This window comes from Glycine max, chromosome 11 (genome assembly GCF_000004515.6).
Source record: "Glycine max cultivar Williams 82 chromosome 11, Glycine_max_v4.0, whole genome shotgun sequence".
NCBI classification, from domain to species: Eukaryota; Viridiplantae; Streptophyta; class Magnoliopsida; order Fabales; family Fabaceae; genus Glycine; species Glycine max.
In genome coordinates this window covers 11,941,658-12,076,033 of record NC_038247.2, presented here as the reverse complement: position 1 = coordinate 12,076,033, position 134,376 = coordinate 11,941,658, and the positions used below count along the sequence as shown (strand labels likewise).

Sequence of the window (134,376 nt, the reverse complement as noted above, 5' to 3'; positions counted from 1 at the left end):
GAAATTAAAGAGTTAAGATGCATACATTTAATATTTGGATAAAGTTAAAGGAGAACCCAACAAGATCAAATGGTAAGATATATATTTTGGGTCCAGATTGAAGGAAGAGTGAGGGAAGGCATAACATGTTACATGTGTACATTGATCATAGACCATAAAACACCAATTATATATGGTTTAAATAAATTTTTCATGTCCTATATTAAATAGTTTTTTCATATCTGAAAAATATATCATTTTCATATTACTACCTAAAAATTCATTTTTGTCAAATATCTACCTAAAAAAATTTTCGGTTTTATTTTATTACTTGTCATTAGTCATCTTCCGTTAAGTGATGACGTGGTAGACAGAGTGTCACTTCATCACGACCAATCACTGACATGTCAGTGCCACATCATTGAAGGTGATGGCATGACAATGAGTGTGACAAGGCGTGATGATGTGATACTTTGTCTGTCACGTCATTACTTAACGGAAGGTGACGTAATATGAAAATGACCTATATTACATGTATGAAAAACTTAATTAAGCCTAAAATTAATATATTAATGAGTATCATTTAAAAAAATGACTTGAAGGATACATTATAGGGATAGAAAATGTTATAGGTTAATTATTCTTTTATAAAAATTGAATATTTACATTTTATTTTATAGGTTAATAATTTTCTCTCTATAAATATAGGTCCAATTTATGTAATCGATTAGCATTTCTCTCTATGAAGGTCATAATTTCATCAAATTTTATCTATACGTATAGGGGTGTTCACGGGTACGGGTCACCCGCGAATTCAAATTGACCCAAATCAATCTGAACAGTTTGGGTTGAGTCATTATGTATTTGGATCAAAATCGAATCGAACCGATTAAAACTGTTCATATACGGGTTGGGTCACGGGTTTAGATTTATAGATCTGATCAAAATCAAACTAAACCAATCAAAATCAATAAAAAAAAATTGTAGAGTTCTTTGGTTTGATTTGAAATACTGCTAATATTGGGATTCAAAATATTGGAATTGTAAGTGTTGGAACTATTAGTGTTGGAACTTCTTTAGTTATTACTTTTAGGTACATTGTTATTTAATTCGTCTTTTCTTCATATTTTTTTTTCAAGTTTATAATATTAATTAATCATATTTTGTTCATTTTTTTAGCGAATTTGGTTGCAACAAATCTGGTTGTAGCAAAGCTTATTACAATAAATTAGTTTGTAGCAAATAGTTGTGATTCAAACTATTATAGTAAATCTCGTTGAACAATATTTGGTTTTAATTTGTATTAGTCTATTTTAGAATATTATGTTGATGGTATTAAATGAATCAATTTTACAACTTTCAGACATTTGATAATATTGTGTTAATTGTATTGAATATTTGGATGGATCATGATATAAAATAGTAGTTCAAAGAAAAAAAATCAAATTAAAATGGGTAACTCATTGGCCAGAACCGAACCAAACCGTTCATGAATGAGTTGGGTTGGGTTGGGTTTAAAAAAATTGTGAAAACCGAACAGAACCAAGCCAATCAAATTTGATTGGGTTAGGTCCTGAATTTGGCCAGAACTGGCCCGCGAACACTTGATAAGTGTTATGCATACATTATTTATGTATTTAAATCACATGGCAATTATCTAATTTTCTTCTCTTTTATTGCTTATTTTGTGTCAAAACAATAGGAACTTAGCTTTTTCTGAGTTTTTATCTGGAAGATGCTAAAGCTAATCAATTTATAGTGATTTTGGTTATATTTTTTGTAGAGATACAACAGTTGTTTGGAAGAGGATTGAAGAACTAGAGTGCCGCGCTCAATGCGACAAACTCACTTAGCACAAGAAGTCACCTTGGAAGCCAGCTATCACGCACAAGCATGCTAAGCACGCACCCTGCGGCTTAGCATGTGGTCACTTAATCTAGCTGCACATGTGCGCGTAGCGCGAGCATCGTGCTTAGCGCATAGTGGCAATGTTGAGTTAATGACAAGTAGGAAGATATTTTGAAAAGGGGGATATTTATTCATTGGCTAGCAGCATAGCGTAAAAAGCAGAGCAAGAAGTAGGGAAGCCATTGGAGGAAGAAGGAAAAATCACTCTCTGGAGCACCAAAAAATCCATTTCATTCCATTTTTCTTCCATTCTCTTCCACCAAGATTGGGATTCCACCAGGTTTACCTCTGAGGTTGCCTGGATACGATACATTGAGAACGTTCATCTTCGAAACATCCTTTCGAAGAGGAATGTCGAGCTGGTTCCCACACAGTATGATGAGTTCTTAGATGAACTCCATAGAAGGCACTAGAACAGAAAGCTCACCAGGCTGCCAGACAACGACATTGACGTGGCCTTGGTTAAGGAGTTCTATTCTAACATCTACTACCCGAAGGACGACTCTCCGAAACAATGCATAGTCTGAGGGAAAGTGATCAAGTTCAATGCGCAAACGTTGAACAAATTTTTGGAGACACCGGTGGTATTATAGGAGGGTGAATGCTACCCTACCTTCTTTCTCAGTTCCTCCACACCTACCCAGACCACCAGGCCATAGCAGCCAAGCTTTGTCTGCTTGGAGGCCACTTCATGTTGAACACCGAGGGGGGCCCTTGGAAGATTCTAAGGAAGGACGTGACCACGTTGGCTTAGACTTGTAGCATCCTTTATTACTTCAACCTTGCTCCTACCTCCCATACCTCAGATTTGAATATGAACCGAGCCCACCTAATTTACAGGATTGTGATGAAGATGGACATGGACCTGGACAACATGATATCATCCCAAATCACCCAGATCGCACAGTCCAACTCTTCCAGGCTTGGGTTCCCTACGTTGATTACCACCCTCTGTGACGCCAAGGGAGTCCGCTCCGACACACTCACCTTTGAGTCCCTCAGCCCCATCATTAACTTGGCATACATATAGAAGAATTGTTGGAACCCAACAAATCCTTCTGTAGTTTTTTTGGGGCCCAAAAAGGCTCGAGGTCATGCTGTTCAAGAGACTTCACTAGCACCTCAGCCAATAGTCATTCCTCCTCCATCAACTTCCACTCCTTAGTAGCCGACGACTCCCATGTTGCAAAGCATCCACCATGACCAGTTTCTGATTATGTAGAGCCTCTAACAGATCGCTATTGTGCTCCACCAGCCTATTATGACACCGAAGGACTTCCTTCAGCAAGTAGCTTGGCCCGGGGACCGCTGGAGCTGATACTGCTACAGGACCTTCTGGAGTTAGTGAGGGTGATGTTGCAGATCCTGCTACAAAGCAGGGAGATAATGAGGACTACATCGTAGATGTCTTAATTGCCCAGACAGCTTGGGACCCATGGCCCACACAGGATTGAGGCCATCTAATTCTGGACTTTATTTTATTTTACCGTATGTATGATATTTCTTTTGCTGCAGTACTTTTAGTTTACTTTTAAATTTTTTTTTGCATGATAGATAATTGATGAAATGTTTTGGATTGATTTAATTGGCAATTTTTTGCAGTCATGTTTAGTTGAACCGATTGCATGACTAAGATAAATTGTGTCTGATTAGTAATGTTGTGAAGTTTTCGATTTGTTGAGTGATGGTTTTGTGAATTAAATGTGTGTGAGTTAGTCAGTTAGCTTGCATGATAGGAAATTGTGAATGAAAAACTAAACGCTTTATATTACTGTGTGAGTTGTATGCACCTTAATTGCGAAAGAATGAATGATTTTATATTCTCAATTTTGCATGGTTCTTGAATTGCTTGAGTGCATACATGATATGGATATGATCAAGGCCTTTTTGTTATTTTAATTTCAGGCACTTGGCCAAATAGCTAACCTTATGGTAAATAAATAATTGAAACCCTTACACCCTCTTGAGCCTAAGGGTGAATGAATTTCGTCATTGAACCCTAAGCTAAATGCATATGCTATTGTTGTACACCCTATCTTAGGTTTTAGGAGAACATTGTTATGGATCAAGACAAATTTGTGCCAAATTTGGTGGAGTGTCTTGGGGTGAATTCTGTTGCAGGGATGTGAGTAACAGGCACACAAAGAACCAAAACCATGATTCCATGTTAGCTCAACCAAGTTACAAGCCTAATAAAGTCCTTAGTGATCTATATTGTGTGTGTGCAACTGCATTGTTTAGATGATGTGCAAATTTAAGTTTTGTAACTTTAGTCGGTTTGAATGAAATGCATATAACTGAAACACTTGTGTGCTTGAGAAAAGCGCTAGACTTGTGAGGAATGAAGCATGGTTGATCTTCTTTAATACCTATTATGCTTGCTAACCTGTTTCAATCTCTGAGTACATTGTTTGCATAATTCCATCATGAAAACCATGGCAAGTGTGAACTTGAGGGTTGGAAACTGAATTTGTTTGAAAAGTATGCAATTATCTCAGTTGTTGTGATTGGTTACATCTTGAACATTTCCATTGTTCTAGCTTAGTGTAATTTTAGTTTACTTTTGCTTAAGGACAAGCAAAACTTTTTAAATTTGGGGTTTGATAAGTGTTATGCATATGTTATTTTTGTATTTAAATCACTTAGCAATTATCTAATTTTTTTTCTCTTTTATTGCTTCTTTTGTGTCAAGAGCATATGCATTTATCTTTTTTTGAGTTTTTATCATTGAACTCTAATTAGGAACTTAGCTTTTTCTTAGTTTTTATCCAGAAGATGCTAAAGTTAATCAATTTATAGTGATTTTGGTTGTATGTTTTTTGTAGAGATACAACAAAGGATTGAAGAACTGAGTGTCGCACCCAGCACAACAACTTTGCTTAGCGTATAAGGACCACTCAGCCCAAGAAGTCTGCTTAGCACAAGAAGTCACCTTGGAAGCTAGCTACCACGCACACCCTGCGGCTTAGCACGTGGTCACTTAATCTAGCTGCACATGCGCACTTAGTGCGAGCATTGTGCTTAGCGTATAGTGGCGGTGCCAAGTTAATAACAAGTGGGAAGATATTTTGAAAAAAGGGATATTCATTCATTGGCTAGGAGCATAACGTAAAAAGTATAGAGAGAAGCAGGGCAACCATTGGAGGTAGAAGGAAAAATCACTCTCTAGAGCACCAGACAATCCATTTCATTCCATTTTTCTTCCATTCTCTTCCATTTCATCTTACCTTTTGTATTTGTAAGTCTCTCATGACAATGAAAGGATAAACCCATCGTTGTTGAGAGCTCTGCAAACCAAACTCTCTTGATGTGATGATTCTAACTATCTATTTAATGTTATGTTGATATTATTGTTTCTTTTCTATGCTTATTACCATGTTTATGGTCTGATCATCCATGCTCATTTAGTGTTTTAGGATTTAGAAATTGAAAAATATTCATATTCTAAGAACTTGAAAAGAACATCTAGGTGATCCATCTCTAGGGATAAAATGGTATCATTTAGCCTAATTTATATATGCATCTCTACTCGTAATGCAAATTATTTGATGTAACTCTTAAGGGATTAAGAGTGATATTAGGTGATTTAAGCTCTCTTACATGAGGAATCATAATTAGAGAATGTTAGTAGATGTGGGCAATTATCGGATTAACGTTAAATAGAAAAAAATCATTAACGATTGCATCAAGAGTAGTTTCGGTAGGCTGAGTCCCCAACACGTTCCATAACTCTGCATCAACATCACTTCATTGCTCCGAATGTTTGTTTCCTCACCCTTGCACATTCTTTGCTTTGTAGTTTAATTTACGTCAAAATTATATTTATGCATCATCACCGAACAAGATTCGACTCAATTCATTAATTGCTTAAGAATTAGATATATACGAACTTTAAGTACAATTAAAGTTTTTGTGGACTTGACACTCGATCTTACCGTTTAATTTACTACTTGAACAAATTGATACATTTACCAAGAAGTTAACAACACCCATATATACGTATCTCCTAGATCTATAAGTAGTTTTTATAGAATATTTTTTTCTTTTAATTACTATTTGTAATATTATAATACTTTTCTTGTGTGTTCTAATTCAATCCATAGGGTCATTATCATCGTTGGTTTCAAATCTGTTAATCTTTCTAACAATCAGATTTGTGTCTATGCCTTTTTCTTTTCTTTTTTATTTTTATATATTTCAGATTTTCTCTTATTTTCTTAAAATTTATTTTATTTTTATTTGATTTAATGTGGATCTTTCACTTGGATATTTATTTTTTCTCTTCTTGGTTGTGAAATTTGTGGTTCTCCTTTCACTTTTTTTTTTTTACTTTTCAAGTTGTTTCTCCTTGGTTCATATTCTCTTTTCAATACTTCGATTGATTTCAAGTGCAAAACTCTTCAATTAACTTTATTTCATTTTTTTCCTTGATTCTTTTTTGTTTGCTTCTTCATGTTCATTTTCCATTGTTATACGGTTTTGTTAGGGGTTATTTGATTTATTGTTTTGACAATTTCAATAATGGATAATGCTTAGCAATTTTAGTATTTGGTGGGTGTGAGCACTTTTAATTTTTTTTTCTCCCTCATTTTTGTTTTCTTTGTATTGTTGGATGTTTATTGACATTTTTTTTACAAGTATATTGCCACTTATACATTAAACTTTCAAATTAAATTAGACAGAAGATAATTAAAAGACTTTGGGGGTAAAGTTCAACAAGTCATCTTTTGATAAGGAAAAGAAAAAAACTAAAGCACTAAATACAACTTTGTCTCTGCAACTTATATTTTTTATATGCTATTTTTTCAATATCTTTTTGAAATTTATTTTTATTATTATTATATTATTATTATTCTATTTAAACAAATAACAGCATGTAAAGGACTTTTATCGGAATGTTAATTGTCATCCAAAATATTTGAAGAGCAAAAAAGAGAAAATAGAAGAAGAGCAAGGTTTGTTTGTTGTTGGTTATTTTATGGGATGATATATACCCAACAATAGTATTTTCACTAAGTGGTTCAAGACTTTTTGTGCCAAAGTTGATCCATCTAAGGTTACCATATGTTTTTTCGTCTAATTTTTAATTTATAAAGATAATTTTTTTGGTCATGTAAATATATAATGCAGTATTATAATAAATTTATTTTATTTTGTAGCACGAAATTCTTATAACTAAAACATTCAATGAGTTTCGAGACACAAGTTGTTGTCTAGGAAAGCATATAGAATGGATCCTAATGGAGTAATGGTAATGTACTACTACAGTTTTCGTTAACCTTGGATAATCTTGTATTTTAATATGGTCAATTCTGAATGTCAAAATTTTATTAGTTTCATCATGATCATTTTGTGATGCTTAATTATGTTGCTGAAAATTCGTTTGATATACATATTTTTAACATGGATGCTAAAGAGTTATCTTATCTCATTCTCATTTTATATGGCATTATACGACATCCTTTTGTTTCTACAAATGTTTATAGAATTCCAAAGATCAAAATTTATCCAAATAAGGTCATTTTTAAAATATGCACATTGTATAATTTATTTTAAAATTTTTGAATAAAATAATTATGTGATAAAAATATTCCACTTTTTAATTTATTTTATAATACATTAGGCATAAACATTTTTAATATTTATTAATTGTTAAATTTTAGTCTTATTTTGTGTCAACGAATGCATATAAATGTAGCATAATTTATAATATTTAAGCAAAATTACATTTTTGGTCCCTCAGTTTATCTCTAGTTTTAGATTTGGCCCCCCAGTAGTTTAATTCACGAATTGGGTCCTCCTATTTTGTAAAATCGTACAATGTTGGTCCCTCAGGTCACAATTGGACCGTTGACCGTTAGGAAGTGATGTTGATTGTCATGTGTCACACTCTTATTGAATGATGACGGTCACTTGTCATGTTCTAATTAGATGTCAACTCCATGAAAAATGAAATGCATTGTTGTTTTCATTGATCAATCAGAACATGACACGTGAGTCATCATCCAATAAGAACGTGACACGTGACAGTCAACATTCATTTGTGACGGTCAACGTCCAATTGTGGTCTAGGGGACAACATTGCACGATTTTACAAAATAGGAGGAACGAATCCGTGAATTAAATTACTTGGGACCAAATTCGAAACTGAAGATAAACTAGGGGATCAAATTTACAATTTTTCCTAATATTTATCATTTTCATGTGAAAATTTAATAGACACCAACTCAATACATAATTTAAAAAAAATAATGAAAATTTCTTATTTTTCAAAAAAATATATAATAAAAAATTATAAGAAAAATCAAAAAATAAATTAATGTGTAAGAGAGAACAATCCTTTATTTTTAATTTGTTAGAATAAAAACTTTAAAATTTGTTGGCATTAGAAAAGACAAAATTTTAATCCTTAAAATTTAAAATTCATTTATTCATATTTAATTTAATTTAATATTTTAAAACTTTCTAATTCATTTTTCTTATCATAAATTAATTTTGACTTGATTATAATTAGTAGAAATTAATAGAAATTTTTAATTAGGAACAATTCTATATTTAAAAAAATATTTTAAAATTAAATTTATGCCATTAATAATATTATTTTTAATAGAATTTATTTTGACCAAATGTTTGATGTAATTTAAATTGTATCATTTAAATAGAATTTATCTTGAAAATATTTAAATATATGCCATTAATAATATTATCTATTGTACTATTTAAATAGAATTTATTTTGACCAAATGTTACATGTAATTTAAATTGTATCATTTAATTTATATTTAATGCTTATTAACGTATCATTAAATTAAATTTAAGGCAATTGTATCATTTAAATTATACTTAAATATTTTCATAACCATTAACTTATCTAATATTTAAAAACTTTAAATTAAGAAATACATTAATTCACAAAGTGAAATGTTACATTAATTTTTTTTTTCATTAAGATACATCTTATTGTCGGATTGAATTCTGAATTATAAATCATTTTGCCAATTTGTAATATTAGACAGGAAGATTCTTATTAGGAAACGATACATAATAAAAAGGTAATATTTATAATAGTAAGTATATGTATAAGAAGTGAAATTTTAATTTTATTTTTTATAATTTAGAGTGGAAAATTTATGATTATGCACTATAATTTTAATTATATTAAAAATAAAAATTGCACACTAACTGTATACAATTTGTTTTAGAGTTTAGAATGGTAAATTGATGATAGGACAGACATATTTATTTTGAATCAGATAATTGAATAATTAAATTTATTATAAAAATATAAATTTTAAACATTAATGTGATAAAACAAAATAAAATTAAAAAAATTATCATGTAAAAACGTTTTTAAATTTTTATTGATTCCTATATTTGAGCCTTATTTGATGTCAATTAATTGACATAAATGTAACAATTTTTAATATTTGTTAGTTTTTTCATATGAAAATTTAATATAGAACGTTTAAATAAGTAGATTTTACTATATTTTTTTATTTTAATGATAAAATTAATAAATAAAAATTTGCAATTGATAAAAAAATTCCTAATAAACATATATAAATGATTTTTTTTTTTAATTTTGGTTAATAATAAAAATATTTTACATCTTTTCTACTGAAAATCTATGAAAAAATATTTCTGTTAATAATAGAAATAATTTAAATATGACTTCAAATATTATATATCGAGAAGTCTTTTAAGATTTAAATCAAGTATTGCTACTATATATTATTTTTTATCACATATTTCTTATCCATTTTCTTAATATTTATTACAATAGTATTTCTTTATTTGTATATTCTTTAATATTGATTTGTTGTTTCAAATTGGCACGAAAATATAACATAAGATTGAAACTTTGATATGTTTCATATAAAAAACATACTCCAACAAAGATTTTCCTTTTATTAAACTTCAAAATATAATTCATCATGTATTCCTACATATAATATCCTATATTAATTAAGAAAAGGGATCAAACTATACTGTGGATTTGACAGCTATTGTACTATTTTATAACTTTCAACTCGATGAAAATCTCTTTCACATAGATCATATATGCAAAATTTCATATTAATCAAAAATCATATTCTACCTTGTTGATATAAATTAAAATCGACGTAATATAAATATTTTAAAATATATTAAAATATGGATCATTTGCGTACTTTCTTGTTATTGTTTAATTTTGGCAAAATTTAATACAAACGATCTTAATAATATGTAAATATAATTCAATAGTCGGATCAATAAAAATCACATTCTATATAAGTTATAAAAATGATGTAATAGTTGTCAAAGTTACACCGTGTAACTTGATCCTTCCTCATTAATTAATTATTAATTTATGTTATTTCCAATAAAAATAATGTAAATTGTTATAAGAAATAATTGGTCAATAATTTATTAACAATTTCACTATGTTGATTTTATTTTATTTATCGAATATTTTGGGCATGTGACAAATAATTGAAGAATTAAATATATGTTTCAACAATTTATAATCATTTACAAATAACAAAATATGTTTAAATAATGATGAGAAACCTATTTCTAACATCAAAATGTTTTGTTACCTAACAACTCAATTTCTTTCTTATGTTATCTTTATATTTATTACATTGACTTATTTTTGGGATGTTTTATTTATTATATGTCACGATAAATAATTAAAGAAAATTAAACATTTTTTTGGGAAAATTATTTCTTATATAAAAGAATTACATAAAAAATACTCTATGCTTACACAAACAAACAAACTGTTAATCTCATGCTGGTAAAAAACTAGTGATATATAAAAGAAAGTAGGTGGGGCATGTTTGTAAATATCATCATGGGCAGAGGTTAAATTAATAATTAAATGAAAAATTAAACCTAATATTTATGTTTAATTGTGACCTTAATTATTTGTATAATTATTAATTATTACTGAATAAGCATAATTAATTTTGTCATCAATATTAATAAAAATGAATAGGCACCGTGTAATTGTACGTAAATAGATGAATACGACAATGCTTTCATCCTTATAAAATTCATTGAATATTAATTGTGTCATCAATATTAATTATGCCACTCAGAATGAAGTGAGATACCTGGATCCGGGATGCATTTTCCTAAGAGTGTTGCTAGGTGCACCCAGGTTGGTGCACCCAACATTCTAAAAAAATGATAAAATTATCCTTGCTTAATTTTCCTCTTCCGGATCAACTTGATCCGGAAGAGGAAAAATAAAATTTTTGTTAATTATACAAGATATTTAAAGATATATATTTCATTAATTATAATATAATTAAATATATTTATTTATTTTATTAATTATAATATATTTATAAATATTGATTTATTATAAATAATTAATGCTAATCAATCAATCATGCTAATCAATCATAATTCCCTAAAAGAGGATATAAATAATTTCAGAGTTAGCGATTTTCAGAATCAATCAATCATGCTAATCAATCAATCACAATCATAATTCATGCTAATCAATCAATTATGCTAATCAATCATAATTTCCTAAAAGAGGATATAAATAATTTCAGAATTAGCAATTTCAAAAACTGCATTATGATTGCTAACTCTGAAATTATTTATATCCTCTTTTAGAGAATTATGATTGATTAGCATGATTGATTGATTAGCATGAATTATGATTATGATTGATTAGCATTAATTATTTATAATAAATCAATATTTATAAATATATTATAATTAATAAAATAAATATCTTTAAATATCTTGTATAATTAACAAAAATTTTATTTTTCCTCTTCCGGATCAACTTGATCCGTAAGAGACTTCCGGATTAAGTTGATCCAGAAGTTACAGATCAAGTTGATCCGGAAGAGGAAAACCAAACAAGGACAATTTCGTCATTTTTTTAGAATGCTGGGTGCACCAACAATAATGCTGGGTGCACCTAGCAACACTTTTTTCCTAACATGGATAAAGCCCATGCCTTGCACGTAACCTAGGTGAAGGAAGCTCGAACCACAAGTAATGACAGCGGGAAAGCATTAGTGACACTTGAATAATTGTTTTTTCCGTCCTAACGAGTGGTATAAAAAACCGTAAAGCTCTAGTATGTAACTAACTATAATTCGATTCTTCACTCAACTTAAGATTTCCACTAACTAGTGTTGGAGTGAATGCAGGTCTCACACTGCCATCATGGTACTTGCTGGACGTTGTCATGATCCACTGCTAAAGCATGTCTCCATAGATCAGTTATGATCTCCACTATGGACCGAGCTTCTGAACCAAATCTTCATCTCTAGAACTAAACATTGGCACTAGAAAGGGGGGCTCTTTAACTGGCGGTCTGAAAAATCAGGTTTGGAATGGTGAAAACATGCAATCAGAGAGCTTCATCCGTGGCGATTCGTCCACCATCGATCGTCGCTAATGCAATACTTGCTGGAGCACATGATGGCGAAGAAGCTTCAGTCACACCAACTGAAAAACCTCAAAGTTTGAAGGTGTCTCCTCATTAGATGCACAACGAGGAAGACATAGTTAGTTCACTGTGAATTGTGAAAAGTATGATCGAAGAGAAGAATCAAAAGTAAGAAAAACAACACAAGAAGATGAAGAAACAATAATAAAAAAAAAGTAATTGAAGAACTCAAATTTGAGCATGCTAAGTTTGACAAAAGTAGATCTCATCGGAAATGACGAAATTATAAGGACAACAATGATTCTTCAACGGATTCGAGTCTTTATCCATGGAAAAGGCCACCACAAGTGGGAGAGCCAACCGAGGATGAGGCTATTCCATTCAACTTGTCATTTCCCGACAATGTCCTAAGGATCCGAGTTTCAAAACAGTTGCAACAACTCCCAACGATGGAATTCTACAATGGATTTACCAATCCCGATGATCATTTGTTGGGATTTGAATTCGCCCTATCATATCGAGGAGCGAACAATTTGAAAATGTGTAGAGCATTTCGATTGTCACTCAAACTAGCAGCACTGAAGTGGTTACAGTCACTTCTGAGAGGTTCCATAAGCTCATAGCGAGACTTGCGAGAGAAGTTTCATTCTACCTTTGCCACTAGCAAGGCAAGACCCAAAACAAAGGCAAATCTAAAGAAAATTAAGCAAGGATTGTAGGAACCTCTAAGAGAATGCATTGTGTGGTTCAACTGAGAAGCCAAGGAGCCACAAAATCTAAACCTGAGCATAACTTTGATGTTAGCAAAGGATGGAGTACGAAAAGGTATGTTGTTCCATGTCTCCATATCAAAAACACTTCCAACTACCATGGAGGAGTTCTTGAAGAAAGTGAAAAAATACATCAATTATGAGAACGTGTTGGAGGCAGGAAAAGTATTACAGGTAGACCTGAGAATGGGAAACGACCTTCTGATAACTTTCTATATAGCATAACAAAGAAAAATGAGCAATGAGGGAAAAAAAGCTTCGATCCTGAGAGAAGCTCTAGATTTGAGCATTACACTCCTCTAAATTCTTCTAGAAGTTGTATTTGAAGGAGGTATTCAAGGTAAAATTCAAACAAGCAGGTTTGGATAATCCCAAACCGATTAGGGTGCATGCGAACACTAATCTGGAGAAGTATTGTCAGTATCATAAGGCAATTGGACAAGAAACCGAGGAATGCATACACCTTGCTAAAGCAATTGAAGACCTCATTCAACAAGGACAATTGGAGAGATTTGTTAAATATGGTGGTGTGTATTCAAGACGACAAGGAAGGCAATATAGAAAAAATTCGGTGGAGAAGATCCCGAAGCCCTCCCAAGTGGAGGAGACACTTACCTTCTCCGAGAAGGTGTTCACGATCTTCGCCTAAGGAAGAACCCAAAGATGTCATCCATTAGGTAAGGAGAAAATCTCCCCAAAGGAGATCACCGTCTTCGAGAAAACAATATTTCCATCAATCACCTTCTCAGGAAAAAATGATCAAGTCGTCACCCGAAAAATGTTCACTTTCTCAAGAACGATGTATTAGGAATGAAAGAAATGAAAGATAGATGAAAAATAGTTTTAGGATTCACTCAATTCATTCATTCAAGTATTACAAAGTTGATGTATTTATACAAAGATAGAAAATGAGTAACTTGAGTAACCAACACTAACTTACTCAAATAACTTCTAGTAACTATAACTTGAGTAACCAACTAACTTACTCAAATAACTTCTAATAACTAACTAAATGAATTTTATCTCTAATACCCCCCCGCAAGCTGGAATGTGTTGAAAACACTTCTAGCTTGGAGAATACAATACATCAACATTAAAGAAGAAAGAGAAAAGAAAAAAAAATCTGAAAACATGAAATATAGCGAAACATGTCAGAAATACATCGGTCAAAACAAAAACGTCGAGAAATCTTTGACCAACTTCGACTGCTTCCAAGAGTCCAAAGCAAGTATCAAAGCTTGTTGGCAAAAACTTTAGTGACGAAGGACAAGAAATTGTAACCAACACACTCGAAGAGGTACCACAATGCGGTGGCATAAACGAGCACCGCAACCGCTCCACACCAATTCATCCATAACACCACATCAGCAACTAAGCATTTGCCCAGAACACGATGAAAGGATGAGAAACTAAGGTAATGCCAAGATTGTCAGAAGAATGATGAAGGGGTTAGAATCATCAATGGCATCCATGGCCATGAGAGAGGAAAAAAAAAAGAATCAACCAGACATCCGAAAGGTCCCCTTAAAAAATGATTCATAAGGGGGTGGCCTACCCAGTTATATAAGAACTTAATCATCAATGGCATCCATGGTCATGAGAGAAAAAAAAAAAGAACCAACCAGGCATCCGAAAGGTCCCCTGAAAAAATGATTTATAAGGGGATGGCCTACCTAGTTATAGAAGAACTTAATCATCAATGACATTCATGGCCATGAGAGAGAAAAAAAGGAACCAACCAGGCATCCGAAAGGTCCCCTTAAAAAACGATTCATAAGGGGGTGGCCTACCTAGTTATATAAGAACTTAATCATCAATGACATCCATGGCCATGAGAGAAAAAAAAAAGAACCAACCAGACATCCGAAAGGTCCCCTTAAAAAAATGATTCATAAGGGGGTGGCCTACCCAGTTATATAAGAACTTAATCATCAATGGCATCCATGACCATGAGAGAAAAAAAAAGAACCAACCAGGCATCCGAAAGGTCCCCTTAAAAAACGATTTATAAGGTGGTGGTCTACCCAGTTATATAAGAACTGAATCATCCTCGTGAACCATCCGATGTGGGACTCGCAACACGTCCCCTCGAGTCAGGGCTCAACGCCGCAAAATGAGGGCTTGCAGCACTATCCACACCACCGTGCAGAACCATAAATAGCTTCAATATGAAGCAAGAGACACGAAAGCAAAAACTTCTGATACCATATTAGGAATGAAAGAAATGAAAGATAGATGAAAAACAGTTTTAGGATTCACTCAATTCATTCATTCAAGTATTACAAAGTTGATGTATTTATACAAAGATAGAAAATAAGTAACTTGAGTAACCAACACTAACTTACTCAAATAACTTCTAGTAACTATAACTTGAGTAACCAACTAACTTACTCAAATAACTTCTAATAACTAACTAAATGAATTTTATCTCTAATACGATGCGAAGAGCAAAGGACATATGAAGTTATTTATGTGATATCCGGAGGATTTGCTACAAAAGGACCGACAAGCAACGCCTGAAAGAAATATGCCAAGGAGGTAATGACAATTTATTAGGAAACACCAAGACGAAAGGCTCCTCCAATTTACTTTGATGATTCAGCCACTGAAGGACCAACAAGCAATGCTTGAAAGAAATATGCCAGGGAGGTAATGGCAACTTATCGAAGACAAAAGGCTCCTCCAATTTACTTTGATGATTCGGACTACTAGGGAATAATCCAAGAACATGATGATCCTCTCTTGATATCTACAATGGTGGCCAATAGGGAAGTCCATTGCTTGCTAATTGATAATGGCAACTCGACGGATGCCATGTATTATCAGTTATTCGAAAAACTCCAAATCCTGAGGGAAAGCGTGATCTTGTTTGATGAAGATTTGGTGGGGTTCTCGAGTCACTCAATTACTCTTCTTGAGTATTTGAAGTTTAGGATCACTTTTGGGGGGCACCCGTTGGCTAAGACAGTCATAGTTTGATTCCTAGTTGTAAGCACAATATCACCCTTCAACACAATAATAGGAGACCAACACTAAACGCCTTAGGAGCTGTAATCTAAACTCTACACCTTGCTATGAAATTTATCAATGATGATTTTAAAGTGGTAAGGGTTTTAGGTGACCAAAGGAAGGCAAGACAATGTTATAGGGAGTCAATTAAGATGACAATCCACAAAAAAAAAGCCACAAGGTTCAGCTTTGTTTAAGAAGCTAGTTTTGATCCCAGGGAAATAATAGATTCTGATAAAAGAATTGGATTGTAGAACCAAGGAGCATAATGGCCAACACGAAAGACCAATTCCTGAAAGAGAGCTTTCCTAAGTGAAAATCGGACCAGAAGAGATGAAGATTGTCAAGGTAGGATCTGAGTTGCCACCGCCTATCTTAGAGAAACTATCTCACTTTTTGACAGAAAATATGAATATTTTTGCTTGGACCCCTATAGACATGTCTACAATTGATCCATAACACTTCAACCATAAGCCAATGGTGGATCCCGAAGCAAAACTTGTGTGTCGAAGGAGAAGGAAGGTGGGTGCAGAAAGAAGGACAAAAATTGAAAAACAGGTTACCAACATGTTGGCAACAAGCTTTATTAGAAAAGTCAAGTATACTACCTAGCTAGCTAATGTAGTCCTTGTGAAAAAACAATATAGGAAATGAAGGATGTACATCAAGTATACCGATCTAAATAAGCACTGCACAAAAGACTCGTATCCTGTGTCCAACATTGACCAACTTGTAGATAACTCTTGCAATTTTTAGTTGTTGTCCTTCATGGATGCACTAAGAGCGGTATTTTGCAAAATGAAGGATTTTTGTAAATTTGTTTTAGTCCCAACTAATTACAAATAAAAAAATTACCAGACAACAAATATATATTTCACTAATTTATCAAAGACTAAAAAATATATTAAAAACTAAAAACAAAATTATTACTTAATTAGAAACTCAACGTAAAACAAAAATTTACTAGAAATTAATTACAAAAATAAAATATTTATTAAGAATTAAAAATACATTTAAGCCTATAATAAAATTTTAAACTTATCAAAATTTCATATCATTGTTTCAGTATAAAATAACTTTTTACACGCAGCATGGATCAGCACGCAACGACTCAATTTTGTTTTATTTTTTTGTCGTTAAACGCTTTCAAGAATAATTAAATAAAAAAAGTTAGTGGCTTCTACGCACATCTTGCAATAAAATAATGATGGGACTTCACCTTATAGAATATCCTAAAAGTATATATGCAAAAAATATACAAAACACTACAAGGAGGTGGGGGACCACAACAAAAGTCACTTTCTGTAGTGGCCATGTTGATTATCCTTCACATTTCTTCCATTCCAATAATGGCTCAACCTCGCCAGATCATTCTCAACAAACCACCACCTCAGCCAGCCACCATGGATTTCAATTTTAACCCTTTTGGACATAAACCATGTCCTGAATAGGTGTAAAATCAATCAAAAATAAAGATGCAATTAGGTCCTTGTATACCTCCTAATTCCCCTTGGCGTAGGAACCACATCACGGCCAGTTTTTAACAAGGCCTGACGATCCTTAATTGTTTTATCAAACAATCTATTCTCCGGAGTCTCAGCATAGCATACATAATAACAACTCACACAGGCATGAGGCACTGCCATGGCAATCCTAGTCTGCAGAGTCAAAAGGTTAATTAAGAGTTAAGACTAATTATTCACATGTTAATAAATAAAGTGGTCAAATAAGGGGTACCAACCAAAAGGTATCCAATGAAGAATGTGAGGAGGGATAGGGTGGCTGTGAAAGTTTGGTGTACTTTGTAGGTCCAAGCAGCCACAACAATGACACAAAGAGAGCCGCTGCAAACTCCTGTGAGGAAGCAAATTGAGCTGGTTATATCAGCATCTACAATTGACACCATATCTTCTTTCTCAAATAGGGCCCAAGTGTCCTGGGATGCCTTTACAAAACCTTTTCCATATGCTGCAATCTGTTAAGGTGAATTAAAATAAGTTAAACCACTTAATTAGATAACTATGTGTGTTAATCGTGCTGAATTTACAGTCAAATAAAGTTGGAGGAAGGACCACTTTCAGAACCACAGGCAGTCAGATGGTGATTGCTCAGTAATAACTTGAGAACAGAGAAATGTGCCCACAATAAAATTTGAAACTAGGTAGGGAGTAGGGACCATAATGACAGAAGAATCCAAGGAGTATAAGATAAACCAACATAAATTATCAAGCTTATAGATAAATCTTAGTTTGAAATAACTAACCAATAAAAATAATAAAAGATGTTTTGGAATTCTTTAACCATCAAAACACAATGATTATAGGCTAAGCAGGGAATTAATTGTTTGTTTGTGAAGACAAGTTTACCTGTACATATGCCCAGCCATTGCCATTTCTGAAAATGGATTCCATGACTCTTAAACAACAGTGAGCACAACAAAACATGAACTCATCTTCTCCCTCAAGCAAATTGAGCCCCCGGGCGACAATTCTCAGGGCTTCAATTGCAGGCACAAAGAGAGACCCCAAACAAGCACTTCCAAGATTCCGAGTCAAGGCTCTCAGAAAGCAAAATTGGGTGCTAGATTGCATTCCTCTGAGGTAATACAAGGCAATAACCCTACTAACAGTGATGTTAACAACATTCCTCATGACCTCAGTAGTCCAAGCCAAACTCAGCACCAATGCAATGATGACCAAAGGAGGAAAATAGAAGTTCAATGCTCCAATTACTGCTAAAATCCATAGAGATATCCACAAGAATCCAGCCCCAAGCACATAATAAGTGGGTTTGCTCAGATCAGGGAATTTGGAGACAGGTTGAAGAGACAAACTCAATACCTTACAACAAAACTTAATTCTATGACTTACCCAACAAGCATATAAGCCATTCCCAATTGCAAAAGCAATGAAACACACTCCAACACCATCAGTGGCGGGCTTTTGGAAGCAAATTAGGAGAATCCCAGCAGCCAGAGACACCACAAAAGTAAACCAAAGTATGAAATGAAGCATAAAAGTTGGCCATTTCCTAATCGCCCCTTGCCAAATAAATGCAAGAATTATGCTCATAAAAGATGCAGCCTCCACTTGGGGAAGAAAATACTTTAACACGTTTTTCTCTTTCCTCTTGTTAGATTCTGATTCCTGGATTAGCCCTTGAACTCCCTTGAACACGAGAAAAAACACAAGCGTAACCGCTAAAAACATGTGGAGAACAAAAAGAAACAAGGATATTCTGTTGGTGTATTTTCTCGAATTCAGTGTCACCGGTTGTGGTTGGGGTTCGGGTTGCTGTTCAAAAACCAAATAGAATAATAATCCGTCAAGATTTTCACATTTAAAAAACACACCACTTAGAAATTAAATTACTGCAAACTCAAGGAATCCCTTCTAATTAATCATTACAAAAAAAAATAATGAAAATTTCCATAAAAAAAGTACTTGTTGTTGTGGGGTTGGAATGGAGCGCGTGTGGGTGTGAGAACGTTGAGATTGAGCAGGAGGAGGAGGAGTTGCGACTCTGGTGGAGCTATTAATCACAATTCTCAAAGGGTTAGTGGGGTTCAACCTGTGGAAACTTGAGATATGAGATTCTTCATGATCATTAACATCATTATTATTATTATTACTATGAAACTTTCTCTCTTCAACACCCACACCACCCCCTTTCTCCAAGTCTTTCTCCTCCTTCTTTGCTTCAGCTACAGTTTCATTCTCTTTCTCTTTCTCAACCACCACCTACAACGCCAAAAAGAAGGACAATAAAAAAAAAAAAAGATCAAAACTTGGCACAAATGGCAACCAACCCCTTTAAACGCATGAATCTGAAAACATTAACGTACATGTTCCGAGGCACCCATTTGAAAGTGAGGCGGCGGTGGCGGCTGTGTTGCGGTGTCTCAGCTGAGCTCAGGAATGAATGTTGGTAGAGAGATGACGTTACTGCAAAGCTTGAACTGTTGTTTTCATTTGGACTTTTTAGTTTTTACCATGCCTTGTTGCCTCCTCCTTCGTTTCTTAGAAAGTATATCATTTACGTTGGGCCCACCAGTCGAGAACCGCCAACATGCCACAACAGCGCGTGGAGCCACGCCACCTTCACATGTCAGAACTCAGAAGAACAAAACACAGAACGTGGAGATAAGATCATATACTTTTATAAATTTTCAATTAAGTGTTTGAATTTTTTTTAATTGAATTGTTTTGTTGTTATGAAAAATTAATTGGAAACACTTACGCTTAATTGTAAATTTATCATCAAATTTTTATTATTTTACATATTTTATCAATCAAGTTTTGTTTTTGGGAATTTTATTATTCAACTTTGATATTTCCATGTATTTTACCGTCAAAGTTTCTTTTTAACAAATTTTACAATCTAACTTTTATCATTTGCAATCCAAATTTTTTAATTTTGTGCATTTAACATCACGCTAGTAACAAAATCATATAAAAAAATCATTTTTCTATAATTTTGTAAATTGATTGTAGTTATAATAGAAAAGTGATTTTCTATATTTGTTATGATTATAATTGATGTAAAAATTCATTTTTTACATCACGGATAATCAGAATCAATATCAAAATCATCTATTTTAATAGACATGCATTATTAATGTGAAAGTTTTACACTTTTAATCAATTAAAAATTATTTTTATGACTTTTAAAACAATTGCTATAGTTAACTAACAATTTAATTTTTAAGCTTTTGCTGAGAATTGGAGCCCAACTCTATAGGTTGGTCTAAACCGTCTATAAAAAGGGTTTTGCTTTGGGCATGAGCCCAAGAGCTAGTACATCCAACAAATTAGGTGAAGTGGCACAAATGCCTTTCACCTATTTTTTAAAAGCGTTTTCTTCTCCCGCTATAGTACTTGTGCCTCTCTTCTTCCTCTGCTTGCGTTCGTTCTTCGCTGCCCCTCCGCCACCACCATTCGCACCACTAGTGACCGCCACCGTAGTCATCATACCATTGTCCATTGCCGCCATAAGTGTCCTTGTCTCTCCTCTTTCTCGAATTTTATGCACAGGCACGATTTCGGGGTGGGGATCCGTATAAGGGATACAAATTGTTAATCTGTATGCTTGTTTTTAATTTTAATTTATTAATTAATAAATTAACAATATAATAACTTATTAATTTAATAATTTAGTTTAAATAATATTTATTTAATAAATATATATTGTTGTGTTTTTTAAATATGTATTTATTTAATTTATTATATTTGTTTTTATAACTTGGTTTTTAATAATGAATTAACTGGATAAATAATGATTGTATGTTTTTTGTTTAATAAATTAAATTATATTTGAAATTTGAAACATTTATTTGTAAAATATTTAAATATGACTGATTCAAAATTTTTATAAGTATATATTATACAAATTAGTGTAACAAGAAAATGTATACACATAAATGACAGTATTTTTTTTTTTTATTGATGTAGTCATATAAGTATTTTGCCACTAATAGTAATAAATTTTATATAAATAGTATTGAGTAATGTAAAAAAAGACTCATTTATTGGAAATTTTAAAATTTGTTGTAAGATTTTTATAATATATTTAAGTGTACAATAATTAGTGTTGTGCAGTCTTGCATTTTTTTTTAAAAAAAATTGTGTATTGATTTATGAATATATAAAAGTATTAAAAAAAGTTAAATAAAAATTAGTAAATATATATTTATGAAAGTGTACTATTATTTGAACGATGCTTTTAATGTGCAAATTATGGTTAAAACCAGATGTTTGGGTTGGGCTTTAGGCAGGATTATAGGAAGATCCTTAGGGAGATAAGTAAGTCGTGATACCGATAAAGGCCCCCGATTGAGGATGTTCAACATGTGAATCATGCAGATGATGAGGTCCATGAACAACCTAAAGAAGCAGCTGTTGAGAATGTAGTTACTCATGCCGAGGGTTTTCCAGGCGGGCCCCATGACACTTTATTTTTTATTAACTATGTTTATCATGTGGCAACAAAAGTTTGGAATGAAGAGGTATTTATATTTTTAAATAAATAATATTTTCGTAAGTATTGTTATTATTGTTGAAATGATTTAAATTATGATTTTCAGGAACATCCTGAGCTGAAGTTATCCTCCCATGGAAGGAAGGTTGACAAATTTGACAGGCCTGCTCCAAAGATCTAAGGCTTAATGGCTGTTTTTGTCTGCTTTAATCGTATGTTTGCTAGACACTGGTGATCGGGGACTTATGTATGCTTTTGTGGAGAGGTGGCATAAGGAAACTAGTAGTTTCCATTTGCTGGTAGGAGAGGTGACTATCACCTTGGATGATGTGGCATCGTTGCAACATCTGCCCATTACAGGCGTGTTCCATAGCTTTGAGCCTCTTTTTAAAGGTAATTTGATTTATTTTTTATTTATTTATTTTTAGTTGTTTAGTTTATATTGAGAATTGTGTTGAATTTATATGTTTTTTAAATATGTGCAGTATTGGATCTACGAGTGCTTTCCTTCTGTTGGTTCTGCTATTGTTGTTGAGGATTATGATGAGAAGAAACCACGTGCCTGCCATTCAAAGTCTGGGAAGGTATTATCAGTGTCGACGTATCATAAGCATTTGGATAGATTGAGGTTTGATTTTGTGTGTTGGATTCCGTATGGTGAACACCATGCATTCAGAGAGTTTGAGGTTATCTCTTTATTTTCTGGACATATCAGATGGGGTCCATCTATTTTCATACACCGACCAGAGAGGGTTATACGAAAGTTTGGGTATGTGCAGACCATTCCTTCACACCCTGTTGCTCCTTCTATATGTATAGAAGACATTGATGATATATGAATTCAGTTTTCTGAATATGTTGCACCGGTGACACATTTGTTGAACCAGATGTATATAACATTTGGACAGTGTTTAGCAGACTACATGAAGTGGCTCTAAATGATATCTCATCCCTTCATGAGTCCGACATAACCTGGGGATCCTCCTACACATCCACCTGTGCAGCATGATGACACATTTGTTGAAACAGATGTTACTCAACACCCAGTGGCGGCAACGGCTATGGACGAAGCACCTGAAGATGCACATGTTGATGTAGAGCAGCCTCGACATGCAATGGTAAAATATATTTTCAATTGTGATTGTTACTCAATTTATCTGAACATGATTTAACCCTAAACTTTTTTTTTTTTGATAATTTCTTAGGAGGCTTGCTAAGCAATAGCTGAAAGGTTGGAAAGGCTGCTTAACCTAAGGATAGTAACTGAAGGAACAAAAACATACATTGTCATTGAAGAGTGCTTGAGGATTGCAAGAGGTGTCACTGCGCAATGGAATGTCTATGTTCGATCAAGACGAATGCGGCATATGAAAGACACATGAAGAGTTTTGCGATTTTGTAGGCTTTATATAATTTATGTATGCAATATGACTGAACAATGTTTATTATTTAATTTTGTTTGATAAGATTTTTAATTAATTTTTTTTTAAATTGTATTTGAATTTTAAAGTAATCACCAATTTACATTATTATGTTAAACCTTTAATAACCCTAATTAGTCAAACCAACCTAATCATTCAAGTAACACTAAACTCTAAATATTGATTTAACCCTAACCCCTAATTGCAAAGGTATAAGTAAACCCTAAATAGCAATGTAAAAACTTTCCCTACTTGGAAAGGTTTACGTAAACCCTAATTAGTGACGTGACATGAGACACTACGTACTATAGTAACCCTAAACATAACCCTAACTACATACGCGACGCTGAACCTTGATCAGTGGATTGACTTTGTCATAAACACACTAAGACATACTCCCAGTAAATACCGTTTGAAAGTTAAGTGAAATACATAATCATATCAACATCGAAGGAAACACACGTATGTTATCATATTACATGACAACCGCATAAGTAACTAAATGCTCAATCTTCACCTAAATCAACAAAGTTTATTTTCAACCTTGACAAATTTGTATACTGTTGCATTCTACTAATATATGGTGTGGGCCACTACTTTGCCTGATGATGACAATGTGTAGATCATAACAAAGCTAGTGGCATTAATGGACAACGATCTCTTAGAAATACCTGTTCCATAAGGACATACACATTGAAAATATCATAACATAATTTTTTACAATAATTACACAAACAGGATGATCATGCATTTACCTTAACAAAATGATTGTCATACATATGACCAATACATATGACCTAATGCATAGAAGAATCTATTGGTGGTTGATTTCTAAGAGGAAAAAATGTCATGCTTTGTTGGAGTGAAAAAGAAACAAGGATGACATTATACCTTGATGCAATAACATATCCCATGTCGGTTATATTCATCCACTTGTCCATGGTAACCTGCATGTAACAGTCAACAAATTGAATTTATTTAAAGCAAATTTAATCAAACAAAACGTAACAATAAAGTTATATACCATGGATAATCCATCAACAAGTAGGGACTGTTTTAATTCCTCAAATCTGTCTATGCCACCAACCAGGTTGATATACTCATTAGACCATTTTGTAAGTTCTTTAAGCAAATGGTTGAACACCAATGACCATAAATCTTAACCCATACCTAATAAGCCAACAATCTTAACCCATTAGCTTTGACATCAACAATGTTTTCAATGGAATCATGAATGCATGGATGAAATTGATCCAACATCGACATGGTCCTTCTTTGAATTGGTTGCTCAGATGATGATGCAGTATGTTTGACTGAAGAATTACTATTCTGTGAAGAATGTAATGCATCAACATACTCCCAGTAAGACGAATCACGCTTTGTTAATCTTTGTTGCTTGCTCATCGGTTTCTTCTGAGCACATATTGTTTTCACCTTTTCTGGAGGAGCACACATAGAGTTTAAATCAAGATAAGCAATTTCTCAAAGTTTACTCTTCAAAGTAACTTTGCCACAAATATCAAGCTCTTCAAACCGCTTGGATATGGTTTTCATATCTTCGGTTATGCTCACTTCAGGCTCAAGTAACCCTTGGTTTGAAAAACTTAGTCTTCGCCAAAACATATGGATTGTCTCAAGTAGTATGGTACCAACAACATATCTATATACCTCACATGCACATGGAAGACCGTGAGTAGTTCTCATGATACATCCACAACGAGAAGGTTTTTGCCAACATAATGTACACGCTCAAACTCAGCAGCAATCTGATTTAAAGTATACCTTGATACCATGCCAAGTAGTCTCTTGTCTGAGGTAGCTTTAAAAACATGTCCACCCATATGTGTACTTGTCTCAAAAGATGCCTTAATTGTAGTGTGTTGCAACGAGATCATGTTGTTCATGGCTTCTCAAACACTACATAGGTCTCCAAGGCTATTTTGTAGTAGTCTCTTTAAGGCCCAATGAGCAGACTCAACCCTACATATGAAATATACAACCAGGTAAACAAACACAATTTTTTTTTATCAATATGAAACCAACACAACAAATTGGTAGTCAACAAACATTGGCCATGGTGAGCAAGTAGTTTCAAACTTCTTAAGACACTCATCGAACTCTTGCTCAGAAGGATAATCCACCAAACTCCCCCAGGCTTCCATGACATAATCCTATGCATTTTTTTGACCAACCAGGGTTTTATACTTTTCCTTCACATTCTTATCAATGTGAAATCAACACAACAAATTGGTAGCCTTAGGGAATACAGTTTTCACTGCATTCATTAATGCTAGATCTCTGTCGGTAACAATAACTCTGGGGAGTGCATCATGTCTGAGGAAAAGACCTCAAAACCGCTGTAGAGCCCAAATAACATTATTCAGACGTTCTTCCTCCAAATAGGCAAAAGCAGTTGAAAATGTCATCCCTGTTGGTGTCACACCAACAATATCAAGTAACAACAGCTTGTACCTGTTTGTTTTGTAGGTATTATCTATCAAAAATACCAAATTATAGGCATTGGTTAATTTGACTGCATTAGGATGACTCCAAAATATGTCATGTACAACATCTTCATCCTTTAATCTATGTCAATGAATATACTGATCCCATTCAAGAAGCTTCATTAGTTGTTGCACTTCAATATTACTGCCTCTTATGGAAGAACGGTAAGCATTTCTTGCATTGTATATTTGCTTGATTATTGCATAACTATTGGCATTGTGCTCCTTCAACATTAGAAGAATATTTCTTGGTTTTACCATTGACTTTGTCATATCAACAACAATGATTTTATCATCCTTAGTCAGTTGACTAACATAGGGATGTCCAACTAATGACTTCGTCAATTCATGATTGTAACTCCCACAAATTAACTTCATTATCCATCATTCGCCTCCCACAACTGATTTCGCACACAACTTAAAGGGACACCCATATTTTCTATTGTCAGTACATGTTCTTACCAAATCTTTCTTCTTGGCCCTATACTGACCACTCCTTTCACAACCAATTAAAACAAATGAGGTCCTTCCTCTAATACCATTATTTGTGTATGACCTCATAATTACCACCACAAATCCAGTTTCATAAGCAACAAATCGAGCCCAATGTAGAACATCATCACGAGTAGCAAACACCTACAATGCAATCCATACAATTTTAGTCTTTAAGGGACATTCATTTAATTGCTTTAATAACAATAAATCATATTAATACCTGAGAAGTATTGAACGCATCAAAACAATCAACATGTTCTTCATTCACACCAGCTTTATCTTCATTTTGTTTATGCATATTAACTTCTTCAGACATTATACTGTCATACATTCACTGTTCTTCGTCCATCTTAACAAAACATTAAAAATTTTCAATGACAAACAAAAAACCCCTAACCACACCATAATTATACTATCATATAATTTTCGCAGCATTTTTTTACTGCATTTATTAATATAATACATTAAATTAAAAATGAAAAAAGAATTATGTATAAATTCTTTTCACATTAATATTACTTTCAAACTATACAAACTAAAACTTTTAAATGAATATTCAAACTATATCTGTTTTAATTTTTTTTTAATTAACAATTCTAATTTTTTCTAATTAAACAATGAAATAAATTTATAAAAATAACAAATACATTTAAAACAAAATTACGGATTGAAAATCCATAAGAAGCATACAAATTAACAATCCATAAGTTTCTTACAGATTCCTAATCCATAAGTATTATGCGGAAAAAAAATCAAATCAACAACTTACCTTTGTCATTAATGGCCAAACCAACCACCATCACAACCACCACTTGCCGATGAACCACCATAAACAATGCACCTCGACCAAAGAGAACACAAGAATGAACAACAAAATCTCATGGAATACCTCTCACGAGAATGAAGGTGAAGGAAAAAAAAACAAGGTTGTGTGAACAAAAGTGAAGAAGGAAAGCGCTACTTGTAACAAAGGGGTATAATGGGGATTATAAAAAATTGTTGGGTGTACCAGCAATTCTGCTGGTGCCCAAAGCAACTCCCCTATAGAAAATATCAAACTTGACTCTAGAATTTTAGGTTTGAAACTAATTGGGCCAACTTAGCCCAACCCGATGGACCAAATCATTAATGAGTCTAACAAACATGCATTAGGCAATTGTTAAATCTATCTCCCTAGATTATTAAAAATGCCTCTCATTTATTTATTTTTTCAAGAAATACCCCCAATTGTCAAAACTACTTCCCTAATACCTCCCACAATGCCCACCATTAGATGACAAAATTCCAACTCTCATGTACAAACAATTTGTTGGCGGATTGATCACTTGCGTCTAAGAATGTTTTCTTTTGCTCAATTTGCCTTCAAATATTTCAACATATCACTTTATGGTCCTTTGATCAAGTCGTGTGGTTCATGTCCCCATAGTCAATATTGCAACCTAGGACTATAACACCCTAAATTCGGGATTACATACAAATAATATTTAATCTTATTTTCATTTCGTAAATGTGTCACTTTTATTTTAATTACTCAATTACTGTCAATTAGAAAAGGTAGATTGAAGTTTTACATAATTTTTCAAAATCTTTCTACTGATTAACTTCTAAAGTTGATATCTCATAGTAAATATAATGTATCATTTAAATTTTCAAAAAGAAAAGCTTAGTGTTGTCTCGCTTAGAAGCATACATTTAAAACAAGCAAACATAATGAAATAAAAGAGACAAATATGGTTTACAAAATATACGTTAAGTAAAATGTGTTATAACATCGATGTTTCCCTGAATAGGGTAATAGTTACAATACAACCCCAAAATAATAAAAAAACACATATAGTAATAAAGTGAGATAACTAAATTTGCATATGCCAAAAGTTTTGAAGCCTAGTTCTACTTATATCAAAATACATAAAGAATAACAGATCCTAGACTTAGAGCAATTATCTCTAATCCTAATCATGCATGTCAACTAAACCTCAAAAGGAAAGCAATGGTGACAAGGACAATGAAAGTGAAGAAGACGATATCTCCATGATCTCCACAGGTGTTGTCGTCTGATCCTAAAAAATAAAAGATAAGGGTTGTCGCAACATGCCCTTTTGCGGGCAAGCGAGGCGAGGCTCATGGGTGCGCTTTCCAAAGGAGGAAAGATGCGCGGATTCGCCACCAACGTTTATTTGTGAAAAACGTCGGAAAAACCGAAGGAAACCGGTCAAAACGAAAATTCTAAGTTCGGGAGTTGTATTTACGCTTGAGGAAGGTATTAGCACCTCTCACGTTTGTCTCAAAGGACAACAACCTATTTTTAGAATTGTGAAATTGTGTTATTTTACCTTTTATTTCTTTTTTATTTTTGAGGTCGACAAAAGCGGGGCTCTTGCTCCTACGTACCCTCCATCGAAGAGGAAATCAGACCTACGTAGTTCTTCCTTAAGAGTGAATCAAGCGATTCTTTTTACTTGAAAGGTGATCATTTTAAGGCGTTGGACCTTAAAAATGATCCATTTACTTGGTAAAAAACTGAGATAATAAACTTTCAAATCCTTTTTTAGTGACTTTTTTGTGGACGAGCTTGACTAGGCGGGTTGATTTTAGCCTTAGTTTCACTTTAGTTATTAGTCAATTCAATTAAGAATGAGAAATCCCAAAGAGAAAACGTCCGATTGATTTTTTCGCTTCATTTTACTAAAAGGTATTTTTTGATTATTATATTATTATTTTACCTCTTTTTTGATTTCCAACGTGGTTACGGCACGACCGAACGACCAGAATTCATTTTAACAGAAATTAACGGATATTACAAATCAAATGATCGGTGGAAAATTATTTTATTTTTTGATTAGGAGAGAAATGACTTAAATAAATGACTGAAGCACGTCAAAAGGGGGTACGGAAAGTAAATTAAAACGAGAATAAAAGTTCATGAAACAAATGGGGACCACCACGGGTACATAGAATGAATTGAAAAGCTCGGTTTGGGGTACTTACCAGTTGAAGACTGAAGAAAACGAAGAACGAACGATGAATGTCGAAGAACGGTTGAAAATCTTCGCGTAATTACCCATGGAAATGTTACGGAAACGTTACGGAAGCGCCTCGGCTTGGATTTTCTTCACGGAAACAATTTTCCTCAGCAAATTTAAGAGAATACGAAGTGCCAAGAAGGCTGAACTCCTTCCCTCTTCATCCCTCCCCTTCTTTATAGCAAAATAGGGGAGGAGCTTGCCACCCAGCTCGCCCAGGCGAGCCAGGTTGCTTCCTCCATAAGCAACCGCCTTCTGGAGGAAGAATCTGGAAGGCCCATGTGGGCCTGGTTGCTATTTACACCCCTTTTTTACTAAATGCACCCCCTTTGCTTTTTTTTGTGATTCTTTTTCCGTAATGTTACGAAACTTTACAAATTTTGTAACGATACTCATTTTCTTTCCGTAAGGCTACAGAACCTTATGAATCATATATTTACTCTTTTTTAGCTTTCGAAGAAGTTACAAAAACTCACGGATTGCGTAACAATACTTCCTTTTGATTTCCGTCACATTACGGAATTTAACGGATCGCATAACCATGCTTCCTTTTGATTTCCGGCGCGTCTCGGGACTTCACATATTGTGTAACAAAGGGTGCTAAGTACTTCGAAGCGGTCAATCAAAGGTTGCATGCCATCAAGCAATAGTCCCCGGATGAAATTAGGGTATGACAGTTGCCCCTCTTTACTTACCTTTTATCGGAGATAAGAGAAAAGTAAAGATAAAAACACTGATTTTGTCTGTCTTTACCTTTTCTGTGATTAGTCTATGACGACTCTCGTCTTTACTTCTTCTTTTTTCTGCACAACACAAAACAAAATACAAACAACAACAAAAAACAACAATAACATAATATACGTATATACACATGTTTGGCGAAGGAACCAATCGGGAAAATAATAAAAACCACATTTCCCAGTCACCGGAGGCTCCGCACTTGACGGTGGAGGACACATGAACAGCGCTAGGCAATCAACTCATGGGTCTCCGAACAAAAAGGGAGAATGGAGAATTGCACTAGGCAATCACTTTGCGTGGCTCCAGACTCATTGGTGGAGGATGCATGAACAAAAATCAATTCATGGGGCTCCGAATAAAAGGGGAGAATGGAGAATTGCACTAGGCAATCACTACGCGTGACTCCAGACTCACGGGTGGAGGATGCATGAATGACAATCAATTCATGGGGCTACGAAAAAAGTGGAGAATGGAGAATTGCACTAGGCAATCACTACACATGGCTCCAGACTTACGGGTGGAGGATGCATGAACGACAATCAATTCATGGGGCTCCGAATAAAAATGGAGAATGGAGAATTGCACTAGGCAATCACTACGCGTGGCTCCAGACTCATGGGTGGAGGATGCATGAACGACAATCAATTCGTGGGGCTCCGAATAAAAGTGGAGAATGGAGAATTGCACTAGGCAATCACTATGCGTGGCTCCAGACTCATGGGTGGAGGATGCATGAATGACAATCAATTCATGGGGCTCCGAAAAAAAGTGGAGAATGGAGAATTGCACTAGGCAATCACTACGCATGGCTCCAGACTCACGGGTGGAGGATGCATGAACGACAATCAATTCATGGGGCTCCGAATAAAAGTGGAGAATGGAGAATTGCACTAGGCAATCACTACGCGTGGCTCCAGACTCACGGGTGGAGGATGCATGAATGACAATCAATTCATGGGGCTCCGAATAAAAGTGGAGAATGGAGAATTGCACTAGGCAATCACTACGCATGGCTCCAGACTCATGGGTGGAGGATGCATGAACGACAATCAATTCATGGGGCTCCGAATAAAAGTGGAGAATGGAGAATTGCACTAGGCAATCACTACGCGTGGCTCCAGACTCATGGGTGGAGGATGTATGAATGACAATCAATTCATGGGGCTCCGAAAAAAAGTGGAGAATGGAGAATTGCACTAGGCAATCACTACGCATGGCTCCAGACTCACGGGTGGAGGATGCATGAACGACAATCAATTCATGGGGCTCTGAATAAAAGTGGAGAATGGAGAATTGCACTAGGCAATCACTACGCGTGGCTCCAGACTCATGGGTGGAGGATGCATGAACGACAATCAATTCATGGGACTCCGAATAAAAGTATTGGCAGGACCGAATGGTCCACCAGGTTTTTTCCACCGAAGAAGGCAAACATGCTTTCTGCAAAGAAAAAAAATAAATCATTCGCGAGAGCACCATATCTTAGAGAAACAATATACTCATGCCAAGGGTAATCTTCCTTGTAACCGAAATTGAAGGGCAGGATGTCAACATTTAGCTTTTAAATGAACATTCAGGGGGAAACATCGGGTTAAGCTGAAACTGGGAATAAATCACTCATAGTGTATAAAAAGCTCACACAGGCAAGTGTTTTACCCTAATCCCAAACCATAACTGCACCATGACTTTATTTTGCACACGATTTCCTATCGAATCAAAGATCAACACGTACGATCAAGGATTAATAGGATTTTCTCGAGGGTAGTGTTTTTGGAGAGGAAGCTGGGTGTTTCGGTCTTTTCCTCTTTGTTTATGTGGGGTGGGATATCGCCAGTCGAGAATGACTTTGAGTGGGAATCCGAAAGGAAGAACCACCAAAAAATGGGTTTTCCTTTGCCGGCAGTTATTTACCTTGCCGAAAATTTATCTGGTCTAAAGATTTTCTGCTATCTTTCTTTCATTGATTGGGAATTACTCTGTTTTCCTCCGATCTTTTCCTTTTTACTTTCTTCCTATCTTTGATCGGGAATCCTTCTTTTCCTTTTTTTTCATTATTTTCTTTTCTTCCTTTTCATTTTTTCCTTTTTCATTCCTTCCCGTGGGAAATCGGGTTTTAGTATTCTATTTGCTCTCCCTTGAGGAGATTCCATTGTCCTTTGCTTCGGGGGAAAGGGTGAGGATTCTTTTTTGTAGGCCATGGTTCAAAATAGTCTAAGGTTGTGTCTCAATGGGGTCTTTTATCGTGGGAGCCCGATCTTGATATCTGGGGCAAAACAAATTCGTGTGTCAAGGTGTCGGTCTCGGGCCGAACTTCCATATTATTCCACAAGGCACGTGCAACAACGATGATTTGGAAACCACGTGCAAAATTAGTCATGGCCACAGCCAGGTGGGCACTCAAGCATCCCGTTCATGGCATTGTGATACTACGGTTGGGAATTTACACAAACAGACCCAACGTTTCCCAATTATGTTCTTTCATCAGTTCAACGAATTCATCCCTTCTTATCTCGGTTATTCAGGAAAATAAACTCTTAGCGTCAGTCCCTTGTTTCCAAAAGATATGTTTGCTCTCTACGAATGATTTATTCTTCCTAACCATAACATGTCGACCTTCGAGGTCTTTCTTTCTTTTTCCTTTTTGTTTCATTTTTATATTCACAAAATTATACACCCATTGCTATTTGTGAGAAAACTTTTCTTTGTACACTTTCATTCCTATACATGACGAACCCTTTTTTGTATACACATTAGAACCCTTTTTCTTTATGTCACACAATCTATATACAAACCCTATTCATGTTCGAAGATTTTTTCGTTTTTTCCGACATACACCTGTTGTTCATACAAAAGCTTCCTTATATACACTCGTTGCTCACACACACAAGAATTCCTTTCCACGCATCATTTACACACAAAAATCCTTTTATACATATTTTCCTTTTAAAAGCATTTTTTCTTTTTCTTTATATACGTAGACATTTTATTCACAACGCTTCTTTCTTTTTATCATGATTTTGGTTCATTTTATTTTTATTTTGGACGACGTTCCTAAAAAATGAAAAATTCTACGTGATTCCGGAATTTCAGCAGACACTATTGACAACAACGAAGTAAATACTAACGGAACAGTTCAAACGAAATGTATGCACAAAACAAAAGTCAATCAAGACGAAACAAACGTTAGTCTCTCAGTTAAACAAAAATAAAATGATATGTAACAGATAAAAGAGGAAACATAAAAGAGAATATGGATCTAGGGATCTCCCAATCATGTGGCTCCGCTCCCTCCCAAGAAATCAAGCAAATCGGTCATCTCCTCGTCCTCGCGGGCCTCATCTGCCTCGCCAGGAGCCTTTGTGGGTGCCTCCCCTGCCTCTGCAGCCTGGGCCTCAGGCCAATCTCCAGGCCATGCGACCTCTGCCCTGAACTGATCCGGAGTAGGGCATGGAAAAGAAGCAAAACCCTGGCTCTGCAGGCTGAGGCTAAGCTGATATAGGGAGTCATGGGTCTGCACGTGCGCCCTGTGGTTGGCCGCCTGCTGGCGAACCAAATGCCGTAAATACCGCTCCGTGTCAAATGACTCGGCTGGGTCAGCCTGAGGAGGTGGCGGCGGTGCATCTGGGGCCTGAGGGTCGCCACCCTGTGCCTGTCTAGCTGTGCAGTATTTCTCTATGAAAGTGCGGGTGATCGACGGTCGGATCACCTTACTGGGCGCGACAGGAACCCCGAATGACTGGCATAGACCCGTGATCAATGCCGGAAAACCCAAGGCCCCGTTAGACTTATCTGGGTCTAAAGGGTGCCTAGTAGGTGGCATACCTGCAAATAGATAAATGGCATCAACGATCAACTGAGCCCCATGAATGCTCATCCGTGTCAGAATGGCATACACCAGTTGACACTTCGGCAGGGGGAGGTCGGAATTATGATCGTTGGGCTGGATGTTGCTGAGCAGCAACGTCATCCATATCTGGGTCAGGGTAGTCATGTTGGTGCGCATGATACGCACCCGTCTCCCAGCAGCAGTCCGGGCAAAATCCTGCCCCGGTATACACAGCAACTGGGCGATGGCCTCCTCATCAAACCCATCGGCCCGATTCCTCCTCTGGCCATACTTGCACTCCTGGCCCTCCTCCAGCACTAAAGGGTATCCCAGGAACTGGCTGAGGGCATCAGCATCGAAAGGGATCCACTGACCCCTTAACCAAGATCGCATATCCCGCACACCCTCCTGTGTAGGCCAAGCATTGGCATAAAATTCCAGGACTATGTCTGGGTCGAACTTGGCCATGGGGGTAACCAGCGATGCCCACCGCCGGCGAACTATCTCTTACTGGAAGTCGGTATACTCATCGTCCCTGAGCTGGACGCGTCTCTCCTGGTGGAATGACCATCCTTTGATGGCCTCGAAATGTTGCTGATGCTCAGCGCTCCGGAAGCGATGGCTGTCATACTCAGGAGCGGCACTGGTCCCTTCAGCCGCTTTGTCCTTCCTGGATCTCTTTGCAAGAAGCTTTCTCGGAGCCATTTCCTACGAGGACAAACATTTTGGGAAGTTAGTCTTACAAGATAATGCTTATCTTAACACAAAAATGACATGCTAATCCTTCCAATTTAGAACGAACACATGCACACGTTTAATGTAACACATTCATGCACATGCATATGTGTAAAATATCCTATTATTTATGTCAACGTACAAGGATATCCAACATATTCTAGTTACCACACAATATATACATCTTTGAAAAGAACACACATTGTCGTGCTCAAGGCATTGTGTCAAAATTTACACTTAAACACATCCTAAATATTTTGCTATCATAAACTAACTACACATATTTGAAGTATTTATCATACAAATTTTGTTGTTTCACTCACATTTATTTATATGCACATTGGAAAGCTACTTACGTCATGCACATACTTGCATTTGAAAAGGAAATTCCAGGCCATCATATATTCATTTAGGAAGCGTCCTAGGCCCCTTTTGACATGGGTACACTTTCTAAAAGGCTCCTAATGCTACCTATCCTCAAATACGCATATGTTGAAAGACATTTTTCTGCTACTCATTCCCACTTTGCCAGGAAATTTTATGCCATATATTCACATATATACACACCATTGAAAGGTGTTTTCCATGCTACCTATATTTACACACATATTTACATACCATCGAAAGGTATTTTCCATGCTACCTAGGTGCAAAGTACCCCTCATGGGGCAGCCCAAATTCGGGTAAAAACTCTCACAAGCATATCCTAACTTTCATGCCTTTCTACTTTTAAAACCAAAATTCAGATTTTTAGATATAAACTATGTTTCCTTGCATCGAAACTAAAAGCTTGGGTTGTTAAGCTTAGAACTGCATGTGGGCATCTATTTCAAATCCTCTATGCTGTCCCTATGTACATAAAACAGTCCCACAACCCCAATCTTACAAAACTACATTCATATGTCATTGGGGCATTTCACAGAGCACTTGGTGGGCGCGTGTTTAGGCATAAATTGTAAGAGAATGAGGGCAATGTGGCATGCCCCATTGTTTCAGAATACCACATAGGCCTAAGGTCATCCCCTACAACCCCTCAACTCTAACACATCAAGCATAAAAAACCCCAAAACTGCCCCACAAATATGAGCACATTCTTACAACTTAGAGCTCCAAAAGATGAACAAAATACACCAATGGAAAGCAAAAAACTCAAGGATTGAATACTTACTAGTTTGAGTGAGTAGGAATATGAAAAAATGAAACAAAACGCGACCAAAAGTGGCTTGGAAGACCAAAAAACACAAGCTTCGTGAGGTCTCTTTTTTTGAATGAGGGGGGGGGGGGGGGGGAAGTTTCTTGGTGCAGAAAACGTCCCCCACCCTCATTTTTTATAATCTGGTGCAGGGATTGCTCGCCCAGGCGAGCTAACCTGCAAATTTTATTTTTTTTTAAGGGAACCATAACCATGGCCCCCCCTTTTTTTTTACAGTTTAACATTTGCCTACTCGAACCTACTTAAATTAGAAACAGGCATCGATTACTTATTTAACATAAACAATAGTAATAAATACTGTGAATTCAAAGGATACTGGGCTGCCTTGCAGCAACGTTCTCTGCTTGTCCAGCGCCGGGAAGGGACGAAGATTGGTCGGTCGTGACCCTATCCTCCATTTGCACCCGTCTCTAAGTACCTACAAGTGGGAAACAAACAATGCGCGGCCAATCGTGACCGGGTCATCGTCTTACTTTGGTTGATTTCTGCCGTCAACTTTGTCTCGACCTCTGACTATGGCCTAAGACGATTCTGCACCTGTTACTACAAGATATGCATGTGTACGTGCATGCATGAATGTTTTTTAATGCAATGATTTTCTTAGTGAAGGCTGGTTAGGTTCAATTTTAATCTAAGCGTTTGGGGCACCCCATGAACCGAGTGAAGAGGGCTCAAGTTATTAACACAAGGTTTAAAACCAAAGGGAGGACTGAAGCCTCACCCATCTTCTCTTCTTTTAAAGAAGCGAGACAATTACAATGAAAGGGAATCCCTGGAGGAAACCAAGAAGCACCAAAAACTCATAAGTAAAAGAACATGCAACGGTCCTCTCAATTGCCCCAGACTTCAAGCGTAATATCGCTTAACGACATCGGAGTTCACGGGCGAGGGTAGCTCCTCGCCATCCATGTCGGTGAGTATCAGAGCACCCCCAGAAAAAGCCCTTCTCACAATGAAAGGTCCTTCATAATTTGGGGCCCACTTGCCTCGATTATCCTTAACAGCGTGGGACATCTTCTTCAGCACAAGGTCCCCCTCGTTGAACTTGCACGGGCGCACCTTCTTATCGAACGCGTTCTTTATCCTTTGTTGATATAGGCGCCCATGGCTCATGGCTGTCAATCGCTTACCTTCAATAAGGTTGAGTTGGTCGTAGCGTGCTTGAGCTCATTCTGACTCTTTTAGGCCTGGTTCCGCTATTATCCTCTGAGAAGGAACCTCTACCTCAAATGGGAGTACCGCTTCCATCCCATAAACCAAGGAATACGGCATTGCCCCAGTAGAAGTTCGTACCGAGGTTCTATATCCGTGCAGGGCGAAAGGAAACATCTCATGCCAATCTTTGTATAACACTGTCATCTTCTGAACAATCTTCTTAATATTCTTATTCGCGGCCTCTACAGCCCCATTCATCTTTGGCCGATAAGGGGTGGAATTATGATGCTGGATCTTGAAATCCTCGCACATTTCTTGCATCATTTTGTTGTTCAGATTGGTGCCATTGTCAGTAATGATCTTCCTAGGGAGTCCGTATCGACAAATCAGCTCCCTCTTTATGAATCTGACCACCACACTTCTCGTGACATTAGTATAAGAAGCCGCTTCGACCCATTTGGTGAAGTAATCTATCGCCACAAGAATGAAGCGGTGACCATTCGACGCTTTGGGTTCGTTGGCTCCAATGACATCTATTCCCCACATGGAAAAGAGCCAAGGGGCGGACATAACATTCAGAGGATGCGGCGGAACATTGACATTGTCCGCGTCTGCCTGACATTTATGACACTTCCTTACATGGGTGCAACAATCGCTCTCCATAGTGAGCCAGTAATAATCAGCCCTGAGGATCTTCCTAGCCATAGCATGCCCATTGGCATGTGTCCCAAATGAACCCTCGTGGATTTCCTCAATCATGAAGTTCGCCTCTTTGGCGTCTACGCATCGTAGGAGGGTCATGTCGTGGTTTCGTTTGTACAGGATGGTACCACTTACAAAGAAGCCAGTAGCCAATCTCCTTAACGTTCTTTTGTCATTGTCGGAAATCCCTGGTGGATATTCTTTGTTCTCAACATATTGCTTGATATCGAAGTACCACGGTTTCCCATCCCGCTCTTCCTCTATCGCACAACAATACGCTGGCCTGCCCTGAGATCTGAATTTGATGTACGACAGATCCCCATGTGGGGCAAGTTGAAACATGGATGCCAGGGTGGCTAATGCATCGGCCATTTGATTCTCTTCCCGAGGTATATGGTGGAAAGAAATGTCGTCAAAGAACTCAACTAACTTCAAGATGTGAGTTTGATAGGGTATCAGCTTCGGATCCCTAGTTTCCCATACTCCTTTCAACTGGCGTATCACCAAAGCCGAGTCTCCGTACACTTTGAGCAGCTTTACATCAAAATCAATGGCCGCTTGAACCCCAAGAGCGCATGCTTCATATTCGACCATATTGTTGGTACAATCGAAACCTAGCCTGGCCGTGAAAGGAATACACTGATCATCCGGGGATACAACGACTGCCCCTACTCCATGACCCAAAGCATTAGATGCCCCATCAAAGCAAACAATCCATTTGTCTATGTCCTCGTGCGTCCGATTCTCTTCGAACAGGGCCATGATATCTTCATCTGGGAACTCAGGGTGCATCGGCCGATAATCCTGGAGGGGTTGCTAGGCCAAATAATCTTCCAAGGCGCTTCCCTTTACCGCCTTCTGGGTGACGTACACGATATCGAATTCAGATAGTAGTACCTGCCACCTAGCGATTCGTCCCGTGAGGGCCGGTTTCTCAAAAATGTATTTCACGGGATCCATTTTGGAAATAAGCCACGTGGTATGGCTGAGCATGTATTGCCTAAGCCGATGTGATGCCCATACTAGAGCACAACACGTCCTTTCCAGCATTGAGTAATTCATCTCACATGCGGTAAACTTCTTGCTTAGATAGTAAATGGCTTGTTCCTTTTTCCCAGAATCATCGTGCTGACCCAACACGCACCCCATAGACTCGTCCAACACGGTCATGTACAGGAAAAGAGGTCTTCCTGTTACATGTGGCATGAGCACCGGGGGGTTTGCGAGACTCTGTTTGATCTTCTCGAAGGCCTTTTGGCAGTCGCTGTTCCACAAGACCGCCTGGTTCTTATGTAATAGCTTGAAAATGGGCTCACATGTAGAGGTAAGTTGCGAGATAAATCTCGTGATATAATTCAACCTGCCCAAGAAACCTCGAACCTGCTTCTCCGTGCGTGGTTCCGGCTTTTCAAGAATGGCCTTCACTTTCTCGGGATCTTTCTCTATCCCTTTCTGACTTACGATAAATCCCAGCAACTTCCCCGACTTTACCCCGAAGGTGCACTTGGTTGGGTTTAGCTTCAGTTGGTATTTCCGCAACCTTCCGAACAACTTATGTAGATTGACGAGGTGTTCGTCCTCAGTCCAAGATTTGGCAATCATGTCATCTACGTAGACCTTTATTTCCTTATGCATCATGTCATGGAACAACGCCACCATGGCACGTTGATAGGTTGCCCCAACATTTTTGAGCCCGAAGGCCATCACTTTATAGCAGAACGTCCCCCATAGGGTGACGAAAGTGGTCTTCTATACATCTTCGGGTGCCATCTTTATTTGATTATACCTCGAGAAACCGTCCATAAACGAGAAAAGGGCGAACTTAGCTGTATTATCTACCAATATATCAATGTGTGGCAGAGGAAAATTGTCTTTAGGACTGGCTCGGTTTAAGTCTTGATAGTCTACACACATTCGCACCTTGCCGTCCTTTTTCGGGACCGGGACAATGTTGGCCACCCACTCCGGGTATTGCGCCACAGCTAAGAAACCCGCATCGAATTGCTTTCTTACTTCTTCTTTGATCTTCAAAGACATCTCGGGTCTCATCCTTCGTAGCTTTTGCTTAACTGGGAAGACCCAGGATTCAACGGCAACTTATGCTGCACAATGTCGGAGTCCAGACCGGGCATATCTTGGTATGACCACGCAAAGACGTCTTGATATTCTTCAAGAAGGGTTATCAAGCCTTGGCGGATAGGTGCGGTCATACTGGTTCCCACTTTTACTTCTTTCTTTTCCTCTCCGATCCCTAAGTTCACCAGTTCGGTTTCTTCTTGGTGAGGCTTCATTTCGCGTTCTTCCTGAGCGATCAACCTCTCCAACTCTGGTGAAAGGACGTCCTCTTCCTCTTCTTCGTTCATCATTTGGCTTACATCTCGGTCGAAATCAATCGTCAAACCCTCGTCGTTAGGATCCTCAAAGAATCGACCCTCATATCTATACCAATCAAGACAAAAGAAACAAAAACATGCAAAATGATACGAGAAAAGGTGGGACTGCAAGAACATATGAAACAAGATCTCTTTGTTTATTTAATAAGGTATGTTTCACAAAACAAGAGAGAAAGGAAACTATAGCCTCTAATTACATTGAATCAGTGGTATAGACCTCTAACTGGCTTATCACGCGCCAGTTCCCCACTTGGGAATCGGGATGGCATGGCCGCACGAAACTTGGCGGGTCTTGAGGGCACTCCTCTCCAATTGCTGCCACCTCTTCGTCGAACATGATTCCGGCACTGGTGAAACATTGGCTAACACGGCCGGGCCATGTCCTATCCGCCCGGAATCTTGACGGCGCATTCCTCCTTCCCGGCATGCCAGGTTCATACCCCAATCCATACTTGTATGGATTTCCCCTAATATCGACTACGTCGGCATTCCCGAGGCCGTCCTTGCCTAGACCCATTCCGGGCTCATATCCATGCTTGAGCATTACCCGTGCCACCATTATGGCCGCGTTGGAGAGAGAAGGTAGCAACGAACTTGGTTCCACAGAGGCGCAGCTCACCACCTCGAAGGATTGGAAAGCTGTTTCCAATGATTCTTCTGCCGCTTCTACGTATGGTGCGGAGGAGGGGTAGCTCACCAACATATCCTCTTCACCCAACACTATCACTAAAAGTCCACCCACCGCGAACTTCAATTTTTGGTGAAGCGTCGAAGGGACAACTCCCAGCGCATGAATCCAAGGTCTCCCCAAGAGACAGCTATAGGCAGGATTTATGTCCTTCACTTGAAACACCACATTGCAAGTGTGGGGGCCTATCTCAATGGGAATGTCGATTTCCCCCATCACTTCCCGCCGAGTACCATCAAAGGCTCGTACCACCATTGAACTTGGTTTTAAACGTGACGCACTAAAAGGAAGCTTTTCCAAGGTGTTCTTCGACATCACATTTAAACTCGATCCATTGTCGATGAGTACCTTCGCAACGACATGGTCCATACATCTCACCGACACATGTAGAGCCTTGTTGTGTCCTCTCCCCTCAACGGGAATCTCTTCTTCCGCAAACGCGATATAATTATTGGTGGTTATATGATTAACGATGCCTTCAAAACCCTCCACCGAGATATCATGTGCTACATGGGCATCATTGAGGACCTTTATCAACAGCGCACGATGAGGCTCGGAGTTTATGAGTAGTTCAAGCAAAGAGATCCTTGCTGGAGTTTTATTCAATTGCTCGACTACTTTAAACTCGCTTTGTTGGATGAGGCGAAGGAATTCATGAGCCTCTTCCAAAGTCATTGTCTTTCATTGAAGACCCTCTTTCTTTTCAACCCTTTTTGCCATTAGAGGATCCACTTCCTTTGAGGGGGTGGCTATGTCTGTGGGCTCTCGGACCATGGGCGCTTTCCCCTTGGAGGGCAATTCTGCCGAGTGAGGGGGAGCGAACACCCGACCACTACGGGTTACGCCACTGAGGCCGGTGATGTTGGTCACCTTGGCTAACAGGGAGTCAACTTCGGTTGCAACTCTTTCTCCAAATGCGGGAGGGGTATACTTCCACGGAACGGCCTTATTGCTTTGATATGCAAACGACGTCGGCTTGGGCGCTGTCCAGGGGTATATGGGCGTGGAGCCGGTCCCTTTCCTAGTAAAACATATTACTAGGGCTTTGGGGGTTGGGGGAACCTTCTTTTCTTCCGACTGCATGCAAATCTGTGGTTCTTCCCTCCCTCCTTTGGACACTTCAAGCTGCCCCCAGTCCATGAGCCGTTGAAGCAATTCTTCCACCGCGGGACAAGTTTCCATATCGTGTGACTCCCCGAGGTGAAACAAACATTCGTCCCTTTCGTCTCCGCCACGGGAGACCATGCACGCCGCTTGCAGTGATTGGTAGATGAAGCGTCTAGAAGTAGCCACCTCTTCTAACCTCTTTGCCCGCGATGGCCCATCCTCTTCGATGGCGTTTACGCTAGCCCCTCCATGACTAGATAGTGGGTTGGTTTTAACATTGGGGCCCTCCTCTTGGAATGATAGTTAGCCGACATTAATTAGGTGTTGCACCTTATACTTAAACGGGATGCAGGAGTCAATGTTGTGTTCGGGAGCTCCACTATGGTATACACACTTGGCATCCGAGTTGTACCACTTGGGGTATGGTGGCTGGAAGACCTTCCCGGGTATGGCCACCACTAAATGATTCTCCAATAATGAAGGCCACAACTCGGAGTACACCATGGGAATAGGAGAGAAATCATCTTTCGGGGGTGGGCGCCGTGCATTATTATAGCTCGTGCCAGGAGCTGTATTATTGACTGGCCGGGGAGTGGCTGGAGCTGTGTGTTGGGCCGGCATTCTTTCTGCTGCGGGTGGTCCTTTCACTTAAGTTGGGAGGGAACTCCCGGCTCGGATTGAAAAATTTGGGGGGTTGGGCTGGTATGAGCTTTGGATATTTTGGGGTGCTTTCATCCACGTTGGGGCGGTGATGACCGCGTGGGTATCTCCTTTCTTTTTCCTCGCGCCCACCACTGGGGCTCTTCTATTGTTGTTGGGGGCCACGTTGGAGGCATATTCGAACTTGCCTTTTCTTAGTCCGGATTCAATTCTTTCTCCTGCGAAGACGAGATCTGCAAAGTTAGCTGGCATGTATCCTATCAGCTTTTCATAGTAGAACGTAGGCAACGTATCTACCATGATTGTGATCATCTCCCTCTCCATCATGGGCGGGACGACTTGGGCTGCGAGATCTCTCCACCTTTGGGCATATTCTTTAATGGACTCATGTTCTCGCTTGGTCATACTCTGAAGCTGGTTCCGATCAGGAGCCATATCCGTATTGTATTGGTACTGCCTAATGAAGGCAGTTGCCAAATCCTTCCACGACCGGATCTGTGATGCTTCCAGATTGGTATACCATGCCACTGCTGCTCCGGCCAAGCTGTCTTGAAAGAAATGTATCAACAGCTTTTCATCCGCAGAATACGCCTCCATCTTTCGGCAATACATCCGAAGATGCCCTTTTGGACATGTCGTCCCTTTATACTTATCAAAATCTGGTACTTTTAACTTGGGAGGGATGACGATGTCAGGTACCAGACATAGGTTTGCTAAATCCGAGAACGGGTAATTGCCGAGGCCCTCTACCGCTCTTAGCCTCTCTTCAAGTGAATCGATCTTTCCCTTATCTTTTGCGAAGGGAACGGATTCTTTTACGGGTGCGGGTGAAGACGGGACATGGCGGACTATGTTTGGTTGGGGTAATTCATGGGGGGGCGGATCCTTGAGGGGAAGCAGAGGGCCTAGATGGGCATCTCCTTCGTCATCTTCTTACAAGGGATAGTCGGCATAAGGAGGGAGTTTGAAAGACAAGTGGCCTCAGATATCTTAAGAAGGGGGGGTTGAATTAAGATATTCCAAATTACTTCCCCAATTAATTATCTATTTCACTTTCTATTCAAGTTATAAATTCCCTTAACAATGAACTTCTTAAATATTAATTCAAATAAAAACAATTTGAATATGAATATAAAGCAATAATAAACAAAGGAGTTTAAGGGAAGAGAAAGTGCAAACTCAGATTTATACTGGTTCGGCCACACCCTTGTGCCTACGTCCAATCCCCAAGCAACCCGCTTGAGAGTTCCACTATCTTGTAAATTCCTTTTACAAGTTCTAAACACACAAGGACAATCCTTCCTTTGTGTCTAGAATTTCTTTACAACAAGAGACCCTCGGTCTCTTAATCCCTTAGAGAATTAAAAGGAGAAGAAGAATGAATCTCTCTAGAAAGAGATAGATTTTACAGGTTGAGCACTCAAATAATTCCTTAATGAATTGCAATTGAATTGGCCAAGGAATTCTTAAGAGGATAAAATGATTTTGCTCTTTAAGAGGATAAACACTTTTGTTCTGAAAAACACTGAGCAAATTCGTGTTATAAGTCACATATATATAGACCATTTGTGGTCATGAAAAAAAAACCCTTTGAAAAGTTGTGACTCTTAAAAAGATTTTTCTGAAAATCTTGTCTGGTAATCGATTACAGGAATTGTGTAATCGATTACAGCTTTTAAAATTTGAATTAAAACGTTTATTAACTACTGGTATTCGATTACCAAAATTGTGTAATCGATTACACAGTCTAAAATTTAAATTCAAATTTTAGTAGCTGTTGTAAAACATATTTGGCCACTGGTAATTGATTACATCCTCTGGTAATCGATTACCAGAGAGTAAATCCTTTGAAAAACACTTTTTAATTTAAATTACTTGGCCAAACCTTTTGCTAATTCAATTAGGAATTCCCTTCCTAATATACTAGTGATCATCTTGATGTTGTGACTTGTAATCTTGAAGTATTGTCTTGAATTTAATCTTGAAAAAGCCCATTTGCATCAATTGCATCATATCGTCATGATCATCATCAAAACACCAAAGGCAATTGCATCTACAGAGTTTCCCCTCGAAGGTAAGAGATCTTCCGGAGCGACACGGGGAGTGAAGTCCGGAGGCAAGCCATAAGGGTAAGCTTGCAGACTATACCTCCGACCGAACACCGTTGTGTTTCTATCTCGGCCCAAGTTTATTGCGGGCTGTAGCACCGATTCCGCTTCCCTAACTGCATTAGAGGCGGTCGCCGTGGCATTATCCTCTATAGTTTTCTGGAGTTTTAGCATGGCCTCCGTGATAGAAGCCATTTGATCTTTTAAGGCTGATAGGTCGGCCTTCATCTGTTTTTGCACGCCCTCTTCATTATCCATTTTTCTGGATCGAGTGTTATAGGGGTGCCTTTGCGCTTTCTTAGTTATGGTGAATTCCCTAAAGAAACAAACAACGGTGAGTATGCCACCAAAACATGAATATGCAAATGAATGATCGGAGCACTTGGATCCACCTCAAGGTTTTTTAGAAAACGTGATGAGTTCAGAACTTCTCGTTTTATAAAAAGAACAAAGCTTTCATCTAGCCAAGATTATACAAAACTGTTACAACAGAACCTAACGGTTTCTAATTATATGGGCCATCAAATCTATCATGTGTTGACAGTATTTGATTAGCCCATGAATTTCCTCAGGGGCTGTACACACTTCGGCGATGGCTTTTACTTTGGCTAGTAGTCTCGGGAGGTCTTGACTTCCATTCAAGGTCAAAGCGAACCTATCCATCCACATAGTCGCTTCTTGATGCAATGCATCAATCACCCTCCCTTTTGCTTCCTTTTCGGCGTACACTTGTTCGAAATCCTCTACTAGCTTTTGTTCATAGGTCATAGACTGGTTTAACTCTTCCTTGTAATGCCCTATGATAGCTAGCATGCTTTGCTCCGTGACTTCCAAGTGTTGAGCCAAACTCCTCTTGGATCTTGCGCAAGCAGCTAACTCTTATTTTAAGGTCATGCCATGCACCCGTGACTGGTCTCTTTCCTCTCTCCGGAGCTTGAGCTCATTGTTGCTACCCCACAAAGCTCCTCGGAATTTATCTCGGCCATGTTCCTCCTTGCGGGCCCTTTTGGTTTCTTGTTCAAGGGCTCTTGCAGTGGCCGCGTTTTCCTCTCGTAACTCGGTGCACTCTTTCCGGATGTTGGTAGCGGCAGACTTGAACTTTTCTTTGGCGAGTCTTGCCTTCCCTAGCTCTAATTTTAGAGCTTGGACTTCTTCATCTTCCTCTGGAGCTTCAAAGTTCTCCTCATTGATAACTTTCAACTTGGAGAGCCAATCTAACCCTCGCGTATGAACTCTTAGCCATCCATGATAACCACTGATGACGCCATTACGGATGCCCCTAAGCTCTTTGTCTTTCCTCAACGGACTTCTCCACGCCTTGTGGACTCTTTGTATAACCTTGAGACTTTGCGCGCCAAAATCTCTCACAAGGAAAGGCGAGAGACTCTCTTCTGTCGGCGCTCCCCTCATAGGGTATCCTAGCTGTCTTATGGCAAGTGCGGGATTATAGTTAATACAACCCCTCGTCCCTATCAACGGAACGTTAAGGTAGTCCCCACACGAGAAAAGAACTCCCATCTTTCCTTCCTTCCATCGAGGAAACCAATTGATCGCGCTGCCTCCTATCCCAGCCAAGTGTTGGTCCCAATCGACTCTTCTTTTTTCGACGCATGAGCGATAACTTTGAAGTGGACACAGATGTCTTATGTCTTGTTGGAATAGGTGCGAAACCAACCACACACAGAGAGCGGGTAAGCAACAAACAATCCGTGCGATGTTCTTCTCGCACCTTCGGTCAAAGGTATCAAATAAGTCCGCCAAGATAGCCACCACTGGGCTCTCCTTGCTATGGTGATAGGCAAGGAAAGCATCGATCGCGGCTAAATCCACCAAGCCGTCCACGTTCGGAAAGAGGACAACCCCAAAAATCAGCAAAGCTAGCATATCCGCAAACGGGACCCACTTCTCTTGGCTTGCCATATCCCTTGCTTTGCCTTCCAAGTATTTCCGCGGCAGGATGCCGTTCCGAGTTTGCTTCATGCGATCCAACTCTTTTTCCGAATCCCCGACCACAACTGCAATCTTACTCAAGGAGGGAAGAAAACCGAAGAAAAGGTACGGTTTTCTTCCCCCAAGAGGGCATCCTAATATCTCCTTAAACTCTTCAACAGTCGGTACCATTTGGAAGTCCCCAAACGTGAAGCATCTCAACGGCTGGTCATAGTATTGGGCGAGGGATACAACAGCTTCCGTAAATACCTCCACTGCGGTCAAATCTAGAATCTTTCCGTACACTTTGCAGAAGGCTTGCCTTTTGAGAGGTCTCATCAATCGTCCCAATTCCTTGAGGCTGGTGACATCTAGACCCTTAACCTTGACTTGATAAAATCTTTTTCCGTTTTGATTTTTCCCCATCATTTACCTAAAAAAGGGGTGGATCAAGACTCTAATATGAATGATGCAATGCGTATGCATGAAACGGAAAGAAAACAAAACAAAGGGGTAATTTACATATACGAGACCGCAAAGATCCATCTTTTTAATGCTACATTTTAGGCATCATGGCGCCTCAACGTAAGTATTAAAAAGTTACGTATTACTCTAAAGAAACAAAATATCACTAGCAAAACTAAAATTTAGTGCTATTTGTAAAAAAATGCATGAGAACAAATGGCACTGAGCGTGTTTGCTCTTTGCCCCTATTTGGGAACCTATAGGACAATATCTAGGGGTCTCTAATAACTACTCCCAACAATTCATAACTCACATGACTGTTTTCTAGAGGTATCATCACTCAAGATAATAATATTGTGGAGGTATGGAATACCAGCGACAACATATTATAAAGAGAGAAAGCTCTAGACGAGGTTTCACTATTATCAAGCAAGTCGGAGACCTAGCATGATGATAGATTCACCTCCACTCCTTAGATTCCCATGAACCCGGGTATAGGGCCCCTTTTTACTCAAACCCGTGGGTGCTTAGAATGCAGTGTAAAGAATGTGAAATAGACGACAGTTATTTACATTTTACACAGTTCAACAAATGCACACACAAAGTTTCATAATTCCACAATTCCTTAAAATAGGCCTAACTCACAAAAAAGTCCCCAGTGGAGTCGCCAACTGTCGCAACATGCCCTTTTGCGGGCGAGCGAGGCGAGGCTCACGGGTGCGCTTTCCAAAGGAGGAAAGATGCGCGGAGTCGCCACCAACGTTTATTTGTGGAAAACGTCGGAAAAACCGAAGGAAACCGGTCAAAACGAAAATTCTAAGTTCGGGAGTTGTATTTACGCTTGAGGAAGGTATTAGCACCTCTCACGTTTGTCTCAAAGGACAACAGCCTATTTTTAGAATTGTGAAATTGTGTTATTTTACCTTTTATTTCTTTTTTATTTTTGAGGTCGACAAAAGCGGGGCTCTTGCTCCTACGTACCCTCCATCGAAGAGGAAATCAGACCTACGTAGTTCTTCCTTAAGAGTGAATCAAACGATTCTTTTTAATTGAAAGGTGATCATTTTAAGGCGTTGGACCTTAAAAATGATCCATTTACTTGGTAAAAAACTGAGATAATAAACTTTCAAATCCTTTTTTAGTGACTTTTTTGTGGACGAGCTAGACTAGGCGGGTTGATTTTAGCCTTAGTTTCACTTTAGTTATTAGTCAATTCAATTAAGAATGAGAAATCCCAAAGAGAAAACGTCCGATTGATTTTTTCGCTTCATTTTACTAAAAGGTATTTTTTTATTATTATATTATTATTTTACCTCTTTTTTTATTTCCAACGTGGTTACGGCACGACCGAACGGCCGAAATTCATTTTAACAGAAATTAACGGATATTACAAATCAAATGATCGGTGGAAATTTATTTTATTTTTTGATTAGGCGAGAAATGACTTAAATAAATGACTGAAGCACGTCAAAAGGGGGTATGGAAAGTAAATGAAAACGAGAATAAAAGTTCATGAAACAAATGGGGACCACCACAGGTACATAGAATGAATTGAAAAGCTCGGTTTGGGGTACTTACCAGTTGAAGACTGAAGAAAACGAAGAACGAACGATGAATGTCGAAGAACGGTTGAAAATCTTCGTGTAATTACCCACGGAAATGTTACGGAAACGTTACGGAAGCGTCTCGGCTTGGATTTTCTTCACGGAAACAATTTTCCTCAGCAAATTTAAGAGAATACGAAGTGCCAAGAAGGCTGAACCCCTTCCCTCTTCATCTCTCCCCCTATTTATAGCAAAATAGGGGAGGAGCTTGCCACCCAGCTCGCCTAGGCGAGCCAGGTTGCTTCCTCCAGAAGCAACCGCCTTATGGAGGAAGAATCTGGAAGGCCCATGTGGGCCTGGTTGCTATTTACACCCTTTTTTTACTAAATGCACCCCTTTGCTTTTTTTGTGATTCTTTTTCCGTAACGTTACGAAACTTTACGAATTTTGTAACGATACTCATTTTCTTTCCATAAGGCTACGGAACCTTATGAATCATATATTTACTCTTTTTTAGCTTTCGAAGAAGTTACGGAAACTCACGGATTGCGTAACAATACTTCCTTTTGATTTCCGTCACATTACGGAATTTAACGGATCGCATAACCATGCTTCCTTTTGATTTCCGGCGCGTCTCGGGACTTCACATATTGTGCAACAAAGGGTGCTAAGTACTTCGAAGCGGTCAATCAAAGATTGTATGCCATCAAGCAATAGTCCCCGGACGAAATTAGGGTATGACAAGGGTGAATCTTCAAGCTTCATCAAATGAAACAAAGAAAGACTTAAGAAGTCACATAATTCTACTAACCACCATGATGTGGTTGTTTATCAATTCTCACTCACATCCTACTCATTTCCATTTCTAATTTTGTAATCAGTTATCATTGGTCAGCTGTCATTGGAACTTCCAAAATTCAGTGGTCATACAACATTTTAGTCAGGATGACTTTTGGGAGTACCCCTCACCATAGTACAATGGCAGGCTCTCACCAACATGGTTATGCCTCACATTTGTCGGGATTTTCAAGTTAGCATTATGGAAAACACAACCACAAATGCACCACCACATTCCCAAGAAAGAACAAGTCAGCCAGCAAACCTCAGTACCAATCTGTGTGGTCACCCAAAAACTCTGAGGACTAATTCCTCAATGACTTTCCCCATGGGGATTCGTCTTTTATAGGTTTGTGTGGGCTTCTCTACCAAAGGTACTTGACGATGGTCCTAAAACAACACATGTCCCTGATATATCACATGGAAATTCAATTGTTTCCACTATCATAGTGGTTAACTTTACGACCCTGTCCCTCACAAGTATATAGTTCATTACAAATGAAGCTTCCACACGACCCCTTCACACTTATCCTTTCTTTGTCACTATGAAGTTTCACTGCTCCAAGTACCAAACATCGATGAACTAGCACATGAGCATTGAGACCTCGTCTCTAGTTACATAATCACTTCATTCTAAGGACACTTGCCTCCCCCACCACACTAGGTGAACAATGTTATTCAATCTCCGTTTAACAAGCTCTAACATTCTCACAGACAGAATGCTCCACATGACTCTCTTGATCTCATATTTTTAGCATTTTAGTGTGCACTCGTGTTTCCTTAAACGCATATAAAAAACACAACAGTTTACGTCACAAAATGTGACCACTAAAATCACACAATCATTCTCATTGTATAACAATTTCATTAAGTTTTATGTACATCTCACCCTCTCAAGTCTTATATCATCTATACTTACCATTGGTTCCTCCAAACAAGGGTCCTAAATCCATTCTATGTCCAAAGCACAAACAAAGAGTTCATTTATGTGAAAATTTATTATTAAAATTAATAGCTTATAACCTAGGTATTTCCACATTCTATTTGAAGTTTTTTTGTCGATTATCGCCAAAAATCACTATTAATACTAGAACGTCGACACAAGTCCACTTATAGTGTTTGACATTAATGAGTTATACAAGTATTGATAGTTTTGTAAAAAAAAATCAAGTTTAATTAAAAAAAAAACATAATTATCGAAGTCTAAACCCTTATGGTGCAAAAAACTCACTATTAACAATGACTAAACTATTTGTAGTACAGTAGTTTTGGTCAACTGTAAAAAAACCCCCCACGATAATACAAATGACTTATTCCACTATAATTTGTTATATGTTGTTGCACATGTCCACTTATACTCATCACTTATTAATGGTTAAGCCCTCTATATTTCTTGACGCCCGAATTACTAACGACTAAACTCAATATATATATATATATATATATATATATATATATATATATATATATATATATATATATATATATATATATATATATATATATATATATATATATATATATATATATAACAATTGAATTATAGTGGGTTTAGCCCAGGGACGGATCTAGGACTTCTCTTGAGGCACCCCGTGATCATTTTTTTTTTAATTTGGTAAGGTAATGCTAAAAATATTAGGTAGTTATTTTATATAAAATTTAATTAAGTATGTAAATAATATAAGTGTTATGATATTTATCTTTTTTATATATTAATAAAATATTCTATTCTATTACAATATTTGTTGTAAAGATAATTGTATTTTTTTTTTGTTTTTTCTAGATAAAATATTTGAGTATTATTTATTTTTATTTCAAATAGTTTTCCTTTTATAATATGATATTATTGTTGTTATTTTAAAAGTCATAAATAGTTGTAGTTTGTAATCAAATGATTTTATCGACCTTTATCAATGGGTCAAACTTACAATATATACAAGATTAACAACTTAAATTTTTTATACAAAAACAAAATCATCTTTCTGTCACTATTTTCCTATATTTTATTTATTTCTTTTGTCTCGTATTTGTTCTTAAATATAACTATTGTAATCCATTGTGCATTTGATTCCATGATCCAAATCCTCTTGCAAATATAAATCTTATGAATGCAAATTAGGTATCGATTTGCACTAAAAATTTGCTTTTAAAGTTGTAGTCTTGGTGATGACAACTATTTTTCTTCTTCTATTTTCCAACTATTTGAAAGTTAATTTCAATGGTTGTTTGCTACTATTGTCCTAAAAGATAATTTAGTAAGTAACATAACTTATTCAAATTTATTAGAATATAATTAATAGATTTTTTTGTAAAAAAATATGATTAACATAAATACCGTCTTTTATTATAAATTCATTAAATTTCTTGATGACAAGTGAAATTGGCGATTATTATTTGTAATTTTAGGTCTTTAGGAATATGTTTAATATTTTCTATGTAAATGTATTTCTATTATATATTCGTAACTCATTTCAAAAAAATGTATAAATATTTTTTGAATTTTAATGCTTGATTCCCCCCGCCCCCCCAATGAAATCCTGGTCTGCCTCTCCAAATTTATCGTGAAGATGACAAATAAAAAAAAATAAAAAACATAGTTTTGAAACCTAAGTGATCCAACCAATCGAATAAAAAATTGATTGTATAATCTGGTAGAGTTGTAGTTTGGATTGAAAATGTCACTAACATCATCAACCTAGTTTCTAACCACATTAAACCTCTCATAGTCTAGGTCTTTATTTTAATTATTACATCACATAGACCATGGCATCTCACCACATACACACAAGTAGCATAACATATCACACTCATTAGAATTCTCATAAGATATCATCATAACCCCCCGAATTAACAATAACAATCCGGCAGAGAATTAATTAACATAAAACATTGAAGAATGTCATTAAGAACAAAGGAAGAAGTATAATTGGATAGTTACATCATAACCCCTGATCTAGGAGAGACTAGCTGCTCATGGTTAAAGCAAAACTAGAAAGCCTAGAAGAAATTAGCATAAACATACAAGTAGAGAAGAAACAATGAACACGATTGTTCCTCACGGTGTTGTCCACCCCTCAGAAACACTCAAAACACTCTCAAAGCTCTCAAAACTAAATAATGAATTTCCAATCTCCTAAGTATAGACTCCAGCTTCTTATTTATAGACTTCTAAAGATATTTACATTAATTAGACACAATATAGATAGATATTCTGATATGATCTCTAAAGATAATTACATTGATTAGACACACTATAGATAGATATTCTAATATGATTTCTAAAGATAATTACTTTAATTAGGTGCATTATAGATAAATATTATGATTAGATCCCTAAAGATAATTATTTTAATTAGACTTCTAAAGATAATTTCCTTAATTAAGCTTATTATGGCCATGGTGATATCCACCACTGTTATTATCGGAATCCTGATGCTGAAGCTTGAGATGTTTGAAATGACGAGGGCCCTCATGGTTGATCACAACCCTTGTGATTGACGAAGGCCCTCGTGGTTGACCACGACCATTGTCAGAAGTTGTGACATTGTGGGACATTTCAAACTAATCAGACTTTTATGATGTTGACCACGTCCATTATCAAGTGAAAATAACATAAGATCTTCATGATATTGTGTATTTTCCAACTTTTCCACTTGATTGAGCAGTTGTACTTCTGCAAGGTAAAAACTAATGTCCAAACATGAGTTTTGACTAGAAAATACATGAAATAGCACAAAAACTCACATAAAATATCACTCAAATTATGGTTTATTAACCTCTTCAAATTGAAGCATTGCTTGTCCTCAAGCAATTATTCTAACTCCCAATTAAACAAATTCTTTCAAGTCATAACTCATGCATAAAAAATCCCTATTTATTCAAAAGTAAAACTCACACATAAGGGTATAAGAGATTAACTTAGGAATCCATTAGGCTTTTAATTAACATGCAAACAATCTCAGAGAGCTTCAAGTTCACTCTGCTCACTATATCCTAGTGTTTGGGAAAATGAAATATTACACTCATTATCACAATTCAATAACACATTCACAACTTTGTAAATTAATCAACTCAACTGAAATAAATCCCAAAAAATTAAGAACAAGTGAGACATAATGGGTTGTAATGGGACCAGACATGTAATGTAAAGTCGTACTGAAAGAAACAGGCTAATCAAAGGGTTCCACTCAATCATATGAAAACACTCAAACAACATGGGAACTTTCGCATATTTTTGCACCTTTCTTTTGATTTTTTTTTTCGTTTTTCCTTCTCTCTCTTATTTCTTTGGGGGATTACTCTATTTTTCTTTTTATTTGCAAGCTTTTATCTCAATTTTTTCTTTTCTTCTTTCTTTTTATTTGTGAATCCCTTTTTTATTATTTTTTTTCTTTATTTCACTTAAGAGAATGAGTTGAGATTTACTTACTAGCATAACATGCAAAATACATTCATTCTCCCTCTTTTTCCTCACATAATCAGAGTTTAAGGGACCAAAAGAATTAATCATTTGGGCTAAAAAATGGCAAACTAAGGGAAAGAGTCATCAAAAGAATCACAGGTCTCAAGACAGCCTACTAATGTCATCCTTTCAGAAAAATTCAGAATTCATCCATGGATATGAATGTCAAAACATAGAATAGAATAATGTTACTGAAAGGATCAAATCATACACTCTTCAAGAGAATTAAGGCTCAAAACTCCCACCTCTGAGGGTAGCTCTTAAGAACAGTTCATAGTCATGCATATTAAGGTTCCTTCTAGAAGAAAATCCCAAATTTTAACCCGATTTGTTTTTACAAGGGAATAACTGAAAACACAAAATTCTAAATCCAAGATTTTTTTTTTCAAACAATGATGGAATCAGAATAATCCAAAAAACCACATATATCATATAAGCTTAGAGTTGGGGAGCAATTATACCCCTCCTCACACTTTATGCATGCAATGCCCTCAATGCATAAAACAAAATAAAAGACAGCCTAAAATAAAACACTAAAAATAAAAATGAAATACTAAAAATAGCCTAAAATGAAAGAAAATGCATCCTAATATGAAACTAAAAAGAAATTAAGGAAAAAGAAAATAAACTTACCTGAGAAAAGGTATTTGCGACACAAAGTTGTTGACAAAGACCCCAATTGTAAAAATCCACCACGGCCATAGTGAGATGATGATAGTCGTGATGCCAAGAGATAGTATCAAAAGAAAAGAAAATAATTTTTATACCACAATCGTGGTAAATTTACCACAACCATGCTCAACACTGACACTAGTTGCTTGAGCTATGGTCATTTTACCATGGTCGTGCTCGATTTTGACAATAAATGCATAGGCAATGGTCAAATGACAGTGGTCAATTCTGATGCTAAAATGCATGGTCCATGGTAAAAATGACCATGGCCCTTGTACTAACAAGCAGTTTGACTTAACAAATGAAAGAAAATTATGTGAAAAAACTTAAATAAATGGACGCAAGTCATGGTTTGCCTCCCAGATAATGCTTGTTTAACGTCACGAGCCTAACGAATGAAAAAAGGAAGAAAATCAATCAACCTCGAACAAGGTGATTTCATCTTTTTTCACTGATCCTCTAGTATAATCATCCACTCCATAGCAATGAGCTTGAGTGGTGATGTTATCTTCCTTTTTCTTACTCTGTCCAGAGTCTTTTGGAATAACTTTCTTCCTTGGAGGGTTAAGAAAGACATATTTGAGATTGGAGGGGATAGGCTTCAACTCTTATTCAGGAGGTTCCTCAATGGAGGGCTTTTCCTTTGGACCATTTCCATACTCTAACCTCTCAAAATAAGATGTCCTAGGGCTAGGATGAGTTTGTAGCAGTGTTACTGTCTCCTCCATGTCTAGGTTTAGCTCCCTGTCTTGGTCCTCATCAGTGAGAACTGTCTCTGGAGGGTCAGGCATCCCCAGACTTGGGAATGCATCCTTTACTAAAAACTTAATATAATTGCAAGAAGCAAATAAGGTAGGTAGTTTCAATGTATTAGATAATTTAAAAACCATTTTCTCCCCCCTGATCTAAGGGTGAGTCTACCAAGCCTGTACTAAGGAAAGTTCGCCCCAATATGGTAGGGACATCCTCATCTGCCTCCATGTCTAAAATTACAAAATTGGTTGGAAAGATGAACTTTTCCACCTTAACCAACACATCTTCAATCACCCCTCTAAGATACACAACTGAACGTCAGCAAGATGAATGGTGATGTTAGAAGGTTCTAAGCCTGTTATGCCCAATTTCTTACAGATAAAATAAGGCATCAAATTTATACTTGCCCCCAAATCACATAGAGATTTATCAAAATAAGATCTCCCTATTTAACAAGGAATGATGAATCTACTAGGGTCTTTCATCATAGGGTGAAGTTTCCTAAGGACCTCGGTGGAATACTTCTCATTTAGGCCGATAGTACCAAAGTTTTCCAATTTTCCTTTGTTTGATAAATTTTATTTTAAATGTTTGGGATAAGATGACATATGTGAGATAGCCTCTACAAATGGGAGGTTGATGTGCACTTTCTTCATAACTTCTAAAAAATTTCTAAATTGCACATTTACTGATCATTCTTGACTCTTTAAGGAAAGGGTATACTTACCTTAGGAGACATCAATATCTCCTTCTTTTTATCTTCTTCCTTGTCATGCACCTGGTTCCCATCAGTAGGGGTCTTATCCTTCTTAGGTGCTTGGTCCTCTTCAATGAGGATGTCATTTATAGCTTTTAGAGAGGTGTCATCCTTCTCTATAGAATCCCCTTGCTTCTAGTCATTATCGCACTTACATCCTCATTCTTAGGGTTAAGTTCAAATTGTGCAAGACGGTTGCCCGATTGTCTTTATGACAAGAGAGATTGCATAGTGGTCATTTGGGACTCTATCTACTTCATTTATTTATCATTCTTAGCCATATACTGAAGCATGATTTCTTGGAAGGTGGGTTGTCTCTCTTCTTGTCTAGGCCACTGATTTTGCATGGGTGGAGGCCTATACATCCCTTGATTCTGATTTTTCCCGAAGTCTTGTCCTTGACTGTAATTGCTAGGGTACTTATTATAGAAATTATTTCCTCCCCCAAAAAATTTGATTTTGTCCGTGGCTGCAGCTAATTCATCACCCACCGTGCATTCTCATGTCCGTGTACAATCCCACATTTCTCACAGGTTGGGAAATGAGGTGTGTTGATGGGCATTTGAGCATGGGAACACATGACGCCAATGCTTGCATCTGTCTTCCCAACTCAGTTTAGGATTCATCTTTCTCTATTTGGTTGACGCCCCCTTTCATGATTTTTGGGACCTAGTTTGCATACACTAAACAGAGGAGAAGATCAAGTGCAATGAAAAATAAAAAAATAAAAATAAAGCAAAAATTGAAGAAAAATAAATAAATAATAAAAGAATTTTTATGAACAAAACTGTTTGGCTTAACAAAATTAAACTACCTGGGAACTCCACAACCAGTCCTCGACAACGATGCCAGAAACTTGATGCGTAAAATATATTTGCACAAGGACAAGTGTATCCTACGCAGTAGTAACAATGGACCTAAGCTTGGATATCATACCCAAGGAACTAGTTGTGTTCCCCAATAGCTAAAATTATTAAACTAAATAGTTGGAAGGAATATTAAAAGGAAGTAGAATTATTTTTTATTTTTGTTTTTATAAGAAAGTAAGTAAAATCAGATAAACGAGAAATTTGAGTCATATTAAAAGCGACTGAGGATTCTGATTCACTAGTAGCAAATTTCCCCCAGCCTATTCCTATGAAATTCCTACCACCAAGTTAATTGCTAATTCTTAAAGTCAATACTCCAATGATCATGAATATGTCAATTGAAGGCAAAGGATAAAATAAAGCCAAGAGTTGACTAATTTAAAGATAAACCAATCTATTGGAGATTACTCAAATAGTTTGATCATGCATTTTGGTATAAAACATTCACTACCTAGATCCACCAAATACACGTGGATGATCATCATTGTATATTCGATTAAGTTAAGATTGATGAAGTCTAAATTAACAATAACAATAAGGTAGAGAATTAATTAACATAAAACATTGAGGAATTTCATTAAGAACAAGGGAAGGAGTACAATTGGATAGTTACATCATAACCTCTGAACTAGGAGAGACTAGTTGCTCATGGTAAAAGCAAAACTAGAAAGCCTAGAAGAAATTAGCATAGACATACAAGGAAGGAACAATGATCATGATTGTTCCTCACGATGTTGTCCACGCCTCAAAAACTCTTAAAACACTCTCAAAGCTTTAAAAAACGTACACTAAATAATGAATTTCCAATCTCGTAAGTATAGACTTCAACTTCTTATTGGTAGACTCATAAAGATAGTTACTTTAATTAGGCACATTATAGATATATATTTTGATATGATCTTTAAAGATAATTACTTTAATTAGGCACACTATAGATAAATATTCTAATATGATCTCTAAAGATAATTACTTTAATGAGGTGCACTATAGATAAATATTTTGATTAGATCCCTAAAGATAATTACTTTAATTAGACTCCTAAAGATAGTTTCCTTAATTAAGATCGCTATGGCCATGGTAATATCCACCATTATCATTATTGAAATCCTAATGTTGAAGCTTGAGATGTTGTGAAATGATGAAGGCCTTCATGATTGACCACAATCATTGTCAAAAGTTGTGATGTTTTGGGATGTTGCAAACTGATCATGACCCTCCTAATGTTGACCATGACTATGGTCAATGTACCACAAACATTATCAAGTGAAAATAGCATCAGATCTTTATGAAATTGTACATTTTTCAACTTTTCGACTTCACTGAGCGATTGTACTTCTGCAAGGTAAAAACTAATGTCCAAACATGAGTTCTACCAAGAAAATACATGAAATGGCACAAAAACTCACATAAAATATCACTCAAATTATGGTTTATCACGGAATAAAATAAAGGTCTAGTGTTCCAATACCTTGCAAATTCCAACAATCCCACATAACACAAGTGTGACTATAGTGGCACCCCTTCACCACTACAAAGAGTTTAAGCAAATTTCAAGGTAAACACCTTCATAGAGTGTAGGCATATAATTTGGAGTCACGAAGCTTCAAAGGACCTTCCTGAGGAAGATATGAAGGATGAAGAAGACCATTTTGAGCCTCAGAATGAAGTGGCAACAACTAATGAAGGTGATCAATCTGCTCAGAATGAGGATGGTGAAGCTCAGAATGCAGAAGCTCAAATAAGGAAATACACCTTTTGAGGGTGTGGAGGCCGCTGATATTCAGAATACTGAAATAGCTTAACAAGCTCTAAAAGGTCCAAATGTTGAGACAATTGTTGATGGTTTGGCCAAGCTGAGGATTGCTAATTCCTGCTTTGAGAAAGAGGAAGATGAGAAAGAAGAAGAGCCTTTTGAGAAGGTAGAAAAGTTTGAAGCTATTGTAGTGATTGCTCAGAATGAACCAAAGGTTGCAAATGGTGAGAAAATCCTTATTGGGTCAGTGAAGGATTCCTTCTTCAACACTGAAAACATGAAGAAATTCTTCAACTCTCCTCTTTTTGACACCTCTGTGAAGAATTCTTGTGGCCTTGCTCCCCTTTATGGTGAACCCTCAGCCATTTCCATTATATTTCCTTCTTTCCCCTATGAGACAACTACTACAAAACTTTCTAAGGTTGGGGAGGAGGTTCCTCGTGTTTATACTCCCTCTCTTCCACCTACTAATGAACACTTTGCTAGGTCAATAGAAAGTAAGTTGAAATCAATGGAGAAGCAAGTCAAAAAAATCAGTTTTGTCCAGAATTTGTTTTTCTCCAATGTTGATCAACTTCGAAAGACTCTTAATTAGTTCTTTGAGAGATTCCTCCACTTTGAGGAATTGGTTTCTGACAAGGCCAAACTTGCCTTGATTTCTGAAGTTTCCCCCATGTAGCACGAGCCCCTACCACCACCAAGAGCAACCACTATGTCTTCCTCTTCCTCATCCTTAGAAAATTCCTCTCCTAACAAGCATGACTAATGGTCACCCTTTATTCATCCCTATTTGTTTTTTGCTTGATGACAAAGGGGAAGAAGTTTAGGACAGAGTGGTTGGGGAATAGATCAATTTTTATACGACCATGTGCTTATTTATATATTTTTTGTTGGTTGATGATATCTATCGAAATCTCCTTTGTATGATCCTATTGATTAGTGAAAAACTATTTGAATGGTTATACCTTTCTGTGTATTTGTTTCAATTTCTACATTATGATTGTGTGTTGTTTAAATTTTTTAATCATTCTCATAATGCATAAATTGAAGGGGAGCTTCCCCACTAATTGGTAAGAAACAAAATTGATGCATACTCTTGGGGAGAGTTAAAACTGAAAGATTCAAAAAGGTATTGTCACTCTTCAAATTTGTTCCTAAGGGTTTGTCATCATCAAAACAAGGGAGATTGTTGAATCCACATCCCTAGTTTTAATTATGAAAACCCATTAGCAATGTAAATTATAAGGATGATGAATTTTATGGGATGACTAACATTATGCTTAAGTGTTTTAGTGTTAAACTTTTTAAAAAGTAGATATGTACATGTATTCTAAGGTTCTTAGAAAGGTTGTCTCAAACTGATTGTCAAGAGTAAAGGACATAGAAGATCCCTTGAAGCACATCTCCATGATGAAGAATGCTTCCTTCTGAATACTTTATCTTTGAAAAAATGCAAGATAACAAGATCTTACATAGAAGTTGTATCAAAGATTACAAAAAGAGCATCCAACATCAGAATGAAGTTGCATTAGAGTCTATATCAAATCGATGAAGATCTTAAGTTTGAAGTTTGAACTTTAGAATGGTTCAAACAACACTTCAAGGATAATATCATGTCTTCCATATTTTGCCACACATCAAAAGACTATGGTTGATAGCATCACTTTCCATATGTTGCCATACACATTAATGACACATTAGAAAGTGAATGCTAATTGCATTAGAAGATACAACCAAGTTGAAAGTTGAAACTTTACATGAGAAGATATGATGTGGAACATCGAAATGGAAGACTGAAAATATTATGCAATCTAACCTTGGACAAAACACTAACACACTAGCAGTACCTTCACTTTCTTTTTATGAAACAATCTACTTCATAATGCTTTATGATGTGAAGATGTGTTACTTCATAAAGCCATATGAGTTGAACTTCATCACAAGGATCTACTTCCATATGGATCCTTTCTCAGCTAACATTAGAATCACTAATTCATTGTACCTTTAGAATGCTCATCAAAAAAGATTCCTCGAAATAAGAACCTCAGAATAAACCTACAAGCTATCATAGGTTGACAATTGTCTTCTTTTTTTTTTTTTTTGCTTCCTCTAGAAGTTTGTCAATTGAGTAGGCTCCACTTCAATGGTCTTCTTTGAAGCTTTAAGAGATCAACAAGGAGGATCCTAAAGCTAAGTTAAAGCCTTCCAAGTGAGAAAAACTTGAGTCAATATCTCTATGTGAGAATTCTACTATTATTGCTTCAACCCTCTCAATAGAGAGTGATCGACTTCTGTAAAAGCTTGTGAACTAATATAGATCATAGATAGAAGTGAGATGTTGAAATTTCTTGAGTGGAAACCCTCTTGTGAGGAGAAATATGTATTTATGCAATCAAAACATAGAAATCCTTTGTTGTTGAAAGTCCAACAATTGATTGGCAAAGGTTGTAACCAATGGTGTTATCGGTCTAGCAGTGGCTAGGTGTGAAGTCTAATGGGATTGCTGACAAGTTGTTGAAATCCAGTGATTTGCTGATCTAACAGTTACTGATTTTGTTAGTAAAATTTCATTTTGAAGAGTGAGGACTGGACATAGTCCAAGGTTGGGGTGAACCAATATAAAAATCACTATGCATCATCTTCCTTCTTCCTCTACATTGTTTTTGTGTTTAACTTCTCTGTTGGTTGTTAAGTAATCACTAAGGCAAAAAACCTTTTTATAAAGCTTCCTAAAACTAAACATTTTTATCAAATCTTTTATAACTTGATAACTCTTTCTAAATAGAGCTCTAAACTGTGAAAACTTTTTTTTCATAAACTACTTGCATTTTCATTCTGAACTCAGAATAATTCTTCATTCTGAACTACCTCTTTTTGAACTCTTGAAAATACTCTTTATATTCATATAAGATAAAAAAAAAAAAGTTTTTGAAAACACAATTCAACTCTTCTTTTGTAGTATATTTGTCACTTCAGTCTCAACTTTCTTTGGGGGCATGGTTGCTTCAAGAAATTTTGTGGCTGCTGCAATTACCTTACACCTTCATGTGACAATATAAAGGATGTGCCGGGAGGATGCGGTCATGGGGAGGATGAGCAATTTCGAGAGTTAGTCGCGAACTTCATTTTTTGGATTCAGAATGAGTCTGAATAAGTTGTGGTCTTTAGTTTATGGGCTGTATTTGTATATACTAAAATATATAGCAGGTGATAAACTTCGAAAAGTTACATGGTTAGGGAGAGCTATGCCTTTCGCTAGGTGCTTTTTTGATTCGCTATAACAGACGCTTCATGGAATCACGTTTTTTGATTCGCAGTAATAATGATTTGGCTTTAAGATTGTGTTTAATATTCTTAGTGCTGGATGTAATAAATGAATTCATTGTATGACGTGATGTCAAAATTGTAATCTCAACCTCACATAAAATTATCAAAATTCTTGAACAAAAATCACGTTATGAACCCACTGAAAATAATAATAAAAAATAGTAGTATTATATTCTAACACATTCTTTTTAAAACTCCTCATATGCTAAAATTTATTAAAAATTAAGAAATTTATAAATTTATTTTTTTTATCTAATTAACTCCAGTCATGATTTCTTAGATTTTTTGTTTTTAATTCTTATAAATTATGTTTGTTTTATTTTTAGTCTTTAAGACACTTTAAATAACACTTTAAATAATAAAAAAATATTATTTAAAGTACCTTAAAGACTAAAAATAAAATAAACATAATTTACAAGAAAAAAAAAACAAAAATAATTTTGTAAGCATAAAAAAAATACTAAATTACTCGGAATTAAACTTAGAAAATGTATTACACAAGCAACGTGGTACATCAAAATTCAACGTTGTCTAATTTGTGGTGCGACACAGATTAACAGGCAAAACAAATAAATATGATGGAACAGAGTTTTCACACAATTTGGGAATGAAATTCGATAGTGAGAAAAATGTAGAGAAATGGCATTATAGCCCATACAAAGCTTCCAAGTACTGATAAAGGTGGAATTCTGTGCTTACTTTATTTTATTCCTTGTATCTGGTATGGAAAGACACATAATGAAGAAAGTAAGCTACTCTTCTTTACCCTTCTTGTTTTCACCAGCTTTCAGAAACCGTGAAAACCAATATGCAGAAGACTTGGGGTGCCTGCTGAGCCCATTTTTATAATCTACATAGACCAATCCAAAGCGTTTTGTATAACCTTGAGCCCATTCAAAGTTGTCTAGTAATGACCACGCAAAGTATCCCCTTACATCTGCTCCATCCCTGTGCATTCAAATCATACACAACTAATTAGGTATGTTTGGACTCATTCTCATTCTGTCTTCAAGGTCAAACGTTTTTCTTGTTTAAATATATTTTTTATTCTTGCCATTTCACATTTTTTTCATTTGTCTCTATAATTATTTTTTTTTGTTTTAATTCTTATAAAATGTATTTACTTTGTTTTTAAATCTTAAAGTATTCTTTAAATAATATTTTTTCATTATTCAAAGTACGCTTTACTATTCAAATCCTATTTAAAACACTTTAAGGATGAAACAAATTTTATTAAAACTAAAACAAAAACAAAAAAAAAATTTAGAGAGACAAAAATGAAAAAAAAACACTAAATTAAAAGTATCAAAATATATTCAAGCCTTTTACTTTTTACCCGTTGTTGCGCTGGTGCTAAGTTGCATGAATAAAGGTACAGTACCGGATACTTGTAAATTATATGATATTTTTCAAAATCTAGGATACGAGTATGTTAATAATTTCTTTTAAAAAATACATATATAAAAAATAGAAATTTATATAAACATGACTAAATTCTACAAATGATAAAAAAAATAATACAAGCATAATTTATATCTCAAAAACAAAATGGAGACTAAATTCTTTAACATGGCAAAACAAATTGTTAAAAATAGTATAATTCAAATGTAATTGTCCAATTTTGTAAGTATGTGAAATGCATTAGAGGTTAGCCATAATAGTTGGGTTGTTAACTAACTATGGTTAAGCCTTAGTGTATAAAAACAGCATGTAAACCCTAGTCATATGTGTGTGATTTTTGTGGCCTAATTCCTGTTTTCCAGAAGTTACTATTTTCTGTTATTCACTCTCTTTCTCCCTTGTTCAATCTTTTCCAAAATACTACCAAGAAATCTTGATCCTTTCCAACAATTGGCACCAGAGCTACACGATCCACGATGGCGTACAGCGGGGAACAATGACGATGTTGAAGAACAACGACCAAATCCCAGCGAAGCTACCAATCTTCGATGGAACCAACTATGAGAGGTGAACGGCGCAAATGAAGGTGGTATTCAGATATCAAGGCATGCTTGATATCATAAGCACCGACGTCACACCATTAGAGATGAATCCCACGGAGGCACACAGGGTAACTCACCGTGAACAGATCAAGAAAGATGATAAAGCGATCTTTCTAATTCATCAATGTGTGGATTCAAATGTCCTGGAGAAAATCATTGACCATGAGACGGCCAATGAAGCATGGGATGTGTTGGCTACAACTTACGCCAGTGACAAGCAAACCAAGAAGGTGAGATTGATGGCACTCCGGCGTCAACTAGGTTTGCTTCAGATGGAATCAAACGAAACGGTGGCGCAATTCATAAACAGGTTGGTGATTCTTGCAAACCAAATGAAGAGTTGTGGTGAGGTGGTGACCGATTCGATGAAGGTTGCAAAGGTACTCACTGGCTTAACACCAAACTTTGATCATATTATCTCTGCAATTGAACAATCAAAGGACCTAAAAACGTTGAAATTGGAGCAATTACTGGATTCTTTGGAAGCACATGAGTTAAAGATGAAGAATAGAGAAGGTATCAAGAAAGAGGAGAAGGATTTCGAGAAAGCCTTATTTGCTAAAAATCAGAAGAAAGGTGGTGGTGATTCTTGGAAGAATAAGAAAGGGAAAGGCAAGTGGAAGTATAACAAACAAGAAAACAAGGGTTCTACAAGTGAGAATCAAGAGAAAGAAGGAGAAAACAATGGAAAGAGAAAGAAGAAATCAAAGGAGCATATTCAGTACTATAATTATCAAAAGTATGGCCATTATGCAGATGAGTGCAATAATCCTAAAGTGCCTAGGAAGAGGGGTGAAGAAGCACAACTCGCGCGTGACTCTAATGATGAAGAAGCAATGATGTTAATGGCCACTGTTAACAGTGAAACAGGCAATGAGGAATGGTGGTATTTGGACACTGGTTGTTCAAACCATATGACAGGACATAAAGATTGGTTCTGTGAAATTGATGAAACAGTGAAAAGAAGCATCAAATTTGGTGATGGCAGGTCAGTAATGGCTAAAGGAATTGGCAAGGTGGCCATAAGAAGAGTAGATGGGAGCAAGGTGATTATCAGTGATGTCCTATATGTTCCTAACATGGAAAGCAATCTGCTAAGCTTGGGACAATTGCTAGAGAAAGGATTCTCAATGCATATGGAAGGAGAACACATGGAAGTAGCTGATTCTAATGGGAATGTGTCTTGAAAGTTGTTATGTCTAAGAACAGAACATTCAAGGTGGGTGTGAGCACCATTGAGCAGAAGTGTTTGACTGCTCAAAGCAATGACAGTATGTGGAAGTTGCATAGAAGACTTGGACATTTGAACTTCAACAACCTAAACAAGCTGCAGAAGAAGAACATGGTTGTGGGACTACCTTCAATTGAAGTACCAAGGCAAGTGTGTGGTAGATGCTGTGAAGGAAAACAACCAAGTAAGGCTTACAATGCAGCAGTTCCAACTAGGGCCAAAGAGAAGCTTGCAGTGATTCACTCTGATGTGTGTGGCCCATTTGAAATCAAATCTCATGGAAGTAACTTGTATTTTGTTTCTTTTATAGATGACTTTACAAAGAAAATGTGGGTTTACCTGTTACAAAGAAAGAGTGAAGTATTTGTAACATTTAAATCATTCAAGTTACTAGTTGAAAAGCAATCTGGTTGTTCAATTAAGATGCTTAGAACTGATGGTGGAGGAGAGTACACTTCACTTGAATTTGAGAATTTCTCCAAGGAAGAAGGAATAATTCATGAGGTAATGGCTCCATACACTCCTCAACACAATGGAACTGCTGAGAGAAGGAATAGAACAGTGCTGAATATGGTTAGATGCATGCTGAGAGAGAAGCATCTTCCACATGATTTAAGGGCAGAGGCAGTATCCACAACTGCTCACATCTTGAATAGATGTCCTACGAAGAGGCTTGACAGTTTGACACCAGAAGAAGCTTGGAGTGAACTCAAGCCTAGTGTGAAACACTTCAAGGTATTTAGCTCACTCTGTTATAGGCATGTTCCTAAACAGAATAGAAGAAAACTAGACTCAAGGGCTCAAACTATGATCTTGGTAGGTTATCACAGTACTGGGGCCTATAAACTTTTTGATCCCTTGAGCAAGACAATTGTGATAAGTAATGATGTGATTGTGGATGAGACAAAGGAATGGAACTGGAACATTGGTATGGAAAGACAAACCAATGAAACACTAGAAGTTGAACTGGGAGGAGAAGAAATACAGGATGAAGTTCAGATTGACAATGAGCAATGTGAATGATGAGCAAAATGTGAATGATGGACTAGATGTGATTGGGGTTGTACCTTTGAGAAGGTCACTAAGACAGATATCTCCACCAGTGAGATTTCAAGACTATGATGTCTTTCCTGATGCTGCTATCAATATTAATGGTGAATTGATGAACTTAGTGCTCTTAGCAGAAGCAAAACTAGTTTCACTTGAAGAGGCACTAGCTAGTCCACATTGGAGAAAGACCATGGAAGAAGAACTGAGATCAATTTAGAAAAACAACACTTGGAAAATGGTGAATTTACCAAGTAATAAGAAAGCCATAGAAGTGAGGTTGGTTTTCAAAACCAAAGTCAAGCCATCTGGTGAAATTGCCAAGTATAAGGCAAGGCTAGTTGCAAAAGGTTTCTTGCAAAAGTCTGGTCTTGATTTCAATTAAGTATATGCCCCTGTAGCTAGAATTGAAATTGTGAGACTCATAGTTGCAATTGCTAGCATGAGGAAATGGACAGTGAGTCAGCTAGATGTGAAGTATGCTTTTCTCAATGGTCCATTAGAAGAAGAAGTATACACAAGGCAACCACCTGGCTATGAGAAGATAGGCATGAAAGATAGGGTAATGAAGCTGAACAAAGCCCTATATGGCTTAAAGCAAGCTCCACGAGCTTGGAATAAGAGGATTGATGGATTTCTGCAGAAGCAAAAGTTTCTGAAATGCACCACTGAACATGGAGTGTACTTGAAGGACTGTGGAGTAACTGGTGTAGTGATGCTATGCTTGTATGTGGATGATCTTCTTGTCACTAGTGATAGCAAACAAGAGATTGACAGGTTTAAGAAGGAAATGATGGATGAGTTTGAAATGTCTAATATAGGCAAAATAGCTTATTTCCTAGGTATGGAATTTGTGACAACTAAGAGTGGCATATTCCTTCACCAAAAGAAATATGCAACTGATATATTGAAAAGGTTCAATATGCTTGATTGCAATTCTGCTACTACTCCTTGTGAACCAGGAATAAAACTGTCTACTGGTGAAGACACAAACTTGGTTGATTCAACACTATATAGGCAACTCATTGGCTCATTGAGATATTTGTGTAATTCTAGGCCAGATATCACCTATGGAGTTGGCTTGGTTAGTAGATTCATGAAGAAACCTTGCAAGGATCATCTACTTGCAGCTAAGAGAATTCTTAGATATGTGAAGGGCACACTAGAATGTGGAATTATGTTTCCTGTAGCAAAATAAAATTCTGAGATAGAAATTGTTGGCTACACAGATGCAGATTGGAGTGGAGATGTCGGTGATAGAAAGAGCACATTCGGGTACATGTTCATGCTTGGAAATGCTCCTATATCATGGTGTTCAAAAAAACAAGAGGTGGTGCCATTATCTAGTTGTGAAGCTGCTTTTGGGGCAAGCCAAGCCCTTTGGCTAGGAATGTTACTGGAAGAGCTTAACATCAAGTGCAGTAATGTAATGAAGCTCAGGATTGATAACAAATCAGCCATACACCTTGCTAAGCATCCAATAGCTCATGGACGCAATAAGCATATAGAGGTAAAATATCATTTTCTTCGTGACCAAGTTAACAAGAACAAACTAGCACTTGAGCATTGCAGAACTGAGGAGCAGTTTGCAGATATGCTAACCAAAGCTTTGAAGCCTAAAAGACTTGAAGAAATGAAGAACAAAATTGGGATGCACAAATTGACAGATTTGAATTAAGGTGGTGTGTTAAAAATAGTGTAATTCAAATGTAATTGTCCAATTTTGTTAGTCTGTGAAATGTATTAGAGGTTAGCCATAATAGTTGAGTTGTTAACTAACTATGGTTAAGCCTTACTTAGTGTATCAAAACAGCATGTAAACCCTGGTCATATGTGTGTGATTTTTGGGGCTTAATTCCTGTTTTCCAGACGTTGTTATTTTCTGTTATTCACTCTCTTTCTCCCGTGTTCAATCTTTTCCAAAATACTACCAAGAAATCTTGATCCTTTCCAACAAAAATCTCATAACAAAAAAATATGTAAATGTTAATCAATTAATCAATATTATTTTAGAACTTGGGAAGATAATAAACGAAAGAGATAAAGGATATATAAAGAAATTACAAATAATTTTAATATCAATGCGGCGGGCGATTAATTTCTTGTGTGCTAAACTTTCTATCAATCATTAACTCCTCAAAGGTATACCGATACAGTGAAAGACACGCATAACTTAGGTCAAACTTGACAAGAAAAAATAAATGCATTAACTTCATATCCATACAGACAAGACAAAAATTAAAACATAAATGCAAAAAACCAAAATGGCATACCAATATTAAGTAAAAAAGGAGAGATGCACGACCAGATTTATCATTAATTGGTGAAATAAAAAAAGGTTTAATTCAAGCATATTGTGTGTATGATTATGGTCGACAAGACATTTCAGTTAATTTCTAATTTATTTTTACTAGTTGAAAAACTTGTTTGACTATTCGGTAAATATATTTGTTTTAGTAATTTCTAAAGTTTTTTGAAATATTATTTAAAGTAACATTTTTTAAAACGTTAGTTTTTACCTTCTAGTTTTTAATAATTTCTTTCATTTTTATCCTTAAAATATTTATCTAATTTCTCTTTAAATAAATCATGATTTTATTAATTTTTTATCATTTTATATTTTTTATCTACTTCGACAGTTAATTTTACCGAAAAATTATAATTTAATAAATTAACTTTTCATGTTTCAGCTATCAAGTTCCAATTAGTTTTCAGATTATTTTGCCAAAGAAGCCTATGTAGAAAGTGGCAAACTCACTTTATAGCCTGAGCAACTGACGCAAGATATCCTTTGAAATAGCGAACTCTCAGTTTGTCATCTAGCATCTCATGTAACGGCAAGTTATCATTATCTTCATCATCCATACCTGCCAAATGGAAATCCGGCCTCAGATCATAGAAGAGAACAATTTCATAATGGATTTGCACATACGTATACTGGATAGAACTATCATTGTGGTTTCTCTGTGAACCTCTCTCCACTTGTGTTTTTTCTACTTAAGTTTGTTACTTTTCCATATAATTTGGAGAGCTTTTTTTTTTTCTGTACTTTCCTTTAATTCCATATTAGAGCAAAGGTATTGGATTTTGATGTGGGGTTTATAATATAGACTTGCGCTCTCGTATCATTATAGATAGGCATTGTGGTGGGAGACTCTCAAGGTTCTTATCAATTGGTATCAAAGTGTTCCACCTTGTCTAATGCAGGGGGCAACGTCAACATTGCAATGTTTACCTAATACTAGTTAAGTAGTTATGGTAGAGCCACATAGGTGCCAGGGCAGCAGAGCATGGTGGAATATTTGAATCCAAAAGCAAAATATGGAACTTGAACCCCAAATTGGAAGAATGGGATTTTGTAGAATTCAAGGTTCCGATCAAAATTGCAAACCATAAACTTGACCACATTACATTCCAACCCTTTTCTTTTTCTTTTGACTAACTATTAACTTATCATCGTTTAGTGCATCGAACAATTCTTAATTGCCACTATATAGTCAGATTCAATACATGGATTTAACCAAACAAATAACAATACTAGTAATGCCTTTCACTTGACATCTGATTTCTTCATCACTTTTTCTCTTTATCTGTTTATACTCTACCTGTTTTCTTGCCTAATTTATAGGAACTAGGAAGGATGAGTATAGTTACGTACCATTCTCTGTGACAAATATCGGAGTAGCATATTTTTGTGATACATAATTGAGAATCTTCCGTAGACCCCAGGGAACAACATAGAGCCACTCTGATGCTGCCTGTTATATCCACACAGAATATAAAACTAGAATGTTTGGCCTTGTATATGCAAATGTATACAACAAGCACGTTGAGAGAGAGAGTACACACCTTCTCACCTATGGCCTGGCCACCTTCCCATTCCACTGTTGACAGAACACAATTATCAAGGAGAATTCGTTGTGTAAGATATTTTAGAAAATGAGAAAATGTTCCAATTATTATTTATTACCAATTCTCTCCATCTCTTGCACCTTGTAGTAATGGTTTTCTTCGGCGCATTCTGTCACATGAGAAATAAACCTTGACGTATAGTGATTTAGACCAATAAAGTCCAAAGCATTCAAAAGAATTTTCTTATCCTCCTCTGAAAACTTGGGAAGCTGATCTCCAAGTCTTTCACGCATAACTTCAGGATAGTCTCCATAATATAGTGGATGCAAGAACCTGAATTAAAAATATATTTTAACATAATGTCTTCAACCTGCTATCCTATACAAGCCTCATATTCTATTTTGCGTAATTTTCTTCACCGTCAATTTATCTTCAATTTCCAGTGTGCATCAGGGTCAAAGAAAAAATGAATATTGGTTTGTCTTCATTAACTTTGTGGTGTTAAGTAGAAAAATAGAAAGAAAAGGTTTCAAATCAAGACCATCAGTTGAATTGAGTTCAACAGTTTATAACATCATGATAAGGAATTCTAATGGAGGTGCTCCATTGAAATAAATTTTAAGTAAAGTGATTTGGTAGTTCGAGACTATAACAGCCAAAGCTTTCGGGAGACAATGATTGTACTTCACTATGAATGATTGATTACAATGCAGAGGTATAAATAAAAAAATTGGTCAACATCTGTACACAGGCCAAAATCAGAGGAGATAATATCCTCTTAAATGGCAGCAAACTATAAAAGGAAAGAATATACAGGTTATCCTAAAAAATTAACAAAGGGATATTATCCTAGTTGTACAAATCATAATTGGATGATTCTGATCGGTGCTAGATATCAGGAAACAATCTTCTAAATTAAGAACAGATCACCAACACGCCCCTCAAGCTACGTTATAGATGTCTATCATACCCAAATTGGATTTGAATCTAATGATTTCATAAGTGCAGCTTGGAAGAGCTTTGGTTAAAATATCTGCAGTATGGATGCATGAGGGCACAAGACAGATGATTCCATGGTCAATCTTTTTTTTATGAAATGATAGTCAATTTCCACATGCTTTGTTATGTCAGGATTCAGAAGGGCTCTTTTCTTTCCCCTTCATTAGAGTGAGCTTTCCACCCAAAGCATCATCCTTTCTTTACATCTTTAGATGAAATGAAAGACCACTTCCCTCTCTTTCTTTTGAATACGCCTTGTGTCATGATTAAGATACTTTCATTGCACCATCTAACAATCTTGAAATCCACCCTGGATGCCTTTTTCTTTGAAGAAAGCCTCTCTCTCTCTCTCTCTCTTCATTCAATAGCTATGGTTGTCCATTTCAATAAGGATAGTCCTCGCCTCATGAGCTAGCTTTTGAGACTAAATTAGGCCCAACCAAAATTCAAGAAACTCTCCCAGAGTGATCTATTCTTTGTCATCAATTATTGAATTACAAGAATAAAGCCTTGACCCTCTTCTTGAAAAACCTTCCTCGTGCTTTGAAAAGGAGCAATTCTCGTCTGTTCAATTTCTATGAACAATTTCTTTTGGCCTCCCAAGCTAATCCTTTTTGTCAAATCTTCAAGGTTAGATTTAATGTCCCCAAAAGAAGCCAGTCAGTCAAGCCCTAACACCACATCAGCTCCTTCCCCAATCTCATTTCCTTTCCTTTCCTCTTCAACCTCTCCTAGTATTTGGATTTGGACTTAGGGCCTAAGTCAACCGCACAAATTAGCTTGTAAGGGAATGATTGTCTAAGCTTTATAAGGACTAGTTTAGTCATATCTCTAATCGATGTGAGATCTCAACCCCTAAGAGTCAGCATCCTAATGGTTGTACTCTACGATACTTCACTCATTTCTGGTCAGACCCTCCATAGGTTGCCCTTTCTAAGACACTGGAAACCAACTCTTATAGGCCGCAATTAAGACAACTTTCTAGCATACCATCTTAGAATTTGGGCTTTAGGACCTAACTCAATCACACAAAATCGCTTTGTAAGATAAGGATTGTCTAAGCTTTATAAGGACTACATTGGTCATATCTCTAGTCAATGTGAGATCTCCACTTCAACATCCTGACAGTTGTTCATGAACTGAACTATACCAGTGTAACTTTTTTTTTAGTCAGCCAAAAGAAAATATTATTAATAAAGAAAAGGGTACCAGAGGTACCTAAACATTACAATAGAGTCTACTAGTTTAACTTATACCCACAGTTATACACTCAATTTTTTAAAGAATGTGATTTTTTTTTTTGTTACAATAGAATGTGATCTATGTCAATGCAACCGTTGAATGTGTCAATCTCTTATTATTATAATAATAATATGGAACAAATGAATGAGGAACTACCAGCCAAGCTGAAAATCCAGGCGTCTTGCAGCAGCAGATTTATCTTCAATCTTATCGGAATTAGCCTCTGCCCATTCACAATCTACCACAAAGCCCACTTGTCCCCCTTGCTTATCCTGGAATGTCAAGACATATTTAGAAAGAATAAATTATACCTTCACAACATTTTTCTAACATGGTTAGCATTAAATTATATATTTAAACAAAATTCACAGATAATTTGATAATTAATAACAACAGCAATACCCTACTGGCTACAACCAAGTGGGATTTGGATATACGGATCGATCAACTCCATTGGCTCCATCAAAATCTACCTTTTCACTCAAACATTTTTTTTTTATAGTTTCTACTAATGTTTTCTTAGATCTGAGCTTACGCAGATAATTGAAATACAGAAAATCATGCTGGTAATTTATAGATCGAAAAAAATAACAAAAATAGGCAATTAATGGAAAATCAAGAAAATACACAATAGGGAGGAGTGGCAGAAGCAACAAAGTAAAAGTAATCCAACTTGCAAAATAGAAAGTTTTGTGTAGAAATGAATAAGTGCAGTCCTGCACCTTGTATTTGCTCCGGTATATGGAAACAGCTGCTGCATGGGCCAAAATCTGATGATGTGCTGCCAAATATGGCTCTATAAGAGAATTTTCTCGTCTTCCTGGAGCAAAAATTGCAACATCATACCCATTGACTGCAGTTTGAAGGGGCTCATTAATAGTAATCCAGTTCTTCACTCTATCCCCAAAACTTGCAAAGCAAGTATCTGCATAAACAGCAAAGTACTCTCTGGCATATGCCACATCAGAACCACACCATTCAATAATAGAATATTGAAAAATCAACTACACTCATCTTAATAAAGGTACTAGGAAACAAATTTACAAGGGAGGACCAAGGACCAAGTATAGAGATGAGAAAAGGTGGTGGGTTTGATGAGCATAATGGGTCAAATACAGCATTTGGTGCTTCAAAAGAAATATGAGAGCTACTAGACTACAAGGCCACTAAAATAAATATACCACAAATAAGGGGTGTAAATTAGTTAAGTCTCACTGGGCACTTGAAGTCAGGCTTGGTTAGTGGAAAAAAAGAAGTGTTAAAGCTTGGATCATTTATTTAGTAGGATATTCAGAAATTGATCAATCTTCCTTTGTGATTGATTTTAACTCAGATCAAAGATGTCTCGATTTAGCATTCATCAACAAGTGGAAGAACTTATGAATCTCCCCCTAAACTTGCAAGGAATGAATGCAGCGAACCACTCAAGGTAGCATTGATTCAGAAAAGTGTTGAAAGCAGCCATGTTAAGAACAAGGAGTCTTGTTGCTCCCATGCTGGATATGCTGGACTAACAATGTCATCTTGGCCAGAGAAATATCGTGGAGGAATTGAGGGATAGACATTTAATTTGTGAAGCTTGTAGCCTCTGATCACCCCTTCTACATGTTGCTTCCATGAAAGAAAATTCGTAGGTCTTATTTGAGTGTAATTTGAAGAGAAAAAGGTAGTAGATACATGATTTTCTGGATTTGCGGAAGACATGCTTCAGGATCAAAGAGAAGTTCTGGATACCATGTGAGAATTCTAGCAGAGGGTAGAGAGAGACAGAGGACAGTGAGTTGAGAGAATAAGAAAAATTGTATATCTGCTGAGATATGCTACACAGGGTTATGTAGTAACCATCTGCTGACTCGGAAATAATGCATTCAGAAAGCTAACAGGTAACAGAACCCAGAGTCTAACTAGGAACTACTACACAGGTACACTATGATAACAATTGATATACTCTAATGAAAGTAGTTTCATTTCATGATCTTACTTGCAAGCCAAAAATGATTGATACCCACTCATCACCTTGAGAGGGAGTGTCACTGAGTCTAATTATTGTAATTAATAGTTTTATTTTTCATCATTCAATAGCCTGCTCAAATTCTTAGACTCTTGAGATTTGTACGGTTTTTTAACCCTTGAAATTCCTAAATTAAAAGCAATAAAAGACCATATAGATTAAAAAATAAAATTTCCAGTCTCTTCATTTCAAATCTTTTTTGTTTCCAATTAAGGTGAGTAAAGGGATTTACATTTTAAACACGGGCATGTGTATGTAATGCTGAATAGCTGATACCTACTCTTACTAGAGCCTATGTTTTTTTCTTTTTGCTCAGCAAAAGTAATTATATATATGTGAGTACCAGTGGTACTAAAGTTACAAGATGAGTTTAGGTAGGCAGCTGGTTCCGATAGCCAGACTTATTTCAGTCTGATAAGAACCAAGCTAGTCACCGTATATAGTACTACAATATCCAGCTACTGCTATCCTCTCCTAGTTACAAAAGCCTACTGTTAGGTTGCTGGACCACTGGTTAAAGTGCATTACAAAATCTTTCTCCATTGATCTGAGCCATGTCCAGACTAGGAATAATGCATCATCCATCAGCCTGCTTTCATTGAATGTTTCATTCAAAAAAATAATCCTATTCCTTTGCTGCCAAATAGACCAAGTTAAAGCTATCCACCAGCACTTCCATCTATTGAATATTATCCCTCCATTCATCCCATTTCCGTGCTACAGAAAACGTTGCCTCGGATTTAGAGGGAATGCGCCCGAAGTGTTGACCCAAGATAAGGACTCCCATCATAAAGGTAGGATTTTGATGCAATTGAAGAATAAATGGGCTGCATCCTCCTCCTTGTTCCCGCAAAATGGGCACATCAAGTCATTTACCTCTACATGTCTCCTTCGCAAATTGGACTTAGTTGGCAACCGATCTCTAATTAGCCTCCAAGCAAAGATTGATGTTTTAGCTAGGATCCTTAGCTTCCATAGGTCCTCAAAAGCTCCATCCAGGTTCTTCGTTGTTTCTCCCAGCAGCAGATTATACGCGCTCTTTGTGGAGTAATGGCCATTGGGATCAGATTTCCACACCCAACTATTTGTTGTGTGTTGCTGAACTGTTGTCTGTGCTATCTCTCCCAGAAAACCGACAGCCGAGTCAACTTCATTATCAAATAAGGGTCTTCTCCATGTAAGATTCCATTCCCCTGCCGTTTCTATGTAGTTACCCAACTGCTGAATGAGTTTTTGTTGCTGACAGGAGATTTGATACAGCCTGGGGTATTTTATCATTAATGATACCTCATCACCAGTCCAGCAGTCCTCCCAAAATCTAATCTTATCTCCACACCCCACCCTCCAAGTTGTTCCATTTTGAAGGACATTATTCAGCCGCTGTTCATGGGTCACCACCATTAGGTCCTGCCACCATAGTGATTCGTTGTTGCCTCTTTTTCCTTCAGCCAGTGATCTCCAACCACCATATTTGAAATCCAGTATTCTAGCCCATAATTCCCTATGTTGCTGAAACAGGTCCCACCTCCACTTTTCAAGTAGTGCTTTGTTAAATGTCTTGAGATCCTTTATGCCTAGGCCCCCCTTTTCTTTTGGAAGACAAATTGTTTCTCATTTGACCCACACAATCTTCCTTTGCTCCATTCCACCTCCCTATAAAAATCTGCGTTGAATGATGACCAGCTTGTCCACTATTCTGCTGGGTACCCCGAAAAATGAGAAAAAATAAATGGGGATAGATGTTAGGACTGACTGTATAAGGGTCACTCTACCCCCAAAGGATAGGTGTCTTTGTTCCCATCTAACTAACTTTCTCTCACTTTCTGATGACAGGATCCCACTCGCTACGCCTTGGGTTTGCCCCAATAGGAATGCCCAAATATGTGAACGGCATGGACAATATTCTACAATTCAGATATTCAGTAGCCTCCTTCCTCCATTGATCAAATTTCCCGACTACCCCGAAACAGCTTTTTGCAAAATTTATTGAGGCCTGATGCAAGTTCAAAACTCCTCATAATGGTTTTGATTGCCTTCACATTTTGCATTGTGGCCTCACCAAAATATATAGTGTCGTCAGTGTATTGTAAGATGTTGACTGCAACATTGTTTTTCCCCACTAGAAATTCAGTAAATAGCTTCTTGTACACTGCTTCTCTCATCAGTCCGGTTAAGGCTTCCGCTACAATGTTGAACAATAGGGACGCTAGTGAGTCTCCTTGTCTAATACCTCTTTGTGGAATAAATTCGGAGGTGGGGCTGCCATCTACCAGTATTGAAACCGAGACAGATTTGAGGCAGCCCTCAATCCAATGAATCCATTTGGTACAAAAGCCCAATCTCCGCAACATGTATGTTAGAAAATCCCACGAGACAGAGTCATATGCCCTTTCATAATCTACTTTGAACACCAAGCATGACTTTTGACACCTTCTTGCTTCCTCCACCGCTTCATTAGCTATAATTACACTATGCAGCAAATGCCTTCCACCTATGAAAGCAGAATGTCTTTCATCTATTATGTCTGACATGACCTTCTTCAATCTATTTGCTAACAACTTGACCACAATCTTATATACACAGCCTATTAGTGAAATAGGTATGTATTCATTGAGGCTTTGTGGATCAGGCACCTTAGGGATTAGGGCAATAAAAGAGGCATTACAGCCCTTCGGGAAAATTATATTTACATGAAATTCATCAAGGAACCGGAGAATATCAGGTTTTAATAGCTGCCAGAATTGCTTGATGAACTTGAAATTTAGTCCATCAAGACCTGGACTTTTCTCGCTTCCACACTCCCATATGTCCCTCTTTATTTCTTCCTCATCGAAATGTCTCACCAGCACATCATTTTGTTGTTGTGCAATACTGTTAAATCTGATGCCATTCAATTCTGGTCTGCACTGCTTGGATTCTTGGAATCTTTGCTGGAAGAACATACGAACTTCCTCTTTCACTCTTGTTGGTTCCTCAACCCAGGATCCATCAATGAACACTCCTTTCACTGCATTATTTCTTTGGTTAGAATTCAGTAGCAGGTGGAAATAGCGTGAATTACAATCCCCTTCTTTAATTCATCTTGATCTCGCCTTCTGTCTCAGTAACGACTCATGTGATTGAACAGCTATCCACAAATCTTCCTGTAGCTTTTTCTGGTTCATCAGTTCTTGGGAGGTTAACTGCCTATCGGTTGTATCGTCTTCCAGATTATTTAGGTCAGCCTCTATCTTTTGAACCTTCTTGAAAGTGTCACCAAACTGCTCCTTGTTCCATAATTTCAACCTCTCCTTAAGACGTTTTATCTTTTCTTTGAGCACGAAACCCCCCCAACCCCTTTGTTGTGTCTATGTCCAACATTCCTTGACTATATTCCCAAATGACTTATCTTTAAACCAGCAGTCAAGGATCCTGAATGGTTTGGGCTCCCAATCAACATTTTTAGAACTGAGCAGAATAGGACAATGATCCGAAAAGTTTCTATCCAAGATAAATTGTGTACTTCCAGGCCATTTAGTGAACCAATTAGCAAATACAAATATTTTATCCAATTTGCTTTTAGCAGCCCCATTTGGTCTGAACCAAGTGAATTTTCGCCCGACACATGGTATCTCTTTTACTTCTAACCCCGCTATCCAATACTCACTGACAAGCTTATCATCCAGCCCCTTCTAGGACGTGCCCACTCTTTCTGATGGGTTTCTGACACTGTTGAAGTCTCCCAGTAAGCACCAGAGGCCACCTAACTTAGGTTTTTCAGCTGCTTGACAGAGTCCCAGAGAGCTCTCTTGTTATGAACATCACATGGAGCATATATGTTAACTATGTGAACCTTCTGAGCCTCGTGAGTCAATACTCCTTCCAGCAAAATAACCCCCCTGCCAGTAACCTTCTTTTCCACTTTGAAAGTTTTCTCACTCCATAGGCACAGTAGTCCACCTGTTGTATTTGATGCGGGTTACATTTCCCATCTCACTTCAGCGTCTCCCCATAGAGTTTGGCACATTGTGTTGTCAATTTGCTCCTTCTTAGTCTCCTGAAGACATAGCATGTCTATTCGGTGTTTCTTAACCATTCTCCTAATTGCTGCCCATTTCACCCCCCTCCCTAGCCCTCTGACATTGTAGGATATGATATTCATAGGATAACATTCTTGTTCCCCAATTTCTCTGCCTCTTTCCTGTCTCTTTTCTCCATGGCCCAAATTCTATCAATAATGCTTTCATGGTCTGTGCCACATGTCACCCCCATTTCTTTTGTCATATTCCATTGATATTTTGCCTCCTGTAGGTGGTCTGTGCTGACATCGTTATTAGTTGGTGTTTCCTCCCCCTTTTCAATTTGACATACATTATTCATAGGTGTTGCATCCGTGGGTGGTTAACTTCCTTTATTGGTTGTAGTGTCTTTCTCAGAATCCACATTGGGCTGCTTTAGGTTGTTTTTATCTGTGTTTGCACCCATTAAACTCACATTTACACTATTGTGGGCCTCCTGCTTTCTACACCCCCTACTTCTCGAGTACACCTTCCAAGGTCCTGGGGTTTCCATTTTATTATAATTTGGGTTGTGACATTGCTGGTGTGTTGTTTCAGCAATGGTGTGACTAGTAAGGCGCCCACAATATTCGTGTGCCCACTATCAACCACTCCTGTGTCACGTGCTTCGGTGCTCCTTGCCAGCTGTGACCCATTGAGGCATTCGTCATCTTCTAGCTGTTGACGCCGTACGAGGTCAACATTTCCTATTTTAGGAACCCTTCGTGCCATTGCTTTCGCCTCTCTGCTCCCATCACATTACTGCTTTTGTGCTCTGCATGTTCCTTCTTTCTCGCAACATACCACTGTCTCCAGTCTAGGTTGCGCCACTGGTTTCGTCCCATTTCCAGCCCCCATTCCTAACATGCTTGTTTTGTGGTTTGTGCAGAGTGCCAACCTACCAAGGTTATTACCCACTGGTACCTCATCAGCGCTTGGACCGTTGGATAACAACAAGTTTCCTTTGGTCACTACCCCACCGGTCGAGTTGTCGGTAGTCCTTCTCGGCGCATAGTCGGTTCCCGGTGCTCCGAGCAGCTTCGAGATCGAAGTTCCGGTGTTGCTGTCACCGGAATCGATCTCCTCAGATGATCCGAGGGTGCTTTGAGGTTGGCAGCTGCAATTTCCATTGCCGTTCCCGTTTTCTTCCACGATGTGGACTTTGTATATCTCGCCGCCAATGTGGATGTTGACTGTGTGTAGGAGTGTGGGACTCCATGGGGTTCTGATGAGCACCCTTGTCCTGTCCAACCTTCGAAGCTCCTCGACGTCATCGTCCACCTCCACCAGGTCCCCTATCGCTGCCACGATCTTTCGGATTTGCACCATCTCCCATGCTACTAATGGAATGCCCCAACAATGAGCCCAGACCAGTCTATGGCCCGTTCTCATATTTGGGTTCCATTTCTCCAGCGAGTGAAACAGCGTCGACCCATGCCTAGTTTCTTCCTTAGCCAACTCCTTTGCTTTGGTATCAATAAAGCCAAGAAGTATGACCATGACATCCCCTAGATATTTTGGCACCACGTCTACTCCTACAGCCTAGGAGATGTCGTCTTCAACTCTGTCGAATGTCACCAGGTTCTTTAGTCAACCCACCCAAGCATCGGTGTACCACTGTTTGTCCCCCGTCGGAATCTCGAGGTGTACCGATGACTGTGACCCATCATGTCTGAAGCTCGCTTTCTCAGGATTTTGCCATTGCCCTGAAGTCATTGTGTTTGTGGCCACTACCTTCGCGTATGACATTGAAGGTACCTTGTGTTGTGATTGTTTCTGTCGAGCTGCTATCGTTCCATGGTTGTCATCACCCCATTGGATTTTGAGTTTTGTTCTGTGTTCTACGTGTCTCTCATTTTCTCTTTCATACTTTGGGATATTCACGTACAACTTTAATCCTCCAACTATAAGGTTGTCTAGCTGCCTTTCCAGTTTACGCACGTCCGACACCCCTCTAAACCTCACAAAGCCGTACCTCCTCCCCCCTTTGTTTCTTTGTTTGGAGATGAAGATCTTCCGTACATCCCCCCACTTTTTGAACTGGACCCAAAGGTCCTTCTTCGTTGCATTGCATCTTCTGGGAACCTCGTGAAGTAGAAAGTTGAGATGTCTGATCTCTCCCTCCAGTTTGCGTGAGAAGCATGGAGGTGCTGTCCAGGCTTGGTGCCGGCGTAGCTTCGCCGGGGATCCCCTCTAACTGTCGCTCCATTTCTCTCTCCTTTCCTTCTTGTCCTGGCCTTGACCTTTACCCACTCACTGTCTCTCTCTCTCTCACTGCCTCTTTCTCTCTCTCTCTCTCCATCATATGTGAGGCGAAACAAATGTAAAGGTAGTGTATTATTGACCCATATGAACAGGAGAATTGAAGAAAATGGGAATATACATTGGCATAGAGGAGATTTTCTTGTACATGCCTAAACGGCCAAACACATGGCAGGAGAGAGGAAGAGTGAGGAAGGTGTGAAGTATATTAGAGTGATAAAGCATTGTGAGGGGAGAGGACAGGCAAGCAAGAAATCAGATAGAAGAGAGGCACTTAAAGCTAGCCCGTCAAAGAGCTACCCTAGTTTCTGTAATGCTTCATTTCTGCTTCTTTCTCATTTTAGTTTCTCACGCTTTCTCTAAAAAGAATGTTCTGGCATACCAGACAACAGTAGCACAAACAAGGCTCTGCAACATGATTTCACTATCCCTCAATCCTACACATGGAATAAGATAGTTCTGATTCTGAAGTTGTTAGCCACTTCATGGAATTTTCTTCCCGATGGAAAAAGTTCTAGAGACTACTTGATTTTGCCTTTTTGGCTAAAGTGAGAACAGATCACTGATGTATCCTTTGGCACACTCATCATATGCATCCATTTTCATTTTCTTATTACTTAAATAGTCATAAAATATATATGATCACCATAACCATTCCAGCTCCTCATAAGTAGGTTACTACCTCATAAACTTTACTGCTTTCAAGCACAATATAAATCAGTTTTATGATTATATGAAAAGAAACAAATTCTAAAATGAAAAATAAGTTACATGATACCTACATGATTTGTTTATTTAACCATCCTCCCATCGACTCGTGAAGATGCAGCGGAAGATCCCAATGGTACAAAGTTACATAAGGTTGTATACCTGTCAGAAAAGAGTAACTTAACATATAATTTTAATGAAAGAGATAAGAAAAATAAAGGTAAAATAGCTGCATACAGATCATACCTCTTTCAAGAAGACCATTAATAATGTTGTTATAAAAAGTTATCCCTTCGTCATTGATTTTCGTTCCTAAGCCATCTATACCCAAAAACCATCACAATACAATAAAATGATAAATCCAAAGAATCCCTATCATTTATATTATATGCACTAGAAAAAACAGGTCAAATATCATTTTCAGAAAGGTATTTATGTGCAATACAATAAAATGATAAATCCAAAGAATCTCTATCATTTATATGCACTGCAAAACAAGTAAAATATATTACTATAAGTATGATATAACAGGCTCAGAAAGAGTTGGTTTTATTTAACAAAAGAGAGAAATTTCTTTAACAATAAGAAATATCATTTTCTTCTCCTAAAATTACATGGTATCAAAGCTTCAACTTTGACCCTGTGTTCAGCCAGCATGTCTTTTGTGCATTCTAGAGGCACCGAAGTTGCACCACTATCATCTGTGGTCGATGCTCTGTCCTCAGGTTCAGTTTACAGCTTATAATCCAAAAGCTGAATGGAAGAAACTAGATTGAGTGGGCTCAATCTATGAAGCTAGCCCTCGACAGAAAAGGTAAACTAGACAACTTAACTGGAGACACTCCTCAACCAGGAAAGAACGACCATTCTCTACAAAAATGGAAATCAGAAAACTCTCACCATCGCTTAGCTGATAAATTCAATGGAGCCAACAATTGGGAACCCATATTTATTTCTCCCAACAGCTAAAGATGTAAGAGAAGCAGTCCGCAATTGCTATTCTGACTTAGAGAACTCATCTCAGATTTTTTATCTCAAGACTCGACTTTGGCAGTCCGGACAAGGAGACCAAGATGTCATGACTTATTACTTCACAGTATAGCCCCCAGGACAAATTGTTCATAATTGTTCTCCACTTATAGTCCCTGTGCAGGTCATGAAAAGATTAGAGTTGCTGATGGTACCTTTTCCACTATAGCTGATGTTGGTTCCATTCCTAAATCTAAATCTCTAACTCTTTGCAATGTCCTTCATGTCCCAAATTTGTCATGTAACATTTTTTCCATTAGTAAATTGACACATGATCTACACTGTTTTGCTATTTTTGATTCCTCTACTGGCAAATTTCAGGAGTTGAGCTTGGGGAGGATGATTGGCAGCTAAAGAGGTTGATGGACTCTATTGTCAATGGAATTGATTAGCAGAATATTAGTTATTAATTGGCACAAATTGCAGAATATTTGTTATTATTGACACAGATTTGTTGGTCATTCAAAACAACAGATATTACATGATTATACAGCTGTAATTATCTCCTTAATTAGTTATCCCAGCTGTAGGATAGCATTTATTGCAAATTGGCTATTTAATGCACACATGTAGAAATCAAATTGTATGAGCACTATTTAATGCAAAATTCTCCACAGGAGAAGACACAGTTTTTCATAACTTTCTTGGCCTAATATGATATTAGTCTAGGTTGCAATCCTATCATAGTTCCGTTCAAAATTCCTAGCCTCTTGGTTTTGCAAGACTATCCAGTTCTTGCTCCTTGTTCCTTTTGTGATTTCTCCCTTGTGATTACCTTTTTTTTTCCCTTAGCCATATGTCTAGTGACAAGTATGATGTCTTATTCATTTGCCTTTAATGGAAAGAACCATTCTATCTGGGCATTCCAGTTTCAGATATTTGTCAAAGGTAAGAACCTTGGAGGTCATGTTGACGGCACCAATTCTGCTCCTAACAAAGAAAACCAGCTGAACGAATATACTGTGTGGGAAGTCAAGGACGCCCATGTCATGGCATGGATCATAGGCTCTGTTGATCCTCATATTGTTCTCAATCTCCGACCAATGGCAAGATGTGGGCTTATCTCAAGAAGATTTATAGCCAGAATAATATTGCTAGAAGGTTCCAGCTGGAACATGAAATTGCCATATTTCAACAAGATAGTCTCTCAATTTCTGAATTTTATTCTCAGTTCATGAATCGTTAGGTTGAATACACTGACATTGTCTATGAACATTTGTCAAATGAAAGTCAAATTGCAGTGCAAAAAGTTCATGAGACTACAAAAAGAGATCAATTTCTTATGAAATTGATATTTGACTTTGAGGGTATTCGGTCCAATCTCATGAATAGAGCTCCTATCCCATCCTTGGATACATGTCTCAATGAGCTTCTTCATGAAGAACAACGTCTCCTAACTCAAGCATCCATGGAACAACAAAAATCTCGCTTTTTTCCAGTTGCATATGCTGCACAAGGAAAACCTAAACGTTGAGACCTGAGTGATGTCCAAACCTTCTGTTGCAAAGAACTTGGACATTTTGCTTCACACTGTCCTAAAAAGTTTTGCAATTACTGCAAAAAAGACAGCCATATCATTAAAGAATGCCCCATAAGACCACCAAGGAAAACTGAAACAGCCTTTACTGTTGCAGCTGGTCCTTCTACTGCTGGTGGTTCTGCAAATCAACATGCTTTGCCTCTACGCAACCAATGACCCCTGAAATGGTCCAACAAATGATAATTTCTGCATTTTCTACTTTAGGACTTTCAGGAAAACCTTTTTCTTCTTGTACTTCGTGGTATTTTGACTCCGGTGCATCCAATCACATGACCAACAGTGCTGAATCCCTTAAAAATGTCACAAGATATTCTAGTAACCTTCAAATTCATACTACTGATGGAAACAGTCTACCAATCACAGCTATTGGTGACATTTCCTCCTCTTTAACCAATTGTTTTGTTTCCCTTGATCTCACTAGTAATCTTATTTTTGTTGGTCAACTAGTTGACAATGATTGCAAATTTACATTCTCAAAATCTGGTTGTCTTGTGTAGGGCCAACGATCAGGGAAGATGATCACGAAGGGGCCTAAAGTCGAACGTCTTTTTCCTCTTTATTTATCTCAGCCTCAATGTTCTTTTCCCCCTTTGGATTCTTGTAATTTAACTATTGTTAATTTTCAAATATGGCATAAGCGCCTTGGTCACCCAAACTCCTATGTACTTCATGACTTACTGAAATCTGGTGTTCTTGGTAATCAAATTTTCCCATCTCTTAGTGTTGTTCAATTTGATTGCAACTCTTGCAAACTTGGGAAAAGTAAAATTCTACCATTTCCAATTCATAAATCAAAAGATAAATCAGCCTTTTGATATGACTCATAGTGATCTATAAGGGATTGCAATGGTTATATCCCATGATAATTACAAATACTTTATCACTTTAATTGATGACTATAGTCGTTTCACTTGGGTCTATTTTTTGCGCTCCAAAGATGAAGCATTCTCTGTTTTCAAAAAATTTCATGCCTATGTTCGGACCCAATTTTCTTTCAAGATTAAAATTTTGCATTCCGACAACCGGGGGGGGGGAATATACATATCATTTATTTCTTGCAGACAAATGGCATTTTACCTCAAAGGTCATGTCCTTCCACACCCCAATAGAATGGGGTAGCTAAAAGGAAAAATCGTCATCTTATTGATGATGTCCATGTACCCTTTTGTTGGAATCTTTTGTGCCACCTCGATTTTGGTGTGAGACTCTCTCCACTGCTGTCCGCCTTATTATGTCTGCTTAATCATTAAACAATGATTCTCCTTTCTTCAAGTTATATGGTCACAAACCCATTTATTCCAACCTACGCACTTTTGGTTATACTTGTTATGTCCACCTTCCCCCACAAGAACACACCAAGCTCATAGCTCAATTTGTTAAATGAGTTTTTCTTGGTTATTTTGCCCACCATAAAGGACTTGTGTGTTATAATCCTAATCTACATAGGCTTCGAGTTTCTAGAAAAGTAGAAATGTCATCTTTCAAGAAGATACATTTTTTTCCAACTAACCAAGACACTCCCTCTTCTACATCCACTTCTGTTTTGCTATTGTTTCCTAACAATTCTGTAGGAAAATCAGCACCGCAACCTTTATTGGTGTATCAAAGACGTCAGGCTGTTCCACCAAATCCACCATCCATACCTCCAAGGCCCCCTCCCGATCAATCTCTAGCTGCTGATCCGATGCTTCATCCAGCACCAACTCCTTTACATCGCAATACTCGCGTTAGTAAACCACCAGAAATGTATGATTTTTCTTCCCCTTTATCATTGACAGCAACTATAGCATTTGTTCCTATTCCTTCTTATAGACAGGCCACGGAGCAGAAATGCTAGAGAGAAGCTATTGAAACAAAACTACAAGCACTAGAAGAAAATCAGACATGGGATGTTGTAACTTGTCCTTCTTCTGTCAAACCCCTTGGCATCAAATTTGTATTCAATATAAAGGTTCATTTGAATGGATCAATCAACCGATAGAAGGTCAGGCTGGTTGTTCTTGGAAATGATCAAGAATTTGGCCTTAATTATGAGGAGACCTTTGCACCTGTGGTCAAAATGACTACTATGCGCACTATTCTTGCCATTACTGCATCTGAATCTTGGCAAATACACCAAATGGATGTTAAAAACGCATTCCTCCATAGTGACCTCAAAGAGAAAATTTACATCAAACTTTCTACCGGTATGCCTTCACCTTTGCCTAATGCTGTTAACAAACTGAAGTGTTCTTTATATGGATTGAAACAAGCACCAAGTATATGGTTTGAAAAGTTTCACACAACACTGCTTGGTTTTTCCTTCATACAAAGCAGGTATGATCCGTCATTTTCATTCAAAGGAGCTTAAAAGGAATTGTCATACTTCTGGTTTATATGGACAATATTGTGGTCACCGGATTAGATCAAGAGGCTATTTGTACGATCAAGAGACTTTTGCATTCAACTTTCCACATGAAAGACCTTGGCTAACTCACTTATTTCTTGAGATTAGAAGTACACTTTCAACAGAAAGGCATTTTTGTCAATCAGCACAAATATATTCAAGATCTAATTCGATTAGTTGGTCTCACTAATTCTGCTCTTGTTGACACTCCAATGGAAATTAATCTGAAATTGTGACGAGATGAAGGTGACCTTCTACAAGACCCAACTTTCTATTGTAAGCTAGTTGGAAGTCTTATTTACTTAACCATCACCAGACAACATATCTCATTAGTTGTCCACACGATAAGCAGATTCATACAATTTCCTCGGCATTTGTATCTTTCACCAGTACACCGTATTATAGCACCCACTGAAGTAAAATATCACGCCATGTCTGTTGCATGCTCTGAGATTATTTGGCTACATGGTCTCCTTTCAAAGCTTGATTTTTCACAAGCAAAACGAACTCCACTGCATGCTAACAATACAAGTGCCATTCAAATTGCCACAAATCTTGTTTACCATGAAAGAACGAAGCACATAGAGGTTGATTGTCACTCAATCCGAGACGCGTATGACCATCGAGTTATCACCTTGCCTCATGTTTCTACATCTGTTCAACTCGCTGAGATTCTCACAAAATCCTTGACACGTCAATGCCATAATTTCCTAGTCAGCAAATTAATGCTTTTAGACTTACCAGCATTAATTTGAGGGGGGATGTCAATGAAATTGATTAGCAGATATTAGTTATTAATTGGCACAAATTGCAAAATATTTGTTATTATTGACACAGATTTGTTGGTCATTCAAAACAATAAACCTTACATGATTATACAGCTGTAATTATCTCCTTAATTAGTTATCCCAGCTGTAGGATAGCATTTATTGCAGATTGGTTATTTAATGCACAGATGTAAAAATCAAATTGTATGAGCACTATTTAATGCAAAATTCTGCACAGGAGAATACAAAGTTTTTCATCTGTAACTTTCTTAGTCTAATATCTATCTCTTTGAGGATGACGTTATTTTTAAGGATAAAACTCAGGGTAATTGTCTCAATTCAGTTTTGTTCATGAAAACGAAAAAAATAATGGTATGGCATTGTAGGCTTGGTCATTTAAGTTAAGGGGTACTTGAAACATTTATTTCCTGATATTTTTAAAAATAAAATCCAAATATGTTTTCGTGTGAAGTTTGTCAACTAGTAAAGCATCGGCATTCCTCTTATTCTCCTCAATCATATAAATTATAAGAAAATATAGTCCATTCACTTTAGTTCATAGTTATTTTTGGGGACCTAGTTGAGATCCTACCAGTTACGATCTTTAATTGATATACAGCCTTTAAAAGGCACTATTACTAGAATAAGAATCATCAAAAATTATTTCCTTTTCCTAAGAAAATTTTCGGTGTTAGTTTAGGAGTGGTTCAATCAAGGAAAAGTCTGCTCTTTGCTTTCATTATAGATCGCAAGGAGTCTTTTTTTTCTAGACCTGTGACTCAGTCTTACGCAAGGGCATATAACATGCTCCTTCCCAGCCAGTCCCTCCCTCTCAAGCTGTAAGTAATCCTTTAGTCAACACTTGTGGATATTTGGAACAAAAAGTTAACTATATTAGCTACTGACTGGGTAATGATGATACAGAGAAACAGACAAACTTTCAGGATTCATGACTCATGGACATGGAAATTCATTTATAAAACAACTAACTATATAGAAAACAGATTTAAAATTCATTAGTAATAAAACATACCGGGGAAAATCCGAGACCAAGAAATTGAAAATCTATAAGCATCAAATCCCAACTTGGCTATAAGATCAATATCTTCCTGTTACCATAATTACATTCAGAAAAGTTAAGATTTGAAAATTTGTACATAAGGCAGAAGCCAGACAGTTAATAGAAATAATTATAAGATACCCTAAATAAAATTTAAGATATCTCTTCATACTCTCATTCAAAAATAGAGTCAATGAATTTCCATCTGAAAGTATTTGGCTTCAAAGAACAAACAGGAACAAAAAATTTAATGAGGGGTAAAAAGAAAAACTGATGCACGCATTCATATGAGCAAAAGCCAGTCATTAAGGAAGAAACATTGCTTGAGTAATGTAGTTTAGTCCAAAATATAATCCACAACAGCAATATATAAACAGAAGTAAAAAGAATATCAAAAACATTAAAAAAATGATGTTACCGACCATGTACCGATGATAATGATTAACTGCAACATCACCATTGCTTTTGTCAAGAATTTTTCCTAATAAAACATAAAGACAAACCAAGTTATGAAGCATCAAGGAGTGCCATTAAGAAAAATGATAGTGAAGGGTTTCGCAATTTATCTATTAGTATTAAGGAAAAAGTTCTCATACCTTCCGTGTGTGTAAAGGCATCCCATATGCTAGGACCTCTACCACCCTCCTTACAAGCACCTTCTATCTAGAAATTAGCTACAAGCAGTTAAATGTCTAATTGAACAATTTTCACATCAGTTATAATCACAGCATTACTTAACTAAATATATGCCATTCTCCTAATAATTGGTCAAAAAACATTTATCTAAGCTGTCCTATCATAGAATTTCTTATATCTTAATTACATTGTCTTTATGGTGATTGCAATTTACAAGCTATTTTGAATAAATGGTTACCTAGTTTGGCTCTATAGCTATCATGAAATTCCACTTGATCAAAGCCAAATTTAGCTGAAATCTAAGGAAACATATGTTTAAGAAAAAGGAGAAATCAAGGTACAAAAGATAGTCAAATAGAATAATACTATGTGTGATGTTTTTTTTTATAGGAGAGGGACAAGCGCAAAGCATTCCAGGAAGTTTGCAATAATTTCAGGTGTCTTTCCTATACTTATCTTTTAAAGGACCAAGAACGCATAAGAGCTATATTAAGGTAAATCTGTGCGGAGGGTAGAGAATGAGAGAGAGAGGTGAGAGAGAGAGAGAGAGGGTGGTGAGAGAGAGAAACGTCAATCTGAGAGTGAGGGAGACAGACAGGGTAAGAGAGAGAGAGGGTAGACCGGGAGTGAGAGTAGACACAAAGAGAGTAGCTGAGGGTGACAGGAATGACTACCATCGAAGGGGACGTCGGAGCAAAACACGGAACTACTGGTGGACTGATGATGACTACATGCGACGTCAACGAGGATCATCCTCATGGATTGCATACGATGACACGTATCAGTCCGGTTGCAACACAAATCACGGAGACTGGGTTGAAGTGACACGCAAGAAGAAATCGAACATGGTGACTAATAGAGGTAGACCGGAAAATACTAGCCATCAACGAAAAGAAAGGAAGGTGACATGGAGAGATAAGGCCGGCGTCACGACATTCTACTTCTCTAGATTCCCTGAAGGGATGATGGAGAAGGACATGTGGCGGATTTTTCAGAAGTGGGGAAAGGTGTGGGAAGTCTTCATTCCCAGAACCAAAAACAAGCTAGGCCATAGGTTTGGCTTTGTTAGGTTCAAAGAAGTGGTGGATGTGCAGAGGCTAGAGAGGCAACTCGATAACAATATCTTCCTTGGTGGGGTGAAATTGCTTGTTAACAGACCGAAGTTTGATAGGGGGAAGGTGGTTGGAATACGTGAGAAAGGGTTCTCTAGTTATGGCGACGGGGATAAAGGAGCCCAGAAGGAAAACAAAGCCAGTGACAAACCTCGATCATATGCTGAGGTGGTGAAGGAACCCATATATCGTCAAATGAACTCTACGAATTCGCGGGTAGCTATGCCTGGGGTTGTAAAGGCGAATCATAGCCCGGTCATCTTGCACTCAAACGAGGCGACCTCTGAGTGGCTTTCTAAGGCATGGATAGCAAGACTGAAGAATAGAGGAATGTTTGAGAGGGTGGAGGAGGAACTGAAATGGGTGGTTGAAGATGACAATAATCCATGTTACTGGGTCGATGATTGGGTTATTTTTCCTTACATGGATGAATCCAAGGCTGCTCGACTCATACATCAAGAGAAGGAGACTGGGGCTACTCCTATATCGGAGCTCCAGAAATGTTCTCCGGAGTTACGGCCGACATATAGGCTCACCTGGGTTCTCATCTAGGGTCTTCCTCTGTCAGTATGGGAAGAGGAGTCCATGGCGAAGGTGTTGGCGGAAGTTGGTGAGGTGGTGGAAGTAGACGCGTATGTGGAGGCCAAGCAGCGATTGGACGTGGCGCGAGTCCTAGTTCGGATGCAGATGAAACCTCCATTTCAGGCGACGATTCCGGCCACCATAGACGGAAGTGACTACGTCCTCCACGTTGCTGAGGATACGACGAGTCTGGATGTGTCGAAGAAGATTCACTGCAACCCAGCCTGGTTCCCCCCTTCACCATTTTCGACCCAGCCAAACACCCCTGTAACAGGGGGTGTACTCCACCCATGGGCTTTCTCCGGTGACGAAGTCTCTGATGGAGCTTCCGATGACCTCATCAGCGGTTATCCTGAAGACTGGGACGCCTTCCCTACATCTACCTCTCGCAGGGACCAGTGGGTAAGGACCCTTGCCCGAAGATGCAGTGACCAGTCCGACACTCTTGCTGACGTGGACCCAGTTCAGAGAGACAACGTTCAAATTTCTCAGGGCAGGGAGGAAGAGGTGGCGTTGACACTCCCCAATGACAAACTTCCCCGAAATGGGGACATTCTAAATGGGGTTGAAGAAAGTGCTGTGCAGGGAATCACGCGAAATGAAAAGCACTCTGTCAAGGGCAGGCTTATAGACCAGGCCCCTTTGACTTACACTATGGAGGATATTCAATCTAGGTCAGAAAAAAGTTACGTAGGGGATAAAGGGGAAGTTTTGCCCCACCATTTAAAGGTCACGGATAAGGACAATGATGCAAGTAGTCAACAGCTTTCAAAGTTGGTAAATGACGAAATGGGCCATCTACCTAGCCCAATCTCCTCAGTCACTAAGGTGTATGTGAGAAGAAAAGAGGTGATGACAAGTAAATCCAAGGCCCAGCAGGTGATGGATCCAATGGTGGATTGCTCTACAGATCCTAATGTTCTTTCTTTGCCTCCTTTACAAGAGAAGACAGAAATAATCCCAGCCTCTACAGATGATCCTTTGACTCCTATATCGAAGGACTCTATACAAATGCAATATGCCCTTTTAAAGGAAATGGGCTTATCCTGTGGGGAAGATGATAACAAGCTTAAAGGGATGTTATTATGCATGGAGAACAGGGATGTTATGATGGCAGTAGCAGAGAAGGGAGCTAAAAAACCACAACCATGAACATTCTTTCCTATAATTCTAGAGGTATGGGGAGGGGGGTTAAGTGGACTGCTATAAGAAGACTTATTTCAAAACACAAGGTGGACATTGTGTGCATTCAAGAGACTAAAAGGGAGAATGTTAATAAAAACATTTGTCATGCCATATGGGGGGATTCGACTGTTCAGTGGGATTATATCCCTTCTGTGCAAGTTGCGGGTGGTCTACTATGTATGTGGAATAATTCCACTTTTGAAGTAAGTAGGAGGGAGAAAGGTAGGAGCTTTTTAATGCTTGAAGGGAGATGCATCATCAACAATCAGAGGTTGCTGATTGTAAATGTGTATGCCCCTTGTGACCTTGCTGGGAAGAAAGTGTTATGGGATGAATTAAGGCAGTTGAAGGCCTCTAACCCAGGGGGTCTGTGGTGTGTTCTTGGGGACTTTAACAACATTAGGAGTGCAGAGGAAAGAATAAGCTTGTCCCATAGCAGGGTAGACCCTCATGACATCTCAGCTTTTAATCATTGGATTTCTGATATGGAGCTCCAAGAAATTAAGGCTGTGGGATCAAGATATACCTGGATAAGGCCTAATGGGTATGTGAAGAGTAGGCTTGACAGATTTTTGGTCTCGGACCAATGGTTGTCTTTGTGGCCTGAGAGCTGCCAACATGTTTTGCAAAGGGATATATCTGATCATTGTCCAACCATTCTGCAAACTAACATGGTGGACTGGGGTCCTAAGCCCTTTAGGGTTTTTGATTGGTGGCTGCAGCAGAAAGAGTATCAAAAAATGGTGAGGGAGACCTGGACTAATGATCAGCAGGGAGGTTGGGGGAGTATTGCCCTTAAAAATAAGTTGAAAAACTTGAAAGCTGCCATAAAACAGTGGAGTAAGGGAGAGGGGAATATTGATGTTAACAGGATATCCAGCATTCAGATGAAGTTAAATGAGGTGGAGGACTTAGCTTCTAATCGTATCTTGACTGATCAAGAACTCAAAATCAGAAACTCCCTTCAGCAGGAGCTATGGAATGTATCAACTGCAGTGGAATCTCTTTTGAGACAAAAATCTAGGATATCTTGGTTGAAGGAGGGGGATTGCAATTCTGGGTATTTTCACAGAATAATAAATTATAGGAGAGCTTTCAATGCTATGCCAGGTATCTCTATTGATGGTTTGTGGGTCCAGCAACCCAACACAATCAAGAATGCAGCTGTTAATTATTTCCAGACCAGATTTACTGAACAGGATTATTCAAGGCCTTATTTGGATGGGGTTCCTTTTAGAGCTATTTCTCAAAGGCAAAGAGAGCAGATGACTGCCCCCTTCTCTGACCAAGAGATCAAAGAAGCTGTGTGGAGTTGTGGAGGTGACAAATGCCCTGGGCCAGATGACCTTAACTTCAATTTTATCAAAAAAATTTGGGATATCATGAGCCCAGAGTTTAGAAGATTTGTAGATGAGTTCTATGTCCATGGCAGCTTTCCTAGAGGCAGTAATGCTTCCTTTGTGGCATTGATTCCTAAACTGAATCATCCTCAGTCCTTCAATGATTATAGGCCTATATCCTTGATAGGTTGTATGTATAAAATTATAGCTAAGTTGTTGTCTAATAGATTGAGGTCTGTTATGGATGGGTTAATTGATGAAAGGCAGTCAGCCTTCATTAAAGGAAGACATATCCTCCATGGTATCTTGATACTCAATGAGGTGGTTGAGGAAGCAAGGAGAAACAAGAAACCAGTGATGATCTTCAAGGTGGATTTTGAAAAGGCCTACGATTCAGTGTCTTGGTCTTTTTTGGACTACATGCTGTTTAGATTGGGGTTCTGCCCAAAATGGAGATCATGGATATCAGCTTGCCTCCACTCAGCTTCTATATCAGTTTTGATTAATGGTAGCCCATCCAAGGAATTTACACCTACAAGGGGTTTGAGACAAGGGGATCCCCTAGCTCCCTTGCTTTTCAATATTGTAGGAGAAGGCATTACTAGTATGATGAGACAAGCAGTCCACAAAAATTTCTATAGAAGCTTCTTGGTTGGAAAGAATAAGGAACCTATCAACATTTTACAGTATGCTGATGATACTGTTTTTGTTGGAGAGGCTGTGTGGGACAACATTCATGTTATTAAGGCCTTATTAAGAGGATATGAATTAGTTTCTGGTTTAAAGATTAATTTTGCTAAAAGTCAGTTTGGGATTATTGGTGGTGGTGTCAATTGGGCTTTGGAAGCAGCTAATACCCTGCACTGCCGACAGCTGGAGTATCCTTTCCTCTATTTAGGCATACCTATTGGGGCTAATCCCTCAAGCCAGCTGGTGTGGGAGCCTATCATCACTAAATTCAAGTCAAAATTAGCCAAATGGGCTCAGAAAAATATATCCATGGCTGGGAAGATTACTCTGATAAATTCTGTCCTCAATGCCCTCCCAATTTATCTCCTCTCCTTCTTTAAAATACCTCAAAAGGTTGTCAAAAAACTGATATCCCTTCAAAGGAATTTTCTGTGGGGTGGAGACAATGATCATAAAAAAATCCCTTGGGTGAAATGGGCTGATATTTGTTTGCCTAAGACTGATGGGGGACTGGGGATAAAAGATATCTCGAAATTCAACTTAGCTTTGATGGGAAGATGGTTATGGGCTTTTGCATCTGATCAACAACAGCTCTGGGTTAGAATTTTAACCTCTAAATATGGTGGCTGGTCAGAACTTCAAAATAATAGAGACAAAAGGGGCTATTCCCATTGGTGGAGAGACATTAGAAACTTGTATCATCAGCTGGACTGCAGTATTTTTAAAGATAACTTGTCTTGGAAGGTTGGGTGTGGGGAAAATATCAAATTCTGGACTGATAATTGGCTAGGGGAACAATACACCCTGCAGCAGAAGTACAACCAGCTATTCCTCATAAGTAGACAGCCAAAGGCTCTCATCTCACAAATGGGCCATTTTAACAATAATAGCTGGTGCTGGGACTTGAGGTGGAGGAGGAACTTATTTGATCATGAAAGTCAGATGGCTGTATAGTTTTTGGAGGAAATCAGCTCTGTGCCTATTCAAAGTCAGGTCAAGGATAATATGTTGTGGTTGGCTGAACCTAATGGACAGTACACTACCAGGTCAGCTTATAGTTTATGTATGAACACCAGCTCAGTAAATTCTGAAGACAAGATTTTTAAGACAATCTGGCAGTTGCATATTCCCCCTCAGGCAGTCATTTTCTGTTGGAGACTTCTTAAGAATAGACTCCCTACCAAGGTCAACCTCTTAAGAAGAAATGTTTTTACTCAGGAAGCCACTTGCTCCTTATGTGATTATGTGCAGGAAGATGTGGGTCATTTGTTCTTTAATTGTAAAAAGACAAATGGCCTGTGGTGGGAATCTTTGAGCTGGGTCCGGGTAGCAGGTCCACTTTCCATTAATCCTGTTCACCACTTCTATCAATTCTGTGATGGGTTTGGGACAAATGTGAACTATAGTACAAGGTGTGGGTGGTGGATTGTCTTAACTAGTTCTATATGGCAGCATAGGAATCAATTGATTTTCCAAGGAAAACCTTTTGATCCTTGTAAAGTCATGGACCATGCTATTTTTCTAGCTTGGTCTTGGTTAAAGGCTAAGGATAAAGATTTTAGTACTAGTTTCAATCATTGGTCCTCTAATATATCCAAATTCGTTGCTTAGTGGGGTTGGATCTGGTTGTTTTTTGGCTGATTTGTTGATGTTTTTTTTTGGAGGGTAGCACCTTGGTGCTTTGTAATCTCTTTTTCTGGTACCACTGGTTCTCTTATTAATAATATATATATTTTCAGCCTTCCAAAAAAAAGGTACAAAAGATAAACTGAACAAACTAAACACTGCAGAGGATCTGCAACCAAAGAACTACAAAATTTAAAAATAAAAAGACCAAGAATTTCAAAGTTCAGACAGCAAGAACAATTAGGTGAGGTCAAGTCAAAGTTTGCAAAGCCAAATTAAGTGATGATAATGTAATTTTTTTGTTAAAACACATCAAAGTTAAACCCTGATCATTTTGACAGTATAAAAATTCAAGTATTCTGTACCAAAAATTGTGCCCAAGCACTGAAACCTTAGAACTAGCTCCGTAGGAAAACAGAAAACAATAAAAATAAAGTAAATCAAATAAAATAAACTGCAACATAAACTTCTTACAGTATCCCAAACACCAACACTAATCCAGTGAAAACCAAAACACATAGAGCTCTTGAACCAAATTTTTAAAATAATAAGTTCAATAACAACAACAATAAAATTACTCTATTGGCCGAATATTATTTCTGCAAATTTTCACACAATGCCTGGGGGAAGTTAACTATCATAAAAGCACCATAGGAACCCAATAATAAAAAAAAAAATTAAAACTAGAGCAACTCTTATAAATTTCACATTAGTCTCTAAATCTAAAGAAATTCAAAATAAGTCCTAAAACATAACTAATTACTGTCAATTTGGTCATTAAACATTTGTTTATAGGGTTAAATACATTTTTTATCCTTGTAATTTAATGTTATTTTCATTGTTGTCCCTGCAAAATATTTTTTTTTGTTTTAGTCATGGTAAAATGTGTTTGTTTTGTTTTTGTTACTTAAAGTGATTTAGATAGCATTTTTTTGAATGTTCAAAGCATTTTTTTCGGAAAAACAAAACAAACATATCTTATACGGATTAAAGCAGAAAGAAAAAAAAATTGCGTGACGAATATGAAAAAATCGCTAAATTGTGGGAAACAAAAATAAGCCTTATTTATATTATTACTTTAAGTCACACTTTTTTTTTTGTCAAAAAGAAAACCCTCATGACAGTACTATACACTCTCATGGATCCAATAGGGTCTCACTCTCACCCTAGATTTTAAATTTTGATTTCTATTTTTCTTTTGCTAAAAATGTAGTAGAACAACAGAATAAATAATGTAATAGGAAAAGAAAAAAGGCAAAACGAACAATCAAGGCATTGATTGATGCTTGGGTGATGAAAAATTGGACAGTTAATGTGGATTGGCAGGAACCTGATATGCAGAAGTGGCAACTCCGAAGATGAAGTTGGGAGGGAAGTCACTCCGCGAGACGGAACGGTTTTCGTTGTCGCCGTTTTCTCTCAAGAACTCCTCCTTCTTCACCATTCTCAAACTCTCCCTCTCAATCGCCGTTTTCTTCAGTACAGAGCTGTTAAAAAATAAAAATTAATTTATAACAACTAAAATTTTAAAGATTAAAAAAGTCTTAATTGCAAAATGTGTCCTTTTGCCTATTACCATAAATTGATCTTCCTATCTGAGTCTCTTTATATTTTAAAATATATTATTTAAGTCTCAGAATTGGTTTTAAGGAAGAACTAAAATTATAATCTTTAAAGTAAAAAACACATTTTTTTATCACTACATTCAAACACTTATATGAATATTTAGTGTAAAATATAATATTAATATAAGTTTTATACAAAAATAATTCAAAATTCAAATTTTATTCTTTTTTAATTTATTATATTTTTATATAAGATTAAATTCTATTTTCATATAAATTAGAATAAATATATTTATATAAATTTTATTTTTATTTTATATATTATTGGAAAGGATTATAGTTTAAAATTTAATTGTCAACGATTAAAATGAGACTAAGATAATGTATTTTGAAATATAAAAGACTCAAATAATGAATTAAAAAATAGGAAAGTCAATTAATAGGCAAAATAGGGAAACAAATTTTGCAAATAAGCCATTAAAAAACACACACTTCAAATTTAGAAGTAATTAAGTCTCCTTTAAAACTAGTTTTAATATTAAAGATCAGTCTTTATATTTAAGTTGTTGAAACCAGTTTGACAAAAAAAATGAATTGATTTTCCAAATTAAATAATAACAGTGGTTCATTTTAAATTTGATCGATGACTTTGGGATAATTAATATATAGTGGTGCAAGTTTTTAGTTATCATACATTAATTTTTAATAAAAAAAAAACTATCTTAAAATACTAAAAATTTCCATAAAATGCTAAAAATATTCATAAAGTATTAATTTATTATGTCAAGAATTAAAGAAAGTTTAAATACATTTTTAGTTTAGATAATTTAGTTTTTTTTGTTTTTAGTCATTTCAAATTATAATTGTTTTATTTTTAGTTGTTAAGGCATTTTAGCTAATGCTTTGAATAATGAAAAAATATTATCTAAAATGTCTTATGAATTAAAAACAAAACAGACATAAGGACTAAAAACAAATAAAAAAGTTTAAACATAAAAATAATTGGTCAAAATTCAGAGATTAAAAAAATTTAAATTTTAGAGACTAAAAAATGTATTCCTTCAAATTCATGAACTAAAACAATAATTAAATCATTTTAATTTAATAAAGAAACATTTTTTACGGAAATTTGTTCAAAAAAACTTAAATATTTATTGTAAAAATCATTAAAAATATTAAAAGAATCATGAAAGCACAATTTTAAGCATCCTTCCCAATTATTTTTCTTTAGTTCTTTAACCTGTTTCGTCCTGATTAACATTTGCCTTACAATTATTTTTCTTTAGTTCTTTAACCTGTTTCGTCCTGGTTAACATTTGCCTTACAATGTAAAAGTTTTATGTAATGATAATGATTCTCCTCATATAAAAACGACAGACACTACTATGGCTTTACGTGCAGACAATACGCAGGGAAATCAAGATCGAGAAAAACAGCGTGAAATATGCCATCGTTTATCAAATACAAGAATCACACGTGACGTGATGTCTCACCAACCCATCTTAAGAGATTGTTATATTTTCGAAATCTATTAATTAAGACTGTCAATTTAAAAAAAAAAAACTTCAGGTTTTTATATTTGGTATGTATTTTAGAAAAAATAATATTCTTGAAAAAGAAGGTTTTTTGAAATATTTTATAATTAGTTTTTACAAAAAAAAAATAATCACAGAAGTGAGAATTTTATTTTTCTGAATTTATTTTTTTATTATGGTAAAAATATGATGTCATTTTTTATTAAATTATATAATATAATAAATAATCAAAAGATAAAAATATATGTAACTCTTTAATTTTTAAAAAATGTATCTAAAGATTCTCATTTATCAAACAAATAAATTTTATTCATTCTTAAGAAACATGATTCCCATGATTATTACTAGGAATCATAATTTCAAAAAATGAGAAAATTTCTATCCTAACTAACACCCCCTAGTAGTCATATATTGTTTTACTTTGACATCTAATATAAATCATTTATCATATTAGGGCATCTAACACTTGGCCTTATGCCCATCAGATTCAGATTTGGTGTAGCGGGGCAGAAATAATCCATATCTAAGTTTTTGGAAGGAAATCTAGTGGAGTTGAGGATGCCACAAAGCGATTGAAGAGGATGGTGTGTTGGCCATCATGGATAGCGAAGAGGGCGGTGGGTCACTGTTTGAGTTTTGAGAATTGAAGCAAGAAACATGATAGGCAGAGCTTTGGCGCAAAAACACAATTATCAAAGCTACTCGAAGAATAACAAAGTGTGACAAAAATGAAAACGCAAGATTAAATGGAGAAGTGCATCTTGGTTGAAATGAACTATGGGAGTGGTGGTCATGAGGTGATAGATGGCGACGCTGATCATTGCGAAGTCAAAAATTTTATCCTTTGACATTTTGATTTTTAGTATTTTATTTTGGGCGTGGTAATGCTAATTTTTGAAAATTGCAATTCTGTTTTTTTTTTTGTTGATGATAGTCCTTTCGAAGGTGCTATGATTTTTGAAATTAGAATCTTAATTTTTGAATTTAATCATTTGATGAGATTTGTGGATTGTGTTATTAGGGGTTGAATTTGTTTGTTGTTGGTTCAAGAAGTGAATTAGTGGAATGAGTTTTTTTGTCATGTTCTTGTAATTTCACAAATTATTAACCCTTTCAAAAGAAATTTTTTCAAGCAATTTTTAAAGCGTAAAAAAACTAATCAAATACAATAATAACAAAAATAATGTCACATCATCACTTAACAGTTAAAATGAATAAAAAGAACAAAAATATTGAACGAGTAAAGTGTAAGGACCAAACTCATAAATGTTAAAAAATTCAAAAACTAATATTCTTTTAATACAATTATCATATAAAAGTGAACAAACTTACTATACATGATAAGTTATTATTGAATAACGATGTAAAATTGTTTTATGTTGCCAGCCCATAATCTATTTCATATCTATTATTATATAATATAAAAATTATAATATGAGTTTAATGATTATATGTGTAAAGGCAAAAAGCACAAGAAGGGAGATTGAATTGTTATTTTAAAAAAATCACAAATTTTGTCAAAGTGCAAAGCTATCTATAAAAACAAATTTTAAAAATAGAGTTTCACAAGCATCTACGTTAGATGAAACACTTCAACGAATTTTAAGAAAAAAAAATTACAAAGCAAAATCACAACTCAACATCAATTAACAAGATAAAGCAAAAATCATAATAACACAAATTTTATACTAATTTGTCTCTATCACTCATACTAGGTTCGGTTATTGACAACTCATCAAATTTTCACTAACTTTCAACAAAGTTACATGTGTTGTTCTACTAAAGCTTCCCTAAGCTTATAACCCAAGTATGTTTCCTTTTGATACACTCTACAACCGCCTTTAGTGGTCAAATCACCTTTTGCTCAGGACAACCCTCCACAAAGAAAATGACACGTCTTTTTATGTGAAGAGAGGGTTTAAACTTGACTTTTCTCTTACTTTTTTCACTTTGACCGATTATAACTGAACATTGCACTGTGAGTTTTCTTTTGTTAACCTATAAAAAAATTATTTTTGGTAAGGCTTTTAAGATAATTTATATAGGTCAACAAACTTATTGTTGGCACCTAAAAAACTATTAATGATTTATTAGTTAATAATTTTTATTAACTGATTAACAATTAACTAAAATGATCATAAATCAGCCTTGGATTGACATAGTAGAATTGGCTTTGGATTATGATAAATTGAGCTAATTTTTTAATACTAAATGGATTAATTTGTGAAGATTAATTGAATATTAATGATAAAATAAGATTATTTTTTCCAAAGTACCCGGGTTGTAGGGATTTGGCTCCTCTAAAGTGAGGAGGTGCACTTACGATAAAGGGTAATAATAATCATAAATTCAAAAATCAATGATGAGATTGGTGATAACATAATATAATATGTAACTAAATCTAAAATTAATTATAATATCAATCATTTATTTTCAAAGTAATTAATTTTATATTTTATTACATATATAATTTATTTTATCACAAATCTTGCCGTTGATTTCCAAATTTATAGTTATTATTGCATTTTATCCTTTATAGTACACCTCCTAAATTTAAAGAAGTCAAATCCTAATAGAAATACCTAATTAAGAATTTTGGAGATTTAGAAAGAAAAAAAATGTTAAGTCAAAAAACATTTATGTCTTAACATGAATCAAGGTTTCTGATTATTTTGGTTATATACAAATAAATAAAAAGGTTAAAAGTTGTATCTTATACCATATCAAACCATGCTTCGTGATCCTGTGTCTGAACTATCAGGCAGGAAGTAGGTTTAAGTCATGATCTAATACAACATTAAAGAATGACATTTAAGACTTCGTTTATTTTTCCATTTCTGTTGAATCCTATCAAGAATAAATGAAGCTCAAGTTCTAAAAGTGTCAAACAAGCATCAAAAGACGCGTTCTATTGTGATAGATGTGCTCTAACCAAAGGGAAGTGATTTTCTATTGAAGTGTTCTACACAAAAGCCAATCAAAGGAGTTTCATTACATGAGAAAGAACATGCATTTTAATGCGTTAAATGCTCCAACGACCATAAGCCTCAGACACAAATTTAAGTGGAGAAATCCATCCGTTGTGAGATAACAAATACTTGTAAAGGCCTATAAACACCAAAAGCTTTGAAGAAATATAGACATGAACCTACATGTACACATTCATATTCTTTCTATAAAAAGCTCTCTATATTTTTTTGTATAGCTCCAAAATGCTCTCAAAACACTTTGAATATTTTGAGAAAAAAGACTAAGTGTTCAAATTGTAAATTTGTTTGTAAGACACTTAAGAGTTAGTCATTGTGCAAACATGTCAACAAATCTATTTGATTTATGTAGAACTAGTAGTGGCTTGGTAGGACATAAAATATTAGATTGTGTCAAGTTGGGGTAAAGCTTGAGTTGTAGAGGCATAAGTGATCGTGGCTTACCTATAAATTATTATACTTTAAACTATATTATTATATAAATTATTAGGTGAAATTATACCTTTTAATTTATTATTATAATAATTTAAATATAAAAATATATTCCTTACTCTCTTATAACTATTTATTATTTTGTAACATATCAAGGATAAATAAAATATAAAAACAGAGAGGGACATTTTTCATGAAAAAAAAGTAAAGAAACACTTAAGTCATATGATGAACAATTTAACTTAAATTACATTAAGATTTGGAAAACTTAGAAAAATAATACTTTTAATTTTAAATTTATTGTTGTAATAATTTTTATGAGTTTTCTTTTTTCTTACTTACTATCTCTTAATTAAACTAATTAATGTATTGACACAAGTAATTTATGAATATTTTAATTTTTATACGAACATTTTTCATGAAAGAACAAAAAGAAACACTTAAGTCATAGGATGAATAACTTCCCTTAAAATTATTTTAACACTTGAAAAATTTAAAAAAATTATTTCTCATAATTTTAGCACTTTTAACTTTATTGGTTTAATAATTTTAATATAAAATTACTTTTCTCTTGCTTATTATCTCTTAACTAAACTAATTAATTAATGCATTGACACAACTAATTTAAAAATGCTTTATTTTTGCAACATGTGAAATATTAAAAGAAAAACACACGGGGATGAATATTTTTCATGAAAGAACCAAAAGAAACACCTAAATTATATGATGATTAATTTATCTTAAATAGTGTTAAAATTTGAATAACTTAACAAAAATTAAGCTTTATTATATTTTCATTACATATAAGTTTGGTGTTGTAATAATTTAATATAATTTACTTTATCTTCCTTATTATTTTTTAACTAAGCTAATTAATGTATCGACTCAACTAATTTACGAATGTTTTATTTTTGTAACATGTGAACTATAAATAAAGCATAACAATCTGTGATGAACATTTTTCACGAAAGAATGAAAATAAACACTTAAGTCATGAGATGAGCAACTTACCTTAAATTAATATTTGAATAACTTAGAAAAAATTATGCTATTATAATTTTAGCACTTTTAAATTTATTTTTGTAATAATTTTTATATGAATTTTTTTTTCTTGCTTACTATTTTTATCTAAACTAATTAATTAATGTATTGACACAACTAATTTATGATTTTTTATTTATTTTTGTAACATGTGAAATATTAAAAAAAAATAACACACGAGGATGAACATTTCATGGAAAAACAAAAAGAAACACCTAAATCATAGAATGAACAATTTATCTTAAATTGTGTTAAAATTTGAATAACTTAACAAAATTTAAGCTTTATTATTTTTTCATTACCTATAAGTTTGGTGTTGCAATAATTTAATATATTTTACTTTATCTTCCTTACTATTTCTTAACTAAACTAATTAATGTATTGACTCAACTAAGTCACGGAATGAACAACTTATCTTAAATTAATATTTGGATAACTTAGGAAAGATTATATTTTATTATAATTTTAGCACTTTTAAATTTATTATTGTAATAATTATTAATATAAATTTGCTTTTCTCTTGCTTAATATTTTTTACGTAAACTAATTAATGTATTGACACAACTAAGTCATATGATGAGTTTATTTTTGTAACATGTGAAGTATAAAAAAAAGAACACGAGGATGAAAGTTTTCCATGAAATACGATAAGAAATGTTTGTCATAAGATGAACAATTTACTTTAAATTATGTTAACATTTGAATAACTTAAGAAAAATTATGCTTTATAATTTTAGCACTTTTAAATTTATTGGTTTAATAATTTTAATATGAATTTAATTTTCTCTTGCTTATTATCTCTTAACTAAATTAATTAATGTATTGACACAACTAATTTATGAATGTTTTATTTTTGTAACTGTGAAATATTATAAACAAAATAACACACGGGATAAACATTTTTTATGAAAGAACAAAAAGAAACACCTAAATTATAAGATGAATAATTTATCTTAAATTGTGTTAAAATTTGAATAACTTAGGAAAAATTAAGCTTTATTATATTTTCATTACCTATAAGTTTAGTGTTCTAATAATTTAATATAATTTACTTTATCTTGCTTATTATTTTTAACTAAACTAATTAATGTATCGACTCAACTAATTTATGAATATTTTATTTTTGTGGTATGAAGTATAAATAAAATATAATAAATGGAGACGAACATTTTTCATAAAAGAATGAAAAGAAACACGTAAGTCATGTGATGATCAACTTAAATTATGTTAATATTTTATTTGAAAAACTCCCTTGTTTTCCAAAATTTGATTTCATTGCGTGAATGCATTTTCTGAAGATCTGTTATCTATCTTATAAAGCTTTTATTTAAACGATAACTTTGTTTGCTAGAAAAAAAACCTTAAAAATTTTTAACATCGCAATTCAGCCCCTTCTGATATTTGTCTTTACAACTTGACAACATGGTTAGGAAGCTCTCAAGGGACCTATACTATTAATTAAATATTATAGAAAGAAAAAAGAAAAAAGAAATATAGGAAAACCTACATAGTTATATTGGTGAATTATGTTAGATAAATTAATATAACCCTATTTTTCAAGAATTAATACAACTTTCTAAGTAAATTATATAATCTTTTTTCCCCCAAGAATTACTATTAACTTTTTTTTCAACCATTATGAATGAGAAACATTAAAAAAGGGGGGGGGGGGGGGGGGGGCAAATCATCTCCATTTCTTTCATTACCAAGCTTAAGAGAATAAATGTCACTCTCTATAAAGTGTGTATCATATTTATTTTATTTTTCCAATAATTAATGAAACGGAGGAAAAGAAACAAAACTTTAAAATATAATGATGAAAATAGCTATTGGATGTCTTCCCTGACTTTGAAAAATCCCCACTCTAGGATAAGAGGCATTGGCTTCCAATGTGGTGGGGGCAAGAAAAATCCGATAGATACACTAGTACACTACCACAGGAGCCTGAGTTATCGCGTACTACAACTGATTAAAAGATTGAGCAAGAGTAGTCCATTCAAAGAAACCTTTCTTGACGAAGGCTAGCGTGGGAAAGTTAGCCAAGTTTCCCACAATGAGAAAGTTATTTTTAACTGTTGGATATACTATTTGTTTAATCAAAGGCTTAAGATTTTTTCATCTTTTTTTTTCTCCCTTTCCTACTTTGACCCTGAGTCCACATCTCCCCAGCCACTAACAGTCCAGCAGCAATCACACTGCATCATCACCACCAATGTCAACGGTTAAGACACCACCGCAACCACCAGTGTTTTTATATTTTTAATCAGGCCAATGAAGACCAATGACTGAGCTGATGAAGACACTAATTCAAGGTTCAATGGTTCAACCGTAATTGAAATCAAGGTTAAACGTTTTTATATTTTTAATATTATATAATATTTTAAGTAATAAAAAAATTTAGACTCTTAAAAAATTAAGATCTAAAGAATTATAAATTAATATATATGACTAAATTATTGTTTTATTGAAAAAAATTTAATAATAGTAGACAAAATAATTGATACATATTTGAAATATTTAAATTAAGTATTTTTACTTATCTTAACAAAAATTAGATTAAATAAAAACATAAAAAATTAGAAGATTGATTCGATACCGGTTCTTTGTGCTGGTTCAACTTCGATTTTCACCGATTCTTTACCGGTTCCCACAAGTTCTAAAATGTTCTGGTTTTAAAGAGTATCAAGACCGGTCATTAGGCCGGTTCTTGGTTGGACCAATAGAACCAGCCGGTCTAGTTTGATTTTCAAAACATTGGCTGAAACTGTAAGGCTAAGATAATCCACTTGTGCACCAAACAAGCATTTTAGATAGCTTAGCAAAAAGTACATTAGAATGGAGAATCTGTAGAGCTACCTCTAAATCTTGGAGATGTGATAGATAGCCAAGGACTTCACAATAATATCATAAAAAAAGACCAACACACTTCCATAGTAATCTCTGAAAAATTAGATTAATCGATTTTAGAAAAGTTAATGGTGCGTTAAGCCATTCATAATGGCTATGGTGTGTCCTGAATGTTGTCTTATGTCTATCCTCTAGTGTCACTAACATTTGGTGGTTACGCGGATTGCAAATCCAATTTAGACTTTAGAGAAAAATCATTTCACATAAAGCTCATCCAATAATTCACGTCTAATGAGCAAGAAAAAGCCATCTTTAATAGTGATGGCATTTAGTGCCCTATGATTAACACAAAATATCACTACACCAATCTTGGAGATTCTCAACAATTGTCAGGGTTACCAAGTCGGTTACGTGATCAGATACATGAAAAAAAATCCAAGGAGAATGACATGCGCTCCAAAACTTGGGTGATATGACCAAAAACACTCACCAATACACCAAAACATCAAGTTGTTTAACTAAGATATATGACTCTTGGCATATATGCCCAGCATAGAGGCAAGCCATTCCCTATTCAAGCCATTAAACATGAGCCACTAGTTTGAACCCAACCCATAGACTCTACATGTACCTTCACGACCCTTTGAAATCATCATTCCCCCTCCCTTGGAAAAGGTTTTCCCTGAACCTTAAGATAATCAGAAACAAGTTGAACCTGGAATTCAAACCCGTGTTGGCTCATTTTGATACCAAATGGGTATAACTAAGAAAGTTTACCACTATACTAAGTTTAAGCTATTAGTAACATCCTATATAACATCCTATATAACATGCAGACTCTTACATATTTAAGTCACATTAATCATTGGCCACCTTGCTAACCCAACATTTAGCAATGGCATAACAATAACATACAGCCACCTAAGCCTAGTACTTCGTATTCTATTGAAAAAATCAGCTAGCTGCAGCAGACAAACCAAAGGAAAAAAAAAAGAGTGATATCTCCGAATATCAAATAAAGCTAGGTCACTTTATATAACATCCATTGAATATACATTGAGTGAGAAACCAAACAACAATTCTGAGATGTTCACCTCAACAAAATTAACTTCATAAATAAAGCAGATCAACCATAAGAAAGGGTTTGCTGCATCAAAATAGAGCGAAAACCAACACCATATCCATATTGGGTCAAGCATCCAATTGATCTAGAGAACATGTGAATTCAAAGATAGGATATCGAACATGTCAAAGAACATTTCATAAAATTGCAAATGCAGAAGTGATTAGACATAAGAAAATTTTAAAAAAAACTTCTGAAGAAACTGTAAGTCTACACAGTTCTACTATTGCCCATCAGTGGTTACAATCTTCAAAGAGGAAAATTAGACTATAAACCAAAATAATGCAGCAAATTATCTACTTTGAAATACTTTAACTTTAACTTTTCAGACATCACACCCACCCTCAATTTTTACTGCACTGTGCATATCACTAATATTGCACTAATCTTCATAAAACGCACATAACATCCAAGGATGAACAATTCATCCAGGTCAGATTCCAGTGATTAAAAAGGCATTCATACTTCTCGTAAAAAAAATGATCCAGAAGCAAATTCCCATTCTTTGTAGGTGTTGGTGATAGTCAGAAATAAAATGAGTATAGGAAGCAAAATTGCAAACACACACCAATAACAAATAGAAGTAGCTATCTTTTCTTTATCAAGATCCTTTTATCCGATTTGCATCAGAAATGAAAATACTCATTCTTACCATTCAGTTCATCTAAAGCAAGGCAATAACAGTTCATTAATAGGTAACTTGGTACTGTACATATTCAACCTCATTTACTATCATCCCTAGTACTCCCTCCGTCCCTCTAATTATAACACTCTTTCAACCAATTCATGCCCATTAAGAAAAGTAGTTAATTTAGTTAATCATATTAAATCTGTCAATTAATTGTACTATCATTTCAAAATTATCACTTAATTATTTCTCATTAATGTTTGAAGAGAGAATAATTAAGAAACGGTATGTAGGAAAAAAATAATTAATGCATCTAGAAATTAGAGAATGATTTTATTAATGGACAACCAAATTTCTGAAAATGGTCTTATAATTAGGGACAAAGGGAGTAATTAATTACAAATAGCGGCATGAATTGCCCAACTCAACACGCTGCTACAATGGTGGCATAAAGCTGCAGCTATGCTGGGATTGTGGTGCAACACAAATGAAGCTCCAGTAGAAGCTGGATGCCACACCACACACCACACACTAATCTATAGAGCGTGCAATTAACTAGTGTGCTCACACCACCAACCAAGTTGTTGTGAAATGTAATCAACAAACATAACAAGTTGTGATAATTCACAGCAACAAAACAAAAAGGACAATCATGTTATCATTGAAGGAGTGCCAATATTAACCAATACAGCAAAGCAAAAATTCATATATAACGAGACAAATCGGCCCAATAAACCTACAACAAGTTTACACAACAGAATTCAACCAAAGCTTACTATTTATTTTTCCAAGCTAAAAGTCTCCTAGTTTCTTTCAATCAGGTGGCTTTGGCAGGATTCCCCTTGGCCTCCCCTGAACAACAGCCACCACTGTGCTCGTGGTGGTGGTGGTGATGGTGATGGTGATTATGGTGATGATGGTGGTGCTGCTTCCCCTTGAGCTGCTTCCTCATGTCATAAGCATCCTCCCCATCTGCATAATACTTGGCCTCCACATCATGAATCTTGTAGCCAAGGGTCTCCGTGTACAAATTGAAGGCCGCGCGGTTGCTCTTGCGCACGTGGAGGGACACGTACTCGGCACCAAACACCTGCGGTCACAGTGAGTGAGATATTTCATTCCAATCCAATCCATACTTGAGGTACTAAAAGCATAATTAAGTGAGGGTTGACATGACAAAATTTCCTTGGACAGCGGCAACCACATGCCGAAAGAGGGTGGATTAAGTGAGGATTGATGCAATAGTGTAAGGCTCCACTAAGTTCAATGGGGGAACGATCTATTTAACGTGTTCAATTCGATTCCCATTCGATTCACACAGCATGCAAAATTTCCTTGGACTAGCAGCAGTCATGCATCGCGAGCGGGAGCGGGACCCAATGAGTTGGAGAACACCCACGATCTCTGATGCAGGACAAAAAGAAAGAGTGGAAACTAAAGGAAAAGAAAGGGGGATAGGGGGAATGGCATGCCTGTTCCATGGCGTTCTGGGCTGCGGTCATGAGCTTGGTGGCGAGGCCGAGCTTGCGGTGGGTGCGGAGGACGGCGAGGGAGGTGATGTGGCCGTGGCAGTCGGTGGTTTCTTCCTCCATCTTGGCGAGGACGTAGCCGACGATGCGGCCGTTGTAGTCTTCGGCGACGTAGAGGAGCTGGGGCCAGGAGAGGATGTGATAGAGGTAGTACTTCATCTGGTAGTTCTCAGGGAGGCAGAACAGGTTGCACGCCTGCATCGCCAGAAGGTCCTTCACCGTCGCCTTCCTTATGCACACCATTTTCCTCTTTTCCCTTTCCTTTCTTCTCACGATTAGGGCACCAACACCTCTCTCTTCTCTAGTCTCTATTGTGCTCTTTTAGTTTATCTCTAATCTCTAATATATAGAGAAAAACTATAAAAAATAAAATAAGGATAAATAGTAAAATTTGTGCAAAAAGTAAATTAACTTTTTTATAATTAATGTGATAAATTAATTTTACAGATAAATTAATTTAATGAAAAATTAATCATCAAACTTTATGTCTTAATATTAAATTAGTTCTTGAAAAATATAATTTATTGTCAATTGGTGATCAATGATAACATTATCTCACAAATTTAACGGGATGACTAATTTATCTTATGTTTTGCATATTTAAAATTAAATTTAAAATTTTCATCTTTTAGGATCAATTTGTAATTATATCATACTTTCAAAGATGAATTTAGTTATTTACCCAAACTAAAAAGGGATGCACTCATGAAAATGAAATTATTTCATAATATAATATATATTTATAATTGTAATAATAGAATTGTGAATGATGTTGAGTATTATTTCCTTTCAAAATAATAGTCATTTTAAGTTATTTTACACAAATATTTTTTTTTTTAGTTGACATGATCCTGATATGAAATAGTCTCTTTGTTGGGGTCTCAAGCGCATACAAGCTAAGTATTTTTCTCCTAACACTATTTATTTCATGTCTAACTAATTAATGGGACGTTTAAAAGATAAAATAATAATTATTTTGGAACAATTTTTTCTCTTATATGACAATTATAATGAGACAAATGTAATATTTTTTCATATTCTAAAATATTTTTTGAGAAAAAATTAAAGGGAATTGTTAAATTAGAAGTACCGATAATTAAATAAAAATTATAAAAATATGGAAAATTTACTCACCTTTATGTTACTTTAGGGGGACTTGAATTAGTTATGATTTTCTTATTAAAAATATTTAGATCAATCTATTATCTTTTTCACCTTTTTATTCTAATTCTTATAATTTTCAATCAAGACATCTTATAAGCATGTCTATAAGATTAAATATGTGCTCAAATTTACTTGTTTTGATATTAGATTTTGTGAATTTTAATCCATTAAAAAAAATTGTGAATTTGTGAGGTTTTTTTAACATAATTAACTATTTTCTCACATTTAAGATGAACTTAAAAAATACAATAACTTATCCAATTTATCTAATATTATAACAATTTTAAATTTTCTCAATTTTTTAATTTTAACATCATATAATAAATAAATAATGTTAATTTATTTTTTTTCCATTTTTTTAACCATCATACTTAGAATTTTTATTTGTTTAGTGTGATAATGAGATATTTCCAAAAACTTAGGGGTGTTGCTAGGTGCACCCAACATTTTTTCAAAATGCCAAAATTGCCCCTCATATGTGTTGGGTGTGCGTGAGAGGGTGGTTCATAAAAGGCTTATGTAAGGTTGATACGGATCAAGTTGATCCGTATATTGATCTTTTAAGCATACGGATCAACTTGATCCGTAAAAGCCTTACGGATCAACTTGATCCATATATTGATATTTTAAGCATACGGATCAACTTGATCCGTAAACCTTTTACGGATCAAGTTGATCCGTAAGGTTGATACAGATCAAGTTGATCCGTTGACATGTTAAGCATACGGATCAAGTTGATCCATATGTTGATATTTTAAACATATAGATCAACTTGATCCGTAAAAGTCTTTTACACAGGAATATTTTTTACTTTTACCATTAGGTGCTGGGTGCACCAGCAATATGTTGGGTGCACCTAGCAACACCCAAACTTGAGTCTAATTCTTTTTTTCATTTCTTAATATAATAAATAATCAAATTTGTCCCTAAAAGTTTGAAGGTGCTAACAAATTAATCCTTAAAGATGACAAATTCAAATTTAATATTTGAACGTGCAAGGAGTGCGACAAATTAATCATGTAAACAATTTAATGACAAATTGGTTCATAATCTTTGCAACTTAATGTCAAGTTGATCCTTAAAAAAATATAATTTATTATCAAATTGATCTTAAATATTACAATTTAATGATAAATTGGTCTCACAAATTTAACGGTAAAACTAATTTATTGTACTTTTTATACATTTAAAAACTACTAAATTTATATTTTCTATATTTATCAATTTATCACCACATTATATCTTCGGAAATAAATGCAATAAATGTAGCTATTTACCTTTGTCAATATTTACAATAACTATCTCATTTTATTCCTTTTATTTCGGTTTAGATGCCCTTGCCTGGATCAACATTGAAACGTGACTGTAAAATAAATTGCATAATTTCCCAATTATTACTGGCACAAGAACCTCTCTTTTATAGTTTATACAGAATAACCACTTAATATTATAGAAGGAAAAAAAGACAATTAAATTTTTTTACAACTATTCAATGTAATATTTTACAAGTAAATTATCATTTTAATCTTTGAAAATGTGGAATGCTGTCATAATGATCTATGAAATAAGAAAATGCCAAATAAATTTATGAAATTATAATTCCTTTTATCTAAATTTTTAAATTTAACTATGTACTGTAATTTTTATTCCTAAATAAATGTTTAACATTTTTACTTAAGTCACAGTTAGATTAATGTAAGTGGCAAATTGCAATTTTGAAATACTAGTTAAATACAATTTAAATGATTTTGGATTGTACAATGCGCCAAAGAGACCTGAGGCTGCCCGAAATTTTTACCCAGAGCTTTTACGATGAACAAGAACATGATTATAGCCGGAAAAAATTAATGGGTTATACAAGCGAGATTTTTATTCTAGGATATTAGAAAGACAAATTTCTCTTCCTCACGCCAGAATTCTCCTACAAGATAATTATGATAAATGTAATCAATCATATAAAGAAATATGGGAGAAACAAGATTACATTTTAATTCTACGGTTTAATTCATAATTACAACATTTATAAACAATAGACAGTAAATTTAGAAGAACCTGGATAGGAAGAAGACATTTGATCCATTCACTTGTTCTGTGATGTAGGAGAGAAAAATAGATGAGAGAAGACTATTCATATTCCACTGTAAGTTTTGTTTTTTTTTTTTTTTTGTCTGTAAAGTCTCAATGGGGCAACTAACACTGTACAGTGGCTAGAAATAGGGGTATGAGCTTACTTACCCATCATAAAAAGCCCAAACACAAGTCTGCCACATCAACATATTACTAATAGTGCTCAATAATAATAATATTAATCCCAATACACATTAATATAATAATCACATAATTGGGACTAATAAAACCACATAATTTTATATATTTTTGACATCCTGTTAATCTGAGTTTTAGGAAAAATAATAACACTATGATGTCAGCTATAAAATAATCCAACAAATTATTCAGTGTACAGGGTATTAAATACTTAATTTTACAAAGAAATCTTGCTTTTGAATTTCCATAATCTGATATCATTGGTATTGTGTGTGGTAACAATCTTCTTCATTCCAACAGCGAGGCATGTAATAGAAGGTCTTGCAGTTTTAGGAATGAGGTCAATATTTATGTAGATATTTTCAGGCAACCTACTCCCTTTTCTTCTTTGAATGGACCCAGAAGGACTTTGAAATGTTGATAACAATTTATCTCCCATAACACAACTCGAAACAACACTGCCATCGTTCTGATTTAGCAATCTTAAGATACCATCTATTCCGCCAACAGCTAATGTTGATGTGTCACTATGCATGTGCTGTAAGGAGTATATAACATTAGGACTCACTCGGTTGCTCCACAGCAGTTTCCTAGTTCTGCATGAAGTGAATAAACAAGTTTGAGAAACTCATAAATCAAAGGGATTTAATATTTTGTAGTGATTAAACAGAAACAGATCACTACTGGTTTCTGCTTGCAGTAGAAATCATTTCTGTTCCAAATCAAAATGACTTACCGACACTGCCCTCAACTGAGTGTTGTGGTTACCTTCCTAAGAGGGAATGGGATTTTTTTTAAAACTCTTACCTTGTCTAGAAGACATGAAGGTTCCAGCACCTTATTGCCCATCAGAAGATATTAAAACAAGAATGTAATTTTCTAAATTTTTGGTAATGATACAACCGGGCCAGAGTCAGAGGAACATATAATACAGAAGTCTTAATTTGTTACTTCCTACCATTTTAGCATGTTCGTAAACATTATATCGGCTTCAGATAATTTTCTTTTTGTAATAAGTCATTACATAATTTTTCTATTTGGTTCCCCCAAACAAAAAAGATTAAAGCTACTCTCGATCAAATTCATGGAAATGATCAATAAATTTTGTTGTAGCATTTGTCTACGTAGCAGCATGTAACACCTTGAGTGCATGAATGCACTGAAGGAGCAACCTTTATTACCCTATTGCCACATACCTAAGGTCCCAACAATATGCATATCCAACAGCTGATCCTGCAAACAGTAGCTGAGAGGAGGGATTGAAACACAAGGTCCTTATGCCTGTGAGATAAACATTGAATCAGATGCACTTTCTGCATCAGAAATGTATAGTACTTTTAAAATATTGGATAAAACTAATCATGGCACTCCATGTCATAGAAAACTAATATCCTCACCATATAGATATCAACAAAATATTTCCTCAAATAGAGCTGGTTACCAAAACAAAAGAGCATATATAAACTTCAACTAAAATGCCAAAAGTACTGGAGTATACCAACAGAACCATGTTAGCATACAGGACAAGAGAAGTGCTAACCATGCACCTAGAAAAGTAAGAAAAAGTTGTGTTTGCAAGATCAAGTGCTGAAGCAGAGAAAAAAAGGGATGGGATCAGCTATGTGTGAAATCATTTAGCTCAAACAGTTACTCGAAGAACTTGAATTTGGGGAGATTACACAAATGGCATTCAAGTCTGATAATCAAGATAGGTCTAAGATATTCAAATCTATGCAGCTCAAAATAACTATAGTGCAGTAGTTGCACTCTGGGCTCCTGTACTTTTGGTGTGTATGTTATATATCCTGGTTATGATTTGGAGCCTCAATAATGAGGAGTTCTGCTGGCTCTGTTCTTCGCAAGGAACTGAAGGATCTGATGATGCATTGAAGTCTGCGTTCAAGTTTTCATCTGCTAAAAAAAAATGTGCGCCAACGAGAGAGAGATGAGAGAGAGAGAGAGAAACATTGGGTGGGAGAGAGTTAGGGCTAGGCTTAGTTATCCAGCAATAGAGAGACAGAGAGCGACCTTCAGGGAGGAACCCCGACGGGTATACCCAGGGAACAAAGACGGAAATCAGCAACTCGCCATCTCAAACTGGAGGGATCACCGGGACATATCATCCTTTTACTTCACTCGTTTCTCTGATGACATTACGGAGAAAGAGTTATGGCACTACTTCAAGAAGTGGGGGGATGTGAGGGAAATTTTCCCACCAGGAGGAACTATAATGGAAGGAGGTACGGGTTCGTTAGGTTCAAAGGGGTCACTGATACCCAACTTCTGGCAAAATAGCTAGACAGAATCGTCATTGGAGGTCTGAAACTCCATGTCAATATTCCAAAGTATGGTAGGGAGAAGACGAGAAAAGGGGCTTTAGAAAACAAAGCACGGGTTCATGCTGTCAAGAACCAAAGCGAAGTTGATCGAGTTCCAGAACAACACCACACAAAACCGGGCTCATATGTTGCGGCTTTGAAAAGGAATATCAGACCTCAGGGACAAAGGATGCTTTCCACTAATCATACCCAACGACAAGAGATATCCAAGTCCTCCGTTGTTCTTGACATTGGTCCCGAAGATTACAACTGGGTGAAGGATGCGTGGGTAGGGAGGTTAAAAAACCCTGCCATGTTTGATAGACTGGAGGAGGAACTCCTATGGGAGACAGGCATGGATATATCACCCAAGTACATAGGGGATGACCTAGTTCTATTACTGGGACTCACTGACGCTGGAGCAGAGCAACTCATCAATGGCGGAAAACAAGGAGGTGCAGCGCTGTTCAACTCAATGGAGAAATGGAACCCAAACATACGCACTGATTTCAGGTTAACATGGGTCCAAGTTTGGGGTATTCTGCTCCAGGCTTGGACTATGAAACACATTCAGCAGATAGTAGCAGCTATGGGGGAAATGGTGGATTTGGACGATGACACGGAAGATAAACGAAGATTGGACAGGGCTAGGGTGCTCGTAAAGACCCCATGGAATCCGCCAATCAAACACACTGTCGAGGTCCACATAGGAGATGAACGATTTAATGTGTTTGTAGTGGAGGAATGCGGCGGCGGCAGTCATGACTACCGTAGAAGTCGACGTAGCCTTAGTGGATCGTCGGAGGAGATTGACTCCGACGAAAGCTACAACGGGAGCTTTACCCCGAGGTCGATAAACAGTCTTGGCCTGGAGGAGGAAGGTCGCGACGCAACAGTGCCGACGACCACAGGACCACAAAGGATGGCAAGATCAACCACCGGCGACGACGAGAACCTACGGACAAACCTTTTATCCGGCGGTCAACATGACCATCATTTCACACCGGGTAAAAGGAGCAGCTTGCGGTCTATGGGTAGCAGTTGTCAAGACGCACCACGCGGTCAGACGCCACCTGCAGCACCACAGCCAACGGTAACCTATTTTCGCGATTCGCTACCCAAACAAGGAGAGAAGCAGTGTATCAGGAACGCTACCTCTGCGGAAAAGACGAAGCTCAGTCACAAAAATGGAAAAAGTGAAATGGGAGAGTGTTGCGCTGAGGTAGAGGCTCAAAGGTTAGTAGACAATGAGCCATGTGAGGGGGAAGCAAGGTATGACGTGGCAGAAAACCATATCCCACTTAACGCACGTGAATGACAAGGGGATAGCATTTCAACTCAACATAAAACTCACGTGCCTCCACTTAAAACAGCAACGTGTGAGGAAGGAGAAAACAGTATTGTGGATGGGGTTGGGCCTAATAAAGAGATGGGGCCATCTATTTGCACCCCCACACAGGCCATACAGCATTCAGGTTTCTCTCCGAAAAATAGCAAGGGAGGACTGCAACGCACATGCAAGGTGTATTTAAGGCAGAGGTGGTACAAAAAGAAACAACACATGGGCCAGATTCATCCTGATGCTTTGACGGAAAAAGGAACGACCAGCTTGCATAGCCAGCACCTTCACAACACAATACAGAAGGGGATCGCTTTCAATACCAACTACGACCTTTCAACAAGGCCAGCACCACAAGTTGATGACCCGGAAGGAAGTTTGGAGACACAACATCTACAACAGGCAAGCAACATCTGGAATATGGCTCAACACCTAGGGGTCACAAGAGGGGATGATCATCACTTAATTATTGAGAAAATAAAGGAAATGGAGGAACGAGATTTGAAGGAAGCAGAGAGGTTGGGAATCAGTGGCAGGTGTCCATGAATATTATCTCATACAACATAAGGGGTTTAGGGAGGGGGGTAAAATGGGCAGCCATTAGAAGACTGATCAGGAAGGAGAATGTTGACATGATCTGTTTGCAGGAAACAAAGAAGGAGGTGATTGATAAAGCCATGTGTCAATCACTATGGGGAGATGCTGCGGTATGTTGGGAAATGCAACCTGCTATTAATACTGCAGGAGGCATCTTGTGTTCGTGGAGTGAAAAGACTTTTAAGCTTCACAGGAGAGTCGTTGGCAATGGTTATATTCTTCTAGCAGGGGAGTATATCAAGGAAGCACAGCCAGTCAATATAGTTACAATATATTCCCCTTGTGATATTCAAAGTAAAAGGGTATTGTGGGACCAGGTCAAGCAGCTGAAAAACACACTATCTGGGAAATTGTGGTGCTTTTTAGGTGACTTTAACAGCATCAGGGATACAACGGAAAGATTTGGAGTCTGCCAAAGGAAATCAGGAATCAGGGACCAACAACATCCAAGAGTTCAATGATTGGATAGATGATTTGGAGGTTGTTGAGGCCCCATGGATGGGTAGAAAATTCACCTAGTTTAGACCAAATGGGTCATCAAGGAGCAAGCTTGATAGATTTTTGATGTCTCCGGAATGGCTAGATAGATGGCCTGCAAGCATTCAATCAACTCTTCCAAGGAATTTCTCAGACCATTGTCCAATTATGCTTAGGTCTACAGCTATAGATTGGGGTCCTAAACCATTTAGGATTCTAGATTGCTGGTTATTAGACACTTCTTTCAAAGAAACAGTGCATAATTGCTGGTCATCTAGTCAGCTGCCAGGCTGGTGGGGTGGCTACGTTCTCAAAGAAAAAATAAAGACACTTAAACAAAAGCTAAAAATCTGGAATAAGGAGAAGTTTGGAGACACTCTGAAAAAGGTCATCAAGATTGAAGAGGATTTAAACATATTGGAGGAGGAGACCATGCATAGACAGTTATCAGCTCAAGAAGAGTTGAAACGGAGACAATTGCAGGAAGCTTTATGGGTAGCTGCTCATGCCCATGAATCGCTATTGAGGCAAAAGGCGCGCATAAGGTGGATCAAGCAAGGAGATTGTAATTCTCGGTATTTTCATTTGATGATGAATGCTAATCGAAGAAACAACTCTCTAAATGGAGTCATGATAGGTGAAACATGGACTGCTGACCCAGCTAAGGTGAAGGAGGAAGTTAGATCGTTTTTCTCATAGAAATTTCAGGAATCAATTAACCACAGAATTAGGCTGGATGGAGTCTGTTTTCAGTCAATTAGCCAGCACCATAATGACATGCTGATTGCCCGCTTTGAAGAGGAAGAAGTAAAACAGGCTGTATGGGAATGTGGGAGCGACAAATGTCCAGGCCCGGATGGATTGAATTTCAAGTTTATAAAACAATTCTGGCAGCTTTTGAAGCCTGACGTTCTACGCTTTCTTGATGAATTCTATGTTAACGGTGTTTTTCCCAAGGGGTGTAATGCGTCTTTTATAACTTTAATTCCCAAGGTGGCAGATCCACAATTTTTGAACGATTACAGACCTATATCCCTAATAGGATGTATGTACAAAATAGTATCAAAAGTGCTGGCCAACAGAATGAAGAGGGTGATGCCTGTTATCATACATGAGACTCAATCCGCTTTCATTGAAGGAAGGCACCTACTTCATAGTGTTCTTATTGCAAACGAGGTGATTGAAGATGCAAAAAGAAACAACAAATCATGCCTTCTTTTCAAAGTAGATTACGAGAAGGCATATGATTTGGTTTCTTGGGATTTTGTACTATATATGTTGGAAACAACAAGTTTTTGCTCTAAATGGGTTAAATGGATTGAGGGCTATTTGAAATCAGCATCTATCTCAGTTTTGGTGAACGACAGCCCTACGGCGGAATTTCTCCCCAAAAGGGGTCTTAGGCAAGGCGATCCATTGGCACCTTTCCTGTTTAATGTGGCGGCTGAAGGCCTCAATGGATTGATCAGGAGGGCTAAGGAAGAAAACCTATACAAGGGTTTCCAAGTTGGTGCAAATAATGTGAATATTAGCATCCTACAGTACGCTGACGACACAATTTTCTTTGGAGAGGCAGTCAGGGAGAACCTAATGGCAATCAAAACTATCCTCAGGACGTTTGAACTTGCCTCAAGATTAAAAATAAACTTTGCAAAGAACAGTTTTGGTGCTTTTGGTCAATCACAACAATGGAAGCAACAGGCAGCCAATTATTTGCATTGCGGATTGCTGACGTTTCCTTTAGTTTACTTGGGAATACCATTAGGGGAAAATCCAAGGCGAGGTCAGATGTGGGATTCCATTATCCACAAGTGTGAGAGAATGCTGGCAAAGTGGAAGCAGAGACACATATCTATGGGGGGAGAGTGACACTAATAAAATCAGTGCTAACATCGATTCCTATCTACTTCTTTTCTTTTTTCAGGGTACCTAAATCAGTGGTGGATAAATTGGTGAGATTGTAGCGCAGATTTTTATGGGGAGGCAGGCCCGACCAAAATAAGATTGCATGGGTTAGGTGGGAGTTAGTGAGTTTATCAAAAGAAAATGGGGGATTGGGCATTAAGGATATCACCAATTTTAATCTTGCATTGCTTGGTAAATGGAGGTGGGATCTGATGCAACACAAAGGTGAATTATGGGCCAGAGTAGTGGAATCCAAATATGGAGGTTGGCAGGGTATGTTGGAAGTAGATAGAGCAGGTTCTGAATCAGTTTGGTGGAGAGACTTGAAGAGGGCCCTCATTCATTCTCAACAGGGTCAGCTTATCCATAGTGGTCTGAGGTGGAAGGTTGGCAGCGGAGATAAGACTAAATTTTGGGAGGATAGGTGGATATGTGGGGGGATGTCATTGGCAGAAAAATTCCCTAGACTGTATTTAATCTCATTACAGCAGCATCAGTACATCCAACAGATGGGAAGCGACAAAGACAATGGGTGGGAGTGGAGCTTTATTTGGAGAAGGCCGTTGTTTGACAACGAAATTGATATGGCTGGTGTTTTCCTCAATGAGGTTCAGGATATGACCATTCAATAACATGGATCTGATGTGTGGGAGTGGACTGCTGACCCAATAGGTCAGTATTCAGCAAACAGTGCCTATAATGTAATAATGGAAGGAGCAGCAGCTGTAACCCAAGAGGACTGTTTTGTTAAATTATGGAGTATAAAGGTTCCAAGCAAAATAGAAATCTTTGCATGGAGACTAATTAGAGATAGACTACCGACAAGACAGAATTTGCAGCAGAGGCAAGTGCAGGTCGCCAAAACGTCATGCCCATTTTGCAGGGACAGTGAGGAGAATGCAGGCCATCTATTCTTTCATTGCAGCAAAATCCAGCCTATATGGTGGGAAGCTATGTCATGGTTGAATCTAAAAGGTGCTGTCCCCCTCACCCCAAAACAGAATTTCACCCAACATATAGGACTTCAAGCTGATGGTGTTAGGAGCAACAGGTGGCAGTGCTGGTGGCTGGTCTTAACCTGGTCCATTTGGAAGCTTAGAAACAGCATAGTGTTCTCTAATGCAACTTTCAATGCAAACAAATTGTTTGAAGATGCAATTTTCATTCTTTGGACCTGGCTTAGGAACTTTGAGAAAGGCTTCACAGACCATTTTAATCGCTGGTCCAGTAGTATTAGACAAGCTTTTCTGTACCAGTAGAGGATAGAATTTTGGCTAATAGTTGTACTTTTCTTTTGTTTCCATAGATTGGTTCTCTCTCAGACTATTTATGTCTGATTGTGGAACCATTACCATGGTTACCTCTTTACTGTATCTCAGTACCTCTGGTACTCTTTTCTACATACATAATATATTATCTTTGCTGATAAAAAAAAAAAAAAAAGTCTGATAATCAAGCTGCTTTGCATATCTCCTTGAATCCAATATTTCATGAGAAAACCAAACACATTGAGATAGATAAACATTTCATTAGAGAGAAGTTCTTATCTATACAGGTATCACCACTTGCTTTGTTAAAAGTTAAAATAAATGACCCGTTAGCAGATGTTTTTCACCAAGTCTTTGAGAGGCCTTCGGGTAAAATAGATATATAACAAACTAGGTGCATGCATATGACCTATTAGCTATAGCTTGAAGGGGAGGGTTGAAGAATATGTAAATAGTGTCTAGGTTCATTGTATGGGCTAACCAAATCATGTAATTACAATAATTTGGGTAATTATAGTCTATCCTTTTAGTGTATATAGTTCAGCTTGTGTAGTTTAGACACACAGAATTCATGCATTGTCTCTTGTTTTTCTCTTCCCATAACATTAACCAAGATGCCAATTGAAAGGGATAAGTTGTTACCTCTGGCATCACTTGATCTAAGTGTTGCTACCTGCTGAACAGAGGAAGGATCTGACATTGTTATACTCCCTGAAGTGGAGCCACTCATGATCAATTGATCTTCACTCAAACATAAGCATGTTATTGGTGCATAGTGCATTCTACAGATAGCAAGTTGTACACATCATCAATGATAGATGACATCTTTAAGTTATTCCTCAAGCAATATACATGAATTAACTGACAAGAATGAGATTATTTATTTATGATACCAGAAAAGATTACAGCACCCTTCCTTTTCAAGTTCAGAATCTTATCTTGGTAAACTTCATAAAATGCTGCTGACTATTTTTGGACAGAAATCAAAATAGGAAAATCTACAAAATACCTTATTATTTGAGAACATTTCCTACTGTACATGTCAAAAACACGAACAGCTCCATCATCACATCCAACCACAGCTTCTGGATCAAAGTAACTGAAAGCGCAGAACAGAAAAAAACTTTCAGATATCATATGTGATACAGGACTAAGGGGGAAGCTTCAGCTTCAAGCTTTTATCTTAGATTAGGAATATTGTGTAATGGGCCTTTGTTGGGCTTTTGTGATTTCTTCTATTATTGTGTAACTAGAACCTTGTCGGACGAGGAATGGTGAATTTTCTGTAGAGTAAGCTTATGAGTCTCTCAGTCTCTCAGGCCTTTTAATGCACAGCCTACTCACCCAGTTTTTAGTGATAGTCACTGGTGGAAAGGAGCCAAGAGAATTCAAGGATTTCTTTGGCGGGTAAGTCACAAAGGCCGCTTACAAATGCTAGAAGATTGAGATTGGGATTATCTAAAAGTGATTTGTGCATTGGGTGTGAATCCCATAGTGAAAGTCTCATATGACACCAATTCGGAACCATTTTTTGGTTGGTCAAAATTTGGAGCTGTTCTTTTGATTACATGATTGGCTTGAATGGATTCACTATAACTTCCAGAATGTTGCCTCTGTTGGGGATAGCTTGAACAGGGACAGATCTAGAGGGGGGGAGGGCAGGGGCCCAAGCCCCCCCTCCCTTGGAACATTTCATGTATATACATATATATTTTTAAGTTAATTAGTATAAAATTATATTTAATTAATTTTGTATGTTGTTATGATAATAATGGTTAAGGTTAATTAGTGTCAAATTGTATAAAATTAGTACTTTGTTGTTTTATTACAATGGTTACAGTGATAACTAATGTAAAATTGTGTAAAACTAGTTGTGTGTTTATTGTTTTTATGCTAACAATTAAGGTTATTATCATTTAATATAAAAATTAGTTCCAATTTTATGTGTAAAAATGGTATTTTTTAAAAAAATTATTATTTATTAAAAGTTAGACATTTAAACAATTATAAGGGGAAAAAAAATTCTAACCCCCCCTTCATAAGGTTTTCGGATCCATCCCTGAGCTGGAATATCACTTTTTGGAGTCATTTTGGATGTTCTCTGGTGGTGTAGGAATGCTTTTATTTTCAATAACTGTAGTTGGCTCCCAGGAGATAATATTCAACGCAAAATGAGAGCCAAAAGTGATCTTTTTGCCAGAAATTGACGGAGGACTACCAATAAGAGTCTCCTACGTGATGAGGAGCTTCTCATAGCATGGCAACCTCCTTTGCCAGGTGAAACCGCACTTAATTGTGATGGTGTTGTATCCTATCTTTGATCAAAAGCTTCTTCTGAGAGAGTAGCCAGAGATGAAAATGGTTCTTTTCTTTGTGCGTACTCAGTGCAGTTAATAGCATATTTCAGTGCTTATGGAAGAATTGTGGGGTATCTATTATGGCCTACAATTGGTTTGGAGGAGAGGCTTTAGGAAAATTTGGGTCTATTGTGACTCACCTGTAGCTGTTAAAATGTTGAATCAAGGTTGTTGCTTGTCTCATTCGTGCTACCAGCTACTGAAGAAAATTCATAGTATTCATAATTATGAAACACAATTCAGTGGGTTCATGTGTATAGAGAAGCAAACCAAGTTGCAGACCTGTTGGCCAAGCATGGTGCCAGTTTGACCGAACCTAATCATGTTTTTTATTTCGCTCCTAGTTTTATCTGTAATATGTTGATGGCTGACGCCGCTTGTATTGTCTTCCCTAGAAGCTTTTAGTCCTTAATGATACCATTCACAAAAAAAAAAAGTGTCGGAAACTGTTTCTATTTCTTGGAAATTAATGTCTAGGATAGCTAAAAGAAAGATTCATTTATAGTGGATTATCATTATCCTCTGGAGTTAAATTTTCTGATTATTGCTCTTAAGTGTAATTCAAACTGATTCTAGATGATTATAAATAGTGATGCTACTGAGTGCTTCTTCACTCAAGCAATTCACCAAATATTATTATTCAACTATATTGATTCCCAACTTATTTCATGCCATCACTCCACACAAAGAAAACAAGATTCTAACTAAGTTACGAAAGAGAGATAGGAAGGGAAAAAAAAGAGCACTGGTTTTGTTTACCGCATGCATGAACCTTTTACAAATTTGCCTTCCAGTGAAGGAAATATGCTTCTTTTCCCATTCCGCCTCCATATGCATAAATGACTACCAATTAGGCCAACAATCTGAAAATAATAATTTAGAGATTTCAGAACCATAAAGCATATGAAACTTAAACAAGCCAGCAACTTTAAGAAACTTGAATTGACCCCAGCATTTTTTAGATGAATTAACAGTATGAATGAAAAGATATAGCAAATTAACACTGGCCTACATATGATTTAAATCACAACTAAATTACATAGAAAATTTCAAACAAATTACAAGATAACAACATTGGAGATTGTACTCCTTTATCTCCCAATAAATTTTTTTATTTTTTAAAAATTCTATTTTATTGGGACTCTTTCTAACCCAGGCCTTTTATTGTACTTCCAAAGAAATATAATAAAAACCCTAAATTGAATAGACTTTTCAACATTGTTTCCAAAAAAAATTGACAGTAGACAAAAACATGCTATATTCAAAAATTTTATACAGACAACAGACTCATTGCTGAAAGGAGACATCATATTATTGTTTGAGACTTCACAAGACAAAATGAAGTTTTAAGCACCCATTTATAATTTCTCGAGGGAGGGGAGTGCAATTTACTCAGATCAACTTATCAGAGCCTAAAACAATGTTTAGAACTATAGTAATGAAAGGAAAACAAATCTGAGCAGTTTGAGAGTGCTCAGTCTCCCAGATCAAGAGTTCAACCCAATTTCTGCCTATCTTCCTCAATCACATTTCACTCGCTACACTTCTCTCCCAACTACATCACATTTGTCATGCCACACTCCACAGCCAGCTAGGCAGTTAGTTGCCTATTCTCCCTCCCTAGTTCTGATTAGGTGCATCTCACCTATTCTTCCTTCTCCTATACATTAGCTTAATCATGGGCTTTCCACGGTGAGCCATATGATACTAATAGTACATCACTGAAGTCTTAAATATGATAACTAATAAAATATGAGTTTAAATTTGATAGTAAGGCTTTTCACTCCCAATAAAAGCTTTGAACAATATTTTAAAAAGGTGGCATCATATGATTTACTGATACAATGGAACTTCTTATACGTTCAGTGTGGAAAATTAAATCCATAAAGCATTCATTCAATTACTTCACCTTGCTCTCATCAAAATCAAAGTCAACTAAAGAAAACATATCTGGCATTGAGTATTCTTCTATGCATTTGTAGCTGTCTAATGACCAGAGACGAATAACCTATCATAACACCATGGAAATAGTTAGTACAAGGTCTAACCCAGTTAGAAACTATATCATATTTAAAGCAAGAAAATAAAAACTCAAAGCAAAATATATCTCTTATATTTATACAAATACAAATATCGATTCTGTGAGCTAGCCCATTACAGATGATTTCTGCCTAGCACTTCCAACCCAAAGATAAGACACCAGGGAAAAATGACTTAAAAAAAAGCGAAAATTTCCACAGATCTGCTTACATAAAGAGTAATAAAAGAAACTGATGAATTTGTCAGCTCAAATAGCCAACTTGCAGATATCCTGACTAAAGCCTTAAGGGGTCCTTGGGTATAGTTTATATGTTCCAAGGTCGGAGCATAAAATTTATATGTTCCAGCTTGAGGGGGAGTGTTAGAGTAATTGGTATTTTGTCCTTGTTCTCTAAATTTTGCTTTTGTTGTACCCTAAAAGAGGCTATGTATAGGGCATGCTTCCTTAGGCCTGAACCTGTCACATCCTTCCTTTCTCTTGTACCTTATCACATAACATTAATATAAGTGGGTGCCAAGTGAGACAAGTGACTTGAGCACTCTTTCAATACAAGTTTTCTATCTCAAGCAACTTATAGAAACAGAATAAGAAAAACATATTAGAAATTTTAAGAATCTATTGATAAAATTTTCTCCATCCACCAAAGGATAGGTAATAGAAACAAGAACTTCAAGGAAGCAGTTTAAATCCTTAGCAAAGAGTTTTTGCACCTTGAAACATTAGTGTTTTTTTAATGTTCAACCAAAATCACTGCAAGATCCCTACAAATCTCTTCAAATTTTAGCTTTTAAATAATTTTTCAGACCAACCATCCCCCCCCCTCCCCCCTCCTCCTCTTCTGCCCCCACCCAATAGAAAATAAAAATAAAAATGAGAGAACAAGGTGTTTAGAGTGTTATCATCCAAACTTCCATAAGCAGAAACTGTATCAAGGAGGAAGTGTAATATATATATGCCAAATGATATTCACTGATAAAAACATATGCATACCAAATGATAAAAACAATACTATTCATTTTTTAAATAACCATCTTTCTCCAGCGCTGTAATTAATGTCATATTAATCCCACTTCCCTTGATTGATAAGCATAAACAGATCTACACATAAGCTAAATAAATTTGATCTGCAAACCATAAAAAAGTACTAAGTAACTTTCCAACTTGAGACCTCTCCTCGTTAGTCACTTATTTTTTATGAGCATCTTCCAAGAACAGATCAGGAAACTTTATTTTTTATGTAATGTGTAACAGCAAACAAAGCAAAGTTTTTTAGGCACCAAATTCCCAAGACAGCCACCCTTCCTGTTAGAAGCCCAGAACACACAGCAACAATAGCACACAAATGAAAGAGAAAACTGAGTATTACTGTAATGAAAGGGATACAGTGGAAGGGAATTCCAACTGCCACAGAGCAAAGATCCTACAGAGGAACTAAGGCCCTCTGTCCATAACATTGACACTGCCATGTCACCCTGGCCCCCCTCCTATTTTTTCTAACATTGACCCACCACACTATGTGCTTGGGTAATTGATCAACTAACTGCTCGTTTGGGCACAAATTCCTATTTGGGGTCCTAACACTTCCTTTCCAATCTAAAAGTTAATTTGTCTACACCAGGGACAGGAACCCTCTTAGCTGCTCCAAACCTCAACCACATGAAATTCCTGGTGATCTTCCGAATTTGATCAACCACTCATATAATAATCATAAAGAGGAAAAGCTAGCACATTTGAATACTAAAAAAAAAGCCTAAATCAGAATGATACCCTCTGTAAATAAGAAGCTTCCTTCCAGACATCTAACACTCCATCATATATTCTAAACCATTAGGGCCCAACACGAGATAGCAATACCGCCCAATGAAGCTTCAAATTGTAGATGTTGTAACCAAAGTCTTCACTCCTGTTCTACAATGTATTTTTATCATTTTAATTATGAACAATGTTATCTCTCAAACACAGCACGCAGAAACAGTTGCAAAAGTGCAATTAAATTCAAGATCCAATCATATATTTTGTTTTCTGATACTTAACATAAAACTAAATTTGCACTTCAGAAATTATCAGATAATGCCATAATGATGTCAAATTGAAGAATAATTGCTAGTTGATTGCTCTATAACATTGTCAATTTGTTGCTACCTACAAAATACAGGTTCCTTAATCAATGTAAGATCTTACATATTGTCTTGTGAAGAGTAGGAGATGTCTATTGATGTACTGCTACTCGTGTTTCATAAAACCAAGTGATAAACTTACTAATCGTACATTTGTACTTGTTACAAGATAAGCAAGTCTTAAGGGAAGAGAAACCAAGAGGTGAGACACAGAAACAGTTATAATCCACCATTCAAGAAGTTGATAATCTCTAGAATAGACAATAAAACAACATGTATCAGGCCATCAGCTTAGGGGAGGAAGCTTTTAAGGATCAAAAACTGGAAATATATGAGATAAAATACTTCCCATACCTTATGACCCACGCCAGTAACAAGCATGCCCATTTTCATTCGGCACTGAGCAACCCTAAATTGAAAGAAAAAAGATGACCATCAATATACACCTTGCGCATTGACTTGATGCGCACTTAGTTATCACACAGGCGCATACAAAAGGGCATGCAATAAAGCACTAGGTATGGATTCATCAATAGTATGTCCAACAAATTCTTCATATATAATCCATCAAGTTATAGTTATGAGAGGCAGTGATGGTTGCAGCACATACTGAGAGCATGGGACTAATGCTACAGCAGTGTAAGCAAAAATAATGGGAGTATGGCTGCGTACTTACCAGAAAACTCGGAACAATCATGCCAAATAATAGCCCCAGCATTAACATTCACTTCAATAAAATTTCAAAAATGCTTGAGTTTGACATTTTGAAAAATATGAAATAGCTGTCAACAGAGCATTAAAGTTCTATTTAAGGATTACAAACTAGAACCTGCTTTGGACCATACACAGATCCATACTGATAAACCATCAATTCCCAAATATTCAATCAACAGCATTCAAATCAACCATTTACTATCAAGTGAAAAAGCACCATTTGATGAGTAATGCCTCCCAAATGAATAGATAATGAATATTGAACCAACGCTACGAAAACTATCCCAATGACAGATACCACAACGTCTCATAATGTCTCAATTTTCTCATTTTATGTGAGCAATGTGTAATGTAAATTTACAGCTATGCAAAGTAGTATTGTCACAGAATTGAAAGCAAGTGATCGAAAACATTACTAAAGTCAAAACTCTAAAGGGAAAAATCAGTTACGTGGTTGAATGAGCCTTCCACTGATCAACGTAAAAGCCACCACACTGAAGAGCCAAGCTATGCTGTTCCATAGCCACTTCCCCTAAAATCACCCTCAGGGGCTTTTTGGTAAATTCAGCAAAAGACTTGTGCATCTTCCTCTCACAGAATTCTCGCAGCGACCGGGACTCAACGATGGCATTCCTTCAAGAAAACGCACGCACGTGCGAGTTTCAGAAAGGCACGTGACAATTGACGATGAAATTGGTTGCATAAGAAAAATGAAAGACTGGAAGTACCAGAGTTTACAAACGAGGGAGCAGCGAACGAGATCGAACATGTCGAGGAAAGCGAAGATGGTGGTGACGATGTCGGGGTCCAGGGACAGTATGGTTGTCGGAGTTTCCCGTCGTTTTTTTTTAATCTGGTCGCTACTCGGTGGAGAAGGACCCCTTTTCGCCGCCGCCGTCGCCGCAAAACTCTGTTGCTGTTTGCTCATTGTTTAGAGAAGAGAATCAGAGAAACAGAACTCCGAGCAAAGGATAAGCGAGGAATTGTATGGTATCCTTGGTAAGTAGGAAGGAAAGAAAATAGTGAGAAAGAAAAATTCAGATAATAATATAATTTTTTTGTTAGATTAAAAGAAAATGGAAAGAAAAGAAAAATTCACTAATGGAAATAATTTTTTTTTTCTTTCACTTCAATATTCAATTTTTTTTTATTTTCTGTATAATTTCCTCATCCCAAACATAGGAATAAGGAAGAGAAAAGATCCAAAATGAAATCATTTTTTTTTAGTGGAGAGAGCGAGAGAAATGAAAAAGGAATTTTAATATTTTTTTCCACATTGTATTTAATGACTTTTTCTTCTAATTTTATAAATTTTAACTAATTAAAGAGAGAGTGTTAAAAATTGTATTCCTAGTACTTTTCTTTTTCTATCTAACCCCTTAATTTTTTTTATTCATTTGTGAATCTACTTTTATACTATTAATCTTATTTTAATTATTCTCATTCTCTTGCTACAACATTTGTTTGGTTAAGCAAGTCAACTCAAGGGACACTCAAATCTTTATATCCTATATTTGCTCAAGTGAGATCTAATCTGGCTTGAGTAATTGGTTTTAAAGACTCACTTAATCTGTGTCATCCTTTTCACTTGTGAGGTTCATGTTTACTTGAGCAAGTTTATTCACAAAGGTCACTCAGCTTCGATGAGACCCTTACTCACTTAATTAATTCACCTAATCTTTGTTCCATTGGTTTGCTTGAGTTGCTTAAGTTTATTCCTCTTCATATTGTTCTTTCTCATTGAAACCTAAGCGATTTTTCCTAAAAGTGCGTTTGGATAGAAAATTTTAACTGAGGAAAGTAATTTATCAGAGAATTTGAATTTCTATAATTTAGAATTCATTGTTTGGATGCTTTTTATGAAGAATTTAAAATTTTGGAATTTTAAAACAGAATTTTAAATAACTAAAAATATGGAATTTCAATTTCCTTCTAAAAGGTTAGAAATTGAAATTCTCTTATTACCGTCTTCTTCAAGAAACACCGTTTGAGCTCTTAAAATATCGATCGGGTGTGAGCATAGAGGAACACTATAACTAGCACACTAATCATATCTTCTCTTTTTTTTTCATCCTCATAATTTTAATTTTTTTATCCAAACACAAAATTTTGAAAATAAAAGAATTTCAATTGAAGTATTTGAAATTCTTAGAATTTAAAATTTCTCATAATTTTAAATTTCTCCATCCAAACATACTGTAAGGGAATTTTTTTCCTTTTCTTTTTCTTTTTGATTTAAGTTCCCTCTCTTTTTGATTTTGTTTGTAAATCTTTGCATGTTCTGCAAAAAGTGAGTAATGTACCATTTTTGTTCTCATTAAATTCATTATGTTGACTCAATAAATGCCATAGGACGGAAGAAGTTAATGAAAGTCAAGTTAAGAAATGTATAGTTGATGTGAAATTCCATGATAATCATAGCAAATGAGGAAGTTGTATGTGATCTTACTTAGAATAACTTTATGACACTTATATTGACATATTGCATGTTTTAACACTCCCTTTCTCTTTAGTTTAGTGTTTTATGTTCAAGATTGAACAGGTTTGAAGGATGGCAACAAAAAGTCTTGAAGACATTATGTTTGACTTTATTATATAATTGATCCCTTAATTATATTTTAATGTTTAATTTGCTCTCTCAATTATTACAAGGTTTTGCATCAGTTGTCAACATTATTGATGTAAAACGTTATATTTTTCTTAAATTGGTTGCTTGGCAACCAATGTAAAAGGCTCAATTTAGGTAAAAAGGGAGAACATTTTTTTTTTACATTTTTCCAAAAAAGTAAAAAAAAAATAATTGTGAAAAATATTTTTATGAAGTATATAGAATTTGCTTCATAAAAAAAAAAGCAGAAAACTGCAATCATTTATCCAACATCAATTATAGGGTGGGGGTTGTGTAAGTATTGTTATATGCTCTAAGCATATCTTTTATCCAATAGCTTGTGCAAGATTGAACATTATCAATATTCATTTAGCCTATGATTCAATGGAATCGTTTTGTGTTTAACGTTGTTCTAACTTGTATTAATACATGAGATGAATTTTGAATCATGGACAGAGTCTTGGGTGAGGTTGAAAGGAGTGGGGAGCATCTGGGTTGTAGGAACCCGAAATTGCAATGGCTAGTCACTTAAACGAGTGAGAGTACTCACTTAAGTGACTTTTAAACTGTTGTCGCACAAAAATGTATAGTTAGACGTAATATGTTTTGGTCAGCCCTGCTTCAACATGATCCCAAATCATGATCAAATGATTTATGCCAAGAAGGAGAATGTGTTCTTGGCTATGGGTTCCAAAGCTACTCCTGAAAGCGCTTGGTGTAAGTGAATGAAGAATGGAGAAGATAGAATTTTTGCATGAAAAGTAAAGGTTGAAAGATTGTAATAGAAAGCGATAAATGAAAGTGATAAAGGAAATGTTGTGAAGGAAAAAGCTTTAAATGGAGACCATAAAGAAAAGTTGTAAAGGAAAGAGATAAAATAAATGCAAAATAAAACAAACTTGTTATTTGGAATGTTGTCTTTTAAATTTGAAGTACAAAACCTATTTACTTCAATAAGCTTATTTTGGATGCTGAAATCAATTGGTAATGTAGTTGGCGGTTGTTGATAATCAATTGACAATTGTTGATACTCGAATTTTAAATTAACTAGAAACTACTTCCTATTTGTAAGGGAGCACTATATCAGTCTGTTTTAATTGTCATAAGTCATTTAAATATCATAATATTAGCGAGAATTTTATCTTATATTTATTAAATTAAATATGAATTTATTTAGTTGATTTTCTTATTTTCCTAGTAAGCCAATTTATGTTATTTTGATAGACCATGTAAGCATTTGATTGTTGATTTTTGTTATTTCAATAGACACTATAAGTAGTCAATATTGTCATTTTGGCAAACATTATAAGGAGTCGATTATGTCAATTCGACAGACATTATAAGTAGCTGATTTGGCCTTATCCTCATTCAGTTAACCTTCTCGTTTGACTAATATTGAAAAATAGTCATCCACGCATCCAACTATGTTGACATTATCCTTATTAGGCTAACTCTAAAATCAGCCTATATTTCATGAATCGACACCAATTCAGCTAACTGAAATTTGATTTCAATTGATTATGGGAAAATTCATCATGACTCAAAGTTAAGCCTATCAAATGGACAATCTTCAATTAGCTGGTTACCAAAATTGCAAAATTTGGTTACCAACATACATACACTTTAATAGATGAAGAGAGATCTACAAAATAATAAAGGTAAAGAGAATGAACTTAGTTAGAATCAAAATATAGGAAAAGAATACCTTTGGGAGAAACCCTTTCAGTTGTAGTTCAAAGCAGCCCAAATGATTTTGAAGCAATTCAAAGCAACCATTTTCTCTTATTGCATACATTTTTTGTATACATGAAAAACAATTAGAAATAAATGAAACTTGTATATGGAAATAAAAATTGCAACTATGCATGACCATTCAAGGTAATAAATAAAAAATACATTTTTGAAGAATGAAAACAGGGGAATACACCCCCAACATTAACCCAAAAATATTAAAGAATATCTTTTTTTACAATTCAAACCATGACCTTACCCTTGATTTCTAGATACATCTAGGAACCATATATAAATAGAAAAAAGAAATTTAAGCAAAAAATAGAAACAATAGAAAATGATTTGTGAGAAGAAACAAAGAACACCTTTGTGTGTCTCTTTCTCAAACCTTGAATATGTGGAAGAGGAATCCTAAATCTCTTTCATGATTGTTTCAGTAGCCATACATAAAAAAGTAAGGAAATTAATAAAACAATAAAAAGAACTTAAAAGGATTCAGACAATTAGAAACATTGGGTTGTGCTATTTTTTCACAAAGTCATTGAACTAAACATACATTTTAAGAGTAGATGGTAGAACCTAACAAAATCTGAAACATGAAGAAGAAGGGATGCAAGGTTTTTGAATTAGATAAAAGGGTCACAAGTTCAAAAGAATGAAATGGAAAGGTGTAGGCTAAATGAAGAATCACAAGGTTTTTGAAGCAGATGAAAATGAAGGATCGCATGCTAACTAAAGGATTATGAATATAATATTGTGAAGAGGTAAGACATTTAGGGAGAGAAATGCATGCTTAAAACATTTGTGCAGATCAAGAGTCTAAAATTTTCTCAAGGTTAAATTACTCATTTGGTTCCTATAGTTTCATGATTTTTACCTTTTAGTCTCTATAGTTTGAAAATGATCTGTTTAGTTCCTATAGTTTACATTTTAATTCTCTTTTAGTTCTCGTAGTTTTGAAAGTAGTTTTTTTAGTCCTTATAATTTGTATTTTAATTCTCTTTTATAGTTTGTAGTCCATATACTTTATATTTTAATTCTCTTTTAGTCCTTACCATCAAAATATGAGTAATATTATCAATTATTATTAGCTACAAAACTATTAGCAAATAATTCGTAACTAATTTATCGCAAGATAATTTGTAACAAAAAAATAGTTGATAATTTATAACTAATTTGTAGCTAATTATTTTTATATATTTTTTTGTAGTAAGAACTAAAAGGTAATTAAAATACAAATTATAGGGACTAAAAATATTACTTTTAAATTATAAGAACTAAAAGAGAATTAAAATACAAACTATAAGGATTAAAAAGAACACTTTTAAACTGCATGAACTAAAAGAGAATTAAAATATAAACTATAGGAACTAACAAAACCACTTTCAAACTATAAGGACTAAAAATGTAAGAATCATAAAATTATAGGGATCAAAAAAGTAATTTAACCTTTTCTCAATAAGTGACATGAACATTAATGAGCACCATGATCAAATTTTGCACCGCTTTGTTAGGTGTTTGGATAATGAAGAAGAAAAGTCTTGATAGATATAATTAATAGGTTTTTTTTATAGGGAAATAAAAAAATTGAAGATAGAACATGCACAAGAATCGTAGAGAGCAGAGTAATTAGTGAATATTAGCTAGATATTTTCTCGTTTAGGATGCAATTTTAGGTGGGGCTAGAGACTATTCTTGCTTTAGTATTACTAGTTAAGTTACCCAACCCATGTGATGTATATGATAAATTTTTTTTTAATACTAAATCTAATTATTTAATTAAATTATATGTACTAAAAAAATAATTATGCATAAAAGGTTTAAGAGAACTATTAGCAACATTAAATTATGAAACATATGCAATATAAGAAATATTATTATATTGATATAAGTCATAATTTATTGAAATGATAATATGAAATTTTATGTCATATATTAAAATCCATAAAAATAGTATGAACTTAAACTTGTTTCATTGAGTCTAAATTGAAGTCCCTACAAAAAAAAAATCCACATTTTATTTTAGACATTTATGAAGACTTCTTTGTAAGTCACATTGATTGTACATGACAATGTCCATAAGGAACTAATTTGTGACTATTTAGTACAAAAAACAATCAAAACAACCAGTAACGACTATGTTCTTGCCAATTACTTATACATTTTTTTAGACATACTAATAACATTCTTTCTAACATTTTCTAGCTAACTACTAGTTAAGTTTTTAGTATTTAAAATCATTAATTTTAGTGAGTTTTTT

The 134,376-nt window shown here is 36.1% G+C and overlaps 4 protein-coding genes and 1 long non-coding RNA gene across 7 annotated transcripts; 1 reads left to right on the top strand and 4 right to left on the bottom strand.

The window, feature by feature from the left end:
• Positions 1-1,784: 1,784 nt before the first annotated feature.
• Positions 1,785-5,244, top strand: LOC121173011 (uncharacterized). Its single transcript, XR_005887050.1, has 2 exons — positions 1,785-3,375; positions 4,713-5,244. It is a non-coding gene; the product is annotated as an uncharacterized lncRNA (long non-coding RNA).
• Positions 5,245-17,259: 12,015 nt separating this feature from the next.
• On the bottom strand, positions 17,260-20,087 carry LOC100801142 (protein PNS1). The gene is made up of 5 exons (XM_003538014.5): positions 19,913-20,087; positions 19,512-19,808; positions 18,435-19,361; positions 17,810-18,043; positions 17,260-17,726 (listed from the first exon to the last, which is right to left on the bottom strand). Exons 1-5 carry the CDS (start codon positions 19,928-19,930, stop codon positions 17,550-17,552), a joined length of 1,653 nt encoding a protein of 550 aa, XP_003538062.1. The 5' UTR covers positions 19,931-20,087; the 3' UTR covers positions 17,260-17,549.
• Positions 20,088-62,658: 42,571 nt separating this feature from the next.
• On the bottom strand, positions 62,659-97,031 carry LOC100800603 (beta-glucosidase 42). Its single transcript, XM_003538013.4, has 13 exons — positions 96,859-97,031; positions 88,954-89,020; positions 88,780-88,838; positions 88,331-88,406; positions 81,822-81,896; positions 81,650-81,737; positions 73,280-73,505; positions 72,714-72,829; positions 70,435-70,649; positions 70,314-70,348; positions 70,123-70,222; positions 69,223-69,331; positions 62,659-63,131 (listed from the first exon to the last, which is right to left on the bottom strand). The coding sequence occupies exons 1-13, from the start codon at positions 96,970-96,972 to the stop codon at positions 62,936-62,938; spliced, it is 1,476 nt and encodes a 491-aa protein (XP_003538061.1). The 5' UTR covers positions 96,973-97,031; the 3' UTR covers positions 62,659-62,935.
• An 11,255-nt stretch (positions 97,032-108,286) lies between these two features.
• Positions 108,287-109,530, bottom strand: LOC100800073 (N-alpha-acetyltransferase 11-like). The gene is made up of 2 exons (NM_001253096.2): positions 109,159-109,530; positions 108,287-108,776 (listed from the first exon to the last, which is right to left on the bottom strand). Exons 1-2 carry the CDS (start codon positions 109,456-109,458, stop codon positions 108,504-108,506), a joined length of 573 nt encoding a protein of 190 aa, NP_001240025.1. The 5' UTR covers positions 109,459-109,530; the 3' UTR covers positions 108,287-108,503.
• A 3,197-nt stretch (positions 109,531-112,727) lies between these two features.
• Positions 112,728-128,807, bottom strand: LOC100799536 (F-box/WD-40 repeat-containing protein At3g52030). 3 transcript variants are annotated; one of them, XM_003538011.5, is made up of 9 exons: positions 128,506-128,807; positions 128,228-128,410; positions 127,418-127,472; positions 124,815-124,913; positions 123,665-123,768; positions 121,558-121,647; positions 121,191-121,330; positions 113,841-113,925; positions 112,728-113,240 (listed from the first exon to the last, which is right to left on the bottom strand). In XM_003538011.5, exons 1-9 carry the CDS (start codon positions 128,703-128,705, stop codon positions 112,862-112,864), a joined length of 1,335 nt encoding a protein of 444 aa, XP_003538059.1. In that variant the 5' UTR covers positions 128,706-128,807; the 3' UTR covers positions 112,728-112,861. The 3 variants fall into 3 exon arrangements, with proteins under 3 accessions (XP_003538059.1, XP_006591037.1, XP_006591036.1); XM_006590974.4 differs by lacking the exon at positions 113,841-113,925 and having other exon boundaries at positions 128,506-128,801; XM_006590973.4 differs by lacking the exon at positions 124,815-124,913 and having other exon boundaries at positions 128,506-128,800.
• Positions 128,808-134,376: the final 5,569 nt, after the last annotated feature.

What these genes read in the sequence shown, in the direction of transcription:
- LOC100800603 (XM_003538013.4), bottom strand. Translation starts at nt 96,972, where the DNA reads ATGGTGAAGAAGGAGGAGTTCTTGAGAGAAAACGGCGACAACGAAAAC. An exon ending in TGCCTTTACACACACGGAAG is followed by an intron (nt 88,839 to 88,953) that starts GTATGAGAACTT and finishes ATGTTTTATTAG; the next exon opens with GAAAAATTCTTGACAAAAGC. An exon ending in GATATTTGTCACAGAGAATG is followed by an intron (nt 69,332 to 70,122) that starts GTACGTAACTAT and finishes TCCATTTGGCAG; the next exon opens with GTATGGATGATGAAGATAAT.
- LOC100799536 (XM_003538011.5), bottom strand. Translation starts at nt 128,705, where the DNA reads ATGAGCAAACAGCAACAGAGTTTTGCGGCGACGGCGGCGGCGAAAAGG. An exon ending in TTACTGGCGTGGGTCATAAG is followed by an intron (nt 124,914 to 127,417) that starts GTATGGGAAGTA and finishes GTGTTATGATAG; the next exon opens with GTTATTCGTCTCTGGTCATT. An exon ending in GTAAAAGGTTCATGCATGCG is followed by an intron (nt 121,648 to 123,664) that starts GTAAACAAAACC and finishes CTGCGCTTTCAG; the next exon opens with TTACTTTGATCCAGAAGCTG.
- LOC100800073 (NM_001253096.2), bottom strand. Translation starts at nt 109,458, where the DNA reads ATGGTGTGCATAAGGAAGGCGACGGTGAAGGACCTTCTGGCGATGCAG. An exon ending in CCCAGAACGCCATGGAACAG is followed by an intron (nt 108,777 to 109,158) that starts GCATGCCATTCC and finishes CTGTGACCGCAG; the next exon opens with GTGTTTGGTGCCGAGTACGT.
- LOC100801142 (XM_003538014.5), bottom strand. An exon ending in TTCCAACCCCACAACAACAA is followed by an intron (nt 19,362 to 19,511) that starts GTACTTTTTTTA and finishes GTTTTTGAACAG; the next exon opens with CAACCCGAACCCCAACCACA. An exon ending in TCTTCATTGGATACCTTTTG is followed by an intron (nt 17,727 to 17,809) that starts GTTGGTACCCCT and finishes TTGACTCTGCAG; the next exon opens with ACTAGGATTGCCATGGCAGT.